Source organism: Artemia franciscana, chromosome 20 (assembly GCF_032884065.1).
Source record: "Artemia franciscana chromosome 20, ASM3288406v1, whole genome shotgun sequence".
NCBI classification, from domain to species: Eukaryota; Metazoa; Arthropoda; class Branchiopoda; order Anostraca; family Artemiidae; genus Artemia; species Artemia franciscana.
This window is the reverse complement of record NC_088882.1, coordinates 22,388,703-22,532,881: the sequence shown is the minus strand read 5'-3', so window position 1 is coordinate 22,532,881 and position 144,179 is coordinate 22,388,703. Positions and strand designations below refer to the sequence as shown.

Sequence of the window (144,179 nt, the reverse complement as noted above, 5' to 3'; positions counted from 1 at the left end):
ACTCCCTCTTTCTCGCGCCCCCTCAGTGTGCGCTAGTAGTTTCAACTTAATATCCTCAACATTTCCTGATATATTGTAGATTTACCCTTTTGAAAACCAGTATGCACGGAGTCTGCTACAATTTTGTTTAACACTCCCCTCAACAGCTCAGGAAAGTTTTCCTTTAATGCACTAATCCTTTTTGTGAGACCCAGGCACATGCCCCTCTTATATGACAAAAATTATATATCCCTTCTATCTCTCTCCTCTTTTCCATCTTCCATGGTATTCACACAAGATTAGACAGAAAATAAATTAATAATTCTCCAAGAGATCAGTTGCTTCGTTTGCTGCTCTATTTTCGTTGAAGGGGTAATAAGAGGCATTCATAAGCTTCCCTCTAACCAGCAATGGATTGATGCTTTATTTCATGATTTAACCAAAGACAGCTGTTTCCGAAAAAAAGGAAAGAGCAACAAGTACATATAACAAAATAAACGGTACTTATCTGTTAGCCAGTACACACTCAGAGTTTGGATCAATGGAATCAGACAATGCAGTTGGTTTAATTCAGTTTGTATACGGAGACATTTAGCTTTGGCTCAGTAGAAAACTATATTGTAGCTTATATTAATAATATTTAGTTGGAATTTTGGTTAGTTAGGCTAGGTTACATTTTGCATGCATCCCGCTGCACTTAACTCCCCCCCCCCCCCAATGTGCAGATATACAGCCCAAATTATGTAGAACCTATCATCTCCCAAGGGTCTTGGTTGTTTCAAACCCGTAGCTATAGATCCAAATTATCGAGAGCGTACTGGCTAACAGATAAGTATAAAATAAGCTAACAAATAGCTAAAATCACGAATTTAAAATTAAAAAAGAAATACATAAACAGTAATTAAAAATTGAGCATATTTTCTATTTGACGAATACATAATTAAATACCTTATAATGACAGGTCCTCAAATCTCTTAGCTGTAGAAGAATATTAAATATATATCAGACACACCAGTACATCCCTTCAATGCCAATAATTATTTATACATGTCTCTTTTGTTACCGAACCCTGGTAGTATAATATATCTAGTACAGAGAGAGTGCACTAGATTATTAAACTGATTTTAAACCAGGGGTAAATTATGGGAATAAAAAATATGGTCACGTTCGTAGACGTGAAGTTACTACGAGATGTTCACAAGAAACTTGGGTAGGCCATATAATAATATACGTCAAGGTTTTCATTATACGAATGTCAAGCAAATGGAACATTTTTCACTGAGACAGGTTCAGTGAAAGAAAATTTATATACAAGTGTTTAATTCGGACGAATCAAGTACAAGCAAAAAACAATCTTACCTGATACCGAATCAGCGCATCTGGTAAAAAGAAGCAAACCAAACACAGCGTAGAGCATCAAACAGTTCGTGGCAACGAACCGTAGTAAGGAGCGACCCGGCTCAATAGTAACCGAAACTCTAAAAGACGGAATTTTGATACCAAGAGTTACACCAAAAGAATCGCATTTTAACGCTGATTTTAGATTTATAAGTTTCATCAGTTTAGTTTTACCAATCAAAAGTAACGAGCCTGAGAAAATTTGCCTTATTTTAGAAAATAGGGGGGAAACATCCCTTAAAAGTGATAGAATCTTAACGGAGATTACCATCAATTTCAACGTATCATAAAACCCTACAGTAGAAGTTTCAAGCTCCCATCTACAAAAATGTGGAATTTTGTATTTTTCGCCACAAGGCAGATCAATGATGCGTGTTTATTTGTTTTTTGTTTTTTTCCCCAGGGGTGATCGTATCGACCCAATGGTCCTAGAATGTCGTGAGAGGGCTCATTCTGACAGAAATTAAAACTTCTAGTTCATTTTTTAAGTGACCAACAAAATTGGAGGGCACTTAGGCCCCCCACGCTCATTTTATCCCAAAGTCACTAGATCAAAATTCTGAGATAGCCATTTTATTCAACACAGTTGAAAAACCTATTAACTATGTTTTTGGGGGTGATTTACTCCCCCACAGTCCCCGTGGGAGGAGCTGAAAGTTGCAAACTTTAACCAGTGTTTACATATAGTAATGGTTATTGGGAAGTGTACAGACCTTTTCGGGGGGATTTTTTGTTGGGGGAGGCGTTATATTACGGAGAAAAATTATTACTTCACAGCCTATCTAATATATATCAATTCAACTAGTACAAATAAACCAACTAAATATGTTTCTCCATGTTTCTAGGATTGTAAAAAAACTTGCGCTTTACAGAAACACAAAAGTCAAGCATAAAAAACAGAAATATTGATTTGGGAGTCAAAAGTATGTAGCCTGACAACCATAAACTAACTTTAAAGCTTCTCATAGTCTTACACCGGTTTTGACATCAGTAACTTTCAGTATATAATTAAAACTATTATTTTATAATTAAACTTATCATTTATATAAAAACTTGCAGATGGTGGAATTTATGGGAAGAACGTAGATATCAGTAATAAAATCTGTCAAGGATGTTCTGGTAGCCTGCTAGCGTCACCCAAATTTCGTGTGCATTTTATGTGCCATATGGCACATAAAATGTCATTTTAGTGTCATATGGCACTGGCAGAAGTTGAAATTTACAAACAGGACTTAGATATGACAAATAACTTCTGAATGAGCCATTAAGAATCTATGATTTTCTGGTAGCCCGATAGGCCTGAAAAAAAAAACCCAAAAAAACAAAGACAAATGGGAGACAGATCATTGCTACTGATGCAAAAAAGTGATTTTCCTTGTTGTTCGAGGAGGGGGACAGTAATTTCCCTAGGTAAGGTTTTAGACCATGCTGATTCCAATCTTATGCTTTTTATATCATCTAACGCCATTTACTAGGGGTTTCAGGCTTTTTTTTTAAATCACCATACATGTCTTTTCCCAATAAACTTTTACAATAACAATACGCCTTTTTAACAATAACAATATGCCTAAGCCGATAGTCGTGGTATCAATGCGTCGGATACCGATATTATCTGCAGCCTTTTCCCAGGGACTATCGAGGATCATATCATTTTTCTAGATTGTGATTGGATGACCTTGGGGGCAGGGGGCCTTCAGGGAGGGGGGTTAGTTGCCCTCCAATCCGTTTGGTCACTTATAAAGTGCTTTAAAAAGGGGTTTTGGTTACCCCTTAGCCCTGATAGACAAAAAACGAAAACAAAAACAAAAACGGGAGAAACATCAGTGCTACCCATTCAAATAAAGTGATTTTTAGGGGTGGCTGTAGTTTCCCTTAAGTAGATTTGCTATCGTGCTGATCCCAACGGTAGACTTTTTATTTTGATCTGACACCATTTTGAGGAGTTCACTCTTTTTTTGAAATCACCATAATTTTTCTTCGCAATATACTTTTACTTGTAAGAGAAACCAAAATAATAGCTATAATTTCCGAATCGATGTCAAATGGCAATTTTTTTTACTTGATAGTTTTTTTGTAAAAGTGGTTTTTAATATTTGGTTACTATGGGCTGTCGTTCGCTATTTATTATTTGCAGCTACTGCTACAACCATGATATTGCTTCGAAAACATCCCTTTCCAAGCATCATATTAGCTTCAAAATAAAATTGCCAAAAACTTGCATCTTTCTGAAAATTTTCTTTAACGTGAACGGTCTTGCTTGTGCGGAACAATTTTATTCTACTTAAAACAGCATCTCAAAAAAAATAAAAATTCTTTTTTTTTAATAATGCATAAAAATTAAAACATAAAAATAAAAAAATAATAAAAATAAAAAAAAATAAATAAATAAATGAAAAATAAAAAATAAAAAAAGAACAATAAAAAAGTAGGCACAAAGCTATTTAGAAAAGTTTCAAATGCGTTGCTTTACAGCCATCATAAATCTACTGGGCATGCAATTTGAGCAGACGAGGTAGTTCACAAATGCTTAAAAAGGAAATGGACTCGCTTTTATAATTGTTACATACTTTCACTTTTCTATTTTGACTAGCTTTCTTAGTTTCCGGCTTTATTAAGTATAGACTTCCGACTTCCTCTCTGATAGAACTAAGTAGAAATTGTGAATAGTTGATCTAGATATAGTTCCATAATAGTGCGGCTTATTAGGGCAATGGACTTTTTTTTTTTAAATTGGTACTTTCTTCTTCAGTCGGTAAATATTTTATACTTTAAATTATGTATACTAATCATTGCATGTTTTCAAAAATAGAACTTAATGTTTTTCTGTCTTCGTATGTTAAATAGTATACTTAAGCATATTTTTCTTTTCCTGTGGTATTTCAAGCTTGACAAAAGTTAAAGTAAATGAGACGTGGGGACACAGTTTAGGAATGTGTTTCTTAACTTTAGATCTTGAAATTTAACCAACACTAATTGATTTTTTTTTGTAATATTTAGAATGTTCAAAAATTACTAAGAGATAAATAAAATCAAGAAAAAGTGGAGCTTGTTGGTAGAATGGACACACCGGAGTTAAAAACAAATGACTTTAGAGCCAAAAAAGTATGAAACCAGCCGTGATCTTTACAGAAGTAAAACTCGATCTCCGTTGTCTTAGCAACATGAAGTATTGGTGCAACCTTAGGTCAGCTTTGTGGGCAAAAACGTTATCATAACAACACTTTAATTTTTTTTGCAATCGACTGAATGCTACAATTATCAACCCCTTAAATTTTCTGAAATGGCATGCATAAGAAGAAACTTTTCTAAGAAAATAAAAAATAAAAAAAAAATAATGGCAAGTTCCTTAAAGACAGTCTAAAAATACACCATATTTGCTTAAAACCAACATTATCCTATATATCCTAATCAAAATCGTTATATTTAACATTTACAATATGTACAAGAGAGGCCCCCAAAGTATATAATCCAGTCCACTTGCCATTAATTAATAAGAAAACGAAAGCTTTTTTAAATGGAAATTGAGAGCAAAGTTGCAACTTGAAGTTGCAAATGATTACTTTGCAGTCTATGCAGTAAATATCTATAAAACTAGGGAAACAAGCCAATTGGTGATACTTCCCTATGTTTTAAGAATGCAAAACTAACGCTTTATTGAAGACACAAAACCCATGCATCATTGTTGCAGCGGTAATTGCAATTTAGTAAAGAGCAAACTAAGGCCGATAGTAAACAAAAATTTAAAAACACATCATAAAAAAACTGTCTTGTGAGGAGAATTGCCATGTATTGCTGATGAAGAAATGGTATTAGAAATGGTGAGAAAACTATTATATCAATAATTGTTTGAAGTAAATTTTTACGAAAACCAATATATAAGAATTTCCAAATAGAGCCTGAAACCCCTCAAAAATGACTTTAGATCTAAATGAAGCAAAAATCATTGGAGCTGTCAAGATTTGAAACCCTATACAGGAGCATTACACCCCCCCCTGTCAGCTTGAACAACACGGAATATCACATTTTGCATAGGAAGCACTGATGTCTCGTTTTTTCTTCTTTTTTTTTGTCGTCACTGTTGGGGCACCAGAACATCGTGGTGAAAAATTTAAGGGCTCATCTGAAAGATAATTTTTAGTCGGCTTAATAGCTCCATCACAAAGTGCTATAGGGTATCCAAAAATTACGTTCTGGGTATCCTTTCTGGAGTGGAAAGGCTGGGAGGCATGAAAAGGGCACCATCATTATCTTCGTGGTCGAAAGCTTTAAGCCCGAGGTTTACAATAGCTTCTCTTGTAGACACCCACTTCAAGTCCCCTTATTTTTTTATATAACACGTCTGATGACAAACAGAATTAGTCTAGGTCTAGTGGCTAGGCAAGTTCTGGGCTCGGCTACTGGTGGCAATTCGCAAAAATTTAGGGGGAAGGACGAAAATCAATATCTATAAGGGGACAAATTTGTTATATTTTCAATGATAATACCAAAAAAGGGTATTTTGATAACTCGAGGGTGGTCAATTTGTGGTTTATCGCGATGAAAATATCAAAAGGAGCATTTAAAAAAAAGTTATAGCGTGGAGTTATGTAAATCAGGGCACTAACACCTTAAATCAATGCTTTGTGACCTAGACTTTAACTCTTTAAAACTCTTTTAAACTAAAACTTGCTAAAACTTTCAATTAAAACCTTAAATCCAAGACTTTAGCACTCAAACTTTGAGACCAAAACCATAAAACTAAAACCTTAATGCTAAATTATTAAAACTAAATTTTTAAAGTCAGAACATTAAGACTAAACTATAACACTAGGACTTTAAAACTAAAATTTTAAAACTAAAAATTTAAATTGAAACTTCAGAAATAAGGCTAGGTTTTTAATACTTAAATACAAACTTTAATACAAAACATAAAAACTATAATGTTGAAGTTAAAAATTTTAAACCAAAACATTAAAACCTAAGCTTTAAAATTAAAACTTTAAAAACTAAAACCTTTAACCCAAGAGCTTTAAAACCAAAACTTAAAAACTAATACTTAAAACAAAAATATCATCCCAAAATGAAAGTATTAGAACTAAATCTTTAAAACTGGAACTTTAAAACTAAGTGAAGCTTCAAAAATAATATAATATTAAAACCTTGAAAGAACTTTAAAAATTGAAACATCGAAACCAAAACTTTAAAAATAAAACATTAAAACCATAATTTTAAGACTATTACTTTAAAACTAAAATTTAACGCTAAAAACTTAAAACTAAAACTAAAGACAAAAACTTTTTAAAATAAAAGGTATTAAGACCAGAACTTTAACACTAATACTTAAGAACCATAACTTTATGCTAAATTTTTAAAGCAGAAACTTTTACTGCTAATTTTTTAAGACTAGAACTTTAAAACTAAAATATTGCAACTGCAACTAAAAATATAAAACTACGATCTTAATACTGAAACATTAAAGCTAAAACTTTTGGTATGAAAACTTTAAAACTTCGAAATTAAAATCTTATAACTAAATTTTGGAACTTTGAACTTTAAAACTAAAACTTTTCAAAAAAAAAACTTTAGGACTTCAAATAAAGTTTAAGATTTTGGATAGTCATTCGGTATAGGCTATCCTTCAAGGAAAAGCAGTGTTGGTTCTGTCCCCTTCAATTTGCTTTTATATACAGTAAATATTATTATACAAGTATAATAATAAATTACTGCCAACTGCTACCTCTACTTTATTCTGATAAAATGATATTTAAAAAACAACAAAATGATTACAAATGTTGGAATCTTATTTCGAATTTACGCCCCCTAAACTTTCTACATACGGGGCGTTTGCCCCTTCAGACCCTTCCGCTAAAACCACCTATGGAGAAAAGGATGTTAGAAAACTTGTGAAAAACAGAAGCCTAAATCACAAATATGAGCCAACGCTGAGGTTTGGCCATTAGTTGGATTATGATTGTTAATTAATTTTGTCAAAGTTGTGCTGTTTTCACTGTTAAGATTGTCTTCACTTTCTGTTATTGTGCTACTATAAGAAGACTTAGGTAGAAATCAAATCCTTTTTCAATATATTTTCTTCTTGTTCCGCTTTCTGTTGCTTTTTTAAGGTTCTGAGCCAAAGAAAGCTAGCAAGGAGCTCTGACATTTAATGGTTTTATTGGCCCGTAATCAAATAAAATTGATACAAATTAAATTTTTGATAACGTTATAAAACACATCACCCCGGCTGTCTTGGAGCTAGAGCTATACTAGAGTTTTGATTTAAATATTGGATGTAAAAAATTTAAAGAATCAAATGATTCCTGGGGCTGATCCCCCCTGCTAACCTCTATGACTATACTAGAACTGATTTGACCTATCCAGCTACAGCATGAATACTATTTAAAAAGTACTAAGTCTTATTTTCTTTTTCGATGATTTTTTTTTCATGTTTAGCCGGGTAAGGAGTGACCCGGCTCAATAGTAACCAAAACTCTAAAAAATGGAATTTTGATACCAATAGCTACATCAAAAGAATCGCATTTTAATGATGATTTTAAATATGTAATTTTAATCAAGTTTAGTCTTACCCATCAAAAGTTACGATCCTGAGAAAATTTGCGTCATTTTAGAAAATAGGGAACACCCCCCTAAAATAGGACACACCCCCTAAAAGTCATATAATCTTAACGAAAATTACACCATCAGAGTCAGTGTATCAGAGAACCCTACTGTAGAAGTTTCAAGCTCCTATCTACAAAAATGTGGAAATTTGTATTTTTTGCCAGAAGGCAGATCACGGATGCGTGTTTATTTGGTTTTTTTCCAGGGATGATCGTATCCACCCAGTTGTCCTAGAATGTTGCTAGAGGGCTCAAACTAACGGAAATGAGAAGTTCTAGTGCCCCTTTTAAGTGACCAAAAAAATTGAAGGACACCTAGGCCCCCTCCCACGCTAATTATTTTCCCAAAGTCAACGGATCAAAATTCCGTGATAGCCATTTTATTCCGCGTAGTCGAAAAGCCTTATAACTATGTCTTTGGGGACGACTTACTCCCCCACAGTCCCCGTGGGAGGGGCTACCAGTTATAAACTTTGACCAGTGCTTACATATAGTAATGGTTATTGAGAAGTGTACAGGCGTTTTCAAGAGGATTCTTTGGTTGGGGGAGGGGTTGAAAAGAGGGAAATATGCTGGGGGAATTTTCCATCGAGGAATTTGTCATAGGGGAAGAAAATTTCTATGAAGGGAGCGCGGGATTAGCATTGTTTAAAAAAAAACAATGAAAAAATAAATATGAAAGTTTTTTCAGCTGGAAGTAAGGAGCAGCATTAAAACTTAAAACGAACAGAAATTATCACCCATATAAGGCACTCCTCCTAATACCTCGCTCTTTACACTTGAGTATTTTTAGTAATATCAACTATTCATTCTACGGCTTTTGTGATTCAGGGGTCATTCTTAATGAATTGGGGCAAAATTTAAGATTTAGTGTAAAGAGAGAGGTGCTGACGAGGGGAACGAACCCTCTCATATGTGTAATAAAAACATAAGAATAAAAAGTTCTTTACATAAGCTAATTTATAAGTTACGTATATCTTTTACTAATAAAACAATTCGTATAAAATTAAAATTTCTAGTTGCATTTTTAAGTAACCAAAAAATCGGAGGGCAACTAGGCTTCATCCCCTGCTCTTTTTTCTCAAAATCATTCGATCAAAATCATGAGAAAGCCATTTAGCCACAAAAAAAAAAATGCAAATTTCGTTTTAATTATTCCTCTGCGGAGAGCCAAAATCAAAACATGCATTGATTCAAAAACGTTCAGAAATTAAATAAAAAAAAAAAGTTTTTTCAACTGAAAGTAAGGAGTGACATTAAAACTTAAAACGAACAGAGATCACTTCGTATATGAAAGAGGCTGCTTCCTCATCAACACCCCACTCTTTACGCTAAAGTTTTTTTTTACTGTTTTAAAAAGATGAGTTGAAAGAAAGAGTAAAACTTTAGCGTAATGAGCGGGGCGTTGATGAGGAAGCAGCCCCTTTGATATACGAATTAATTTCTGTTCGTTTTAAGTTTTAATGTCGCTCCTTACTTTCAATTGAAAAAACTTTTTTTTTAATTTAATCTCAATGAAAGAAACTTCTTGCTTTCAATGATAGATATACAGATAGATTATTTTTATTTGCAACAATTAAATAAATAAATATGACAAACCAGTGCACATGCCAGGTGGCATACTTTAGCAGTGACAATGTTACAATGTTACATTCACTACGAAAATAAAAACTAGCAATGACAATGTTACACACGTTTGCACTGACAAATTAAAAACAAATCAAGCCAAAGTAAATACAAGCCTACAGCATCAACATAAATATACAAAAAAAATACACAAAAAATAATTCCCCGCAACATATTAAACACAAAACACAATTCATTAATTCTGAAAAAATTATTTTCATCACTGCTTTGTTAAGTTTTTTTTTAAAATTTTAAAAACTCTCGCTTATTGCTACATTCTCGTACTGATATTGGAATTGAGTTCCAAATTTTTGACCCAGTATGACGGATGCTGAAACCCGCTCTTGACGTTGGACGAAATTCACATGAAAAATCTGAACAATGAGTGGTTGGATAGTTATGAAATTGGGAATTAGTTGAAAAAATACCAGAGAAATTTGAAGGTAAACTATTGTATAAATAATCATGACAAATATTAGAAATAGAAATTGTATGAAGTTGATCCAAAGAATATATTCCTGAATTCCCATATAAGTGTCTAACTGAAGATCCATGCTCAACATTAAAAAGAATTATCATTGCTTTATTCTGGAGTGTTTGGAGCGATTTAAATACAGATGGAAAAGTAGAAGCCCAAACAGAAATACAATAAATAAAATATGGGTAGACAGAAGAATAATAAATTGCTTTTAGAATATTTTTAGGAAACAAATAACACGATTTTTGTTTTCTAGTGAATCCATTTTTGTCCTATTGGCAAATGTAGAGGATGTATATATCCATTTTTGAAAGTTTTAAAACAACAAAATCTTATCTTGAACTTATAGATTTGAGGAAGTACAAGACCCGTAACTATTAGGGTAAAAAAACTGACCTGAGCAACCGTGGCAAAACAGGAAGTATTCATATTTCCGCAATTTTACCATTAACTAGGCTCACCTTTTTACTTGACGATAAGATTCTGAACGCGGTATATTTGCATGAATATTAACGCGAAACACATTAGGAAGTATAATTGACCCCCATTCTTTACATATAATATTTGTTGCTCAGAAATATACAGACATTTTTGGGGGGTAGGGAACTTTTTGCGGATGTGGGGGATTTTCTTTGGAGAGAATTTTCCCAGGGGATTAAATTTTCTGGGGGGAGGGTATTTCCTAGGAAAATTTACATGGAGGGAATTGGCTATAATTCTATTATTTATTGACATGGAATTGTATTTGTCTGTCTTACTTTTTCTATAGCGACTCAATATTAAACGTGGAGAAATTATCCCGGGGTATCGCCCGAGCAAAATTTTTAGGTGGGAAGGAAATGTCTGGGAGATTGCATGTGGAACTTTTTTGCGGAAGAAACTTTTCACTGGAGGGGTGTATTTTACAGACAAATTCTTCTCGGAGAGGAGGGAGAGAGGACGTATCAGGGCTTCTCATGCAAAAAATTACGAACTTTTGACATTCAAGATGTCTCCTTCAAAGGGTAATAGACCATGCTGATATCGATAAAGGAATTGGATTGATTAACATCATTTTAAATTATTAAGCTGGTTAATTATCTCACGTTAAGATTAAATCAGCAAAAATTAATCGAAATAATAGCTGTCATTACTGAATCAGTGTCAAAAGGCATTTTTTTTTTGTCACGAGACAGTTGTTTTTTTTACCCCATCTTTAAACTTTTGGTTATTATTGGCTATGGCTTATTCTTTACTAGGTTGCGGTTATTCCAGCAATTATGATATTGTTGCATGAAAGCAATATATAGTTTGCTTCATTATCATTGAATCCAATAGCAATAAAAATGGTAACAGATTTACATGTGCTGACAGAAATAATTTGCCTGTGCTTTCATATTAGAAAAAAAAAAACCTAGACATCTCAAAAGTAAAACGGGTTTTGTATTGAGTTATTCCTTAGTACTGACAAAAATTTCTTAATTGGTGACATATTTGACACGAGTTTTGCAATTGAAGTGCTGCACTCTGGATAGTGGGACCGACAGTTTTCTTTTCGGATGCCAAGTTTTATGGGCTTCTCATAATCGTCTATTCTTATCCTCCGACTAAAAAAAAAGTGAGAATAACTAAAAATGTCAGAAAGGCGAAAGGAAAGAAAGCTTAGAAAATATTACAATCATTTAAGTTAGGGCTATAATCTTAGATGCTGAAAAACCACAAAACTTTTGCTTGAAAACACTAGCTGCCACTAGAAGTTGTTTGGCATTGGGTTTGGGTCTATGATCTTATGTGTCTTAATCAAGTTGATTGAAAGTAGCTATAAGAAAAGCGCAATCACAATACATTTTAGGCCTCAACTTCCATCATCACAAAACCAATTTTCCAGACAAAACTTACTTAGTCAAGCACAATTCATTGCCCCCCTCCAACAAAAAGCAAAACAGGTCCCGTTTCGGTCTTTAAGGTCACGACTCAAAAATTTTGGAACCCCTACTTAATGTCACGACTCCCTCAATCTTGATTCAATACCTGTATTTTTTTTTGGAATGCCTATGCGGTTTAGCATTTACCGTTTTAAAAATAGTCTTTATTTCAGTAATATTATTTGCTTTTTCGATTTTAAATTTCAGATTTTTTAAAGAAATAATTTATTAGAAAAGTAACTTTTCCCGTCGGGATTAGGACCTTTTTTAATATCATACAAATAACTGATGCAAATTAAAATTTACTGATTGCCCAAATGGTCAGACACATCAAACTGTTTTTCCCTTTAAAACTAAACATTAAACTTACAGTCACATTAAATATCAGATTTACCCCTAGTCTTTTAACCAGTTTAATCTCTAGGAATCCTACATCTGTTCAGTCTTTACTTTAAGTAATCCCCAGATAGATTTATAGGTTTACATACATCGACTAATTGGTTCCAGGTGGACGTGCGCTACTGGGAAAACCTCTCTATAAGTATCCCGAACTGTATGACAACGTGTTTGTTAGGTTGTCTTGACAACTGGTGGCACAAAGAGAGAGTGCTTCACAGAAATAAGGGAGGGTTTTTCTTATAAAAGACTGTCAGTGTGCATGAACTGTGTTTCAATTTTGGCTTTTCTTAAAGGGGTGCTGAATTTTTCAAATGGTAATCAAACAATTACATTTGCCCTGAAGCCGAGATATAAAACAAAAATAATTTATTAATTAACTTGAAATATTTAAAGAAATACTTCGATGAACTAATGACTCCATGAGAAAATACTGGCACTAATACAAAATTTAATGTTGGTTTATTTATTAAATCGAAGTTCCAGAATTCTGAAGCTTCTTTGACGAATATTAAATGGTAAAATCTTCCAGGGGTTTATTTTGTATAGACTTTCGACAAAACCTAAGAGCAAATGGCTAAGTAAGTTCAAATAGAAAAGAAACTTATCAGTCAACCTGACACGAGTTAAATCATCCCCAAAATGAATTTTATTGTTGAGAAGTTTCTCCGCAACAGTTTAAGGTGAAACAGTGAAAAAGTGTGAATGTTGGTATCCCTACTATAAAGACAAACATACACAGAGCCATATGTTTATGGCACTTATAGCTATATTCAGTGGGAGTTAACTGGATGGAGGCAAGGAACACGGGCCCGCTGAGACTCTCCCCCCTCTCTAGACTTAGAATACATTTTTTGGGGTATTTCTTGAAAATAGATTTTTATTCAGTATTTTCATTCAAAAAACGAAAAGACGACAAAATTGCCTCCCCCAGATCTCCAGTTGCACTCTATTTTGTATAGATATTAATACAATATCCCTTTTTAACTTTTCATAGCATGGGTTCTTGCAGCCACAGCACAACAAAACCTTATCTTGAGAACGAAAAACACAGAAAATTCGAAATAATTATTTTCTCAATGCTTGGCCATGATTTTTGCTGTTATTAGAACTGTTCATCCCACAGACACAATAGAAATGCTTGGTTAAATTAAAAAAAGGAAGTGGCTCCAAAAACTAACAACACTTGTATTATAGCAGCTTCATTCAAGTAGACAGTATGAATAGAATTTCAGCTAAGCTTATTGGCGCTAGGTCTCTATCGAAATTTTCATCTGGGGTTAAACATGAGAACCTAGTCTTGCAAATATAGTAATTTGGAAGTAAAATATGCAATATAGAAAGGATTAGTCATAGACTCAAAACTATCCAATTTTTTGTTTAAAATAGCATTACCAACCTGAAAAATGCATAAATTATTTTTACTTGCTTCGGCGCGTCCACTAGAAATCTATGAGCCTCACAAATAGCTTTTTTGTAGCAAATTTCATCTTGGTTTTCCATTAGGTACAAAGACTCAGCAATGTCAAAGTGGTCAAATATTTCGTTGAGGCTAAAAAGACATATACGGTACAACAATAATCAGACTATGTATACGGAGAGTAATGTTAAGTTGAACTTACCCAGCGAAAACCCTACAGAATATTAAAATCATGCATCTTGAGACTTGTTCATTATGTTTATCAATAAATTCAGTCTCCGAATTTATTTTTTAATCTCATTTCAATTTTCGTTTTTTGCTATGGAAGTACCTGCAAGTGTCTACAATACATTAAAGGTAGCTACCCTTGCTTAAAAGGTGGTCAAAACATGAGGTAAAGTAGAAATAACAATATGAAGAATTTGTAATTAAGATGGAGAGTGAAACTGAGATAGAGAGCAAGAAAAGGAGGGAAAGGGAATCTGTATTGAAAGCTTAGAATTATATCATTACTCTGTCTTTCACCCAGCCAAATTGTTAGAATAACTTTTGTTTTTTAATTGCCACGGTAACTTCGGGGCACATGACGACTTTTAGAGCATATCTTTTTAAGATAGTTTTGAAGTTCCATATAAAGCTTGAAAGGAGACACATTGATTGTACAGTACAAATATAAAAAAAGTTTTGACTAAAGTTTTAGATAGTATTTACAAAACGAGTAATTTTACACAATTGGATATTAATGAAACCGAACTGCTACTACTACTACTAATAACTCACTGCAGCATCAAGCCGCCTGAGGCCAACACAGCTACGAACGCTCCTCCTCCAACCTAATCTATTTAAAGCCTCCCTCTTTACACCCTCCCAGGAAGTTCCCATTTCCTTTAAACCTTTATTTATGACACCTTCCCAACCCAGACAAGGACGACCTGCTTTCCGTGTAGCCCCAGACGGTTGGCCAAAAAGGACAATCTTAGGTAATGTGTCATCCTTCATCCCTAGAACGTGGCCTAGCCATCTCAACCTTTATTTCATTATAGCCCTAGAAAGTGGGATTGAACCACATTTGTCGTACAGCCTACTGTTTGAAATATGGTCAGTCAGCCGGGTACCCAGAACAATCCGTAGGCAATTTCTCCGGAAAACATCTAGTAAATTTTCATCTGCTTTTCGGAGCACCCATGCTTCAAAACCGTATTTGACCACTGTCATCACTGTAGCTTCCAATATTCTAATCTTGGTTTGCAGACTTATCTTTCTATTCTTCCAAACTTTTTTTAACTGTGAAAAAACACCCTGAGCCTTAGCTACTCTACTTTTAACATCTTCACTGCTCCCACCATCTTTACTAATAATACTACAAAGGTAACTTAAGCTCCCAACCTGATCAATCTTTTCGTTACCTAATGTCACCTGTTCATCTTCATTTATTCCTAGCCTAAGTGACTTAGTTTTCTTAACATTAATTTTCGACCCTATTTCAGCACCCCGAACTCGCAAAACCTCTAAAACTTCATTCATTTTGCTCACACTTTCATCTAATATGCTTAAATCATCAGCATAATCTAAGTCCAGGAGTGTTTTTCCTCCCCATTTGATTCCGTGGTTTTATTTTCAAGAGAGCAGAGTTTCTTTTACTCCGTTTAAAACAATTAGATGTGGTGATCACGAACCAAAGGATTTCTATTTGACATTTTCAGAGACTACGATTACTATGAGGTTTGTGCTGAGTGTAGTTACTTCAGTAAAAAAAAAGCCAAAAATATAAAATTTATGATTTGAATGCAGAGTCTCATTGACTATGGGAAGAAAATAACAAGGACAAGACTACACTTGCTACAGGGAAAGCGTCCTGATTTTTCAATCAGCAAGTACTTTCTGAAGTTGAAACTCCCACCATTCAAAAGAAATACAATCTCCATATTGACGCATGAGTAGCAATGGAGTAAAGGAATAGAAAATCTTGTGAGCCAGGTAAAAAAAAAAACCTAAGAGCAGTCTCCATGATGATGGTCTAATGCTTACTTTTATAAACTCAAACGGCCTTGTCAATTACGTAGGTTTTTGTAGAGGATGACGTAGGTATTTCTTACAAAGTTAAATGTCTAATTCCTAAACGGGTTTTGAGGGTTAATGACCCTTGTTTTGATTCCGAAAAGCTTTATGGATCCTTTGAGCCAGGTATCCTTTTTATTGCTTTTGTCAACTGTCTGTTTACACTGCTTTTTCCATTCTCGGGCTTATGCAAGAGTTTGTCAATCCTCTTGCCGGGTAGTGAATCGTCTAGTTCATTGTTTCTCAAAGCTACTTCACCGATAGTAGTTAATTTATTGTATTTTTTCAATCAGTGTGATTTGTGCACTGAAAGGATAAACACTTACATCATATTCTAAAACACCAAAGATGAAATACTTCAAGAAAGTATGTCTTCATTCTATGTTATCTTAACATTGAACGATGACAAATACAAATATATTGTAAATACCCCTTATTGCCGTCCTTGGCTTACTTAAGAAAGCTCCATGTTCTCAATCCATAGACGAAGTTAGGATGATGAATTAATTCAGTTTAGAGGTAATACTGACTTGACCTTTTACGGTTACGATGTATCTTCATCAAGTTTTGAAGTTGCTTTGGTACAGATAAAAATTTTCGGAATCACAACAAGGAATATACGCAAGATTTTAACCTGGAGGTGGTGGGATTTAGGAGTAAGATACTTTAAAATGGGGATTATACGGAAAATAAAAGATATCGGAGGGAAAACTGCAAAAATCTCATGTGTGCCTGATTGACAATTAATAATTCATTTTTTAAAAAACAAACCATCCAAAGAGGACAGTGAGCAATAGTTATCAAAATTCTTATTTTCAAACGGTTCGTGATACTAAATTGTCAGTAGGGAGCGACTTGGCTCAATAGTAAACAAAACTCTAAGGAACAGAATTTTGATATCAACAGATACTTCAAATAAATTGATTATCGTACTTCTAAATAAATAAGATGCTTGGAATTTATCATTTTTTTTTCCAGAAGAAAGATCACGCATGCGTTTTTTTTTATTATTTTTTCTAGGGGTAATTTTATCGAACTAATGGTCCTAACAGATCGAGAGAGGGCACATTCGAACAGAAATCAAAATATGCCTTATTTTGCAATCACAAATATTTCCCCAGTAGATGCTGCAAAAAATAAATATTTGAGACATTGATGCTTTGAAAAGATAAAAATAACCTTTATGTAGCTGTTTACTCTACTAATTGTTTTTAGAGAAAAATCTGGATATCAAAATTGAAGAAAGCTAAGAAGTCGATTGTATGTATAAAGACTATTTGGCATATTATCTGATTAACTCACTAATGAGATAAGCTGAGAAGTAGACATACCTTTAGAATCGGAATATCATCCCAAATCTAAATATAGCATTAACGTTGATGCGGAAATATATACACTGAATTGTATATATACAATGAAATATCGATTATGTTGAGTAACTATTGAACCAATTTGAAAACAGATAACAGATCAGAAACGATTGAGTTAAAAATTTATCCAAGCACTAAATCTACCCAAGCACAAAAAGAGTGAAAATTTACCAATTATTCTTATTTAGTATATTCTAATTTTTACGCAAATATAAAATTTTTACCTTAACTCTTCATTTACGAACGCATTCCTCTTTTTTCTTCTTTTGGCAATTCTTTCAAGGTTAAAGCCATACCAAGAAGCAATAGGCAAAATTATTGCCCCAGAAAGTACAATTATGCCAAAAAGGGCAGTCAAAGCGATTGCAACTGGTCCAGCTATATCTTGTGAAAGTACATTTGCTAGGTTGAACGGAGTAGAGAATGTAAACCCCAAATTGACAGGTTGAAAAAGGGCTGGCCGTGGTAAAACACTCATATTAAACCTAAAGAAAAACTTGGATTAACTAGGAAAAAAAGGCCCGCAAATTGTTCTCTCGACAAAATAATTGGTCGCAAATTCTCGACAAAATACACCTTGGTATGTATTCAAATTTAATTTTTTTTTATTTATTTAATTTACTCAATTTCAAAAGTGGATCAAGTAGGAAAACACAGCATTGACTGTTTAGTGATCATCCTGTACTGGTGATCAAAATCAAAACACAAGGACCGAAATCCCAACGAAAAGCCTAATGACAAATATGGTAATGCTGAGGAGTAAAAGAGGACTAGGAGTCTGTGATAAAGATAGCTCTCTCTTGAGAAGGAGGTGTCACAAAATCTCGACAATACTCTTGCCCTAGTAGTGTTGGTATAACAGGTACTGGGTTTAAAGCCTGAGGCTCAAACGATTATAGCTTAAACCCAATGACCTCTCTACATGAGCACATTACATATTCAGTTCATGACAACTATATGAATAAATTTGTTTCTTGGGTTGAATGAAACTGGTCTTAGAACGTGCTGGAGTAAAGTAAATAGGATGTATTTTACATTACAAACCGATTTTTAATGAATCAAAAAGTGACAAATCTTCTACCCCTTTTTTTCGTACGACAGGTGCCTGGTTAAAGTAAGCCAGCGAACTTATGTTCCTCAATGAATCACTTGCTATGGCATTTTGTATATGGAACTTGTGGTCAACCATGTCCCCCCTCCTAGGGACCCTAATACCCCTCCCCAAATTTTTCAGGTCATGAAAATTATATGAATAAATATTCTATTTGAGTTGAATGAAACTAGTCTTATGACACGCGCTTGAGTAAAGTAAATCGGACGCGTTTTATAACACGAACCGATGTTTAATGAATCAAAAAGTGTCAAATCTTCTACCCCTTTTTTGTCTTATGACATGTGCTTGGGTAAAGTAAACCAATGAATAAATTGCTATGGCATTTTTAGAGGGAACTTATGGTAATACAAGTCCCAACCTCTGAGGCGCCTCCAATACCTCTCCCCAGCTCCCCCTTTTTTGAGCTTCCACATTTTTGGACTTGGATATTTGGACTTGAAATTTTTTGGACTTTTTGGACCAAACAAAGTTTTTTGGGGTGGTGAACATTATTTTTAAGATTCTCTTTGTGTGGCTACCCCTGTGGTATTCTGCGGTTGGTCATCGACTTTAAATGTTTGACTTTATATCTTTTTTTATATGTTCTATATCAGTATTTTTGTTAATTGGAATTATACACATTTGGATCTTATTTTTTTTAAAGGAAAGATGAAATATTTCAATAGATCATGTGTACATGATAAAGTTATCGTTGCTTTGAATGCTGACAACGACAAATATTTGAAATATGGGACAGGCAATAATGGAGATCTTGTTTGAAAAGTATACTTGCGTTTTCATGACAGTGAGGGACTAAATTCCTTTGGAGCATCGAAAAATTTAACTTTTTATGACGGTGGATATGCGAGAGTTGCATTTCCAGAGAAGTTAGTGCTCAAAGATAATGCAAGCCTGAAATAAATAGTTGACGATGAGGGTCAACTTCTTGCTACTTTTATGGTAATACATTACCCGTTGAAAGATCCTATCGCCATCTTTCTGGTAGCCTATTAGCATTCAACTGAAAGAAAAGGGAAAAAGAAAGGCCTGCTGCTGCACTAATGTCATAATGCACATCTTGTCTATGTGCAAAAACTGCAAACTATATAAAATAATATGTTAAATTACAGTTAAATTGATGGCAAAATAAAAAATAGCATAGGCAATCAATATAACAACGGGTTATAAAGATGAATTGATGAGGAAACAAAGCGCATGTGAAATTATTACTACCCTTGATCGCATACCAACAAATACAGACAATGAACCCAGTAATACCAATGATTAAATATAAGATGCGATTATTGCTAAAACTATGTTAAAACCCGTGTATAACCCTAAAATGGAAAAAGTGTCTTGTCAATAGAAAAGATAATGAAATATTTTACTGAATGAATTCAAAGCATTAATTTTTATTTTTATGATGATATTCAACATGCATTTATTTCAATAAAAATATTGTATGCATTACTTTGTTATGTTTTTATTACTTTTTGCGTATCCTAGATAGCCAAACGTTTCAAATGTTTATTAAAAATTCAGAGATTTAAGAAAAGGAATTTTCAGACACATAATTACTAATAACGGGCTCATAGGGGCTATTTTAGAATCAAAGATGGTTTAACAGGACTTTTACCAAAACCTGAGATAGATGAGTTGGATTTTTTCCAGAATCTACACCGGCAAGTAGACATCCACTCAGACACACAGGTACGGAGAGAGAGAGAGCCAGAGAAAGGCAGAGAGAGAAAGTGAGAGAGAGAGAAAGAAAAAAAGACAGAGTCAAAGACAAAATTCGTAAAAACACGCAGTCAGACACACAAACCCACAAAAAAAACACAGAAAAGCAAATAATTGCTCTGACAAACAGACATAGAGAGCTAGATATACAAAAAATTACATAAAAACACACGAGTCAGACACACAAGCACACAAAGACAGATACGGGGATGCGCAAACAACCGCTCAGACACATATGCACAGACGGAGACTAGAAATCAAACAGCCACTCAGACACAAAGGCCCAGAGAGAGAGAGAGAGAGAGAGAGAGAGAGAGAGAGAGAGAGAGAGAGAGAGAGAGAGAGAGAGAGAGAGAGAGAGAGAGAGAACAAATACACAGAGTCAGACATACAAACAAGCACGGACAGACACAGAAACAAGCAAATATCCATTCAGACATACAAACAGACAGAGACAAGCAAACACCAGCTCAGACAAATAGGCACAGAGGGAATGAGAGAGACAAGCGAACATTCGCTTAGACACACAGACAAACAGAATCAGACACACAAACACACAAAGACAAACACGGGGACAAACGTACATCTGCTCATATACACAGACAGAGACAGATAGAGAGAAAGAAAGAGAGAGACAGATAGAGACAGAGAGAGATAGAGAGAGAGAGACATTTGCTTGTCCCAATGTCTGTCTTTCTGTGATTGTCTGGCTGATTCTTTGTGTCTGAGCGGGTGCTCGCTTGTCTCTCTCTCTATGCTTATGCGTCTTAGCGGACGTTTGCTTGTTTCTCTCTCTTTGCCTTTGTGTCTGATAAGCGTTCTGCTTGTCTTCCTGTGTCTGTATGTCTGATTGGAAGTTTTCTTGTTACTCTGTCTGTGCGTATGTGTTTGTATATCTGACTCTGTGTGTTTGTTTGTGTTTTTTCTCTCTAACCCTCTCCCTCTCTCTCTCTCTCTCCCTCTCTCTCTCTCTCTCTCTCTCTCTCTCTCTCTCTCTCTCTGTACCTGTATGTCAGAGCGGATGTTCGCTTGTCTCTCTCTCTCTGCTTATGTGTCTTAGCGGGTGTTTGCTTGTTTCTCTCTCTCAAAATACTGAGTCCAAAAGCAATTCTAAGTCCCAAATATTCCAAGTCCCCCAAATATTCCAAATCCCCCTAAGTTCAAAAATCTTAGTCCAAAAAGGGGGGCTGAATTATTGGGGAAGGAGAATTTGGGGCCCAATGGAGTTTGGGGTATGTTTAACCATGTGTTTCCTCTTAAAAAAGGACATAGCAATTGATTCATTGGTGACATAAATTCGCTGGTTTACTTTACCCAAGCGCGTGTCATAAGAAAAAAAGGAGTAACAGTTTTGTCACTTTTTGATTCATTAAAATTCTGTTCGTATTATAAATGCGTCCCATTTATTTTACTCAAGCGCGTGTCATAATACCAGTTTCCTTCAACCCAAATAAAAAGTTTATTCGTGTAATTGTCATGACCTGAAAAAGTCGGGGGAGGATTATTGGGGTCCCTTGTGGGTGGGAGATGAATGACCGCAAGTTCCCTCTAAGAAATACCATAGCAATTGATTCATTTGGGAACATTAGTTTTCCGATTTACTTTACCCAGGCGCATGTCATAAGAAAAGAGAGAAGTATAGTTGCCACTTTTTGATTCATGAAAATTCGGTTCGTACTATAAAATGCGTCCGATTTACTTTACTCAAGCGCGTTTCATATGACCGACCAGTTTCATTCAACCCAAATAAAAATATATTCATATAAATGTCATGACCTAAGCATGAAACATGATATGTAAGGAGGTCGCTAGACTTAGGCTATAATCATTACAGCCTCAGACTAAAAAAAAAAACCTGTACTCGTTATAGCAAAACTACTTGCCCTTTTGTGTGGGATAGGCCCCGTAAATTTTCAGACGAATCGTGAATATTTTATGGTAATTTTCCATATTTTTCATTTAATTTGCCTCTGTTTGGCGTTTTGTCAAAGATGTATCTTCACGTAAAGGTTCTCTCGTCCCCTGAATGAATACTAAGAGTATGTTCGTCTTTTGTGCTTGCTAAGATCGAGTTAACGCGTAAATGCCGCTTATAAACAAGAATCTAGTCAAATAAACTATGAAATGAGGATACGTGATGAAAAAAAACTATCTTTAAAGAGGTATCTACCATACTACCCATGAATGACCATACAATAACACCCTAAAAGTTGGGTGAAGGAGAAGGATAGTGCCCCAATTGGAGAAGCTGAGAAACAGGTTATCTTAAGTGTTAAAATGGAGAAAAATTGGGACATTTGGGTCTAAAACTACCTACTAAAAATTGTCTACAGAAAATATTCAACGAATATTAAATATGGCCCGGTACAACTAATTTATTTAGACCGGGGTAGGACCATCTTAACACTTGACCATAGTAGAATAAATTGCTACGAGTACCACAAGCATAGAAATGTCTCACCAATTTGATTATGTTAAGTGTCCTAAAGTTGATGGACAATCACCTATTCTACTGCATTTGCCGGACTTAATTTATTAGGTTTCTAAATATTGATGTTTCGATTAAAATTTCAAAATCAAAACGTAGATCGACATTGAAAATCGTTCTGAAAGGTCTTTGCTCGTGCCCCCAGCCTAGAAATAAAGTTACCTTTTCAGGTATGATGTTGTGGTTCCTGGAAATTTGTCCAGGCTAGGAGAACTACACAAAGGGTAACACTGATTAATAATTTTTGTGTTATGTCGGTTAACCTTAGTGGGACTTTTCAGATACCCCGTTTTGGGCACAACGTGACATTTAAAATTATTTTTCCTGTATCGTAACCACTGGCCTTAAACATTAAACAGTTCGTGGTAACGAACTGTAGTAAGGAGTGACCCGGTTCAATAGTAAACGAAACTCTAAAAACCGGAATTTCGATGCTAAAAGATACATTTGCTGATTTTAAATATATAAGTTTCATCAAATTTAGTCTTTGTCATCAAAAGTTAAGAGCCAGAGAAAATATACCTTATTTTGGAAATTAGGGGAAACATCCTCTAAAAGTCATAGAATCTTAACGAAAATCACACCATCATATTCAGCGTATCAGAGAACCCTATAGCGAAAATTCCAAGCTCCTATCTACAAATATGTGGAATTTGGTATTTTTTACCAGAAGACAGATCACGAGTGCGTGTTTATTTTTTTTCTTTTTCCCAGGGGTCATTGTATCGACCAAGTGGTCGTAGAATGTCGCAATAGGGCTCATTCTAATGGAATGAAAAGTTCTAGTGCCCTTTTTAAGTGACCAAAAATTGGAGGGCACCTAGGCCCCCTCCCACGCTCATTTTGTTTCCCGAAAACCATAATAGCTATGTCTTTGGGGATGACTTACTCCCCCACAGTCCCTGGGGGAGGGGCTGCAAGTTACAAACTTTGACCAGTGTTTACATACAGTAATGGTTATTGTGAAGTGTAGAGACGTTTTCAGGGGGATTCTTTTGGTTTGGGGGTTGGGTTGAGGGGAGGGGGCTATGAAAGATGGGGGGATCTTTCCTTGGAGGAATATGTCATGGGGGAAGAGAAACTCAGTGAAAAGGTTGCAGGATTTTCTAGCATTACTACAAAAAAAAAACAATGAAAAAATAAACATGAAAAAGTTTTCTCAATTGAAAGTAAGGAGTAGCATTAAAACTTGAAACGAACAAAACTTGAAACATTAAGCATATGAGGGGTTCTAAAAAATACTTTAGCATAAACAGCGAGGTATTTAGGAGGAGATAAATACATCGCTCTTTATGCTAAAGTATTTTTAGTAATTTCAACTACTTATTCTACGGCCTTTCTGATTCAGGGGTCATTCTTAAGGAATTGGGACAAAACTTAAGATTTAATATAAAGAGCGAGGTATTAACGAGGGGACAAACCCCCCTTATATACATAAGAAAAATATAAGAATATAAAAGTTTGTTACGTAAGTTAATTCTTAAGTTACGTATATTTTTTACTAATAAAAACGTTCGTTGAAAATTAAAAGTTCTAGTTGCCTTTTTAAGTAACCGAAAAATAGGAGGGCAACTACGCCTCCTTCCCCACCCCTTATTTCTCAAAATCGTCTGATCAAAATTAAGAGAAAGCCATTTAGCCAAAAAAAGAATTAGTATGTAAATGTCATTTTAATAATTTATGTGCGGAGAGCCAAAATCAAACATGCATTAATTCAAAAACGTTCAGAAATCAAATACATAAACTTTTTTTTTTTAACTGAAAGTCAGGAGCGACATTAAAATTTAAAACGAACAGAAATTACTCCGTATATGAAATGGGTTATCCCCTTCGCAATCCCTCGCTCTTTACGTTAAAGTTTGACTCTTTGCCACAATTCTAATTTTTAAAACAATTAAAAACTTTAGCGTAAAGAGTGAGGGATTGCGGAGGGGAAAACCCATTTCATATATGGATTAATTTCTGTTCGTTTTAAGTTTTAATGTCGCTCCTTACTTTCAGTTGAAGGAGCGTATTCAGGTAAGGAGCGACCCGGCTCAATAGTAACCGAAACTCTTTTTGATACCAATTTGATTTTTTTTATACCAAAATTTGGATACCAATAGTTACATCAAAAAACTTGCATTTTAATGCTGATTTTTAATATATATAACTTTCATCAAGATTAGTCTTACCTATCAAAAGTTACGATTTGCCTCATTTTAGAAAATAGGGGAAAACACCCCCTAAAAGTCATACAATCTTAACGAAAATCACACCATCAAATTCAGCGTTTTAGAGAACCTTATTGTACAAGTTTCAAGCTCCTATCTATACAAACGTCGAATTTCGCATTTTTTGCCAGAAGACAAATAACGGATGCGTGTTTATTTGTTTTTTTGTTATTTTGTTGTTTTTTTCCTAGGGGTGATCGTATCGACCCAGTGGTCCTAGAATGTCTTGGGAAAGCTCATTTTAACGGAAATTGAAAGCTCTAGTGTCCTTTTTAAGTGACCAAAAAAATGGAGGGCCCCTAGGCCCCCTCCCACGCACATTTTTCTCCAAAATCACTGGATCAAAATACTGAGATAGCCATTTTATTCACCATAGTCGAAAAACCTAATAACTATCTCTTTGGGGACGACTTACTATCCCACAGTCCCCGTGGGAGGGGTTCCAAGTTACAAAGTTTGACCTGTGTTTACATATAGTAATGGTTACTGGGAAGTGTACGGACGTTTTCAGGGGGATTTTTTTTGGTTTGGGAGGGACAGTTAAGGTGGGGGGGGGAGTTACATGGGAAGATTTTTCCATGGAAAAACTTCTCATAGGGGAAGAGACTTTCAATGAAGGTGGCGCCGGACTTTTTTGCATTATTTAAAAAAACATTGAAAAAATAAATATGAGAAGTTTTTTTCTACTGAAAGTGAGGAGCAGCATTAAAACTTAAAACGAGCAGAAATTGTTGCGCATATGAGGGGTTTACCTCCTCGTAATACCTCGCTCTTTACACTAAAGTATTTTTAGTAATTTCAACTATTTATTCTACGGCCTTTGTGATTCAAGGGTCATTCTTAAGGAATTGGGACAGAATTTAAGCTTTAATGTAAAGAACCAGGTATGAACGAGGGGTGAACTCCCTCATATACGCAATAAAAATATACGAATATAGAAGCTCGTTACGTAAATTAATTTGTAAATTACGTATATTTTTTACTAATGAACATGTTCATAAAAAAATTAAAAGTCATGTTTCTTTTCATGTTTTCTTTTCAGCCCTATTTTGAGATTAAATAAAAAAAAACAATTTTTTTTTAAATGAAAGTGAGGAGAGACATTAAAACTTAAAACGAACAGAAATTACTCCGTATATGAAAGGGGCTTTTTCTCATCAACGCCTCGCTCTTTAAGCTAAAGTTTTTTACTGTTTTAAAAAGTAGAGCTAAGAGAAAGAGTCAAACTTTAGCGTAAAGAGGGAGGCCTTGAGGAGGAAAGCTTTGCTGAAGAAAATGCACCTTCAATTTACAAGCTTTGATCAGTTTTAGATTGATTATCAGGGCTTTTAAAAAGGATTATGGATTAGCTGTGGAACCATAAACCTATCCATGGCTTCAGGGCTCGTAAATCCTAAACCTACAAACTTTCTTCCAAAAAATAACAGGTGAAATTACAATCAGCAGACTGATAACTACTAATAAATAATTAATGAATTATAATTAATCTAATTGCCATTGGAACAGCTATTAGTTAAACAAGTTAGTCGCATGGACAGAGATTTTTATGATACAAGTTACAATTTGCTCAGAGGTGGTTTAAGGAGAGGACAGAGGGGGCACTTGCCCTGGGCTTAGGAATGTCAGGGGTGCAAAATTTCAAATAAATAATCTAACGGTTATAATCATTTTCTAATTTTTGATTTTTTTTTTTATTACAAAAAAGTAGAGGGTGTAGTTGAAAGAAAGTATAAGGAAATTGAGCATAAAATTTTCTTTTTTCCCATATCTTCATCACTGTTCCTTGAAAATAAAGCAAGAAGACAAAATTAATTAACTTTATATTTTTATGATATTTTGCATTCAAATCCATTCGTACTTTACAGGATGTCGTCTTGTAATAAGAAAGAAAGTGGTGCTCCTGCAAGAAAACAACATTGCCAATTAATAACAATTTTGTTTTTGACAACATTGTCAATTAATGACAATTTTACAGGATGTCGTCTTGTAATAAGAAAGAAAGTGGTGCTCCTGCAAGAAAACAACATTGTCAATTAATGACAATTTTGTTTTTGACAACATTGTCAATTAATGACAATTTTACAGGATGTCGTCTTGTAATAAGAAAGAAAGTGGTGCTCCTGCAAGAAAACAACATTGTCAATTAATAACAATTTTGTTAATAATGACCTGATAATTTTTGGGAGACATGGGGGGGGAGGACGCTAATCAAATTTTTTCCATGGGTGCATAGAGGCCAGAACCGTCACTGCCTTTGCTAACAAAATTTTCGTAGAAAACTCTTCTGACCAGGTAATACTCGTCAGTACTGAAACATAAATTGAATAGCAAAAAAAAAAACTTACAAACTACTTCCGATGCTTCTTATGTAGGTTGGAATTGAAACTGAACTCAAACGATCCCTTATCCTGTTAAGGGTACAAACCTTAGTGAGATTACTTTTACTTTCTTCTAGAGCAATACGGACATTTAAAAATGTATTAAATTCTTTGCTTGTGTGATAACATAGCTTAATTACTAATTCCTTAGCATCTATTTTAACATGCTAGGCTTGGCTACAGGCAGAATTGTCGTTTGGAGGGAGGTGGCAAGGGGGGATAGGTGCCCCTCCCCTTCAATAATGCGGAGAAAAAAAATATATATCCCAAGCACCTTGACTATCTTGATATGGACCCCTCTTGACCCCCTCCCAACCCCAATAAAATGCTGGAATTTTCTACTGGCTACAGGACTACTATTTGGCTGCCAAAGGGGTAAGCGGGCTGCAGTGGTGTGAATTAGATGAGGGCAAGGGGCATTTATCCCCCTGGATTTCAAAATTTTTATTATAGTATTCTCACTGAAAATACCTTTTTTTGGTAGTCAAATTAAAGAAAAACGAAAATAAACAAAATTAACCTGATTTTAAAAATCCCCTCTCTAATATTTTCAGGAATCGGCACCACTAGAGGGCTGCTGTACTTACAGGAAAATAAAAGAAGCGAAAAATCTCTTTTAAATTTTTAACATTTATTAAAGACTAGTTGCTCCTAAAGAGTAAGGTTTTTTGGGAGGGTCAAAGATATGGAAAAAAAGAATATCGAAAGCTCAAATTTCAACTGTTTATTTCCTATAGATTTGATTTTGAATGTGTTTAAAAGCAAGGCCGTAAAGATACAAATTACTAAGTCCTTCGGCCCAAAAATATGGTTTAAAAAGGACTGACGATTATTTTTGTTTGAATTAACTCCAAAATTTCATCCATTAGTTATCAGGCTAATGGGATCCCATCTCAAAAGGAAAAATCGAAAAAAATATGACGGTTCTCCCACTAACTGATCCTGACCCGGGGTCAAATTTTTTCATTACGAATTAAACTTAAAACTCCAAATCCCTGGGGTAAGGGGGCTCTAATATACAAAAGTAATTTTAATTTGAGACAACGGGCCCCCTGAAAGTGGAATCTGGAAAGGGTTAAAAATCACTTCCTAGCTGGAGACATTGCTCCCAAGCAAGGGTCCGAAAATGTTCCAAGAAACCGAATTTTCCCATTGACCTTAGAGAATCGCTGTCTAGGCTAAAGGAAACAAATATTTTGTTGTGAGGGAAAAGAATTTTAAGGGTCGGGATCTTGACCACAAAAACTATTGTCCCTGGTCAGTTTGAAACTTACGGCCCTAAGTCACTGGGTTAGGAGTGTCTGAATTAAGAAAAAATAAGTAGTTTGGGGACGCAAAGATAAGGTAAATAGTTAAAAATAACAAATACTTCCATGGATCAATGATGAGCCCAAAAACAGACAACAATTAAAATGAATAATCAACCCAAACTTATAACAAATGCAAATTATCGTAAATGAGAGCAGGGCTACCACAAACCCTCCCTTCTGTCTCTCTGAAGGTCAGGGTATCAAACCTGCTTTACTGAAAACAAGATGTGTTTACTATTAGTTAGTTTTTCACTGTTATTTCAGTAAGGGTTTCTTCTGTTTTATTTTTGAGTATGTTTTTTTAAGAGTTTTGTCTTTTCATATCGTCTCATAGACTTTTATCTACTTTCATTTTTATTTTTGCACTGCAAGCGGCTGAGTGAAGAGCTTGGTCGAAATATTTACTTTTTTTGTTTTTTCACCTGCTGTGATTTACCTTGTTTGATATCGCTTGCCTTCGCTTCCTCATTTTGTCATGCTTAGCTAGTTTGGCTGAGATGTATTGTTATAAAATAGAATTTATTTGCGCTTAAAGCCAACAAATCATGGCAAATTGTATCAAACAAAAACAATCACACACATTTACAAAAATCCTGGCATAATCCTACAAAAACTTAGCCCTATGATCCATCACAAGACGAAAGAACTGTACCAAATTTCTCACATTCACAAAATATTCTTACGCACATACTCTCACCAACCATGTAAAAATCAAAACACTCTCTACTTGTCTCTACCTAATACTTCAATCCTCCAACCATCCAATTCTTCACCTCCTCACATCAAGTGATATATACTCTTTCAAACCTCCATACATAGGACAAAAATATAGACTCACCTTTTTCTCTCGATAAATTTTCTTCCTTGGCCTAGTGGGAAAACATCGGTCCTCATTTCAATTAATAATCTCCTTTTTATTTAAACCAACTTAAAAAATATAACATCTCCTCAAGTAACCTACGACGGACAATAAATACCCAGAGAAGCAGAAAGCGAACTTTGGGCTTGCCCGAACTGTATTTCCTGGTCATGTAAAATCCTTTCAACAAATCTTCTTAGTTGGTCCTTCATAATCTCAAGCCCTAAACTTTCCCTCCGGAAATATCCACAATGATTTAATAAACTGTTAAATTGGTACGGGCACAACTTACCTAAACCACGTTTCAATATTCTTAAATAAGCTGCCTTCATCACCTGCAACCTAACTTTTTTTCCAAAGCATAGCCGTATTAACTAGTCTAGGAATAAGTCTAGGAGTAATTTCTGTTCAGTTGCTTTTGTATGACGAGAGTTATTCATAATTGTTGATATACATATCGTGAGGTGCATCAAGGCAATATTGATTGTAAATTTATAGATATTGTTTTGTTTCTTTTCTTTATTTAGTTATAGATTTAGTAGATTATTTTAGATTCTATCTTTACTCTTTTAGTTAGTTTCTTCTAGGTTTGAAGATTCCTATTGCTGAAGATTCCTAGTTATAGAGACGAAATATCAAAAAATATATTTCAGAAATATTTCAGAACATAAAAAAATAGCAAATAAAATCACCATCAAACAGTCCGTGGTAACGAACTGTAAATAAGGAGCGATGCGGCTCAATAACAATCGAAAGTCTAAACAACGGAATTGTAACATCAATAACATATTAAAAAGATCGGCTTATTATTCTGATTCCAAATATATAAGATTCATTAAGTTTAGTGTTACTCATCACAAGTTACAAGCCTGAGAAAATTTTCTGATTTTCAAAAAAGAGGGGAAACACTCCCTAAAAGTCAAGGAATCTTAATGAAAACCACACCATTAGATTCCGCACATCCGAGGACCCTATTGTAGAATCTGCAAGAATGTGGAATTTTGTATTTTTTGCCAGAAGTAAGATCACGGATGTGTGTTTGTTTGCTCTCCTAGAGATGACCGCATCAAACCAATAGTCATGGAATATCAGGAATGGGCTCATTTGAATGAAAATTAAAAGTTCTAGAGTCCTTTTTAAGTGACAAAAAATATTAGAGGGCTACTAGCCCCCTTCCCACACCCATTTTCCCCAAAGTCTTTTGATCAAAATTTTGAGATAGCCATTTTGTTCAGAATAGTCGAAATATCTAACAACTATATGTGCTGAGGATAACTTAGCCCCCCTGACAAACCTGGGGTAAGGAGCACAAGTTATGAACTTTGCCCATTGTCAAACAGTTCGTGGTAACGAACTGTAGTAAGGAGCGACCCGGATCAATAGTAAACGAAACTCTAAAAATCGGAATTTTGATGCTAAGAGATACATCAAAAGAATCGAGTTTTTATGCTGATTTTAAATATATAAGTTTAATCAAATTTAATCTTTGTCATCAAAAGTTACGAGCCTGAGAAAATTTACCTTATTTTGGAAAATAGGGGGAAACCCCCCTAAAAGTAATAGAATTTAAAAAAAATCACACCATCTCATTCAGCGTATCAGAGAACCTTAAAGCAATAATTTCCAGCTTCTATCTACAAAAATGTGGAATTTCGTTTTTTTTCCACAAGACAGATCACGGGTGCGTGTTTATTTGTTTGTTTGTTTTTTTTTTCTTTTTCCCAGGGGGTCATTTTATCGACTAAGTGGTCCTAGAATGTCGCAAGAGGGCTCATTCTAATGGAAATGAAAAGTTCTAGTGCCCTTTTTAAGTGCCTCGCTCTTTACGCTAAAGATCCCTCGCTCTTTACGCTAAAGTTTGGCTCTTTGCCACAATTCTAATTTTTAAAACAATTAAAAACTTTAGCGTAAAGAGCAAGGGATTGCGGAGGGGAAAACCCATTTCATATACGGAGTAATTTCTGTTCGTTTTAAGTTTTAATGTCGCTCCTTACTTTCAGTTAAAAAAACTAGTTTTTTTTTTATTTAATTTACATATAGTATTGGCTATTGGGAAGTACACATTTTTTCGTTCGGGAAGGAAATTTCTGTGGAGAGGGGGTGTCTGGATTTTCTGGCATTATTTAGTAAAACGATCAGAAATTAAATAAAAAAAATTTCAACTTAAAGTATGGATCAGTATTAAAACTTAAAACGACCAGAAATTATTACAAATATAAGGGGGCTGCCCTTACTACCTTGCTTTTTACACAAAAGCTTTTTTGAACTTTTAAAAAAAATTATTACTTTAACTAAACGGCCCTTGTGTTTGATGAGTCATTCTTTAGTGGTTGGAAGAAAAAGCCAAACTTTAGCGTAAAGAGCGAGGTATTGAGGAAGGACAACCCCCTTATATTTGCAATAATTTCAGTTCGTTTTAAGTTTTAATGCTGTTCCTTGCATTCAGTTGAAAAGCTAGTTTTTTTTTGTTTAATGATAACCAAGAAGAACGGAAAGAATTAACAAAACAACTGAATTTCTAGTATATAATGATAATAATTCCTTGAAACCTCAGCTGTTCAAGATTTCAATACACAGTAATTTGTTATTTCCGATATTGCAGTTGTAAAAAAAAAGCTAAAAATATATGTGATTTTAGCAAAGTGCAAAAAACACAACACACTTTATAAGATTTACGCTTAGGGGTGAAGGGGGGGGGGGGTAGAATTCAGACATGATGCTGAATGTTAAGAATTCATTGGTGGTAGTGCTGAGAAAAGGAGGAGGGATGACGAAAAAAGAGAGTTTGTAAGTGAGGGTACGAAAAGTTTATATATTTGGGCTATAAATTACCGTTAAAGGGGAATTCTAATAAAACAACAAAGACAAGCTTAGCAAACTGTAAGCGAGACTCTTATGTCATAAATATGATCTAGTTAGCCAATATGGTTAGCCAATCATGGTCCAAAGATGTATAATCAAATATTTCCTGTAAAAGCCGAGAAACTTGAATGATGTCATTGAGAAGTAAAAGATTGGTAACTATGATTAGGTTTTAGGAAAAGCTCCTGAAGGCGCCAAGGTACTGTCTTGCAAAAATGACGTGTTAAAATTTTATGTGTGAGAATGCGAATAACTCACGGCCTAATCAAACAGTTCGTGTTAACGAACTGTAAGTAAGCAGTGATGCAGCTCAAAAGTAACCAAAAATCAAAGAAACAGGGCCTTGATCGCAATAGATACACAAAAAGAATCGAATTGTGATGCTTATTCAGAATATGTAAAATTCATCAAATTTAATGTTACCCTTCAAAAGTTACGAGCCGAAGAAAATTTGGCCATTCTTGAAAAAGAGGGGAAACACCCCCAAAAGATCAAGAGATCTTAATGAAAATAACATCATAAGATTCAGCATAACCCTACTGTAGAGGTTTCAAGCTCCTATGTTTAAAAATGTGGATTTTTTTTTTGCTGGAAGAAAGATCATAGATGCTTTTTTTTTCAGGGGTGACCGTATCAAGCCAGCGATCGTAGAAGATCGAGAGAGGGCTAATTGATCGGAAACCAAAAGTTCTAGTGCCCTTTTTGAGTGACCAAAAATATTGGAGATCATCTAGCTCCCCTCCCACACTCATAAATTTTGAGATGACCATTTTTTGGCATAGTAAAAAAATCTAACAACTATGTTTTGAGGATGACTTTACCCCCCACAGTGCCGGGAGGAAAGGCTGCAAGCTATTAACTTTGCCCATTGTTTGCATTTAGAATTGGTTATTGGGAAGTATACAGACGTTTTCATGAGGGAGGATTATGTGGAAGGATATTTCCATGGAGGAAATTTTCGTGATGGAAGGGGATTTTCTATAAAGTTTTGCAACTGAAAGTAAGGAGCAACATTGAAACTTAAAACGAACAGAAATTATTACATCAATAAGGGGGTTTGCCCTCTCCTCAATACCTCACTCTTTACACTAAAGTTTTTTTCTAGAACTTCTAAAAGAGCTTATTATTCTAGTTAAGCAGAAAAACTAGAAAAAAACTGGAAACTAGAAAAAAAAATCAAACTTTAGCGTAAAAAACGAGGTATTGAGGAGAGGGCGTCCCCCCTCAATGATGTAATAATTTTCTGTTCGTTTTAAGTTTTTATGTTGCTTCTTAATTTCAGTAGAAAAAACTTTTTTGTTTGTTTAATTTCTCGAGCAGGAAACTGGAAGTTTTAGGCAAAAAAGTCAAAGGATATCGCTTCAGAGCTTCCAAGTGAGAGTGACTGGATCAACTATTTCACCAGCGAATTTTCTCCACCTGATCCAGTGTTAGAAACCCGCTATGAATCACTACTAGTGGACAGTCTAGTTGATACTGAATCAGATATTGGTTTCGTAGTCACGGCCTCGGATATTTACAGTGCTATCATTCACCTTCGAAGAAAATTCTCACGTGGTTATGATCAATTACGGGGTTTTCATTTATTACATGCAGGTGATAAGCTGCTGCAGCATCTACATTTGTTTTACCGAATCACTTTTAATTCTGGTATTGTCCCCGATTCTTTTTGTGTTGGTACATTGACTCCTGTTCCGAAAAAAGATAAAGATAGCCGGAAATATTGTTCCTATAGACCTATAATAGTTTCTTCTGTTCTATGAAAATTGCTGGAGTTACTAGTGATTAAGACCGTAAATAAGGCTTGTTCAACTCCGGACAACCAGCTTGGATTTAAGGAAGGCTAAAGTCGGGTACACTTGCATTATATACTTGCCAATGTTCTGATAGATATAGAGAATAGTGGCGAGTTTCTCGTTCTTGCGGCTCATGATGTCTCTCGTGCTTTTGATTCTAGCGTGCATTCCCATTTGCTGTATAGTGCGCAGCAGTCAGGTCTCAGTCGTTAGGTTGTGCGGGTATTTTAAAATTCTGTATGTAAGATAATTTGTTGTCGTGAGAGTACCTACTCGTCATGGTTACATAATGAGTAAAGCCGTAATTCGAGTTTGGAAAGGAATCCGCCAGGGTGTGGTAACTTCGTCACCATTGTATAATAGTAGTGTGGTCGCACACAAGAAAAAGGCTAGAATTAGTTTTGTTTTAAAGGTTTGGACCTTTCCGTACTCAATTACGCTGACGACATCCTAAATTTAACTAGAACTGTATGGTCTGTGGAGGAAAACTTTTTCGGTCTTAGTAGGTAATATGCCAAAATTGGTCTCAACTTTAATGCTTCGAAGAGCGAGGTCCTTGTTTTCGGCAAATCTGTCGGGGATGTTGTATGCGTGCAGTTAGGAAATCAGAGTGTTCATTTATCTGCTTGGATTAAGTATCTCAGTTTCAAGATAGGGGGTAGTGTAAAAATGATAATGGCTCTCCTTATCTCTCATCTAAGTGAGAAATTTAGGAAAGCATTTGATGTGACAGTCTACTGTAAAGCTAGCTACAGCAGGCGTATTCTCTTCCCTGTGTACATGGCTTTTGCAATGCCTCATGTCCTCGCATTGACTCCATTTCGGAATGTGTTTACGGCTACTGGTAAAAAGACTATTAGATCCGTATATTTTCGTTTCGCGAAATTTCTCTTGTGTATACCCTTAAAGGCTAGAAACAAAAGACTAGTGTCAGCCTATGGGTTAACTGAGTCACTAACCGTGGCTGAGTAGCGTCGCGGTCACTATTTTTCTAAGCCTGATAGTACCAACAGCCTCCATCCTGCTATGTGTTAGTAGAAATATTTGAATATATTCTTTATAGTATAGATTTCTTTGTGAGTATCTTCTTCTTTGTTTTTTGTTTTGTTTTTGTCATCTCATCTACTCCATATCGAACCCTTGTGTATTTTTTGGGCAATAAAGATATTTATTAATAATGTGTATTCTTGAAAGGAAGTAAGTGGCACTCAATTATTTTCATCTCAATTTGGCAGCCTAGTATTGAGCTCTATTTTTAAATTTTTTCTGCAGAATCTTGACCAGCTTAGCTATTTTTTTTTTTTTTTGCTTAGTGAAATATAAAGCTTTTCAAACATATTTGAACAAATTTCTATCGATTTTTTAAATTTATCTATGAAAAGTAAACTATATTTGCAAAAGGTTGTATCAAATGGTAAAACTGTAGAGCAATACCTATAAAGAAGTATGAAACAAGTTAATCTTATGCACGTCTTTATTATCACTAATCCTATTTTCATACACCCAATGCTATTAATAGTACTTCTACTACTACTACTGCAACGACTACTACTACTACTTTTACTACTACTAGTACCACTTTTACTACTGCTACTACTGATGCTTACACGCCAAGTCATTGCAGAGCCAAGCCACTAGAGGTAAAAAATGCTATAAACGCTCTTCCTCCGCCCCAATTTTTTCATAGCTTCACACTTTACTCCCTCTGCTCCGAGTTCCGTTATGCCCTTTCGTGTGACCGCCCAGCCCTATTTAGGGGTGACCTGCTTTTCGTTTGGCCCCAGACGGATAGCCAAAAACACGAATTTCAGCAGTCTATCCTGTTTTGTCCGTAAAACGTGACCTAGTTGCACCCCAAACCAAGCTAGAAAATTTAGTCACACACCCAATAAAAGCCTTGTTAGCTGACACAGGCCTCTTGGGTAAAAACAAAGCCAAAGAAAAAAAACTGGTAAGGCTTTTATTTATCACGATAAAATAGATTACGGAAAAACAGTTAAAACACTACGATTGACTATTCGGCAGTGTTTTTAACGGAAAAATAAAGTTAAAAATGAACAGCTATGTTTCAAAGAAACAGAAGTCAATGGAAAAAAAGAACAAAGCATCCGTACCTATAACTTCCATAGCACGAAGTGTGAAAAATACGAATCACAAAGTTTTGGCTGTGACAAAACTATAAAAGGTGTCGCACAAACGAAATGCCGAAAAGGGAAACTTGGAAAAAAATTGCATAACCAGAAATCTGTTGAAATACAAAAATAAAAGAAATTCTTATAAAGCAACAAGTGATTTTTTTTCCTATTAAGTAACAAGATCCCATAAAAGGAGTTTTTTCTAAGAAAAGTAAAGAGACGATCCTATTTTACCAAGACGAGTAGAAGTCAATTGATATAATAATTCAAACTTAAAATAACCAAAAATTACTTGCTATGGGTGAATAAATGAATCCTACAACGAATAGAAATTAAAATGACTAATCAAGTCAAAATTAAAGCGAACAGAATTTACTACAAAGAAGAGAGGGGCTACTGCTAATTAAACTTCAACAAAATAGAGCTACATTTGAGCTTTACTGAAACGGTTTTGTATTTTGAACAGTTTTTTTTTGTCATAACATGAACAATGACACAAAAACAAAAATGTGATATGGCTAAATAAAGTCTATAAATAGGAGTGGTGTATTTCCCTCTCCGTCTAAATCCTTATAAACGGTTTCGGTGTCGTTTACGTTTTACTGAACACGGTCGATATTTTGAACATTATTGTTTTTATTTGTCAAAAATATCCACAGCTCGTAAACCGCAAACAGATGATATATCAGTTACGCATGGAACTATCTGTTGCATTCATTATCAAGTGGGAAATACGTAGAGGGCAATAGCAATCAAATCCAAATATAGGGGGGATATCTTTTTTACCTTTTTTGGTTCTTTCTTCGGCTCCATTATGCGGAAATTGATATTTTTTTCCAAATCTCCTTTGGCCTTGGGGTTTCCTTCGGCCAAGGAGTTAAGAATTTAAGCTTCGAGCTTATCGGTACAAAAAATTGCACTTTGTCGGGTCCAACTTATTTTACGGAGGGAGGGAGGGGGCTGTGTCATAGAATATTTTTTTTGTACATTAGGTAACTCTTTGCCCAGTAATTTACGCCTGTAAGTTTCAAACCGATCAGGAACAAAAAAAATTAATCTGTTTCTAAGGTCCATACTCCTACCCCGTCTGAAACAAAAAAAGTTGATCTACTTGAACCACATTACTTCACTACTACACCCCTTCCCAAAGGGGTTGCAGGGGTCTTGTAATCATTGGAGTTATATTTATTGGCCCTTTCAACTACTTTAAATGAAATGATTAACTCAAAATTTTGATTCGATGTTTTCGGAGCTATGGAGGGCTGGGTAGTAAAAAAGGCACAGAAAGAGTGGGTTGCCCTGAAACCATTTTTGATAGAACTGTAACCCTCGATTTCCAATAAAACGAGCCTCTTCCAAAGCTGCTAGAAGCAACTTTCCATACGAAGTGGACAGAAAAAAGAAGAAAAGCCTAGTTGCAACAGTAGCAGCAACCTATTAAAAAGCAAACCACTTTGCCATACACAGTTATGTTTTACAACCTTATCTGGAAGTTTACAGTTAAACATCATGAAAGTCGAGTGCTTCGCTAGCGCTTACTGGAAACTGAGCTAAAAAAAACAACACGAAATAAGGCAATTCATTTAGCTATACATCAAAAAATTTTTAACTGAAAGTAAGGAGCAACACTAAATCTCACAACGAGCAGAAATTATTACATATATAAAGGGATTGCCACTCCCTTGACAATATCTTGATTTTTACGCTAAAGTCTTTAGCTCTTTTAAAAAAAGCTTACTATTCTAATTGTGTTTCAGGATTCGTTCTTAAGAAACTAGGACAAATAGTCAAACTTTGAGGTAAAGAGCAAGCTGGAGGAGGGTACAAACTCCTTCATAAACAGAATAATTTCTTTCGTTTTGCGTTTTAGTGTTGCTCCTTACTTTCAGCTGAAAAAACTTGTCTTTTTTGTTTAGTAAAATATAAAGAATGAAGGTACAGGTTTGGATGTTGAAAGCAAAAAAAAAATAGTCGCTAGAATTATATCAAAAGTTTACAGAGGCGTTAGAGGAAGAGCGTTTCAGGGGGATCGTGGTTGAGTGGAGCTAATTGGTGAACATGATAGGAGACGGGTTACCATCTAGGGTAAGAAGGGAGGGTATGGGTCAGGCTTGGCAATAAAATGATCCTGTCGTTTGCCCAATGTTCAGGGCATTGGGTAGAACCGTTTATATTTTATAGATAAATGTAAAGAATTGGTAGAGCTAAGTAAATAAATTTTTGAAAGAAGTCTTATTGATAAAAATGATTGGATAAGAATCTTGAGAAAGAAGTATTTTGGGAGTTTGAAGTGAAGGAAATTGCTAAGGCTAGGGATGAACCGCAGAGCTCCTTTTCAGTAGGTTGACGGTAGACCGTATTTACATTATTGATGATAAATGTTATCATTTGTTCATTTGTGTTTTTGCTCCTTTTCCCAGGACTCTTGTTGGTTTTCGTTCAAGTAAAATGTAATTACTATCACTATTTGCTGAGACGAATAAAAGTATAACACGGAACTGTATGGAAAAGTATGGTACCCAGGCATAGGCCCCCACAAGATGAATGTAGTAGACGGTGTCTTTACTTTTTTCCTTGATAGGCCAAACAAAAGAAAGTGTTAAAACAATTGGATCAAAATTTTGCACAAATCCAACTACATCTCTATTTTATCATAATCTAGGGTAAATACTGGTTGCTATGTTAGGGAATAATGTGTCTTTCAAAAATCGATTGTGAATGGTGCCCTCTGGAATATACTCACTCTTTGTGCCCCTATAGCCCTCTGGCTACGACCACGATGAAACGAAAACAAATAAGAAAATATTTTGAAAAGAGATCAAGCAACAAGGAGTTTTTTTTCTCTCCTAATGCATGGTCACCACAAGCGCAAAAAAAAACAGTGGTCCGATACATATTTGTGCTGACCATTGCAAATGGTTTGTTTACTAACACAAATGAGTAAGTAGGTAAATTTATTACTGAGTAGTATGTATATAATGCACACGATTGCTCGTACAAACTTGAAATGTAAAAGATCACAACACAGCTTTGTAAAATTCGACAGAGAGCAATTTCAATTTCTTCTGAAACCACTTCCATGGATCTTCACATTTGAACTGGCCTTTATATTTAGAGCACAAGTCTGAGAGGTCGATTGGATCATACATGCTAATATGCGGGTATATACGCTTTTGTAACTTTAACTTAGTATTTGAGGGTAGTTTTTTTATGATAGATGTTGATATTGCAGCTGGAAGAAAAACTAACATTTCATATTTGTAACTTGTCACCTCAATTTTTTCTAATAATAGCCTAACAGTACCGCTTATTGATTCCGTGATTTCCGTATCGTTCATAGTAGAATAATCATAAATATGGGTTAATTTTGTAGGTTTATAAACCAAGCCATTTGATAACTTTATTGCTGCGTCTACTTTTTTCACGAATAAGGGGTATAAAGGTGGTTGAAACTCATCCACTAAAATGACGAAGGTTTGGGTCATTGCTGGTCGCGTTTTCAAATGACCTGAGATTTCATTAAGCACTCCCTGGTATGATCCATGATTGAAAAACCCTAAATAGAGGCACTGACACATATTCCAAGAATACCAAACGGCCCTTAAAAATTTTCCTTTCATTCCAGTTTGCCCATGCATAACAGAAGAAAATATTAAACAAAAAATTGGCAAAAGGGCAACTATATGAACTGGTGCATCATATACCGTAAAAGACAATAACAATAAAGAAAAAAAATACGTTGTAACAAACATTCCAGATAATGTAAGATACTTCGGTTTTCGGGGCCAAACTTCCATAATTGTATGATAAAATATTTTAAAAACAATGAAAAACGCAAAAACTCCCAAGATGCCATACATATAAATTACATTTGATACCGTATTATAAATTTGTTCAGACCTAAATTCGGCTTTATTCCATTCAATTCTCTCAGTCAAACTAATACCATAGTTAATAGGAGCTATTATAACATCGTCAAAATTAAACTGAAAAATAAGTAGTCTTACGCAATCTATGTCCTTATAATACAGCGAGTCAACAAACATATGCACGTAAGAAGTAATAGCAAAAACTGGCAGCAGAGACATCATTCTAAGGTGAAATGTAACATATAAGCTTTTATAGGAGTCCAAACCTCTGTACAACCAATAAAACACAGGTACTAGCCCAAAAAACACAAAAGAAGGGCGATTGAATATCCCAACCGTGAATAAGAATGCAATTTTATTCATATGCTTGAAGTTGTGACCTTTAATCACTTTTCCTTTTTTTCTTAAATTCACTTTATCTTTCATAACTTTTGCCACAGCTAACTTACTATTAATGTATTTTTCATAAAGAAGGGAAGCGCCTGTTCCTCGGACACTGTCAACAACACACCATAACAATAGTGAAAATAAGCACAACTCAAAAGAGCTTCTTAGGGGTCTTGTAACAAAAATGAGCATTACATGTGAGCTTCCAAGTAAAGTTAAGCTTGTCCATGGTCTTATTTTACAAGCTTTTGCAACTTTATACATCACAAAATCGTTCAGAAATGATAAAACTGTAAATACAAGACGTGGAATCAGAAGAAGATAGTGTGGTTGAACTATGTTAATCCTGAATTCGCTTTTTAAAAAGGGGCTCAACATTTCAATGAATTTGAATGGTAAACCAATGAACAGCAATGGAAGTGCCATACTCTTTGTCGGGAGTGGCGGTGTTATGGATTCTGTAGCTTCTACCCCAAAAATCCATCCTGAAAATATTAATAATTTTAACTTACTGTATAAGTAATATTTCAAAATACAACAGTTATAGCTCACTTGCCAATGTGTTAATTATATTTCCTTGTGCACTCTTTTTTGTAACCTAAGCAACCAGAGAAAGACCGAATATACGAATTCCGGCCTGCCATCCTGGTGATAAAAATGGTTACTACAAGTGGTGAAGAGATACAAAACACTTGTGCCATAAAAACGGATCTGCGGTGTTTAAAGAAGAAGATCGGATAAATTCTTTAATTTTACAAGTATAGTTTTTGAGTCGCGTGTTGAATTCCACAGTTTGGGCGCCAATTACTTTGAACACGCAATGAACTCTTGCTTAGTTCCGAACGCTGCTGGTTCTTAAGCAGCCAGGTTTTTCTTTAGACTTCAACAGTGGGACCAATTTGAGTTTCATTTTTCAGGTTAAGGGAGTAGTTAGGGCGGGTTTTTCAAACTTAAAACATAGCCAGACTTTTATTCAACCTTCAATAGTAGGACCCATAGATTTTATTTTTATTTGGAGTAAGGCTGTGGCGTTTTAACTCTTAAAACATACCACACAGCCTGCTCCACGGGCAAAAGGTCGAAGGTAAGTGCAATTTGCATTTCTTCATAAATGTAGCTCATTTCTATTTTTTATAGCATATAATAATATTCATTTGTGATTTTCTGAGCACCCATTGAACCTATTGCAAAATAAATAAAAATTTCAGAAAAGAAGTCAATTGCGTAAGCACTTGACACCATTCCTGCAGCTATGAAATCAGGCCTTCGGCTCTTGCAAATAACAACCTCAGATATTCAGACCTCAATAACATAGCCTGAAATAGCATCTATCTTCGGCAAAGGGGGGAAAACACCAAGGGCTCAACTCACATGGAGAGCCAGGCTGAGAATAGGTTAGAGTTCCAATTAAAAGTAAGGGCACGGGCAAAGGGTACACCAGACAATTAGCCTCAACTTTTTTTTTGTTTTTTAATGAGAAGTTGGACATCGCCGACAGTTTTTATTAAATTAAATAAAAAAAACCTAGTTTTTTTAACTGAAAGTAAGGAGCGACATTAAAACTTAAAACGAACAGAAATTACTCCGTGTATGAAATGGGTTGTCCCCTCCGCAGTCCCTCGCTCTTTACGCTAAAGTTTGACTCTTTGCCACAATTCTACTTTTTAAAACAACTAAAAACTTTAACGTAAAGAGCGTGGGACTGCGGAGGGGACAACCCATTTCATATACGGAGTAATTTCTGTTCGTTTTAAGTTTTAATGTCGCTCCTTACTTTCAGTTAAAAAAACTAGTTTTTTTTATTTAATTTCTGAACGTTTTTGAATTAATGCATGTTTGATTTTGGCTCTCCGCACATAAATTATTGAAATGAAATTAGTATATTAATTTTTCTTTTGGCTAAATGGCTTTCTCTTAGTTTTGATCAGACGATTTTGAGAAATAAGGGGTGGGGAAGGAGGCCTAGCTGCCCTCCAATTTTTCAGTTACTTAAAAAGGCTACTAGAACTTTTAATATTCAACGAACGTTTTTATTAGTAAAAAATATACGTAACTTAAGAATTAACTTACGTAACAAACTTTTATATTCTTATATTTTTATTATGTGTACGAGGGGGTTTGTACCCTCGTTAATACCTCGCTCTTTACACTAAATCGTAAGTTTTGTTCCAATTCTTTAAGAATGACCCCTGAATCAAATAGGCCGTAGAATAAATAGTTGATATCACTAAAAATATTTTAGCATAAAGAGCGAGGTATTTGTCTCCTCCTAAATACCTCGCTCTTTATGCTAAAGTATTTTTAGAACCCTTCATATGCGTAATAATCTCTGTTTGTTTTAAATTTCAATGCTATTCCTTACTTTCATTTGAAAAAACGTTTTCATGTTTATTTTTTCATTTTTTTTTTTATAGTAATGCTAGAAAATCCTGCGCCCTTTTCATTGAATTTTTTCCCCCCATGGCATATTTCTCCAAGGAAAGATCCTCCCACATAGCCCCCTCCCTCAACCCTACCCCAAAACCAAAAAAATCCCCCTGAAAACGTCTGTACACTTCCCAATAACCATTATTATATGTAAACACTGGTTGAAGTTTGTAACTTGCAACCCCTCCCCCAGGGACTGTGGGGGAGTAAGTCATCCCCAAAAACATAGTTATTAAGATTTTCGACTATGCCAAACAAAATGGCTATCTCAAAATTTTGATCCGTTGACTTTGGGAAAAAAATGAGCGTGGGAGGGGGCCTAGATGCCCTCCAATTTTTTTGGTCACTTAAAAAGGGCACTAGAACTTTTCATTTCCGTTAGAATGAGCCCTCTTGCGACATTCTAGGACCACTTGGTCGATACGATGACCCCTGGGGGAAAAAAAACAAAACAAAAAAACAAACAAATAAACACGCACCCGTGATTTGTCTTCTGGCAAAAAATGCAAAATTCCACATTTTTGTAGATAGGAGCTTGAAACTTCTACAGTAGGGTTCTCTGATACGCTGAATCTGATGGTGTCATTTTCGTTAAGATCCTACGACTTTTAGGGGGTGTTTCCCCCTATTTTCCTAAATAAGGCAAATTTTCTCAGGCTCGTAACTTTTGATGGCTAAGACTAAACTTGATGAAACTTATATATTTAAAATCAGCACTAAAATGCGATGTGATTAAACTCCCTTAAACAGAACATTTGCATCCAGGATGGCTGGAATTTGGATTTAAATCACTCTCCAAATATAATCACAGCAATAATATCAGAAAAATAACACGAGGAAGAAGATTACTGCCTCAGTACTTAGGACAAGGATGAATTAGCTTAGGTAAACGAACGTGGTATAAAAATGTTTGTTCTATAAATATAATAAAAACGACAACACCATACTTACTTACAAGATGTGAATTACAGCTCCCTGGAAAAACTTAGATGTTTTGCAAAACAGAAAAAAACGAGGGGAGTTGAATTTTGGCAGTCCAATGAAAATACTGGAGAGCCATAAATACAGTCATATAATCTAAAGAACATACAACAAAAAAGACAAGGTGTAAGCAACAAGGGTGAGAACAAAATGTAAGTTCCCATTGATTTGTTACTTTCATGTAAGTTTTCAGAGACGGCGGGAAGAATTGTATTAGCGCAAAGATCAGTGCTTTAACTATCCCCGAATTATTCAGTGTTTCTTGAATTTTTCCGACGAAATATTGATTTCTCCAAAATCCCCTTTTTTCGAGGAAACCCAGAGAAAAAAACAGATGGTAATAAAAGAACTGACAAGGATTGATTGCATTCGGTTAGAATGAAAGAGGGTCAATAGGTATCACTTTACTTACTGGATCCTATCATTCGCTAAAAACTTAATCTAGCTTAAACGACCCAAAAGGGATTCATAAAGCCAGGGGTTGAAGTAAGGTTATACAGCCCCCAATACAGGGGGCAGAGGAGTTTGTATTTTCAACAGCAATTTTTAGATGGGAACTTTACGATTTTAGGGTAACACAGTAAAATATTTAGATGAGTTTGCAAGGAAAGAAAACTCTGATACTCCGTTGAACTTTAAGCGAGCTTAATACTCAACTTAGGCCATAACTTAATAAGGCATTTGCTAATATTTAGCCACAATAAAAGAAAACTTAACTAAGCGCTTTTCTACTTGATACGTTGTTTTCAGTAGCTCAGACTTTGTTCAAGTTTTTACCTTGGAGTAATGAAAATATGCAAAATTACAAATTTCTCGTCTGAAGATACCAAAAACCCTTTCGTTCTACTAAGCAACAAAAATAACATAGGATAAGCACAGATTAGAAGAATGACCTTATATAATTCATATTAAATTTGATATAGTTTCCGATAAAGAAAACTTCATTATAATGATACCTGCTAAGGGTTCCACAAAATCCTTATATTCCTCAAAATCTGCCACTCCCGTCTGGGGCAAAAGTATAAGAATTATACGCAATGCGACAAGTAAAAAGTATTGATCTGATGCTATTATTTCACGAAGCATGTTTACTGACTTACGGGGAATATCTGTTAGTTTCTTGTATGGTAGATATTTAGCAGCTGCGCAGCGACAACTCAGAAAATATTCTGGAGAAAAGTTAGCGTCAAATTGCTGATCTCCAGAGGGAATAAATAAAAAAAAACAAGTTTTTTTTTTAAATGAAAGTAAGAAGCGACATTAAAACTTAAACGAACAGTAATTACTTCGTATATGAAAGGGGCTGCTTCCTCATCAACACTCTGCTCTTTACGCTAAAGTTTGACTCTTTCTCTTAACTCTAATTTTTTAAAACAGTAAAAAAGTTTAGCGTAAAGAGCGTAATTCCTGGTGATTTTCGTTAAAATTCTATGACTTTTAGGGGTTGTTTCCCCCTATTTTCTAAAATAAGGCAAATTTTCTCAGGCTCGTAACTTTTGATGGGTAAGACTAAACATGATTAAACTTATATGTTTAAAATCAACATTAAAATGCGATTCTTTTGATGTAGCTATTGATATCAAAATTCCATTTTTAGAGTTTTGGTTACTATTGAAGCCGGTTCGCTCCTTACTACAGTTCGTTACCATGAACTATTTGACAATGATGATCTCGATTGAATTTTTACGTGCTTCCAAAAGGCATTAAGATAGACAATTGAGCAGTAATTCAAATAAGAAGCAATTAATAAGTGGTAAATCATTTTTATACAGAAAATAGAAAAATATTTTTCACACGATACATCGGCCCAATATTTTGATCCAGTTTTATCCTTAAATGATCAATATGATTTTGAAATGACGAAATGGGATCAAGAAAAACTCCTAAATAATGATATGACTGGACCCTACACACTTTATGCTCAGCAACCTGAAGCTCCTGACAAGAAATCTCTTGAGTGGCACGTTTTGAACGAACAAAAACAATACTTTCAGTTTTTTTAAAGTTCGGTAATGAATTATTGGAAAGAAACCATCGATTGACTGAAGAAACAGTTATATTTAAATTTTCGATCAATGTAGATGAATCCCTCGCTTTAACAAATATAGCTGTATCATTTCCGAAGAGAATTGCAAGACTAATATTCTCCTGCAAACTTCACGGAACATGATTAATATAAATCAAAAATAAAAGTGAACCTAATACTGAACATTGAGGGACACCAATGTCCATAAATTTTTTTTTAAATTAGATGGTTTTCCATCACCATCTACCGCAATTTTACGTTTACATAGGTATGACTTTATTATTTCTAGTCCTTTCCCTCTTATGCCTGAATTTTCCATTTTATCAAGAAGAATTTCATGGTTTTAAAGTGTTAAATGATTTCTTAACATCATGAAAAACAGCAGCTACATGGAAATCATGCATTTATCACTTATTTCTAATATAATCACTTATCTCTAATATAAGAGCTGCAACTCCGTGTTCTGTCGAACTGCTTGCCCTAAATCCAAACTGGTATTTGATAGAAAAAAAAACATTATCTGATCTAAATAATTAGAAATTCTTTCTTTAAAAATTCGTTCAAACACTTTAGATAATAGCAATAGAACTGCAATAGGATGATAATCATTTACATTAAATTTATCGCCTTTTATATCTAATGAAATTACCCGGGCCATTTTCCATCTGCTAGGAAATATACCTGAACTGATGCATAAATTAAAAATATGAATAAGTGGTTTAAAAATCACTCCAGCAATACTCTAACAACTTTGTTGAAAGTTCATCAGTTCCGACTGAATTACCGCTTTTCATATTTTTGATAGCCTTTTGGAATTCTGCAAAATTAACCGGGGCCAAAAATATGCTCGTATCTTCAGTGGGAAGAAAATATTGTTTTTGCGACCAGCGAGAAGAAAAATCTATTTCTGCTGAAATGATTGATTGTCCAAACCAGTAAAATAATTACTAAATATCTTAGCAACAGCTTGCGGCCCTCTAACTTCTTCATCATTTATATTAAATAATGCCTCGGGCTGTGAAACGTTTTATTTCTTTTTTATCCTTAATCAAACTCCAAGTTTTCCGGGGATAATCATAATTTTAATATTAATTTTTATACGAAACTCTTTCACTTTCTCTAAGAATCCTTACCAGCATATTCTTCAAATTTCTAAAATGCATTGTATTTATTTCTGTGGGACGCTTCATTCTGATTTCCACAAAAATCTAACGTGTCATTTGCGCTTTCCTGAAACCTAGATGTATTTGTAAGGTTTTCCTTTTCTATTTATAACCAAATTCTATTAAAATCGAAAAATGCCCAAACAACCAGAAATTCTTTCTGAATATTTATAATTCCCTTACTTCTACTGGTCAAATATGCACCAAATTCTTATCAGTGTATTTTTTTTTTAATCTATTCCTTTCAAACGCATTGAAAATTATTTGACGTATCATTCACTGATTCAGCAATTGAAAGATTGCTTCTGCATACTAGAAATTGATCCAAATATTACCAATACATAATTTAGGTTTTGTTTAGGTCAAGTCTTTTAAATGAAATGGATTCAAAAGGCGAAATACTAATGAAAAAAAGAGATTTAATTGCAAACACAAATAAATATATTATAAGAAAACTGCTTGTCTCTTTCCGGCAAACTTGATTAATAATTAGATTTACTTTTCGATTTTTACGAAAAAAAAATCCATTGTTCAAAAAATAAAACTTACTACTTTTCAGCAACATTCAGAAGCGGACACAATTAATGCTGCCTTCGGCAACCCAACTCTGCCGAAGTGGGCGATGATTTTGATATCAGATGACATCAGAATGGGCGATGATTTTCTGCTTGAATTGATCATTCATTTATTCGTCTTAGGTTTCATTTATTCAGGCATAATATTTTTTGTTTGTTTTATGTTTGACTTGTTATTATTTCTCCTCGTTTTAAGTTTTATATGTAGCTTAACCCTTCCTAGGAGTTTTATTCATCAAGCAATAAGCTGCTCCAAGTCCTCGAAAAGTCTCTTGAAAAGTTTTCTGCTTCCAGACGTGTCTTATTTTTAAGACAGTTTCTAAATGCACAAATTTACAAATTCTGCAAAAAATATATTTCTGAGAGGAAAACAACATCTATTTATTCTTTTAGCACCGTTGTTACTTTCACCTAGCCCGTTCATGTGGTAAAGCACGTTCATGTGGTAAAGCAGGAGACCTTGATAACAAGCGTTGGCTTAGGACTGAATGGGTATCTTTGAAGAACAGAAACTTGTTAAGACAGCGAACTTTCACTGAAGCTACATCAGCAGGTAAATTTATATGTATTAATATAATTTAGCTAGGATGAAAGTAAATTCGTCACTTGATACCTGTTTTATGCTCTTCCAAATCCAATAAAGGCTTCGCATATTCCATTCTGACCACTTGGAGGGACTTAAAAAGCCCATAGTAACTAACAGTATAAACATGTATTAACTAAACTACCGATTGAGAAAAAACTGCCATTTGTAGCTGATTCAGTAATGATATTTATCTTCATTATTCTTAACAGTAGAATGTTATTTTGAAAGCAAATTTGCAGGAATTTTATAGAGGAGCTCGAAATCCTTCAAAGAAGCCGTATTAACAAAACTTAAAAGTACACCTTTGTAATCACCATTGTTGAAAACCTTAAATATGGGAATTACAGCCCCCACCATGAAAATCAAGGAGAATCACATTTTTGCATGGGTAGCACTGATGCATCCTCTTTTTCTTTTTTGTTCTGTTTTTTTCTTTTCTCTTTCTTTTCAATGTTGCTAACAAGGCACTGAAACATCATATAAGTTTAAGCTAATTTTCATGTCTAATTAGTTTTAACTATTTTCTTAACTTAACATCATAGTCTAAAAACTATAGACAAGGTAACAAGTTATCTTTTGGGCCCCTACTAAGGGCTCAAAGTTGTATTTGCCCCAGAAGCGATTATCAAATTTGGAAATAGGCCAAGAGTGGAAAAAAAGGCAAAGAGTGATGTACTTACTTTTTTTCTAGCTAAATTATATGGATGTATAAATTTACCTATCTACAAAGCTATTACGAATTTACCTATAGCTGAAAATAATACCTGAGAAGGGTTTTATCCTTCCGGGTATAGAGAACTTCTCAAGATATTTTTAACTGCGATTTATCAGGTAAACCTACATGAAATGATCTAAAACCTAGTTTTCCACAGGGAAACATCTCCAAATCTGTTTTGGAGATCATACATCTACTATCCAACCCACCCAAGAAAAAAAAACATTAAACATAGCAAGCGATGGGGTGGTCAGTGCCTCTTAGCCCCCTATGGGTGATCACTAAACTAACTATCCCCCCCCAAAAAAACTACAATAAGTGGTAAAGAAGTTCTTACAGGAGACATTAAGCTTCCCCATCCCCGCTTTTTATTCCTCTAAGAAGATTTCCTTGCTCTACATATAACATGCTACTTTATAGCCATATTTAGAACCGGACATAACTCGTTTCTTTAGATACCGGAAAAACCTATTTTAAACACATACACGGTCAACTTTTTTTTCTTTTTACAGAAACAAGTTTTGAACGTCGTCCACATCATAAATGTTTTTTTTGGGGGGGGGGACTGTATATTAAAGCCTCACCATTTCTAGGTGCAATATTAAAACTTGACACGAACAGAAATCCTTCTGCATATGAGGGAGCTGCCTCCTCCTCAACACTGGCTCTTTAAGGTAAGTCCTTAATGTTCTGTAAAAACACTCCTCGTTCAAATTCAACGGCCCTTGAATGTGAGCAGTCTTTCTTAAAGAATTGTGAAAATAAGTCAAACTTTAGCACAAAGAGCGAGGTTTCGGGAAGCAACAACCCCCTAATTTACGGAATAAATTTGTTAGTTTTAAGTTTTGCTGTTCCTCTTTGCATTCCGTTAAAAAAAATCTTCTTTTCTTGATTGAATCATGCCAGGAAACTTCTCTCTCGACGAAAATCCACCCCCGCCCACAAAAAAAAAATACATTTTTATTCCAATACCACATACTTTATGTGAATTGGTGAATTTCGTAACTTATAGCTATTTTCACGGAGCATAGGGGTGGGGGGAAATCATGTATCCCCAAAGGCACACTGATTGGACCTTCTAACTATGCCGAATCAAATGGTTATCTCAAAATCTTGATCGGCTATCTTTGGGAAAAAGGGGCGTGAGGGGAGGAGGTTAGTTGCCCTCAATTTTTTGTTCACTCATTTTTTACGATTTCGGTTACTGTTGGGTCCAGTTGCTCCTTACTTACAGTTCGCTACCATGAACTGTTGGATTATTTTGTTCAAGCCGGTTTTAATTTCTTTCTTTTCTTATATGGATCCCTTTGTTGAAACTTGGAGCAGCTTTTCCCATATTAACATAGCTAATAAGTTGTGGAACTTACCACTTCGAAACCAGGCAGAACTTATTTCTTTAGACGATTAAGACAGCAATAATCCTTTTTTAGTTATCAGTATTTCTGACTGTTTCTATTATTCTTACGATGTTTACATTATTTAACTTGGAATATCAATCTTCTACTTTTTTATAGCTTCTGATAGTTGTTTGTCAATAAAGTATTATCATATCTCTCTCTTTCTTCCTTCTTTAGTTTTCTTGCCATTAATAGTACAAAGTTATTATTGATCTTTGGACACGACATTTTTGAAAGTTATATTAATTTTTTATTGACCATTTTTGCATTGATAGATTTCTGGTTTGATTATTTTTTTTTACATTCGTCTTGTTTCCGTCTCGTCTTACTTTGACATTAGAAACGATTTCGGTTCAGTTACAGCTTGTGATAAACTTTTGAAGAAAAAAAACGTCTTATCTTAATAATCTTATAAATAGAAAATGCAATATTCCTTTAGGGGAAAATTGCTACTTTTGCTAGGAAGAGCGTTGACCAGATTGGCCTCAGAAGGGCTCACCAAACCACCCCCTAACCAGAGCTCCTTTTTTTTTCATCTATTAAATCTTCTGTGCAAAACATTGCCTATTGCATTACCACAATTGAATAAGTTGTGGTAATAGCAAAGTCAAAGTCACCATTTTCAGTGATGCAACTGGAGAGTGGGTTTTGGAGTTTCATCCATTTTCTGGGATGTTAAGGATTTCATAGAGTTATGCACCTTTTCATTATATTATGACTAAAAATACCTGTTTCTTGTCTACCCCCCCAATAATTATGAACACTTAAAATAAAATTCTGCCTATCCCCCTGAATACATTTTTCTTGACATTTTTTTTTTAAATTAACATTTTTCCTTCGTTTAACTGCTCTCTTCTACTCATAGAAAGATAGGATATTTTGTTATGGTAATTTTTTTTTACCCCGTGATTATTCTTTTACACTATGCCACAATGAGAACAAATCTAATCCAATCTTGAAGTTTCTTCTGAGAGGTAGACAGAGAACTAATCGTGGATGTTACTTAGCCCTAATCCAACTACACGTTGCAAGAGAACAATACGAAAAATTTAGCCTGAGACAATATAAGCATGACTCTTTGGTTAAAACTTAGACGATGTATCACGAACATAGGCACATTAGAAAAAAAAAAGGACCGAATAGTAAGCAAGAGAAGACCTTTAGTTCAAATTTGAAAAAAAACAAGACTAAAATGATGACCATAGACATGAACGTAAAAATATGAAAGAAGCCATCAGCTACTTTTTCTGCTTAAAAAAACTGTCAGTAGTATTTTTTCTGCTCAAACCAACTGTTTTAAGAAGCTAAGAGACCATTTTTCAGTGTAAGAACCAACCATTAAGCAAATCTCGTGAGTTAGCTTGGCTATTGGAAGATGGATATTCTACAATTTTAAACTGAATATTTTGGATCCATTGGCCAAAACTACTTCCAAGAATCGTATAGTTCCCAATATCCTTGGAGGTTTTTAGTTTTTCCCAATGCATTAAACCTCTTCTTCTGACCAACAAAATTATTACAAAATTTGAGCTTGAATACGTAAATTACAAGAAAAGAGGGATTTTTCAACAGGACAGTGACAAAGAAACTATTTCATACAAAAATTTGCGGCCTATAACTTCTATTACCCCCCCCCCCCAAAAAAGGAATGAAAACTTTACCTTCATAAAGTAATAGAAATGAGTTATAAACAATTTGTCATAAATGAGATTCAATAATAGCATAAACTCTTGATTCCTAGCAGGTGTTCGAGAGAAGAAGATCGTTAAGACAGTAGTCAAATATTCCAGCTAAACAAGGGCATCCGTATAAAATTTCGTTTGGTATAGGGGGAGCTTGAAAAACGCTCTAAAGCGGGAATGGAAAGATTTGAAAAATCAGGACTTCTTACATATTTTTAGTCTTAAGGAGGTGGGGGGATATAAGATAGGTCAATTCCTTCTTGCGATGCCAGGGCGGTGAAAATCTCCAGTCTTCAGACACAGGAAGGATATTTTTTAAGGTTTAAATAAAGGTATACTCCAGGACAGAGCCAAAAATGGACAGGAATATGGATAATTACCCATTCCAGTACAGCCCCACTATGAAGGTTGATTCTATTTAGCTCATTCCCTCCCTCAAATAACGTCACTCAACCTACCCATCGGAAATAAACCTTTATTGTTTGCTGTGAACTGCAAATTTTAACAACAATTTTACAACTGATCGTCGTTAACACAAAAACGCACGGCAAGGGAGGGGGGGGGGCTGAACAAATCATTTTGTCACTTTTTTAAAACGTGATTACTTTAAAAAAGATGAGAAACTCAAGTTTTGGCAGTAACTTAAGATACTTTTTCTTTAATTCATTATAGAAAGGGGTCAAACACAGCACGAATCTCGCCATTGAATACCTGCTCTTTCCTTAATTTGCCCTTGTCGTCCAATATGTCAATAGAGTTGATATGCTTTTCCAAAAAACAAAATTTGGCCCGTTGACACAACAGGCCAAATAGAAGTAAATAGCTTGAACTATTAAGCCTTAAAATTTTGAACTAGTTCAGTTAAATAATTTACTGTCTTGCAGAAAATTACCTTGCAAGTATTTTCTTTATTTATGTAAATCTGTCTCAAATTGAAACCTTTCATTCAGCCCAAGACTTACTTATGCCTCAGGTATCTTGTGCTCTTGACTAAAATTAGCTGATTTTATTTGAAAAGTTAAATTAAATTTTTCAAGAGTTTAATAAGGTAGACAAAGCCATATGAGGAAAGCAGTTTATTTGCTTTGTGGAAAACTCTATCAAATTTATTGACGTCGTAGGAGCTTCGTATAAAGCAAGGCTTAAAGAAAAAATATTACCAACAAAAAACTTTATGAAAAAAGACATTTCAACAGAACCAAGACATGACTTATTGTAAAGGCAGAACAATCCCCCGACAAATGAGTAACAACAAAATGAACAGAAACCATCTTGTGAACTAAAGAGGCTCTAAAAGAAAGTCGAGACTAGGCATATTTCGCAATGATTTCTTGAGCAAGGGCAATATATGCTTCTTTAGCTGCGTCTTGAGCCATTCCTTTCTTCGAGTCCCATTTGTCCCATTTGTACTTTCCTTTCAGATCAAACATACCCGGACGGGCTGAAATAAAAAAAGAACAGTATTATTATTTTCGAAGCTAACTGGTAATAACGCAAATATGGTAATAATATAACCTTACACGTTAACTTGGCATTTTTGTCCAAGTACACTTCCAGCTTAAAAAAAACCTCTATTGAATATTTTGATATTGTCGTAATCACGTTCACATTTACATGTAGAAAAATACCAGCCTAATAATATGAACAGGAAACCAATTTTAGAAATTTTTGCATCATCATTTGTACATGTATTAATTATTTCACATCTCCTATTTTTAACTCATCTAAAGTTCTTTCAATTTTTCCTACAGTAATTTTTTCTTTAGAAATAAATCCAAAATCAAGGAAAACATCTACTAATGGGCTTTGCTCTGAATCAGCTCAACCTTTCTTTCTACATCATCTCCTTTACGAATTTTCCTTCTTGAATCCTTAATTATACTTTGAGCACGCCCATTTCCCACTAAGTCTTTGGAATCTATAAACTTTACGACTTCTTTTGAAGCAACTCTTCTTCCAGGTGTTTAATGGTCTTTTCGCAGCCAATATTTTAATTTTGTTACTCCTTCTTTCTTACTTTGTGCGAGTCTTTTTTTCCTTTTGGGCTCCTCTTCAGCACACCTTGTGTGTTCAGCTTCATTGTACAGTTTTTAGCTCTGCCAAGCATTCTTCCCCAAATACAACAGCGTTCTAGAGATAAAACTAAAACAGACTTGACTGGGAACTTCTTTGAGCACCAGAGACTACTAGCCTGATAATGCCACATTCACAATAAGATTTTGCAAATACCACGATTTAGCAAGCGCCAATGTACACCAATCAGAATTTTTTACAAAAAATCTCATTGGCTCAAATTAGCGCTAGCTAATCTCTATATGAATGAATGAATGAATGAACTTTATTACCCGTAAAAGTAAAAAAAAACACAAAGTACGGAGTATTATAAATAAACAAAAACAAAAAACGATAGACAGCAAAGAAAAAAAAATTCAAACTAACAAAAGACAACATGGACTTAGCCAGTATCAATATGGAAAAAAAGACTGCAGAGGGTCGTAAACGTGAATAAAATTGATAGTCTTTTTACACATGTCATCACTGGAAGACCGAATCCGAGAAGGCACATCTATTAAACCAAATTGAGCAATTATTTTTTTATTTCGGTGCCATCTAGGAAGCTGAAATAAGCCGGACGTAGAGTATGGCGATCTTTCTTACGAAACAGATGAGCCATGCCTGAAAAAAACAAAAAGCACAGGGGCGCAATAAGTGTTATAAATCATGCACAAACCGTTGCGGTTGTAACGGCTTTTGTTTGGGGATATTTTTCCGTAAGCGACGCGTAGGTTTTTCACGGTCTTTTTTCATATTTGTAAAATCTGATTGGGAATGGGCCTTATAAAATATTTCCTTTCACTGAACATCTCTCATTAGTCCGTCCTGACCATGAAATCCTATTAATACTAAGATTTATCAAACGCTAATTCGAGCCAATCAGAATTCTCATAGACGAATTCTCATTTGCTTATATTAGAACTACCTAAGACCTGATATTAGTAAAATCTTATTTGAAAAAAGGCAAATCTCGCGTTCAACGTGTGCATTCACATCAAACACAGAGGACGGGTTTCAAGACAGAGGACATTGCCTTATAGAGTAGAGGATATTTTACCAGTTGCTGACGATTTTTCTAACAACAAACAAAGTAAAAATTGATGCTTGATGAGCCCCTGTCAATAAGCAAACTGAGTACCAGCAGTAATAAGTTTTGTTCGCCATGAACGCCTTCAGATTCCCATGAAGGGTATTAACACAAAAGTTTCCCCAAGTCCCTTGTGCTTGTCTTGTAAATAGGCTACAGAGTACACCAATGGATGGTATCATTTTTAACAAAATGGCATGTATTGAAATGCAGACTTTGCCACCCCCTGCTGCACCATCAATACTGAAAACATTATAATTTTGCACCAAAATATGACAATTTAAGCTAGTTTTGTCCCCCCGGACTGTTTGCCCCTTCTAGATCCGACTCTGCTAGTGGATAAGTGAAAATACTTTTTATTACGCAATTGTTTGGTGGTTGTATCTACTATTCCACTAAGGTTATAATTGATAACCTTAAAAGGGAGTCAGTTAAAAGGGAGTGGAAAAAATGGTAGATTATGTGAAAAATATAGGAAATTATGAAAATAATCCAGTCTTGACTTTCTATGGGATAGGCCATACCCTCCTCAGTTTACAAACTTACTTTAACTTTTTCACGGGTTCATTTTAGATCCTGAAGGAACATGCACCCTTTGACATTTTCTCTTTTCTTTTCAATTTTTTTTTTTCAGATGCTTCTACCTCTTTTTCCAAGAACTTTCATGATTGGTTCATTTTAGATCCTGAAGGAGCATGCACTCTTCAATATTTTCTCTTTGCTTTTCAAGATTTATTTCCAGATGCTTTTACCCCTTTTCCAAAAACTTTCTTTTTCCAAGATCTTTCATGATTGGTTCATTTTAGATTCTGAAAAAGGTGCACTCTTTGATATTTTCTCTTTACGTTTCAAGATTTATTTCCAGATACTTCTACCTCTTTTTCCAAGAACTTTTTGGGTAAGTCTGAAGTATAGTTTCCAACGAAAAATTATATGCTCTGCATTGCTGTATTTCCTTCATATTGTACCACACTCTTAGCCTTATAAGAGGCAATTTCTCTATTTAAAAGTATTCTAATTTCTTTATCTAGCAATTGACTGAATTCAGTTTAATAAATATGACCACATATATTTGAGTTGTTAGCAACTACCACAGAATCAGAATACACTCAGAATCGTATCAATACAGTAGAGCTGGCTTCATTAAAAGCAATGTACTTCCCGCTTACTGCTTTTTGCAGTCTCCATCATGTTGAATGACTGGCTGTCAAAATTTGGAGGAGGCCTCTTTTGATTGCAAATTAAGAGTTTAAGAGCTCTTTCTGAGGACCAAAATCAGTCAAAGGGCATCCAGCTGCATTACCAAGTTAAAATCCCTTTTACTAGATGTAAATGGTTACACCTATACGAACACCATCATACAATCATTTTAACATGTATGATAGGGAAGCTGTTCCCCCTACCCCTCCCCCAGTATAAAATATCAAAACTGCAAATACCATCAAATATCAAAATTGACATTTAAGTATTTCTGAACTTACCAGTTATAAATCTGAAACTTGAATTTAATCTATATATTAGGCTACAGCTCCTTGACCAAGGGCCTCAAATTGTAAAAATGCCATGTTTGAAGACAAAGGCTTCACAAACTAACCTTAGAAGAGTGGCAAGCATGTTACACCTTGTTTAAAATAGGAATATGATAAGTTCTACATTATTGCAGGATATTGGGGCCACATGTGTTAGCAGATTAAAGAAAAATTATTGATTTTCCTACTTAAAAACTTGAAAGAATTGTTTTCCAGCCAACCAATCACATCATTTAAATTTTCCACTCTTTCCTCATAATGGTCTTTATGAACTCACATTGAAACTATTTTGAAAAAACCGTTAGCTAAACACAAATGCTTATGCAAAAATTCGTTCTTAAAATCATGATAGGAACACCTAAAGGAATGACCAGTCCATCTCAAAATTCATCAGTATAGATACGTTGCATCTGTAATGTTTGATCATTCAGGGATCATCTGGGAGTACAAAGAGAGCCCAGGGGCCCAAACCCCATCCTCAGAAAACATAGGCATGTTCTGTGTCTTTCAACTTGGGACTGAAAAGAGATCATTTTGGGAAGATCTAAACACTCAATAGACTTCATATCACTGTTAAAAAACAAAACCTACTGATGCAGGCTTTTCGAGGTTATTCATTACAATTACAAGAAATATACTTCAATTTAAAGTTTAATTAAAACATTTTAAGCATACATTCAAAATATATTAATTATTTTTCAATAAAGCCGAGCTCTTGCCCCATGGGGCTATATTTGCATGATCTGTACAGCCCAGTGAGCAGGGATCATTTAGGTCTTTGATCATTTTGAAATTATTTGCAAATTGTAAATTGTTCATGATTCAAAATGATTAATATTGCCATACCTTATGAATGTATTAAATCAAACAAACTAAGTATATGGCTCAAAATGTGTTGGATTTCCACGGGCTGTTTTTTCAAGGGTTTCAATCTAAATGGAGATTACCATTTTCACTTCACTGCAAACTAAACAGATGCCTTAAATTAAGTCTTTTTTAGCCAAGAATTTTTTTATACGCACAAGTTTGGATTGAATTATTAATTTCAAAAAAAGATCTAGCAAAAAAAAAAGAATTCTCATGGGGTCTAGAAGCTTGTGCTACAGAACTGCAAGAAACAAATGTAAAGGGAGAAATAGTGACAAAGCCAAGAGTTATTTCAAAAATAGTAAAATCTAAATAATTGTCAAAAAGATGTTTATTTTCACATTTCCCAGCAGAAAACTTGATTAGTATTGTAAATTATTTTTGTTTCTCCTTAATCTTGTTTCTTTGAAGGCACTTTAGCATTCAGAAGAGCTTGAGAGGGGGCAGTGACTCAGTCTTATTTTTGGTAAATTGTTTTTGCTTGAAGTGTCATTTCATTATGTGCTGCACACCTCAATAGATTGCTTTTAATATTACTAATATTTTTAATATTGCCTTTAATATTACTACTTAATATTATATTGCTTTTATTTAAATAATATTGCTTTTAATTTATACATAGGTGTTCTTGAAGTTTTTGTGATAAATCACAATTATTATACATTTCAAAGGGTGACAACTTCAATGAAACTAGGAGTACTGGTAAGAAGAGGTCAGAATATGAAAACAGCGCATTTTGGATCAATCTAAGTGGGAGGGGAGATTCTGGCCTGTATAAATTTATGACTAGGAGTAGAACAAGATTCTCCGCTCTATAAACTGAAAGATTCAACAGAAAAAAAAACTTACCAGTAGTATTATCCCCAACAGTTGCTTGCTTGAACAAAGCATACAGTTCTAACAGCTCCTCATCTGTTGGTCGTTTTGTTAGATTTTTAACATCTTCAGCAGCCTTGTTAAACCTCTAGAAATTCAAAAGCAAAATAGATGAGTTTTTCTGATTCAGAAAGAATTATGTTTTATTAAGCTTTTTGCCATATCATTAGATCCAATTTCAAACTAGAGCCATTCTTAATATCATCTACAACACAACAATTGTTCTGGCAAATTTTTTCAGCTATAAACCTAAAAAAAACTGAAGCGATATTGAGAATACATTAAAAACATGATTACTTTTTGGCATGAAATAAAAACAATTTCAATGAGCATGTTAAATTTCAAAATTGAGAAAAACTTCAGTCTATATTACAAAAAATCTTATTCTGAGATCAAACAAATGCAAGGACATCTTGGGGATTTTCCATTGTAAGATGTTTAAATTAGGTATGTCATTTCTTGCCCAATATCTGAAATATACTTATTTTTTTGTTAATAATTCCTGTTTTCTGTAAAAATGCATTGTTCTCATAGTGAGTCAGCAATTCACTCAATCCTGAGTGAACTTTTAATGCAACCAATCCATTCTTTAAAAGAGAAGTTATGCTGTGTTTTCATCTTGAATTTAAGTACTCTGACAGCAAGAAATTCCAGCATTTTCATGCTATATGTATATATATATATATATATATATATATATATATATATATATATATATATATATATATATATATATATATATATATATATATATATATATATATATATATATATATATATAACAAAATTCAAATCTAAAATCAGTTTAGAATCCATCTCAAAACCTTAGAATTGTGTTTTCTAAACCTATTGAACCAAAATTGATGAATTTTTTTCAATGCTAAGACAAGTCTTCTGTACTTTCTCTCAAAATTTAGAAATAGGAGGTTGAAAACAACTTTTGAAATCCTAAATTAGGAACCAGAGTCATTCCTGAATGTAGTATTCTCCTTTGTAAGATAGTTGAGAAGTTTGAAGGGTATCTTATAACTAAAGCCTGATGAATCCTTGATGACAAAGGGGCAGAGCAAAAGAGTTGTAGTGGAAGAAGGCAAATACTAGAATCAGCAACCACAACTTCCCTAATATAGCACTGATCTCTTGGACCAGTCTTCCTGGTGCAGGTACTACTGTTTTCTCTATAGACCTATTCAAGACCACTGGCAATAGTCAGTTCACAAAACAATGGAAAACAGAGTGGAATGCTACAACTCAGTGGCTCCCCAACATCACTGACCAGCAACTTTACATGATCACTTCTTATTTTACTAGATAATGCAGTTTAAGGCATTTTGTAAGGTAATCATGCAGGAATTAGAAGATATACCCTAATTCTGGAAGGTCTTCCAGAAAACTAATTGATATCTTCACAGCTGAAGCCCCCTAATACATGCAAGCAATCTAGCCAAAAGCAATAGAAAAAGCCTAAATAAAATCAGCTGATTTTGCTGTTTTTTTCTTTTTTAACTTAGATTACAAATAATCTACAGTTATTATATTATACTAACTGAAGATTGTTTTACTTTATTTTTCTTCTTTCTATTACTCTGCAAGTGTCAGAACAGTTTGATTATGAACATGATTTGGATTAATGATTAGTTATTATAAGTTAAGAAAACTTAGTTAAACTTAGTTTAAGTAGTTGAAAACTAGCTAAGAAAACATTGAGCAGATGCCAGACAAAAAAAAAAGAATAAGAAAAAAAATTCTATACTCAGAACTTTTTCTGAATATAATAATCACTGATTTCACACTTTTGACCAGCCTACTCCTCCCTTAATTGGCCTTTTTTTATTGGCTTTATTAACCAGTGGTCAAAATGATGGCTAACTTAATCAATCAGTTAAGTTTTGTATATGGCAAGCCTAGGGTAGTAGTAACAGTAATTACTGCATTTGGAATTACTCTATGATACTACTGAATACATTGTCAAACCAATTACAACAATGTTTGAGATATCCCTCACTTCCAAGTGATTAGAAGCTGGTTAATATTGAGCCAATACATGCAAAAGGGAGAAGGGATCTTGCTAGCTGTTATTGGCCAGTAGGTCCTACACTGGTTGTATTTAAAGTACTTGAGGGCATTATAAACAAAGCACTGGTTTCCCATTTTGAAAAAAAAATTTACTACATAGCAAAATCCAATGTGATTTTTGAAAAGGATGTTTGATTGATATTAACCAAATCAATTTATATGATTTTTTGACTAGACTTTCAGATAATGGTCAACCAGTGGATGTTACCTTAGTCAACCAAGCCTAAGCATTTAACAAAGTTAAACACCAGCCACTAATTTTGAAATTAAAGGCATATGAAGTGCAAAAAGAATATACTACATTGGATAAAATGCTTTTGAACTGGCATGATTTGGAGCATATTGTTGCATGACTACAATCCTATCTTTTGTAAATTGTAGCCAGTTGTACCTCAAAGTAGGGTCATCAGATAATGGTTTAAATCTTTTGGTCACTTATTACCTTGTCTTCAGTTTTCAGACTGTGATACAAAGTTAAGAAAATTTTATTCATTAATTATCACAGATAATTTCTTTCTGTGGTTTTTGAGTATAAAAAGGGTTAAAACATTGGCTTTGGACTTGTTAGTTCATTTTAAAATCCATTTTGTTAAAAGTTATATAATCTGCAAGCATTGATTTGTCACAATTAAGTCACATAAAAAGTCAAAACAATTTCTCCTTTTTTTTTATCTGCTGTGCTTCTTCTGCTGGGTTTGATATTTTTTGACACATAGATGAAATGGCAGTTTTTAAGTAGTCTTGCAGAATAAGAAGATAGCATGACAGAACTATTTTGAATTATTTTTATTCAATTTAATCTTGACAATTCAATGTTTGTGAATTATACAACTTTTACAAAAGGGATTTATAATGAAATAGTAAACAATACAATGTGAGGGTAGTAACAAGAGCCCTTCCTTCTTGGTGAATTTTCACCAGTAATTTGCAGCATGAATCAAAATGTGGTCTCTATTTTGACAACCAATTGAAACAAAAAATTATATTTAGCCTAAGGTAAATGTTAATTTTTGTTCCAAGCTGTCTAATGTGCATATTACTGCATACAGCAAGATTCTGATTAACACATATTGTTCTTTGTCAGTATTATAGAAGTGAATCCATTTCTGGTTGACCCTCTTCCTCCATGGGGCAAACTAAAAATGAGTAAAGTGGGCTTGCTTACAGATAACATTACCTATCAAGCAAAGCATATTAGTCCATGAGCCCTACAAGTAGTTGGGTGAGGCCTGTATTCTATATTTATTCAACAAAGAGTAATAAAACTAAAAAAAAGGTTTATTCAATAAATATAGAATACAGACCTCACCCCACTGACTGCAGGGCTCATGGACAAATATGCTTTGCTCTATATGTAATGTTACCTGTAAGCAAGCCCACTTTACTCATTTTTAGTTTGCCAACTGAAACTATGCTGCTTTGCAGCATAGTTTTTCTGTGATTCTGTGATCAGGCGTGAATACAATGCATGCAGCATAGTTTTTAGTTTAGAGCACTTGGAATAAAACTAAACATTTACCTAATCTGATATTTGTGGTTTATAGAATAAATATCAAGGAATAGAAGTTAGCCTACATTTTCAGAATAAGAAGAAAACCAGCTTTTGTTAATAAGTGAATAAACAAATATAGAAAGGATATATACATCAAATAGGATCATTGGTATTTCCAAAAAGAGGTTCTTGCCCATAAGTCAATGAACTAATAATTTCAAGTGTTTGATCTTATATAATTTCAATAATAGCCATAGCAGTGCATAGCTTAGATTTTTGTCTATTCTTTATATATGCAATTCTCCTCAATTCCTTTTTTGGTCAAAAGGTGAAAGGGTTTTAGTTGTGAATAATTTTGCTCAATTGGATACTGGTTTTTTACCCTAAGCAAATCTCTAAAACTCAGATATCAGAATTGTTAACATAGTTGCTTGTCAATACTTTCCTGGAATATGTATTGGCCCTGGATTCATAACTGAAAGTCTTATTTTCATATCCTAACCACTTTCCAAGATAGCAAAAAGTAGCTTGTCAGGCTGTTTTAAAGTAGTTTCCGGAGCAGTGTTTTCTTATGGAGAGATTAAAAGCACAAGACTGATACTTCAATCCGATTTCATCCCTATAACAAATTTAGCCTAACTTTTCAAGCCTATGCCTATTCACCTTGTTCAAAGGCTGCAAGAAAACTTTGTCCTTGTGGCTATCGAAGGCCCTTTGTTCAAAAGACTTTATAGATTAGGCAAAGCTTAATAGCTTTTAAATAGAATTTGGAACGATAAACTACCTCATCAAGGGACATTTTAGAATATATTAATTTTTGACACGTATCAACAGCAAAAATGAAGGAGCTTAGTGATGAAAAAGACGGTCGCAACCACTGTTGCAGAATTTTCGACAGAATGCATAGCCATAACTGGCGTAATCACTAGCCCAAAAATAGCCGTAAATAAAACGTCATTATAACCCTATTATGTCCTATTACAGTCCTGTTATGGGTAAAATGAGGAAGAAATACAATCAAAATATCATATAATCTACATATAAGCATAGGTTAAAAGCAAAATGGAGCTCTGTAAACGAACAAAATAACAACCCCCTCCACATATGCCGTCTTCAAATTGATCATTGCTTCGCTGAAAGTAAATATATATAAACAAAAAGGCAAATTGTCATCCCCAAAGGCATGGTTACAGGAAGATTTGAATATGCTAAATAAATTAGCTATTTCAAAATCTTGATTGTACAATCCTGAGAAAAAGAAGGGTTACCCTTCATTTTTTTTTACTTAAAAAGAACAGCAGAACTTTCAATTCCCGTTCGAATGAGCCTTCACCTGATCTCCTAGGACCATTGGTTCGATACGATTACTTTTGAAAAAAAACTAAAGAAATACACACACACCGGCCATCTTTCTTCTAGCATAAAATGCAGTCCAAATTTCTACAGAAGGGAGTTTGAAACTTTTATCGTTTTAGATCATTTTAGTGGCCAGAAATGTCGATATGCTAGTCGAGAAAAAAGAATTATGTAGCCAATTTCGAAGCTAGGCCACGGGACTCGGCAGGTGATAAGCTTGTACGTATTGATTCTAGTGATCCGTAGCAACCTCAAAATGAGTGAGTTTTGTTTGAGTACTCGGGAAAATGGAAAGCTCCCCAGGAAGCACATAGAATTTTGAAGGATTTTGTCTCTTAACAGCATAATTCTTTCTTTTTCACTCCATTTTTAGACGTTCTGATGTTCGCTTTCTCGCAAATGCTGGCAATCCTCATTTCCAAAAATCCTTAAACGCATAATCCTTTGTTCTCACTGTGGCATATCTTTTAGTCGTATATTTCTTTGGTCTTCACTTTTGTTTTTGAGTAGTCTTAACTCTTATTGCCGCTTATCTTCAAACCGTATGTTTGTTTGTTCTTTACAGTTATTTTTGACTCATTGTAACTGTTGCTCACGGAAGTATTCTGACTGTATACATTTGTTCTTCATTTTCGTTTAAAATTACTTTAGATGTTTTTTAAGGCCATTTACCTTAGCTGCTCGGATTGGTCTTGTCACGTTTGATGGTCTAGGTTGTTCAATTGTCCTCTAGGCATGATGAAACTACTTCAAACACCTTTTGTAAATAGACTAATTAGCCTTTGTATACTTGGCTTTGTTCTTTTCGTAATGTCGCATGCGTCATAGATATAAAAACGGTACATTCACTCTTCGAGAGGAGGAAGAATGATGAAATTTGTTCTTTTGAAATGTACTCATAAATATGAAGTCAATCATATTATTTTTTTGTCAATCATTTGTTTCATACATAAATAATTATTGCTTGTTTAAAGAGACAGTATATATATATATATATATATATATATATATATATATATATATATATATATATATATATATATATATATATATATATATATATATATATATATATTATATATATATATATATATATTTATATATATATATATATATATATATATATATATATATATTATATATATTATATATATATATATATATATATTTTTTTAGCCGCCCTGGCCGAGTGGGTTGGTGCGCTGGATTCGGGATCCTGTGTCTGAGAGGACGTGGGTTCGAATCCCGGTGTACCCAATTCTTCAGTTTGGGACGGGGGTCAGTGGCGTGATCCTGTAAGCTTAGCCAGAGTCGACCCAGCTCTAAATGGGTACCTGGAGAAATCTGGGGAAGGTAAACAGGAAGGGTGTGCGAAAGCACAGGTTGGCTGGCCCCCAACCCCCCATTGCACTTCCTGGCTGAAGGGCCAAGAAACGGAGATCAGCACCGCCGGTACGGACTGTAAAGTCTAAATGCCGCATCCTTTACCTTTTATATATATATATATATATATATATATATATATATATATATATATATATATATATATATATATATATATATCATGAAAAGAGAAATCACCAATGCTACAGCACAAACACAAAAAAAAAAAAAAAAAAAAAAAAAAAGAGACAGAAGGAGAAAAGGAAGACTGTTTTCCTAAATTAGTGATTAATATAGACCAGCACTTGAATGAGGCCTTAACCCTACTCATCCATACAATCACATAGGTCAAACAGCATAGCCACACACAATCAACCATAAAGAATAATCCATGGACAGGCAGTCATGTCGTCAATAAGTATAAGTCATCATTTACCAAACAATAGAAAAAATAATATAGACAAATAATTCAGAGGCAACACCCAACATAAGGGCTCATCAGGAGAATACACTGGCCTATATTATATATATATATGGCCTATATATATATATATATATATATATATATATATATATATATATATATATATATATATATATATATATATATATATATATATATATATATATATATATATATATATATATATATATATTCCTTGTGGGGGCAACCGGGTTAGCTTCCCTGGACGTAGAAGCTGAGGGAGGGGGCACCGCGGCTAGGGTATTGTTTGCTCTGATAAAACTTTTAACTTTGATCTGGCTTTTCTTGCTTATATTTGAGCTTGGTTAGAAGCGATGCAAATAATTTTTTCCCAGAAACCACCAACCCTATGAACAACTCTGTGTACAGTTACAATTGAGGTAAATTACCTTATCCTAATTTCTATCTGACTCCACGATCCTTCTCCGTGATTGAATTTTTCAAACTAAAAAAAATTACCCTTTCTTCTTGGCTAATATTGTTGTGATTCCATAACTTTCAGAATGTAAAGTTTCATTATATTTTTCAATAACTTTTCAATGTGAGTTTGCATTAAGGATGAATTTCTTGCGTCTGGCATTTATAAGCCGGAAGTGGATGCTCAGAAAAAAAGGTGTTAGGGTATTATGCGTATATATTATCTTTATTGGGGACGGTGAACGGTCTACATACTTTTATTTTCAAAGAATGGTGATGAAGACATGGGGTGGGGCACCCAGAAATTAGAAGGGGGTAACCACAGTTCAAGACACATTATAATTATATTATGTTCCAAGACTCCTAAGAACGTAAATGACAAAATAGCTATAACAAAATTGATTTTTTTTTTTTTGGTTTCCAGCAAATAAACGTAGGGCCAAAAAGCAGTAAGATTTAAAACATTATAACCCAAAAACCCGCCTCGCGGGTTTTTACTCACTTGTCCAGTGAAGGTGAAAATTTCATAGCCCAACTGGCGGGAAATAGCCCAACCTGGCAACAAAGGTGGAAACTTTACCACAGAGTTGCCACCCGACGAAAAAATAACTAGATTTAAGTGAGTTTTTGGTTGATAATGTGATTTCCTTCAATAATCTAGTGATATATGTGCTGATTTATTGTTTTTTGCTTAGGCAATATACAAAATCAGTAAAAAAGTGATAAAACACTGAAGTTATCAGATCTTCAGTTTTTATTATACGAAGCAATAGTCACGTAAAATTACAATTAATATATTGTAAAATTTAATTCAAAGCGAAAGATTCGGGACAAAATATTCCACCGGAGTCAAATAACATTATTTAACAAACCAAATACCTCTAATATTTCACTCGTTTCCTCTTTTTTATCGCCAAGTTAGGTAAAACTGCGCTACAATGTCATCCACTTTCAGCAACATTTTTTTTTTTGCTGAACATAGTTTCACTTTTTTTTTGCCCACGGTGCCAGCGACGAAAAGCGTGGACCATTTACCAACATTTTCATTCGAAAAAACAAAATCTGTTTGTCATTTGTAATATCAATCTGTACCGATGCTCCGACTAGATATAGTTAGACATTGAAAAAAAATCGTTTGACAAATGCTTTATTAGAGGGCGAACTGAGCAATAACAACACCCACTTTGCCTAATTTCTAAAGTCTGACTGTCAGCTAGGGTTGCAAAACTGAAACACGGGGACCCTCACTGGAAAGAGTATCTTGAAAGTTTTCCACCACGACGTTCACTCCTGCTTATCTCCGGTAAGTGTCCCGATCAAGCGCGTAGTTCCAGTATTTTTATTGGGGGAGAGGGCAAGAGGGGGTCCACTTCCGATTAGTCAGTGGGCATGGGATATCCTTCAAGGGAAAGCAGATATGGTTCTGGCCACTTCAATTTGCTTATATTGCATTAAGCATTATTATATAAGTATTACAGTAGGTAAGTAACTTGCTGCCAATTACGACCTCAATTTTAGTTTAACAACGATAAAGTTTTAAAAACTACAGAATGATTATGAATTTTAGATAATTTATTTCGAATTTGAATCTCTACAATTTCTGCACTCGAAGCGAGTGCCCCTCAACGCCTCTTTTCTAAAACCACCTATGGGGAAAAGGGTGTTAAAAACTTTTTGAAACACACCAGCCTAAAGGTGGTTTAAAGGTATCTGAAAATTCTGTCCCGAATTTTTCCCAATAGTCTAAGGGTAAATTAAGTTTCTTTATTGAAATGGGCCATCACAAATGTGAGCCAAAGCTGACACAAGTTGATTAATTTGGTCAAAGTTTAGCTGCTTCCACTGTTAAAATTGTCTTCACTTTTTGTTATTCTGTTACTATAAGAAGATGTAGATGAGAATCAAAACCCAATTCAATACCCTTTTCTTCTTGTTCTACTTTCTGTTGGTTTATAAAGTTAGTTCTGAGCCAAAGACAGAAAGTAAGGAGTTTTGCCCTTTATTGGTCTTATTAGAATGCTAGAATCAATTAAAATTGATACGAATAATTTTTTTATAACGTTGTAAAACACATCAAAGTTGAGAGCTGGAAGGAGCTCTGATGAGGGAGCCAAAACAAGATACGTGATACGTCCTCTTATTTTTCTTCGTCGCTATTGAGGCACTGGGAACATCATTGAAAGCTGTTCTAGGACTCGTAAAAAATAAATTTGATATCTTATCGTTTTGATGTGCCTAGACTCGATAAGGCCGTCAAAATGTGCCAGATGGTACACTAAAATTGCAATTTAGGTGATATTTTTGGAATGAAAAGGCTCGGTCTGACACATAAACATCATAACGAGCAAATTATGTGCTCATTTATAAGCTAATTTTTATCTTTACTTGCTTTTTATAAATTTAACTTTATAAGGCAATCATAAAAAAACATATGGAACCCAAAAATCATAATCATGGGGTTGTCTTTTCATTTTTTAAAAATAAAAAATAACAAAAAAAGGATGTTGTCCATTGAAAAGCTTCAACGGTCAAAATTAGCAAAAGTATTTTCAATTTAAAGTATTAACAAAAAATGTCGGAATTATTAATTTGACTGTTGAGCATTGTTTGATTAAGAATATCTAGAAAATCTGAACAATTCTTGGCAGGATTGTGGTGGAAATTTTATATTAATTAAAACTTACCAGAGATGCCGATCAGATGGGACTGAAATGGAGCATGTTGTTTCAATTGAAATTGTTCGCGGATTCTCAAACTCATTGTAAAAATGAGCTAACGTGGAGCTGCAGAACGACTAGGTACAACAAGAGCTAAGAGCTCATATGGCACTTGTGACGAGGTCGGAAGAGCCGAGAGCTCATATGGTACGAGGTCGGAAGAGCCAAGAGCCAAGAGCTCATTTGGACGAGGTCGGAAGAGCCGAGAGCTCATATGGTACGAGGTCGGAAGAGCCAAGAGCCAAGAGCTCATTTGGCACTTGTTAGAAGGTCAGAACCTAAAGTTAAACTTTATAGCACAAGATCCTTCTAAATATCAAATTTCATTAAGATCTGGTCACCCTTTCGTAAGTTACAAATACCTCAATTTTCAAAATTACCTCCCCCCTCCCAATTCCACCAAAGAGAGCAGATCCGGTCCAGTTATGTCAGTCACGTATCTTAGACAGGTTTCTATTCTTCCCATCCAGTTTCATCCTGATCTCACCGCTTTAAGTATTTTCTAAGATTTCCGGTCCCCCCAACTGCCCCCCCCCAATTACGTTTGATCCGGTTGAGATTTAAAATAAGATATCAGAGTTACGAAGTCCTTCTAAATATGAAGTTTCATGAAGATCCGATCACTCCTTCGTAAGTTAAAAATACGTTATTTTTCTTATTTTTCAGAATTACCCCCCCCCCCCGCAATTGAGCGGATCAGTTCCAATTATGTAAATTACGTATGCAAGACTTTTGCTTATTTTTCCAACCAAGTTTCATCCCAATCCCTCCAATCTAAGCGTTTCTCATCATTTTAGGTCTCCCCACCCCAAATTTCCCCCAATGTCACCAGATCCGGTCAGGATTTAAAATAAGAGCTTTGAGCCACGATATCCTTCTAAAAATCAAATTTCATGGAGATCCAATCACCCTTTCGTGAGTTAAAAATACCTCATTTTTTCTAATTTTTCAGAATTAACCCCCCCCCCAACTACCCAAAAGAGAGCGGATCCGTTCCGTTTATGTCAATCATCTATCTAGGACTTGTGTTTATTTTTCCCACCATGTTTCATCCCGATCCCTCCACTCTAAGTGTTTTCCAAGTTTTAGGTTCCCCCTCCCAACTCCCGGCCCCCATCACCAGAACTGGTCGGGATTTAAAATAAGAGCTCTAAGACACGATATCCTTCTAAACATCAAATTTCATTGAGATCCGATCACCCGTTCGTAAGTTGAAAATACCTCATTTTTCTAATTTTTAAGACTTACTCCCCCCCCCCCCAACAACCCCAAAGAGAACAAATAAGTTCCGATTATGTCAATCATGTATCTGGGACTTGCGCTTATTTTTCCCATCAAGTTTCATCCCGATCCCTCTACTCTAAGTGTTTTCCAAGATTTTAGGTTTCCCCCCTCCAACTCCCCCCAATGTCATCAGACCCAGTCGGGATTTAAAATAAGAGCTCTGAGACACAAAATCATTCCAAACATCAAATTTCATTAAGATCCAATCACCCGCTCATAAGTTAAAAATACTTCATTTTTTCTATTTTTCCGAATTAACCGGCCCCTACTCCCCCCCCCCAGATGGTCAAATCGGGAAAACGACTATTTCTAATTTAATCTGGTCCGGTCCCTGATACGCTTGCCAAATTTCATCGTCCTAGCTTACCTGGAAGTGCCTAAAGTAGCAAAACCGGGACTTTAGGTTTTCCCCCTCCAACTCCCCCCAATGTCATCAGATCCGGTCGGGATTTAAAATAAGAGCTCTAAGACACAATATCATTCCAAACATCAAATTTCATTAAGATCCAAATACCCGCTGATAAGTTAAAAATACTTCATTTTTTCTATTTTTTGCAAATTAACCGGGCCCCCGCTCCCCCCCAGATGGTCAACTCGGAAAACGGCTATTTCTAATTTAACCTGGTCCGGTCCCTGATACGCCTGCCAAATTTCATCGTCCTAGCTTACCTGGAAGTGCCTAAAGTAGCAAAACTGGGACCGACAGACAGACAGACCAGACCGACAGACCGACAGAATTGGCGACAGCTATATGTCACTTGGTCAATACCAAGTGCCATAAAAACGAGCTGAGCCCAAGCTGAGGACCGACTCGGAATCTAAAACGAGCTAAGTCCTGACTCGACAGTAAAGCGAGCTAAGCCTTGAATCGGTATATGAATAAGCTTCCGGTATATGAATCGGTATATGATAAACAAGTTAAATATCAACTCGAAGTACAGGCGAGTTTAGAGATAGGGACGGAATGATACAAGCTAAAAACAAGTGAAGTCCCGACTTGGTGTAAAGGTCTCTTCAACACCACTCCCCGTCACGTTTCTGGCACTGAGGTAGACGACGCAAGGCACATTATTTTAACCAAAATCACGCAGCAATTTGCAATCTGAATTATTGGAGAACCAAAATGGGTGAGTGGTCCGTCAGACAATACCTCTCAACCTCCTCCGCCTCTTCACCATTAAATTTTATCAAATGGGCATACATGTTGCACATTGTTTGAATCAGAATCATAAAACTATTTTTTTATTGGTAAACTTGGAGGCACAAAGTAGACCAACGGTCACATTGATGATTGAAAGTAGACCAATTGGTCACATCGATACATCACCTACCACTAACTTTTCAGCTTAGTGGTTGGCGATTTTTTTTTCTCCCCAACGGCAAATACGGAACAATTATCTTGCGCCAAGAGGACGTGATAATAATTGCTTACGAAGGGATTTGCCTCTTCACTAACAACAGCACGAACTCTTTCCAATTTACTTGGAACTTACGGAGCAACTACCTCGGGAAGAAGGGATTTTATAGGTGTACGCCGCTTCCAAGTCAAACACACCTTCTACAGGTATGTAGCGATCAGCTTGAGTTTAGCAAGAGTCATATTCAAATCCGATTAAGAGAAAAATTCCTACCCAACTAAAGAATAGTACAAGATGATTCTTTATATCCGTACTGTTATACAGAAATTGTTTTGAACACATTGAAACCAGTAAGGGACGTTGTTATCACTAATCCTGGCACTTGCGGATGCCAATGTAATTCTTTCAGCTCTTTCTGGCCTTGATGGATGAACAATAGCTGGGGTGGTAGGTCCTGAAAAGAAAACATACATTGTCGACATTAGTTCGGTTACTTTACAAAATAGAAAAAACCAAACCATCATAAGACTTACTACACCACGAAAAATCTACCGACCAGATTGGAAGCCTATCAAGGAGACCATATTAATAGATAACAATACACGCGGAAAAAACAGAATAGCTGTACCCAGCAAGCGACTGGCACAACCATTAATCTATTGAAATCAAAACAAATACATTCACTAAATACAAAAAAAAAAAAACAAGAAAACATATATATATATATATATATATATATATATATATATATATATATATATATATATATATATATATATATATATATATATATATATATATATATATATATATATATATATATATATATATATATATTACCAGAACGAAAAGAGAAAAAAAGACCTACGGAGATCTTTCGTACTTTTAGTATAATGTTCAATTAATCACTTCTTAATATATGCAGATCACCATTTAATAAAAATTTTATTTCTTGATTCACTCTTTCCTATATTTTGTTCATACAAGTTCCAGCATTACATTCTGAAAGAAGCTCAGATTACTCAAAATCAAAAGGTTCATTAACAATAGTGCTACTACTGGGTCCATTATCAAACTCCAAGCGCCAACATGCTCGTAAATGCTTCTCCTTTATCCCTCCCCATTTATAGGTTTTGCTATGGCAACAACCCTAAAAATCTCAAAAGATTCTAGGTTGTTGTTTATAATCTGATAAAGGCCCTTCTTTTCACTGTCCCTCTTGTATACCATTTAAGGTAAATAGTCTAAGTGTTCTGTCTTTGCAAATTCAAAGGACAAGTGTGAGTCATTTCTGCTGGGTTTTCATGCTGAGGGGGTTCAATGTACTGTTTGGAATTCATATTCTTAAGAAATAGGGACCCGTCAATTTAGTCCTTTAAAAGTGAGCCAAACCTATTCAGAATGAGCAGATTTACAGCTCAGATGACTTGGGCGACCCATGAAAAGGAGGAGGGGTAGCTGGATTTGCACGTATTTTGAAAACTCTTCGCACTATTCGTGTCGACCTGCATGAGATCAGCTGGCCTATGAAACTCTTGGCCATTCAGGTCATGCTGCTTAATACATAAACTTAAACTCTTGGCCATTCAGGTCATGTTGCTTAATATATACTTATTTCCAGTCAAAACAACCATTTTTCTGAGAATTCGAGCAAACCAAATAAACATATTAAAGCGATTGAGCTATGTACGGCAATAATATTGCTGGGGTTAAGACAGGAAATGAGGCTAGTAGCTGGTTTCGTATGAAATCAGGAGTTAGGCCCAGCTATATTCCATCACCATTTATACGGATCGTTTTGATGGACTTTGCGGTATGGAACACGGCAAAGGCTATGGAAGAGCATGGAATCAGATCGGAAATGAAACTCTCCAAAGACCTAGATTACGCTGATGATTTGAGTGGTCTAGTTGAGAAATTTACCAAAATAAATGATTTTTGGTAATTCTGTGAGTTGAGGGTGCGAGAATGGCTATGAACGTTACTGTTAAGAATTAGTTAGCATAGGTGAGAATTGTTCGCTAAATTCTGCAGTATCAGCTTTGGAATACAGTGCTTCAAACTCTCCATCAACTTCGATTTGTTAGAGAAACTCACTAACAGTGTCAGCAAACAATATTTTGTTAGCTCATGAACATATCTATCAGTAAAATTGTTCACTGAATTCTGCATTACTAGTTTCTGAATACTCAGCTTCAAATCCTGAACAAAAAAACAAAAAACCATTAAAAATTGGAGCAAATGATCTTTTGTTAACTCATGAAAACACATTATCAGTAAAAATTGTTAATTGAATTTTGCATTTTCAGTTTTTGAATAGAGCTTCAAACTCTTGTAGCTGTAGCTGGCGAAAATACAACTATCAGTAAAGTTGCTCACTGAATTTTGCATTAATAGTTTCTGAATAATAAGGTTCAACTTCTGAAAAAAAAACTTGTAGGAGATCTCGCTGACAATATCCGCTAACAATCTTCTGTTAGCTCACTTAAAGAGAAATATCAGAAAAAGTATTTAATGAATTCTGCATTCTCAGTTTCTGAATAATCAACCTCAAATTCTGAAAAAAAAGTTTTACGGGCAAGGATACGGATAAATAATCAGGATAGGCTAGTTTTGCTTGTAGGTTAATTTCGCTCTCAGGAAAGGTGCTGACGTATCGATTAGTATAGCAACAATGTCCCAGTACAGATTACGAAAACAGACCATTCAGAAGAGCGGAAAACATCTGCGAAATGACAGAAGATCTTCAAATTTAGGTTTCTTACGGAATAAAATAATTACGCTCCCAGACTCCGTTATTACACAAAAGAGGTGCAAATCGTCTTAAAGGTTAAAGGTGCATCCACCCACCCCAACCGTGGACGGCCTGCTTTCCATTTAGCCCTAGACGGTTGGCCAAAAAGGACAATTTTCGGCAATGTCTAATTCTTCATCCGCAGCCATCTCAACCTTTCTATCATTATAACCTCAGAAAGCAGGGTTGAACCACACTTTTCGTACAGCCTAATGTTTGAAATACGGTCAGTCAGCCGGGTGCCAAGAACAAGCTTCATCTAGCAAATCTTCGTCCGCTTTTAGGAGCGCCCATGCTTCAGAACCACAATTGACCACTGTCATCACAGTAGCTTCCAATAAGCTAATCTTGCTTTGGAGACTTATCTTCCAAACTTTTTTTTTAAATGTGAAAAAACACCCTGAGCCTTGGCTATTCTACTTTTAATATCTTCTCTGCTCCCACCGTCTTTATTAATAATGCTACCAAGGTAAGCGAAGCTGTCCATCTAATCATTCTTTTCGTTACCCAACGTCACCTTTTGATCTTCACTTATTCCTAGCGTTAGATAAACAATAAATACCAATAAGAAGCAATTAAATAATTAACACTAACCACGAATGAGATAAAAAAGGAAAATTGAGACGACATTAAAACTCAAATAAAATTTTCTTGTATATTAGGAGAGTTACCGGCTTTCACCATCACAAAATTCGAAGATTTTATAAGATTTATTTTCTGCTTCATTTAAGTTTGAATGCTATTCTTTACTGTATATAAGAAAATTATTTTGTTTATTTTTATTCAAAAATAGGAAAAACACTGTAGAGGTTTTAAATTGATAGGGTGAAGACAAACGACAAGTTATTCACTCGTGACGTCATCATCAAAACTGAAATGACGTCAGACTGAGCATATATTCATATGAAATACGCACACGCTCTTAGTATCCATAAGGACTTCAAAGCAAAAGGAAGTAGTTATATAAAAGGTGAGTGAAGATGGTCTTAATAGTTTTTCTTCTCCTCAGCTGTTCAAAAATAACAGGATACATTTTTATATATATAAAAATAAGTTGTTTGTATGTTGACTGACGTCATGTTTGTGTGTCGACTGACGTCATTATAAGGATTGAGCATTATGCCGTCATGAAGTTGTTTGTCGACTCACCTCATGTTTGTCGACTGACGAAATTACAGACCGGGACACAAATGACGACCGGGACACAGGGAATATAAATGACGACTGGGACACTCAAAGAGAAATTACAGACTGGGACACCGGGACACAAACAACGACCGGGACACAGGGAATATAAATGACGACCGGGACAGAGGGACACAACTACAACGGGGACGCCGGGGGGCACAGGGGGGATATATAAATGACGACTGGGACACAGGGAATGTTCGATTAGTAATCACCATCAACAAAGCTCAAGAGCAATCATTAGAATAGTGAGGTATAGATCTGAATGCGTATTGTTTTTCCCATGGACAATTATATGTTGCATATTCAAGAGGCGGTAAACCTGACAATCTATTTATATGCACAGACAATGGGACAGCGAAGAATGTTGTATATTCGCAAGTTTTACATAGTTAAAAACATATATACATATATCTATCTATATTCACAGGTGGGACACAACTACAATGGCGCGTAACGACTTACGCGCGGGGGGAGGGGGGGTTTGAAGCGCCACCCCAACAGCTAGTATAGTATAATTTTCAAGTATTCCACTGATATGTTTTTCTCGGCTATTTGTAGTAATTAAATTGGAGGAAAAAGTTTTTTCTCAGACAGGCACTTCTGACTGTTACAAACAACTTATTCATGTATCTTTTTCGAAGCCACAATAGAAAAAAAATCATAGTAAATAGCTTTTTAGTACTTCTTCAGAACTTTCTTAAGCCTTTGACAGTTATATTTTCAACATTATCATACAAAGGAGGCAAAATTGAGTGCTAAGTAACCTTTGCTATTTCAATACAACTTTGTTGAGTATTTGAATTTTTTTTTTCTCTTTTTCTAGGTTCTTTTGCGTGACACCATTGGAGAAAAAAGTCCGTAGCTTTTACTGAAAAAGTAGTTAAGAAATAGTCAAGATTTACTTACCTGACATTAAACATATTAGAAAAGTTTAATATTAGGTAAGTAAGTTTTGTTATTATAGTGAGTATTTGATCAATTTTATTGTCTTTCCCAAGATTCTTTTCGAGGCATCATTAAAGGTCTCAGATAAGTAGTTTTTGCTATTGCACCTATCTTTAGTAATTGACTAATTTTATATTTGTTTTACAAAGTTTTTTCCCAAGACACTTTGGAGGAAGAATCGAGATTTCAAACAGACATTTTTTTACTATTTAAAAAGAATTTCTTTTGACGAATTCTATAGACTACATGACTTGACAAATTTTATCTGTATTTTCGCAAATTTAAATTTAAGGCACTATCAAGTTGGAACTCAGGTAAGAAGGCTTTACATAGATAAACAACCTTCTCACGTATTTTACTAATTCTTTTTTCTTTTTCTAGATTCTTTTTTGAGATACAGTTGCAAGATTTAGAATCTCCGCTAAATATTTTTTGACTAATTCAATACATTTCTTATATTGCTTAAGTGAAATGTTATAACTAAGACTGTAGATAATAAAAATCTGATCAAAATCTTTTAAATTATATAGCAGGCAGAAAACCCAGTTATAAATATGGTTCTCGTGATGTCGTAATGCAACAACAAAAGTGACTTTATTCTGTGTATATAGTCAAACGAATGTCAGGTAAATAACTTAGATCATTTAAGGACGGCATTCTTGTGCGTTTGACTAATTTCTTTTTCTAGGTACCATTGGAGGGTAATTTTGGATCTAAGGTAAGTTAACTTTTTAATTTTTTTTTCCATTTTCTATTTAAACTTGAATATTTTAGATTCTTTACCGAGGCATCATTGGAGGAAAAATTTGAACATTCATGTAAATCCTGCTAATTGAAATAAATACCATTGGGATTTGATTAATTTTATTTTCTTTTCAGGGTTGTTTCTTTGAGATAAAAGTTGAATCTCAGGTAAGTAAGTTTTGCTTTTTTTTTAGCAATTGATTAATTTGGATTTTCATTTTTTTAAAATTATTTTTGAAGCACAAATGGAGGCAAAATTTTTTCTCTATGTTCATTTTGAGCCATCATTAGAGGAATAAGTTGAATCTCAGATAAGAAAGATTCTTTATTTATAAATAGGGTTCTTTAGCGTTTGATTACTTTTTTTCTTGTCTAGTTTTTCTTTTAGCAGACACTGGAGGAAAAAGTAGAAAATTGATTAATTTTTTTTTCTTTTTAAAGTTCTTTTTGAGCCACCACTGAAGAAAAAAGTTGAATCCCAGGTAAATAACATTTGATATCTTTAACGTGTATTTGGCAGTTGATCAACTTGGATTTTTCTTTTTTTGGACTATTTTCGAGGCACAATTGAAGGAAAAACCTCATTCTCAGATAAATAAGATATTCAATTTAAAAATATGTGTCTTTAGTACATGATTAATTTCATTTTTATTTCTAGGTTCTCTTTTGAGCAATGACTGGATGAAAAAGCTTTCAGTTTTTTATTAATTTTAATTTCTTTTCTAATTTCTCTTTTGAGCCATTATTGGAGGAAAAAGTTGAATCTCAAGTAAGTAAGATTTCCCAATGAAAAATAACTCTTTAGTATTTCATTAGAATTCCAGTTTTTCTTGGTTCTTTTTTGAGAAACCAAAGGAGGATAAAATTGAACCTAGGGTAAATAAGTTTTGCTATTTAAAAAGTAGTGTCTTTAGTATTTCATTAATTTTCTTTTCTTTTCTATGTTCTTTTTTGAGCCATTACTGAAGGAAAAATTTAAATCTCAATTAAGTAAGATTTCCCATTCATAAGTAAGTGTATTTAGTATTTTATTAACTGTCTTTTCTTTTCTAGGTTCTTTTTTTAACCGCTGGAGTATTTTTTTTCTTTTCTTTTCTAGGTTCTTTTTGAGCCATTATTGAAAGAAAAAGCGGAATCTCAAGGAAGTAAGGTTTCCGATTTAAAAATATGTGTCTGTAGTGTTTCATTAATTTTCTTTTCTTTTCTGGGTTCCTTTTTGAAAAACCACAGGAGGAAAGTAAGAGTTTTACTATCTAAAAAGTCGTCTCTTCAGTTTTTATTTTTATTTCTAATTTTTTTTTTTAACCATTATTGGAGAAAAATTTGAATCTCAAGTAAGTAAGATTTTCTATTTAAAACAAGTGTCTTTAGTAGTTGATTAATTTTCTTTTCCTTTCTAGGTTTTGAGCAGCAACAAGGGAAAAAAATGAATCTAAGGTAAGTAAGTTTTGCTATGTAAGAAGTAGAGTCTTTAGTATTTGAATTAATTTCTTTTCTTTTCTAGGTTCTTTTTTGAGCAGCCACAGGAGGAAAACGTTAAATCTAAGGTAAGTAAGTTTTGCTATTAAAAAATTTGAGTCTTTGTTATTTGATTTAATTTCTTTTCTTTTCTAGGTTCTTATTGAGCAGCCATAGAAGGAAAACGTTGAATATAAGGAAAGCAAGTTTTGCTATTTAAAAAGTAGAGTCTTTAGTATTTGATTTAATTTCTTTTCTTTTCTAGGTTCTATTTTGAGCAGCCAAAGGAGGAACAAGTTGAATCTAAGGTAAGTAGGTTTTGGTATTTAAAAAGTAGAGTCTTTAGTGTTTGATTTAAATTCTTTTCTTTTCGAGGTTCTTTTTTTGAGCAGCCACAGGAGGAAAAAGTTGAATGCAAGGTAAGTAAGTTTTGCTATTTAAAAAGTATAGTCTTTTAGTATTTGATTTAATTTCTTTTCTTTTCTAGTTTCTTATTGAGCAGCCACAGGAGGAAATGATTGAATGCAAGGTAAGTAAGTTTTGCTATTTAAAAAGTAGAGTGTTTAGTATTTGATTTAATTTCTTTTCTTTTCTAGGTTCTTATTGAGCAGCCACAGGAGGAAAACGTTGAATATAATGTAAGCAAGTTTTGCTATTTAAAAAGTAGAGTCTTTAGTATTTGATTTAATTTCTTTTCTTTTCTTTTCTTGGTTCTTTTTTGAGCAGCCTAAGGAGGAAAAAGTTGAATTTAAGGTAAGTAAGTTTTGCTATTTAAAAAGTAGAGTCTTTAGTATTTGATTTAAATTGTTTTCTTTTCTAGGTTCTTTTTTTGAGCAGCCACAGGAGGAAAAAGTTGAATACAAGGTAAGTAAGTTTTGCTATTTAAAAAGTATAGTCTTTAGTATTTGATTTAATTTCTTTTCTTTTCTAGTTTCTTATTGAGCAGCCACAGGAGGAAATGATTGAATGCAAGGTAAGTAAGTTTTGCTATTTAAAAAGTAGAGTGTTTAGTATTTGATTTAATTTCTTTTCTTTTCTAGGTTCTTATTGAGCAGCCACAGGAGGAAAACGTTGAATATAATGTAAGCAAGTTTTGCTATTTAAAAAGTAGAGTCTTTAGTATTTGATTTAATTTCTTTTCTTTTCTTTCCTAGGTTCTTTTTTGAGCAGCCACAGGAGGAAAAAGTTGAATTTAAGGTAAGTAAGTTTTGCTATTTAAAAAGTAGAGTCTTTAGTATTTGATTTAAATTGTTTTCTTTTCTATGTTCTTTTTTTGAGCAGCCACAGGAGGAAAAAGTTGAATACAAGGTAAGTAAGTTTTGCTATTTAAAAAGTAGAGTCTTTAGTATTTGGTTTAATTTCTTTTCTTTTCTAGGTTCTTTTTTGAGCAGCCTAAGGTGGAAAAAGTTGAATTTAAGGTAAGTAAGTTTTGCTATTTAAAAAGTAGAGTCTTTAGTATTTGATTTAAATTCTTTTCTTTTCTAGGTTCTTTTTTTGAGCAGCCACAGGAGGAAAAAGTTGAATGCAAGGTAAGTAAGTTTTGCTATTTAAAAAGTAGAGTCTTTAGCATTTGATTTAATTTCTTTTCTTTTCTAGGTTCTTATTGAGCAGCCACAGGAGGAAAAGGTTGAATGCAAGGTAAGTAAGTTTTGCTATTTAAAAAGTAGAGTCTTTAGTATTTGATTTAATTTCTTTTCTTTTCTAGGTTCTTATTGAGCAGCCACAGGAGGAAAAGGTTGAATGCAAGGTAAGTAAGTTTTGCTATTTAAAAAGTAGAGTCTTTAGTATTTGATTTAATTTCTTTTCTTTTCTAGGATCTTATTGAGCAGCCACAGGAGGAAAACGTTGAATATCATGTAAGTAAGTTTTGCTATTTAAAAAGTAGAGTCTTTAGTATTTGATTTAATTTCTTTTCTTTTCTAGGTTCTTTTTTGAGCAGCCACAGGAGGAAAAAGTTGAATCTAAGGTAAATAGGTTTCGGTATTTAAAAATAAGTGTCTTTAGAACTAGATAATTGTCTTTCTTTTTCAGTTTCTTTATGAGTCACCGATGGAAGAAAATGTTGAATGAAAGGCAAGTAAGTTGATCTATTTAAAAAAAAGCGTCTTTAGTGCTTGATAAATTTTCTTTTATTTTCTAGGTTCTTTTTGAGCCACTGGAGGAGAATTTTGAAACTCCAGTAAGTAAGATTTCCCATCTAAAAATAAGTTTCTTTAGTATTTCAACAATTTTGTTTTCTTTTGTAGGTTCTATTTGAGCAGCCAAAGGAGGAAAAAGTTGAATCTAAGGTAATTAAGTTTTGCTATTTAAAAAGTAGAGTCTTTAGTATTTGATTTAATTTCTTTTCTTTTCTAGGTTCTTATTGAGCAGCCACAGGAGGAAAAAGTTGAATGCAAGGTAAGTAAGTTTTGCTATTTAAAAAGTAGAGTCTTTAGTATTTGATTTAATTTCTTTTCTTTTCTAGGTTCTTATTGAGCAGCCACAGGAGGAAAATGTTGAATATAAGGTAAGCAAGTTTTGCTATTTAAAAAGTAGAGTCTTTAGTATTTGATTTAATTTCTTTTCTTTTCTAGGTTCTTATTGAGCAGCCACAGGAGGAAAACGTTGAATATAATGTAAGTAAGTTTTGCTATTCAAAAAGTAGAGTCTTTAGTATTTGATTTAATTTCTTTTCTTTTCTAGGTTCTTTTTTGAGCAGCCACAGGAGGAAAAAGTTGAATCTAAGGTAAGTAGGTTTTGGTATTCAAAAATAAGTGTCTTTAGAACTAGATAATTTTCTTTCTTTTTCAGTTTCTTTATGAGCCACCGATGGAAGAAAATGTTGAATGAAAGGTAAGTAAGTTGATCTATTTAAAAAAAAGAAGCGTCTTTAGTGCTTGATTAATTTTCTTTTATTTTCTAGGTTCTTTTTGAGCCACTGGAGGAGAATTTTGAAACTCCAGTAAGTAAGAAATCCCATCTAAAAATAAGTTCCTTTAGTATTTCAACAATTTTGTTTTCTTTTGTAGGTTCTATTTGAGCAGCCAAAGGAGGAAAAAGTTGAATCTAAGGTAAGTAAGTTTTGCTATTTAAAAAGTAGAGTCTTTAGTATTTGATTTAATTTCTTTTCTTTTCTAGGTTCTATTTTGAGTAGCAAAAGGAGGAAAAAGTTGAATCTAAGGTAAGTAAGTTTTGCTATTTAAAAAGTAGAGTCTTTAGTATTTGATTTAATTCCTTTTCTTTTCTAGGTTCTATTTTGAGCAGCAAAAGGAGGAAAAAGTTGAATCTAAAGTAAGTAGGTGTTGTTATTTAAAAATAATTGTCTTTAGAACTAGATTCATTTTCTTTTCTTTTCTAGAAAAGGTAAGAGAGATTCCCTATTTAGAAATAAGTGTCTGCAGTGCTTGATTAATTTTCTTTTTTTTCTAGGCTTTTTTTTGAGCCACCACTGGAAGATAATGTTGAATCTAAGGTAAGTAAGATTAGCTATTTAAAAAGAACTGTATTTAGTACTTGATTAATTTTCTTTTTTTTCTAAGTTAAGTAAGTAAGTTTTTCTGTTTAAAAAGTAGAGTCTTTAGTATTTGATTTAATTTCTTTTCTTTTCTAGGTTCTCTTTTGAGCAGCCTGAGGAGGAAAAAGTTGAATCTAAGGTAAGTAAGTTTTGCTATTTAAAAAGTAGAGTCTTTAGTATTTGATTTAATTTCTTTCTTTTCTAGGTTCTTATTGAGCGGCCCTGGGAGAAAAACGTTGAATCTAAGGTAAATAAGTTTTGCTATTTAAAAAGTAGAGTCTTTAGTATTTGATTTAATTTCTTTTCTTTTCTAGGTTCTATTTTGAGCAGCAAAAGGAGGAAAAAGTTGAATCTAAAGTAAGTAGGTTTTGTTATTCAAAAATAATTGTCTTAAGAACTAGATTCATTTTCTTTTCTTTTCTAGAAAAGGTAAGAAAGATTCCCTATTTAGAAATAAGTGTCTGCAGTGCTTGATTAATTTTCTTTTTTTTTCTAGGTTCTTTTTTGAGCCACCACTGGAAGATAATGTTGAATCTAAGGTAAGTAAGATTAGCAATTTAAAAAGAACTGTATTTAGTACTTGATTAATTTTCTTTTCTTTTCTTGGTTCTTTTTTAAGCCACCGCTAGAAGAAAATGTTGAATCTAAGGTAAGCAAGATTGGCTATTTAAAAAAAGTACATTTACTACTTGATTAATTTTCTTTTCTTTTCTTGGTTCTTCTTTGAGCCACTGGAGGAGAAAGTTTAATCTCAAGTAAGTAAGATTTCCCATTTAAGAATAAGCGTCTTTAGTATTTGAATAATTTCGTCTGTTTTTCTAGGTTCTTGTTTGAGCAGCCAGTGGAGAAAAAAATTGAATCTGAGGTAAGTATGTTTTGCTATTTAAAAAGTAGAATTTTTAGTATTTGATTTAATTTCTTTTCTTTTCTAGTTTCTTTTTTGAGCAGCCACAGGAAGAAAATATTGCATCCAAGGTAAGTAGGTTTTGATATTTAAAAAATAAGCGTCTTTAGAACTGGATTAATTTTCTTTTCTTTTCTAGGTTTTTTTTTGAGCCACCATTAGAGACAAGAGTTGAATCAAAGGTAATTAAGTTTTGGTAATTAAAAATAAGTGTCTTTAGCACCTGATTAATTTTCTTTTCTTTTTCAGGTTCTTTTTTGAGCATTCAATGGAGGAAAAAGTTGAGTCTGAAGCAGGTAAGATTCCATATTAATAAAATAGGTCTTTACAATTTGATTATTTTTGTTTTCTTTTCTAAGTTCTTTTTTGAGTAGCCAGTGGAGGAAAAAGTTGAATCCAAAGTAAGTAAGTTTAGGTATTTAAAAATTTGTGTCTTTAGTACCTGATTAATTTTCTTTTCTTTTCAGGTTCTTTTTGAGCCCCGAAAGGAGAAAAAAGTTGAGTCTTAGGTAAGAAAGATTCTCTAGCTGGAAATAACTGTCTGTAGAACTTGATTAATATTCATTTCTTTTCTAGGTTTTATTTTTGAGCCACCGCTGGAAGAAAATGTTGAATGTAAGGTAAGCAAGATTAGCTGTTTAAAAAAAGGTGTTTTTTGTATTTGATTAATTTTCTTTTCTTTTCTAGGCTTTTTTTGAGCCACCGCTGGAAGAAAATGTTGAATGTAAGGTAAGCAAGATTAGCTGTTTAACAAAAAGTGTTTTTTGCACTTGATTAATTTTCTTTTCTTTTCTAGGTTTTTTTTTTTCGAGCCACCGCTGGAAGAAAATGTTGAATGTAAGGTAAGCAAGATTGGCTGTTTAAAAAAAAAGTGCTTTTTGTACTTGATTAATTTTCTTTTCTGTTCTAGGTTTTTTTTTTGAGCCATCGCTGGAAGAAAATTTTGAATGTAAGGTAAGCAAGATTAGCTATTTAAAAAAAGTGTTTTTTGTAGTTGATTAATTTGCTTTTCTTTTCTAGGTTTTTTTTGAGCCACCGTTGGAAGAAAATGTTTAAAAAAAGTGTTTTTTGTACTTGATTAATTTTCTTTTCTTTTCGAGGTTTTTTTTGAGCCACCGCTGGAAGAAAATGTTGAATGTAAGGTAAGCAAGATTAGCTGTTTAAAAAAAAGTGCTTTTTGTACTTGATTAATTTTTTTTCTTTTCTAGGTTTTTTTTTTGAGCCACCGCTGGAAGAAAATGTTGAATGCAAGGTAAGCAAGATTACTTGTTTTTTTGTACTTGATTAATTTTCTTTTCTTTTCTAGGTTATTTTTTTTTAGCCACCGCTGGAAGAAAATGTTGAATGTAAGGTAAGCAAGATTAGCTGTTTAAAAAAAAGTGTTTTTGTACTTCGATTAATTTTCTAAGGTAAGCAAGATTAGCAATTTAAAAGAAAGTGTTTTTTGTACTTGGTTAATTTTCTTTTCTTTTCTTTTCTAGTTTTTATTTTTGAGCCACCGCTGGAAGAAAATGTTGAATAAAAGGTAAGCAAGATTAGCTGTTTAAAAAAAGTGTTTTTTGTGCTTGATTAATTTTCTTTTCTTTTCTAGGTTTTTTTGAGCCACTGGACGAGAAAGTTGAATATCAAGTAAGCAAGATTTCCCGTTTAAAAATAAGTGACTTTAGTATTTCATTAATTTCCTTTTCTTTTTAAAGTTATCTTTTGAGCCACCACTGGAATCTATTTTTTGGAATCTATCTTTTGAGCCACCACGTGTTGAATCTAAGGTAAGTACGATTAGCTATTTAAAAAATTAGTGTCTTTAGAACTTGATTAATTTCCTTTTCTTTTATAGGTCCTTTTTGAACCACCATTAGAGGAAAAGGTTGAATCTAAGGGAAGTAAGATTAGGTATCTAAAAAATAAATGCCTTTGGAACTTGATTATTTCTCTTTTCTTTTCGAGGTTCTTTTTGAGCCACCATTAAAGGAAAAAAGTTGAATCTAAGGTAAACATGTTTTTGTATTTCAAAATAAGTGTCTTTAGAACCTGATTAATTTTCTTTTCTTTTTCAGGTTCTTCTTGAGCCACCATAGGAGGGAAAAGTTGAATGTAAAGTAGAAAAGATTTTTTTTGTGCAGAAATAAGTGTCTGTAGTGCTTGATGAATTTTCTTTTCTTTTCTAGTTTTTTTTTGTGTGTGCCACAACTGGAAAAAAAAATGTTGAATCTAAGATAAGTAAGATAAGCAGTTTAACAATAAGTTTCTTTAGTACTTGAATACTTTTCTCCTTTTTCTAGATTCTTTTTTGCGCAACCGCTGGAAGAAAATGCTGAATCTAAGGTAAGTAAGATTAGCTGTTAAAAAAAAATGTCTTTTGTACTTGATTAATTTTCTTTTCTTTTCTTGGTTCTTTTTTGAGCCACTGGAAGAGAAAGTTGAATCTCAGGTAAGATTTTCCCTCTAAAAATAAACGTCTTTAGTATTTCATTAATTTTCTTTTCTTTTCAAGGTTCTTTTTTGAGCCACCACTGGAAGAAAATGTTGAATCCAAGACAAGATTAGCTAATTAAAAATCAGTGTCTGTAGAACTTGATTAATTTTCTTTTCTTTTCTAGGTACTTTATGAGCCACCATTAGAGGAAAAAGTTGAATCTATGATAAGTAAGCTTTGATATTTAAAAATAAGTGTCTTTAGTAAATGATTAATTTTCTTTCTTTTCAGGTTCTTTTAGAGCCCCCTCAGGAAGGAAAAGTTGAATCTCAGGTAAGAAAGATTTTCCATCTAGAAGTAAGTGTCTGTAGTTTTTGGTTGATTTTCTTTTCTTTTCTTTTCTAGGTTCTTTTTGAGCCACTGGAGGAGGAAGTTGAACCTCAAGATTACCAATTTAAAATAATTTTCTTTATATTTCATTGATTTTTGTTTCTTTTATAGGTTCTTTTTGAGCAGTCAGTGGAGGAAAAAGTTGATTCTAAGGTGATTAGTTTTGCTATTTAAAAAGCACAGTCTTTAGTATTTCATTAATTTTCTTTCCTTTTCTAGGTTCGTTTTTAAGTAAAATTTGGAGAAAAATTGAATCTTAGGTAAGTATGTTTTGCTATTTAAAAACAAAATAAAGTTACATTTAAACAACCGATAATTATTTAAAGATATAAAAAACAACTGTAGAACATTAAGGAACAATTTTTGCCCCCTAAGACCCCCAGCCGGTCTCAGCAAGACGTATGATTTTCATGGCCCAAAGAATGATATCTCATAGTTTCAAGCTAATTTGACCCCCCTATGATCAGACATACCCCCATTTTTGATTGTAAAATCAAGTGTAAATAATGGACAGTCTACATAATCTACTGCCATTATACCGCGGGCTGTTGTGATCATGTCCTCCATGAAAGTGTATTTGCTATAAAATAATTGTTCAATAGATCTTTACAATTTTTCAAGCTTGAATATGATTCTTAGACAATTGTCATAAAAATATTGAAGTTTAAAATTAAGATACCAAAATGATGAGGAAGCCTCCCTCTTATTAAAGAGAGCCTAATTCAAACAGTTCATGGCAAAAAAATCCGCGCAAAGAGTAAGCCTTGTCAAAGGACAACAAAAAGCTTAAAAAATGTTTTGGTTATTTGAAAGAAAGAGGCACGCTATAGATTACATTTATAAAATTCCAAATTGGATTCGGTTATATTAGCATAGTCTACAGAGCTTCAAGGCAACTTTAACGTCCACTGTAGATTTGTAATCTAAAATATGATTACCTTCAGTAATTAGCATGGATTTTGATCAGTTTTAATAAGATCAGCTAATGCTTCTCCCAGAGAGTTGACATTCACTATAAGGTATAAGGTCAAATTTATTAAAGCCCACTACTCTTGACTTTTTTTATGTCTTTAGACAGCAACGTTTCCACCAAGTTACCTTTAAATCTTCCTCTCGAGATTCGTCGTCTTTTTCTACGGATAAGTCCCATAAGGCGACTTGGTCATCTTCTCCCGTTGAAGCAAAGACGGTGCCATCAGTAGGATGCCACTCAACAGAAGTGATTGGGGCGGTATGGTGTTTGAATGTCGCTACAGGTTTCTTCGTCTATAATATTGACAAAATAAAATATTAATGACGTTGACAGAAGACACTTACATAACGAAATTGACACACAAGAATATAGAAAGTAAAGTTTTATTGAAAAAACACAAGTAAAAAAGAAAAAAAAATACCCAAAGCAACGACTCTCAGAAAGAATATGACCAAAGTGAAAAAAAAAAAACTTTTTTCAAGTGTTTCACGGTAGTGATTAGCAAGTAAAGAGCAAACCTTCCAAAAGAACCAAAACTGAAAAACAAAATCCGCAGTGAAAAAGTAAAATCCGCAGAATCCGCAGTGAAAAAGTAAGAGCTAGTTAAAACTAGCTTACGTCTATATCGCCAGTAATTTGGGGATGGTATTGCGTGTAAGATGGAAAAACCAGCCAGAAACAATGACAGATGAAGGCTGTACAGAACTCCCAAGGAAATAACTGGCATTAAGTTACATATTACTGGTCACTTAATCACTCTAAAGGGATGGTGATGCCCGATGCAGAAGGAAAACTTGAGTGGTGGTATGGTTACTTGAAAGATCTGCTAAATCTAAATGCAGGAGGCAAGCAACGAAAACGACACTGCCACCAGCAGCAGAAAAACCCCCCACATGAAATCGACATGGCAACACCTTCAGCTTCATAGATACTGCTGAACAACACAATACTGCTAAAAAACAGAAAAGCCAAGATGGCAAAAATAAGATGGTTTCTCCCCTAAATTCTTCTCAAAAGATTTGATGTACAAAAGGATGAGCAAACACGAGAAAACGAGTGAATTTTGAAGAGGAGAGGGTGCACAAATCAGATCTTTACTCTTTGTCTTACTGCCCAACAGTAATAACAATGCGGCCTCCCCATGATTAACATTTTTTGGGATTTTAGTTGCTGCTTTCAGCTCTGTAACCCTCGAAAACCTTTGGCAAATGATAGCAGAGGATGGTGCGCTGGTTGGATTCGTGAAGCTACTGAAGGTCTACTATAAGCATTGTGACTATAATAGTGGTGAGTGATGAAACTAGCCCGTTGACATGGAAAGTGGTGCAAAGCAGGCACATTTATTGTCCGCTGTTTTGTTGAACTACTGTATAGATTATATTCTAGAAAGAACACCCCCAAGTTTTGACGGTATCTTTACTGGTTAGGGCATCTGCGTGTCTGACCTGGATTTCACGAATAACATGTCGCTCTTTCTGCTTATCTGCTTACTGCCCAAGTAATACTAAACAAATTAGCATATTCTTCTCAGCTGCTGGGTATGAAGATCCCAACAGTCAGAATTAAAGTCATGAGTCTAATTGTAGAGAAGGATTACAAGCTTGTACTTTACAGACAAAGTATGATAGCTTAACTTAACTTGGATCACTGATAAATTTTGGCAAGGGGAGTGACCTTGACATAGGGAATAGATTCAAAAAATTCAGAGCCATTTTCTCACAGCTCTGAACCGACTGTGGAGCCAGCGGGAAATCAGCATGAATATTAAGGTTTGTATATACAAAGCGGCTGTAGGGTCCGTTCTTTCTCTGCAGTCGAGATTCGGCCATTGAAGGCGTCTCATCTTCACGACAGAAAGTTTTCGATCACTGCTGGTCATGAAAATCTCTGAGGGTAAGATACTTCGCTGTAACAACGGTGATCCACACCGCTGTAACACTGAGCTCACAACAAGGATGATCAAACAGTGAAGAATGTGTCCGCTTGACCATGTTCTAAGAAGACTCAATGACTGGGTCATTATGCATGTGCTTTTAACTGATCCCTTGCGAGATTGACGCAGGCAACCTGCACAGGCAACCTGCAGTCAAATGAAAAATGGCCAGAAACAATCTCGAGCCCACTGGAGATTTCGAAAGTTCGGCGAGAGATGGGATAGCTGTTGGCTCCGTTTTACAGAAAAGCTGATACAAAATCTCAACAGATGGAAGTTAATGATATGGATTCTTCTTGATGCTGTGGGAGGCGTTCAAGTATTACCCCTCAACAAGCCCGAGGAATTTTTTTCGGTCAATTTAATTTTAATTTATATTTAATTTGTTATTGAAAAACGCTTATTGTTATGCTGAGTCATGAGATGTGATGTTTTATATATGCTCGGTTGTTTGCGTTTAATTCAGTAACCAGTTTCATCCCAATTTCTTGATTCTTAAAAAAATTATTTCGTTAGATTTATTCAATTATATTTAAAACCAATTCTCGCTGTCATTGATTTCTCAGCATAGCCTTATTAGCAATGCTGTGCCCTTATAAGCTTAGCTTTTGTTGTGTAAAAATTATTGTACGACAGTACAACGACTGCATTGTTTTGATTTTGAACAGGTGTTGAATGCAACATGTTTATCTTAGAAATACGTACCTGAAATTGCCTTAGGTCCCACACACAAAGTTTTGCGTCGTCCCCTCCAGATACAATAAAAGGCTCATTTCTATTCCAATGAATAACATTTACGTCACTTGTATGTGCGTTGTTGCAAGTCAACATACAGGCCTTTGACGGATCCACTCTGGCATCCCATATTCGGATACTGAAAATCAAAATAGAACGTAACTATAGCGAACCAGGTGATCTTCCTTATTACCCAGCCGTTAGGTCCACAATTCTCGGCAAAAGTTAGAATGCAAGTTGGCTCTCTAAATTTAAGCCCCGCTAAAAAAAAATGTTCTTTCCAGACATTTCAGAGCAGAATCATATGTTTCTGGGTAAGGGGGTAGGGTGAGCTCAATTATATAGTAAACTGACGAAGCTAATAAATAAAGTTATTTCAATGATATTGTATTTTCAATGGAAATAGAAATAATGGCCATTTCAACAACTGAATGATTCATTTCAAGTGGTAAGTAGCAAAATATGACTAAACTCATCATTTACTAGGCAATCAAGACCACGAATAAGGCTTCCCGGCTCAACAGCGTTGTCTGTTAGATAAAGGCCGGTTTATTAACAATTGTCTTCTTCTTCTTCTTCAAAAAAAAAAAAAAAATTGTATTGCTTAATCTTGGACCCTTCATGTGCATCACCAATTTAATACTTATATTTTTATTGTTTAGGTTTATGTTGAATTTTATTGCTAAAATTATAAAAAAGATGTTTTCTTATATATAACTAACAGAATTTATTTCATCAGCGATCAGATGCCTTAAACATGTTCAACAGAAAGATTGGATAGAATAAGATATTATCCAATTTATTGTTCAGACTTTTGCAACTTACAGGATTACCTTTGAAAACTTGAGAAAACCACTTCCCCCCACCCGTAAAACCGATATCGGTAATGCCGATAAATCAAACATACAACTTTGTAACTTTTCAGCTTAATTAGGAGAGTAACACACGGCAGAAGTTTAACGGTGTCTATAGCAATAAAAGAAAGCGTAGGAAACAGAAAAAGGGAGGAAAATTCACAGCGAGTGAAGCTGGGAAAAAATACAGGTGTTGTGGCGAGGATCTCCGTTCAGTCGTCATCAGAGAAATAGGGATAAAAATAATGACTGAAATCCGAGAAAAAAAAAGGAAAAAACAAACTTAAGAGCTGCATTCCAATATAAACAGCAAAGAGGGGACTGAGTAAAGATCAAAAATATTGAATAAAAATCAAGCTCTTATTAGATAATTTGTCAGAATTATCGTTAAACTGTGAAACAAATGAAATACAGGGGTCACTGTTAAAATGATGTAATAAAATGAAAAAAAGAAAAAATAAGAGCGTTGCGAACAGACTAAGAAAAGTTTCCCTAGTATCATTGCCTGAGGCAAAATGGTTAATTTAAGAGAAAAAAGCCTTTTATGTCTATTTAAGTTATCATGCACGGAATAATTGCACCTTGACAATATTATCTAGCAGCTATATTTATTTAAAAAGTATATATCAAATAGACATGTTTCAGTTTAGAAAAAAAAAATGTTCAAATGAAAGGAAACACCAACAGTAAAATCAAAAGATAGCAGAAATTATTCTGTATTTAGAGGGGCTGTTGTCCCATTCAACGCCATCTACTCATTATTATACAACTTGGGATATTCGATTCTCAAGATATTTTCTTTTTTCTTTTTTTTTTATTACGTTATTCTTGTAATAGAGCATTCGGTCTTGAAGCATTAAAAAAAACCCAATAACATTAAACTTTTGCACATGGGATTTAGGGAGGCTGGAGGCAAGGAGGCAGCAGTCATGTCATTCAGGGATCCTTTGGAGATAGCAGAAGCACTGTTTATTAGCGTTCCTAATATAAAAAAACATGAGTTCGTTGCGAGTTACAGGTACAAATACACATACACACGTTAATGCTGCTTTTACTTTTATTTTAAAAAAATAAATTTTTTTTTACGTAATTTATATTCGTTGTCTAATTCATATTTAAGGTATTTCAAGAGTTTACCTCTAGAAACACAATTTCTCAGTATTTTAAGACTCTCACCGGAATAAATGTTTAGAATTTCGATGTCACATTGTGTTTTGGAAGAGGTGGCTCCGGGCCAAACAGGCAGGTAAGTGGACTTGTTACTCTCCAATAGCCTCCAACTCATAAAAAAGGTACTACAGTTCTCTCCTAGTATTCTGCCACTGGTGGTTAGACTCGACAAACCATTTACATTTATTTTTAGAAGCCATAATACCCATAAATCCTCCTATATAAATATATTAATTCTCAATTAAAATGTTACAAGATGCTAACTTTTCTCCAATATTTTATCAATTAGCAATTAAACCTAGTTTACGAGATATAAATGAAACACGGAAAGTCCACGGGATCCAGAAACTATTTTAGATAAAATTTCTGTGCTACCCATATTCCAATAAGGTATAGTTTCATTACTTTTCCAATGCAATCCACTGATCGACTTTTTCATTTGAAAATTCAGTCCTTTCAGGTCGTTGTCTGTTATTCTACTGAGAGATCCTTGGGGTAATTTCCCCGAAATGTCTTTTTCAAAACCTTAGATACTCTTCACCAAAATATCCAAAGATCTCGAATGCAAACACGCATTAATATATTTTCAAGAAAACTAGTCTATGATTTATTCATTTCCTCAGGGGCTGCACTGGTCAGGCTAACACTTCTAAGACATCGGTCTTTTTTTTATATATTTCAAATTTTCTGATTAGAAAGGCTACCTTAACATTTGACAAGATTCCACCTACCGTTTCATGAAAACCGCTATGTTTTTTAATTGCTATTATAGAGAAGCAGATACAGTCAACTTGTCCCAGAAAGCTTTCCGAAAAAATATTAGCGGCTGTCTCACCCTTTGTACTATTTCTACATCTTATGTGCACAAACTTTAAAAATAATTGAATAAAAAAAACAGGTTTTTTTCACCACAAAGTAATGAGCAACATTAAAACTAAAAACAAACAGAAATTATTCTGTATTTGGGGGGGGGGGCAACCTCTCCTCAAATCTCGCTCTTTACGCTAAATTTTTTGGTATTTTGAAAAAAATTTCTATTATAATTAAACAGTCCTTGTGTTTCACGTGTCGTTCTTAAACGACTGGGACAAAAAGTCAGACTTTAGCGTAAAAAGCGAAATATTGAGAATGGGGCTGCCCCATCGTATACGGAATACTTTCTGTTCGTTTTAATCTTGGTCATTGCTTTCATTGAAAAAACTCTTTTTTTAATTTTTGATTGTTTTTTAAATAATACCGGGAAATCCGCCCGGTATAAATTATTTTTAGTAATTTATGCTGAAAGTTACCTGTTGTATCAGTAACGTTCATCATTCGGTTCTATAAAGGTCGTTCTATACACCATATCTTGTCTATTACAAGCTTTTTTAGTTTGGGTGGCCAAACTATTCAGAATTGATTGAGTAATCTTGTCATAACTTGTATAGATTTGCTAAGAGACCCGAATAAATGAAAGGAAACTAAAATCTGACACCTACTTTCCCAGAAATCTCAGAAAAAAACATTTAACTTCTCCAGTTTTGTGCGGGTGATAAGTATATTCATACTTAATGAAACTTATATCTTTAGAAAGCATAAATTTTGTTTTTTGATTGAACATAGCAGCCTTTTCTTTCTGAAGTTCAGGAAAGGGCAGTCCCTAAAAATATTCTAGTATACCTCCTGGAAAAACATTGTAAATCATCTCAAAAAAAGTTTCATTGAATAATTTGATAGCTTTGAAAGTTTCCTATTGAGCTAGCTGCTTGAATTGAAATCTTTTCAGACAGGATGCGAATTATTAATACTTTACGTACATTGATTAGACACCATTTTGCTTAACAATGAGAAAGAGATCATAGGTTCTCTTAGTTTTAAAGTAGCCTTTCGTTAGCTTTTCGAACTGTTTGCACAACTAAGATTTCATATCAATTTATATCGAAATTGCTTCGGAAACCTCCTATGGTGCTGAGAAAATTTGCTAATGGGTCCTTTGTCTTTGAAACTGTCAGCCGAGGCTGAGACTCGCAAAATTAAATTTTTAGTATCGAATGTCCTTAAGTCACTTTTCGAGGCGGCTATTTAATTTGTGGCCAGAGATTATTGGTATTGCTAATCCTTAAAAGTGCCTGAAAGGGTCCTGACAGCTAGAATTAATTTAATTTTTTTCACTGAGTTAAATATCCGAAGTTGCAACAGAATTTTGAAGTAATTATTAGCATAAAGTTCGTAACTGTTTTAACTTGACAATGAAAAAGTTGGCTTTTTAACCGTCCCCTCTATTATCATATTCATTAATGAAACTTTCAAAGCTCCCCTTTAAACTTCATTTCTTAATGCCTAAAAGGAAAGAACGTCACTAACATTTTAATTTTCTTAGTGGAGAGAGGAAATGAAAGACAAACAGGAACAGCCTTTTATTCAAGAACTCAAAAGAAAAAATACTGTAAAACGAAAGTGCGACGCTGGAAATTTCATCTAGGACAAAGACATTAGTGTAGGTAACTTTTAAAGTAACAATTTCACGGAGAAACTATTATTCAAGAAAGCATTTTACCCTAGATTTTATGCCTCTTTCTCCTAGATTTAGAAAAATATTTTTTTTGTACTTTGACCAAAAAATGCCTCTTTTTTGGTATTTTCATTGTCTAAAAAAAATCGAAAAAAAAAAAAAAAAAAAATCAAATGGCACAAATAAAGTGATTCGTGACAATTCCCTATGTTTCTATAGTTCCGAAAAACTAGGACTTTACTGAAAATTAAGGTAGCTTGAGTTTTTAGAAAATACTTTTTTTTTACAAAAGTTTATTAATTTCTTGTCCGATCAAAGATCTGTCTTTTGTTTTCTGTAGGCTACTAGAGGACTTTTCTCTTTGCAAGAGGTACCTAGCTCCCCTCTTACTTTTTTTTAGAGCTTCTTGTAGCTGCATTCTATCCAATTTAAGACGAACAATTTCTTCTTTCATCCTCTGTTGTGCAGTCGTGGAATTTCTTAGTGAATTTTCTGATTTTATTTTTCGTTTTTCAACATTTAATACCCCTGAACAGATTTCTGAGGACTTTGTCCAGTTGCATCTTCTTCTTTCCTTGTCTGATTCCTCACTTTCATGTCTCATATGGCTTTGGGGTTCAGTTAATTATCTTCTGTGTCCTGAAATGTTCCATAAACTGCGAAGCAATAATTTTTGTTCAACTCAAGATTCAACTTAGCTCTTTACTTCCATCAGAAAAATAGTATTTATAATTTTTTTTTTCGTTTTTTAAATACACCCAATAACCCTTATAAAAATGTGCGGTTTTGTCACATAAAAAGTCCAGGGATATATTATCATCGGTATTTTTAAGGACGTCCGTCACCAAAAATTTCATTTTGCGACTCTTAGTGCCGGCTGACAGTCTCAAAGATAAAGGGCCCATTAGCAACTTTTTTCAACACAAAGGGGAGCTTCCGAAGCAATTCTGGTATAAACTGATAGGGATTTTTAGATGTGTCAACAGTTCGAAATGCTAGTTTAAAACAGAGGAAACCTTTAGTCTTACTAATTGTTAAGCAAAACGCTGTCTAATCAATGTACGTACAGCATAAAAAATGTGTATCCCGTATTCGCAGAGATTTCAATCAAGGCAGTTACCACAACATAAAAACTCAAAGCTGACAAATTATTCAATGAGACTTCGTTTGAGTTGATTTTTAATGTTTTCCAAGGAGGTATAAATAAAATTTTTAGGGACTTGCCCAATCCTGAACTTTACAAAGAAAATTCTGGTCTGTCCAATTAAAAAAATAAAAAAAAAAATAAATTTACGCTTTCAAATGATGTAAGTTTCATTAAATATGGATATCTCTATCTTTGGCTCAAAACCGGAGAACTTAAATTATTTTTCTAAGATTTCCGGGAAAGAAGGCGCCAAGTTTTAGTTTTCCATCGTTTATTTAGATCTCTTATCTAAGCTATGTAAGTTATGGCAAAACTGCCTAATTAATACTGACCAGTTTGGCCACACAAACCAAAAAAGCTTGTAATGGACGAGATAGGGTGATTCTTTTAGGTGTCGAACGACCTTAAGGAATTGTCGATAAAAGTTAAATTACTTATTTTTGCACGAACTATACCAAGATTTTAGGGAACAGAAGGACCTTAAGACTTTTAAACTCTTAAATAAAGTGAATAATATCTTACTCTATCTAAGCTTTGTGTTGAATATTTTGAAGGCATCCAGTTGTCAACGCCAGTTGTCAACGAAATAAATTATGCTAACTATATATATGAGAAAATAACTTGATAACAATTCTAAGTATTAAATTGGTAATCCAAATGAAGGGTCAAAGATTAAGCAGTACTAATCATTTTTGAAGAAGACTGTTGTTAATAAACCTGCCTCTTATCTAACGGACAACGCTGTTGTTTCAGAAGGCCTTATTCATGATTAATTCATGGTTAATATTTATTCACTTAAACTTTCTATCTAGGGCAGGTGGGGGAAGCAGGAGGGGTTCCCAATATAAAGACATCCAATCCCCCATTAGCTAAACCACCTCTGCTTTTAAGGCAATACAATTTCATCTTGCCTGATTTTACTAAAAATAACGATTTCAATGTCCGTCAATCTATCTCAGTCTTGGAAACACAACCACTTCCAAAATTCTATTTAGAATGAAAGGAAAATTCGAAATCATATTAGGTAAAGCGTTAAGAAATGAAATTAAAAACGATAACAAGGACGTTGATATGTAGATTTAGTTAAAAAAATGACAGGATTACAAAGAGGAATCCCCTCATTCATATTCGAATGAGACAAGAACCAGTCAAAAAGAAAATGAAAAGTTAGACATTTTGAAGTAAAACGGTTAATTTTTACTATGCCTTAGTTATTTCGCTAAAATGAGCAATTGAAATTTAATATTATTTCGGGTTCACTTTTTTTTGCAGCACTCAAGAAGGCAGTGGTCCCAATTGGGGGGGGGGAGGTTTAGAAATAAAAGATTCTTTTTTTGGAAGGGGGGGGGGGATTTTCAGTATCTTCATCGAAAAAAGGAATAAAACTACCCTCTAGATTTCGAAATTCCTTTTGCTCCCCCCTTCCCCACACTTTCGTGAATTGAAGCCACTGCAAGCAGGGGTTTCAGAACTAACGTTTATGTTAAGGCGTCTTAGAGCTAAACATAAGGTATGCGTGGATTAGGTCGAAATGCGGTTAACACCATAAAAAAACAACGGAGAAACATGACGAAGATGTTATATTAGATGTTCGTAAAGACCGAGGTATCGACGAGAGGACGAACTTCCTCATATACGTTATATGAGGGCTTTCGTCCCCTCGTCAATGCTTCGCTCTTAACGCTAAAGTTTGAATTTTGTTCCAACTCTTCAAGAATGACCCCCAAATCAAAAAGGCCGTTTAATTAGAATAAATAGCTCTTTTGAAATTACTAAAAAACACTTTAGCGTAAACAGTGAGGTATTGACGAGGGGACGAGCCCCCTCATAGACGTATTAATTTCTGTTTATTTTCAGTTTTAATGTTACTACTTACTTTCAGCTGGAAAACTTGTTTTTTTTTTAATTTAATTTCAGATCGTTTTTTAAATAATGCTGGGATATCCAGCGCCCCCTTCATAGAAATTATATTCCCCCATGAAAAATTCCTCAATAGAAAGATGCACTCATGTGACCCGATCCCCCTTCTCCCCCCACCAGAAAAATACCCCTGAAAACGATCTGTAAACTTACCAATAACAAATACTATATGTAAACAATGGGCGAGGTTCATAAATCGCAGCCCTTCCCCCGGAGACTGTGGGAGATTAAGTCGTCCTCAAAGACATAGTTATTAAATATATCGACTATGCTGAACAAAATAGCTATCTCAAAAATCTTAATCCGATAATTTTGGGGAAAAATGAGCGTGGGATGGGGCCTATTTGCCCTCCAGTTTTTTTGTCACTTAAAAATAGCACTAGAACTTTCAATTTCCGTTCGAATGAACCCTCTCGTAAAATTCTAGGACCACTGGGTCGATATGATCACCCCTGAAAAAAACAAACAAAAAAAACAAACAAACAAGTATCACGCATCCGTGAGCCTTCTTCTGGCCAAAAATACAAAATTCCGTTTTTTAGAGTTTCGGTTACTATTGAGCCGGGTCGCTCCTAACTTCAGTTCATTACCGCAAACTGTTTGATTACTTAAGTGCTCATTAATAAGAATGCTGTCTATATCTACGTGCAGCTTAAAATAAGACTTGGGTGACATCCTTACCATAAACGAATGATTCAAACCAATGACTATACCCGTGCAGAGTATTCCACTATCTAATCTACAAAATAAAGCAAATAGAGTATTTCACAAATACAGCTACAAAATAGCACAAAGGAACAGACAAAGAAATCAAACGATATGCAGTCTCTTTGTTCGGTTCAACATCCTTAGCATCCTAATTGAAAATTTTAAACAAAAAAGAATGAAGATCGGCCTGTTCACCCCAACTCCTTTAAAAATTAAATGCGCCTGACGAACTCCTGGAATTATGTATTTGAACAGAATCTTAGTGGTTAATCTATTCCACTGTTTTTACCCCCCCCCCCGCACACACACAAAAATACATATATCTATATGTAAAATCGAATGTATGTCAGTGTGTCTATCCTGTATACATTACTATGCTGTTCATCCGATCGCCGAAAAGCTATAAAAAGTTGTTGATTACACTGTTGGATAGATTGTAGGTATAAATACCCCCTCACCCAAGGCTTCTTAATACTTTTTGCTCTCAGTGAAATTAGAGACCCCTGAAGGTAAATGCTTGGTAGTTCCTTCCGATCACATTTTTCACATTTTCTGGATATTCAATTAACAAGTTAGTTAGTCATGAATTCTGTTATCTAAAATACTTCCGAATTGTAATACTTCCTTTTCAATAAATTGTCTTAATTTGGTATTCAACCTTCTTTTGTTAATACTTTTATAGTTAAAAATATTATCACTAATTTACATATATGGAATTAAAGTTGAGGGGGGGGGATTTTTAATATTAAAACAACTTGACTTGCATACCATTTTCCGAGTCTTTGCATGTGTAATCAAAATAAACTGATTAGGTAATTTCTATAAATGTAGGATAAATTACCTTTTTTTTCTAGTCTGGGATTATCTCTATTATGGAAAGCATGACGTCTGAAAATAAAAATCGATGTTTGTATTTATTGATTCAATGCATTTTTGCGTTTTTCATTCATGGACTCAACTCACCAATGAAGGGATATTGTCGGAGGGGGGGGGGAGCAATTTCAAATATTTTTAGATCTAAAATAAGGTCGTTATTAGTAGGCGTGAGAAAATTTTCATCGGAGGGGGAGTTTTTCGCAGGGAAAATTATCCTTGAATTTCTTTTTCTTTAAGATCCCAGACGCACACGACGGGTAAGCTAGTCCTCGGTAACATTAAGCTGCAAAGCTCTGAGAACCCGGCCACTTCCCCCATGTCTACCGCTCATTCCCCTAAAGGCTAAATTAACAAGATTAAATTCTTGACTCTCACTCATAAGCTGACTTTCAAGGTAGGTCGAAAGACAACATCATTCCCTTCCGGACCATCTGTAGATAACAGATAATAATGACGGCAGCTAAGGGCACATTCACGACCTGATGAAGTAAAAAGTAAAAAGAACCAAGGTGACCTGGACTTAGGTATCAATCGCTAAGTAAATTTTTTTCGGAATTTTACGTGTGTTTCCTCATATGCTTGGACGTGGAGAATGCATTAAAGCTTGTTGTTTGGACGGACGTATGAAATCAACTTTCAAAAACGGTATATAGCGTTGAATGGCCAAAAATGTTTTCAGATTTGATAATTTTCCTCACTTTCGGGATTTTTCTACGGAACATCAGAGATTAAGAATCAATCAAGTCCTTAAAGTAAAAATCTCAAACAATTAAAACTAGATCAATACATCTCTCAACCGGTTCATATTTTTGCAGTTTGTTAGCAAGAACACATTAGAAGAAATTAATTCTATAAAAAAAAACTATTCAATTTATGACAAACAAATATAAATTACGAGAGAAAGAGAGAACAGAAAGCTAAGTTTCTTAGGTTCTTAAAATGTTTTTAGGGTGTAGGTGACAGTCAATTTGTTCCTTTGCCTTTGTTCCTGATGCCTTTTTTCCTTCTTTTTTTGAAAACAATATCTCAAAGGAAGACGTTCTTGACTTGAGAATTATTTACAACTAGCTCTAAGTTAGAACAAAATTTCTATTTTTCAAATTTCCATACGCATAAATCATAAAAGAATGTAATTCAATGAAGAAGCCGGAAACAAGGAAGCAAAATCATTTATTTTGTTTCTTTGGCTGCTACTTAAGCTAATATTTATACATACATGATGTAAATGATAACACTGCAAATACTGGAAGTGGTATCCTGGGTGTGAGTTTTAAACTGCAAGTTTTACAAAATTCATGAAAGTGCCTATTGTCTAGGACTCATCTTATCTAACGTAATGCAAATGAAACAATTCTATTTACCTTTTATCTATCGAACATGAGGCGAAGACATTTGCTTCGTTTGGAGACCATTGAATGTCTTCTACGGACCCAGAATGGCCTAAATAAGGCCTTTGTTCAACATGCCAAAGGCCAGCCTCCTGTGGTTTCCATACATGGATATTATTTCTGCAATCTCCGGTTGCGAGTACCCCTAAAAAAAAAAACAAAAAAAAAAAAAAAAAACAATAGATACAAACCTTTTATACGCCAAACAGACAAAGTACAAAAAAGAAGCAACTGAAAAAAAAACACATATTGGTTTTAACTCAAATGCACTAAAACTTTTTGAACTTTTACGTGCAACATGAAAGACAACAGAACATGAGAAAACGTTTAGAGCACAGACTAAGGATTGATGACGCAATTAGGTCATCAAGACGTGTTTCGGTACATACCAATATATATACGTGTTTCGGAAAACAAAAGCCGAAATTTCCGCCTTCACCAATTAAAAACCACTCAGAAAAAAAAGTTACCCTCGCACAAGACAAAGGAAATATACAATAAAATCCCTGAAGTAACTGATTTTTAAGGAAGCTACGACACAACTGCTATAATTTTGGAAAATGGGTAATTTCCCTTGTACATTCAGATTAAACAGAAGACAAATTAATTATTATAAGCCCTCACAGCGGAGGATTTCTGATAATAAAAACCATATTATCAAAACTGTCAAGATTAAGGAAGGAAATGGAGTCAGGATACTAGACGAACTCCAAAATTTCTAAACCAGGACGAAGGCCAAAACGAATCTTCAAAGAGCAATAAGGATCCATGTCATTCCAATCTTTTCCAGTTGCACATAAGGACAAAAAAAAAAAAAAAAAAAAAAAAAAAAAAAAACGACAAAAATCGGCTTAACAAGGGTTACCTGCTGACCCTGAGCCAGATGGTGGATTGGTGCGCTAGATTTATGATCTTTAGTCCGAGAGGTCGAGGGTTCGAATCCTAGCGTACCCAACAATTTGGTTTGGGACGGGGGTTAGAGGCGTGACTCTGTAAGCTCAGCCAGAGTCGACCCAGCTCTAAATGGCTACCTGGAGAAATCTGGGAAAGGTAAACAGAAAGGGTGTGCGAAAGCATAGGATGGTTGGCCCCAGCCACCTTGTGCACTTCCTGGCTGAAGGGCCAAGAAACGGAGATCAGCAACGCCGGTAGGGACTGTAAAGTCAAATGCCGTATTCTTTGCCTTTTTGTTTTTACCTAGGCCCGACATACACCTTTATCCCCTCCAAATAGGAAACAATTGCATATTTTCCACTTTATATCTTTTTGGAACGGGGGTCAGTGGCGTGATTCTATAAGCTCAGCCAGAGCCGACCCAGCTCTAAATGGGTACCCGGAGAAATATGGGAAAGGTAAGCAGGAAGGGTGTGCAAAAGCACAGAATGGTTACCCCCCCCCCATTGCACTTCCTGGCTGAAGGGCCATGAAACGGAGATCAGCACCGCCGGTTTGGACCTTAAGGGTCTAGTGCCGTCTTACTTACTTACTTTACTTATTAACACTTTATATCTTCTTTACCAGCTCTATAAAATTTTTCCTGTTCTCACGAAAATTTTAGCCCTTATACTGGGGCTAAAGCAAATCTGGTTTTATAAACAATATTTTACAATCGACTGAAATTTGTTCAAAAATAAGCATTAAATAACTCAGTTGCCTTATGTAACATGCGATGCTCTGTAAATTCATTATAATATATAACAAAAAGTTTTATTTTAATATTTTTAATAGTTTTTGTCACGTTACGAATTAACATTAGGAGAATAATAGAAGAAGAGCTTTTCACCATTAATTCTGAGCCTCCAAGCTAACCTTATTGCCCTCAGGTTCAGAAACTATGGGCCAAGCCAATTTGTCAGTTGTAACATTTCAGTAATGTAACATTATTCATGACTAGAACCATATTAAACTACGAAAAGGCATTAACTCTTACAAGTGCACCTGTTTAACTCATATAGCTTCTACTTTAACACAACATGACCGCTACAAGCGCACCCAGATGAAAAAAAAAATGATGAAGACCGGTTCATTCGTACCATTGGTGCAAATATCCATCCCATAGAGGTGGAGGAGGGTCTTATGAGGCTGCAAAGAATCAAAAATATCATTTTGGCTATTATCCATTGATCCGGCTATAGGAGTAATTTCAGGAGAAAGTATTACCACTCCCCCTCTGAGACAGTATGATTTATGTTTTTTTAAAATAAAAATACTGCTTCCACCAAACCACCCGACAAAATCCCATCTAAATATTTCTACCGGCATAAACAATAAAAACAGTAGAAAAAGTTTAATACAAAATGTGTACAATTTCCATACTTAAATTTACGAGATAGGCTGAAGTTTTAAATCACGAATAGCTTTGTAAAAACACGTATAGAAAATAAGACAAAAGCGCAATCTATATATTTAAACTAAAAACGTCGAAAACCTGATCATCTTTTAAATACATAAGTATTAACGATACAATTGTTTCTCACCAACAACCGAAACACTGCTTGAAACGCTGTACTGTGAACTGATAAAGCCATTATCAGTACAAATCAAATAACAAGGTATGCACCAAGTACATACGTCATCCTGGAAAAAAATCAAGGTCGGTATGATATATGCCAGCGTATTCAGAACATTCGTTACAATGCCGTTATATCTGGAGGGTTTCCCATGAGGAGATTTATTCCTTTATAATTAGAAAAATATTTCCATAATGAATTTTGACTGGAAGGTTATTCTCATATCTCAAAGGTCTCAAGAACAAGCTCATATTTTTTACTATTATTTTTTTTTAACATTATCTACTCATTCTTCTTTCAAAACAAAACCAAATTTTGATTCAGGCTGACTGGAATAATATCCCCAAGTCTGAAATATTACAGCTTTACTCTAACAACTATGTTTCCTTCTTTAAAATACATATATATCGTGAAAATACATTAAAATTAGAGGAATGAAAGATTACTAACCAGGCTGCGTAGGACACCAATCCATTGCAAATCCCTCAGACAGATGCCCACTAAATGTGTATAAAGGTTTCATAGTACTAGAAGTTTTGGAATATTGTTCAAGTTGTCTATGGTCGTTTACAGCCTGTAATGGTTTAGTCAAATCCCAGATGTGGACTTTTCCAGTATCAGACCAGGTTGATGCCAAAGGCACTTCGTTGACAAATGTCATCTGAAATTGTTACATAGATGAGCCAATGCTTTTAAGCGTATTGAAGAATAGACAAAGAAAACAAGTTATTTTACAAAACGTAAATATTGCACTTTCCCGGTTTTGGGTTCCTTCTTTGAACCTTAAAGAACAACAAAAAACAAATCAGATCCTGTAGTCTTTACTTTTCAAGAGGAGAGAAAGAGAGAAAAAAAAGAGAGAGCGAGAGAGAGAGAGAGAGAGAGAGAGAGAGAGAGAGAGAGAGAGAGAGAGAGAGAGAGAGAGGAGAGAGAGAGAGAGAGAGGAGAGAGAGAGGAGAGAGAGAGAGAGAGAGAGAGAGAGAGGAGAGAGAGAGAGAGAGAGAGAGAGTTTTTTTTTAGATCCATTGACAGGGGAATGGAGGGGGAGGGGGGGGGGGAGCATTTCTTAATTACAGGGTACAATCTCCTATTGTTTCGACCTTTGTCCTTTCTGCAGCAACCGTCTAGGGCTTTCAACCGTCTAGGCCTAAAGAGAATGCAGGTTGTCCACGGTTGGGGTGGGCGGATGTTGTAAAGGAAGATTTAAGGGAAACGGGAGCATCCTGGGAGAGAGGAAAGAGGATTGCGTTGAAGAGATTAGGATGGGGATGAGCTTGCGTAGCTGCGTTGATCTCAGACGGCTAGGTGCTTGTTAGTTGTTGCTTGACGGAGTTGTTAGTTGTTGTAGTAGTTTCAACTCTTGCTTTCAGTCTTTATGTAATTTCAAAAACTTGTTTTTTTGTTTCACAAACAAAAAGAGAGAACACAAATTTTCAAAATATACGTGTAGAGTAGCACAAATTATTTGAATTTATCATTTAAACTATAAATCACCTAAATGAGTTTATCGATAAACTAACTGTTTAATATTTTCTCAGAAGAAAAAGTTACATCAATCAAAAACTTAAGAAGTCTTAAGTTAGCAGTTTCAAGAGTTTCATCGGCTGCTGTGACTTTGAATAGCTGTCCAAAAACAATGGCTTGCAGTGGAGCCGTATAGGAAGAGATACTAAATCATTAAGTACTCGAAACACTTAGTCTGGAGTAAAGCATGAACACAGAATGAGAGGAGAAAAAGATTTGGTAGATAATTTTCAGAAATAGTACGGTTTCTTGATCAAGTACTCTCACAAACTGTTAGGGAATAATTTATCAAAACCAGGATTAAGCTAACTTTGATACAAAATGTATACATCTTGATCAATTGACCTGGAAAGATCTTAAATTGCTTAATGTTTCTTAAAGTCCTTTAAAGTTCCTTAAAGTCAGGTATGCCTAATTTTTTAAAAATGCTCAAAGACGAGATCTCTGTAATAAAAAAACGCGGAGAAGAGGTAGAAGCCTAAGGGGAGGGGGACATAGATTACGATATAATGGGATTATGAAATATGACTTAATATATTTTAAGATTCGGAGGAATTGCCCAAAACAGAAAGGTGAAATTACAGAAAAGTGTTAGCCGGTGCGTCGGTCTGAAAACTATTTTCACTGAACAACTTCTTCAGAAAAATAACTAATATAAAAAATGTGTGAGAAAGCTCAGCATTCAGGAAAACGTTCAGGAAAACCCGCTACATTTTCAGCTACATTTTCGCATTTCTTAGGTAGAATTATTTGCCGATCTAAAAATTACTTTGTTGTTGAAAACAGAATACGAATGAAAAATGACTTTGACAGCAACTGAATCGGATCTTAATGTATCATATTTACGTGCCTTAAGTTGAGGGGCTCTGCATTATTACTATTTGTCCAAAAAAATTTAGACACGTTGATTCCCAAATAATGGTTCTGAAGAGAATTCAGACAAAATTAGATTAAAATAATCCTTTTGCTGAGAAAAATGTACAAGATAATAGAAACTTAATTCTGCAAAAAAAAACTGTAAATTAAAGCGATTTGACTATTTAATGGCTGCAAATACTTTTGTTGTTACATTAATTATAACGTTCACATCTATTTACCTTTATGTTATTTTAAATATTTATTACGGCCCGAGCAATGTTAAATTTATTTGCTTTACATGCCAGACAGACATCAATAATCTAGTAAGCGCAAAATAATGTACTCGTAATAACTGGGAGCAATATTTCAATCTATGCACTCATCTACAATAGGATCAGTTTAAAGCATCAGCATACTATGCTTTTATCCCAGTACATGGCATCATTCTAAGCAATATTGATTCTTTAAAGTCTTTCAAAAGTGCTGTCACTCACAGTCACTACCAGACTAATTTACTTTGTGATTGGACAGGCGCAAATCATTCACCTAAACGTTTGACGCAGGCAGTTGCTGCAGGCAAATAACCCCCCTCCATTAGCAAGTCAAGCGATACTGTTCTGGTTCAGTGAATACTGACTGAAGTGACACCCAAGCAAGCTAGTGATTATAGAAGGCACAGAACAACTGAGTGATACGAATACATATGACCTACTGGTCGAACGCGTCAAACCCCAAATAACAACAACAACAAACGTTTGATAAGTTATGATTTAATGCGATGCTGAAATTACGGTGTAGATTTGTCAGTTGCAGCTTTCATTGTTGTACACTAGCATTTACACCCAGAACTTGATGTGTCCAACCCGCTTAATCAGGTCTTCGACCCACAATTTGTTTAGGCTTTCGATTTTCACAAGCTTCTGTTCCCTCTCCATCCTCGGTTGCACTTTTTCGACCTTCTTTTTCCTGTCAGCTTCTTCACTTCTTTTTGTTTCTTCTAGCTCTTCAATTGCTTTTCTTCATACTCTTTGCTTCTTTTTTGGGCGACATTTCTTTCGATCATGCTATCTATTAGAAAACTCTATGTAAGTATTTGTTGCTTTTCTTTTTTTTTTCTTTTTTTTTTTTTTTTTTTTGACAAAACTTCACTATTGTATTCCCTTATTAGAACACATAAAATTAAAAAAAATATATATATTAAGATACTAATCAATGCCCATTTTTGAATAGCGTTTATATATAAATATTTTTTTTATTCGTACACAATATATTGTATTGTCGTTGTTCAACAATTGTTCTACAAAAGAATCGCGTTTCTGGCTTTATTAGTTTAGCTGCAAAACCCGAGAAGGGCTGATAAGACGATAAGATAGATATGAAGTGGATAGCTAAAAGGTATAATTACAGACCCTTATCCTATTTACAGCCCCAAAATGAGGTAAAACCGCAGTGTCTAAATTCGGCTTTATCTCTGGCTGTTCTTCATCTTCTTCTTCATCAGTACTTTCATCATCATCATTGCATGTCTTATGTAAATTGCTCATCTAAAATTAAATAGCTTGTTACAAAGTTTTGATAAATATCTATTTGTCAAGAAGACAAAACTGCCTCTTAAAAAAGTCAATATAACAATCAGGCAGCATTACAGACAAGAATAAGAGTACATTTTGTCGGTTAAGCGGCTGTCCTCTCCCAGAACCTACTATCTAAGCTTTTCCAGTTCCAAAATAAGTTATTCTTCCTTTTTGAATCGCGTGAAACAAATGAAGCAACCTCACCGCCCCGTTTTCTGTTAGACATAGATACTAGGCTTTATAATTCTATTATGTCCACAGAAAACTGGCAAAATCTGTTTTTTACCCTTGCAGATACTAGAGAGTAGATCAGAAAGTACAGCCGATAGAAAAATTCTGATTTCAACATTGTTCACTCAATGTCAGGTTAAGGGAGGTTCATACTTTACTCAAAATCGAATTTTTGCGTATAAGCTAGGTTATAGCAGAAGATAGCCAATGTCTTAACTAGCACAATTGCCCAATTCATAAATAAAGATCAGTTTCAGTTTTCGAGCAAACACAAAATTTCAATAGATAAGTCCCTGAAATTTGGAAATAAAAATGACAACTTTGATTCAGCTCTGGCCCAGCATATATACGAAAATCCTGACCCTTTACTTCTTTTTGAAGAGGCAACTTTAGTATCTAACGTAAATGGCCTACCGCCATCTTTTAAAGAGGCAATTGAGATGAAAAAAAAACAACATATAAACAGAAATTTGGCTATAAATAGAGACACGGGAGATATTTCCTTAAGTCCAATTTATAACAACTTAATATTAAAAGACTTTATCAATACTTTCGCCCAGTCTATTTTAAGACAGCCTGTCCGCATATCTAATGAAAACCGAAATTGTAGACAGACAAAATCCGTTGCAAGGCAAATGATATTTATTCAATCCAATTGGTAACTTCTCTTTCATTGATCTCAAGTTGTTTTTTGTCTTTTGATTCAGTGTCTTTTCTCCTCTCGTAGAGTTCACTTAAGAAGGTTAGATTTTCTTTTTCTCATTATTATTTTCTTTTGAGCACTGAGGACGACTTGGCGGAGGTCCTTGTCGAAATATTTGCTTGATTTTCATCTTCATATTTAGCTACTGGCTGAAAAAATCCTCGTTTTTTCATCTATTTGATTTTTCTCTATTCATTTATTATTTCCTTTCTTGTTTTCATTCGTCAAGAATACCACATAATTCAGGAAAAATAAATTATAATAGAAAACAAAAATTAAATATAGCCAATAGACGAGAAGACTTTATAAAAACAATTCCCAAAAGCAAACCTTCCGAATTATGTATTGTGTCATAAAATGTTACTCATAAGTAAAACAAAAAGACAAAATTGAAAAATAAGGCAGTATTTGTCCATTATTCAGAAAAAAAAAACAAGTATTCGGGTCTACAAAATCAGACAATAACTGATTTATTGCTGTCTGTATATGGAGACAATTAAATTCGCGCCATATTAGTTACGCGCCATTGTAGTTGTGTCCCTATGTCCCACCTGTGAATATATATATATATATATATATATATATATATATATATATATATATATATATATATATATATATATATATATATATATATATATATATATATATATGTTTTTAACTACGTAAAACTTGCGAATATACAACATTCTTTGCTGTCCCATTGTCTGTGCATATAAATAGATTGTCAGGCTTACCGACTCTTGAACATGCAACATATAATGGTCCATGGGAAAACAATCCGTATTCAGATCTATACCTCATGATTCTAATGATTGCCCTTGAGCTTTGTTGATGGTGATTGCTAATCGACCATTCCCTGTGTCGCATTCGTCATTTATATATCCCCCTGTGCCCCCCGGCTTCCCCTTTGTAGTTTTGTCCCTGTGTCCCGGTCGTCTTTTATATTCCCTGTGTCCCGGTCGTCATTTGTTTCCCGGTGTCCCAGTCTGTGATTTCTCTTTGTGTATTCCTTTTGTATTCCTTGTGTCCCGGTGTCCCGGTCGTCATTTATATCCCCCTGTGCCCCCCGGCGTCCCCGTTGTAGTTGTGTCCCTGTGTCCCGGTCGTCATTTATATTCCCTGTGTCCCGGTCGTCATTTGTATCCCGGTGTCCCGGTCTGTATATACATTCGTTTTTTAGTTTTGTTTTTCTCCTTTATTTTTTTCCTTTTTTATTTTTTTTCTTTTTTAGTTTATTTAGATTTTTAGATTTTTTAGTTTTTTTATAAGTTTTTAGTTTTTTTTCTTTTTAGTTTTTTTGTAGTTTTTACCTTTTTTTTTAGTTTTTTTTTTTACTTATGTCCTGGTCGTCATTTATACTCCCTGTGTCCCGGTCGTCATTTGTGTCCCGGTGCTTTGTTGATTGCTAATCGAACATTCCTTTTGTCCCGGTCGCTTTCTCTTTGAGTGTCGTCATTTATATTCCCTATGTGCCGGTGTCCCGGTCGTCATTTGTGTCCCGATGTCCCGGTCTGTAATTTCGTCAGTTGAAAACATGACGTCAGTCGACACACAAACATGACGTCACCCGACAGACAGACCCACACACACACAGACAACTTATTTTTATATATATAGATTGTTCCGAGTTTTCATCCGTCACGATGTCTAAGATTGAAAAGGATAAAGTTCAACTGGATGCAAAGTCAATTTATGTTTTTAACGACGTAAAACTTGTGAATATACAACATTCTTCGCTGCCCCATTGTCTGTGCATATAAATAGATTGTCAGGTTTACCGACTCTTGAACATGCAACATATAATTGTCCATGGGAAAAACAATCCATATTCAGATCTATACCTCATGATTCTAATGATTGCCCTTGAGCTTTGTTGATGGTGATTGCTAATCGAACATTGCCTGTGTCCCCGTCGTCATTTATATATCCCCCCTGTGCCCCCGGCGTCACCGTTGTAGTTGTGTCCCTGCGTCCCGGTCGTCATTTATATTCCCTGTGTCCCGGTCGTCATCCCGGTATACATTCGTTTTTGAATTGGTATATGATGAAATAAATTTTTAATTTTTTCCCTTTTTTTTCTTTTTAGTTTTTTTTATTGGTTTTTACCTTTTTTTTAGGTTTTTTAGTTTTTTTCTTTTTTCTTTTTAGTTTTTTTTGAAGTTTTTATCTTTTTAGTTTTTTTATTTTTATTTATATTTTTTTAGTTTTCTTTTTCTCCTTTATTTTTCAGTTTTTTTCCTTTTTTTAGTTTTTTTTCTTTTTTAGTTCTTTTAGTTTTTACCTTTTTTAGTTTTTTTTTTAGTTTTTTAGCTTTTTTTAGTTTTTTTATTAGTTTTTAGTTTATTTTATGGTTTTTTCCTTTTTTAGTTTTTTTAGTTTTTTACTTTTTTTTAGTTTTTTTTAGTTTTTAAGCTTTTTTAGATTTTTTTATTTTTTTTCTTTTTAGTTTTTTTTTTTGTAGTTTTTACCTTCTTTAGATTTTTGCTTCTTTTATATTAATGCTAAAGCCAAAGTTCGAACCTGGAACCTCTTGAACCTAGAACCTGGAACATAACGCCTTATCAACTCAGCTACATCGGCTTGAATACATTCGTTTTTGAATTGGTATATGATGAAATAATTCAGACGTCATATTATATGATGAAAAAATTTTTAGTTTTTTTTTCTTTTTAGTTTTTTTATTGGTTTTTACCTTTTTTTTTTAGCTTTTTTATTTTTTTTTTTCGTTTTTTCTTTTTAGTTTTTTTGTAGTTTTTATCTTTTTTATTATTTTTTTATTTTTATTCATATTTTTTTAGTTTTCTTTTTCTCTTTTATTTTTCAGTTTTTTCCTTTTTTTTAGTTTTTCTTTTTTAGTTTTTTTTTAGTTTTTTACCTTTTTTTAGTTTTTTTAGTTTTTTATTAGTTTTTAGTTTTTTTTGTAGTTTTTGCCTTTTTTTAGTTTTTTCAGTTTTTTTTTAGTTTTTAGTTTTTTACCTTCTTTTAGTTTTTTTAGTTTTTTAGCTTTTTTAGTTTTTTTTCTTTTTAGTTTTTTTTTGTAGTTTTTACCTTTTTTAGTTTTTTTTCTTCTTTTGTATTAGTGTGAAATAATTCAGACGTCATATGCGGACAAACACGACGTCACTCGACAGACAGACATAACCCACAAACAACTTATTTATATATATATATATATATATATATATATATATATATATATATATATATATATATATATATATATATATATATATATATATATATATATATATATATATATATATATATATATATATATATATATATATATATATATATATATATATATCCTATCTATCTCCCAACAGAGCGGTTCATGCGGAAAATGAAGGCGAAACACCTAGACAAATAAGTTAATAGTAAGTTCCTACTGAGATTTGACGTTTTTTCACAATATATTTTGTCAGCAACAAAGGATTTAAAACTAAACATATTTATGCAAAAGTTATCTAGGCCACATTTTCAAAAATAAATACAATATATTTAGAAATAATATCTTGCTAACCAAACTAATTTTTAGTTACACAGACGAATGATCAAGAATGCTACTGACTTGCAGCCAAGTTAAACACAAAAATTCCCAAAATGAAGTATACATTTGATTTCACTCTGTTAAGTTAATCTTTTAAATCCCGATTTCCCAGTTTGAGGGTTGTTAGTTGAATCCTTTCAGCACAATTTTATCCTACTTGACATATTTCGATAATTATAAAACCCTAACTTTCTCGTAAAGACGAAAATAGGAAGAACAAAAATTTATGACGAGAGCTAGAGTTTGTGGTAATATGAACCATTCCAGAATATTCCGAACGTTCGAATAATCACCAACAGGTAGCCTAAATGTTTCCAAGCTATCAAAAAAAAAGTCCTGACTTTGTTTAAACTCAGTTCACTCAGTTTATGTAAATGATTCTGTCAATTTACAGGAATGTTGTAAAGCCCTAAAAAGCTTTCTTCCTATTCAGAACAACGCAATCAGCCTACCTTCATAATAAGTACTTTGTTGGTTACAGTTTTCATTGATTGCGTACCAGCAACTATATATGTAGTAACTGGGAAATCAGTTCTGTTATCCCCAAGAGGATCCCTGATAATATCGAAGCTCAAGCACGGTGACCCTGGAAAGGAAGTAAATGAAATAGTTGTCTCACTCTAACACAGATATTAAATATTTCAATCATAAAAATGGCTCGTACGAGTTGATCAATTTTAAGTTAAACTCAAAACAACCTTTTTTTTAAAAAAAAACTACCAACTCTAAATTTGTCTAAAATAATCTTCATGGTATTTTCTGTACTCTCGTTGAGTGAAGGAAACGATCATATCACAGTTAGAGGAAATGTGATAAAAACAGTAGCAACAATGAATATTTGGAATTTTGATTGATAAAAGCCAATAATGGAAGAATCATTCAATTACGACAGCTGAAAAATTGAGCGGCTTCCTTGGGGAAATGCGAAAAAATAAAAATTTAATCCCTGATAAACATTCTTAAAAGGGTTTATTTTCCTGTATTTCTCCACCATTGGTAGCGGATGCCAAATTTTAATATGCAATTTTGTGACATATTTTAAAAAAAGGCACATATTTCAGAAATAAAGCTGTGACAAAATTGCAACTACCAAGTTGCAATTTTCTACTAGAAATATTCGAATCTGCTGATAACCTCTACTTTTGAAATTTGTTTTACTTATAGTAGAGGCGTTATAATCATAATACCAGAAATGGGGACTATACAACTCATCAATATAGGAGCACAATTCAGGCATTTTTTGTGATTCAGCATTATGGTATACTCATGTCCGGAATATACCGCCTTACTGTCTTAAAAACGCTCCTAGTCTTCCTGTTTTCAAGTCACGGGCAAGGACGTTCCTTTTATATCAGGAGCAAGACTACCATCCAAAAAATTTGAAAAAACATCTAACATTTTTGACCCTCACGGTCGAGAAATCTTACACAAACTGACTAAGTAGCCAAAAAACCGACTTGATTGGTCCCCGTCCTGCACTGGTATCCGGGATCATCGCTTTTCCTGAGGCCAAATTAATTCCAATGATTTAAAGAACATGAAAATTGGAACTTGGAATGTTACGACGTTAAAAAATAACTGTCGCATCGACATTTTGACTGACAAATTCAGACGGGAGCAGTGGAGATGTTAAAAATAGAATAGCTAAAGCTCAGGATGTTTTTTCACAGTTAAAAAAAAGTTTGGAAGAATAGGAAGATAAGTCTGCAAACCAAGATTACAATATTGGAAGCTACAGTGGTGACAGTGGTCAGATATGGCTCTGAAGCATGGGCGCTCCGAAAAGCAGACGAAAATTTACTAGATATTTTCCAGAGAAATTTCCTACGGATTGTTCTGGGTACCTGTCTGACGACCGTATTTCAAACAATAGGTTGTACGAAAAATGTGGTTCAATCCCGCTTTCTAGGGCTATAATGAAAGAAAGGTTTAGATGGCTAGGCCACGTTCTGCGGATGAAGGATGACAGAAATAAATTCTAGGCAATCAATGTGTTGTTTCTTGGACGCTAACCAACTGAGGTTAACCGTCACTACATCATCAATATTCATTTGCGCAATCTATTTCTCATTTTGATATATGGTAAATGCAATTAGTGATCTGTTTCCGGGCAGCTTTTTTGGCATCATTCCAAGATTATGCATGCCAACGGTGGTTTGAGATACTTATTTGGACAGACATATTCTATTTATGGTTAATGAAACTTGTTTCGATCTCCAAAAAAATTGTAATGACTACAACCGACCAGGTGTCATTTTTATGATGTAATGGTCCTGAGCATATTGGTTTTCCATTAACGGGGCTTGCACATGAGTTTGGGTTCCCACATTCCCATGTCCCCCGTCTAGAGCCCGAATGCCCCCCACTTTTTGTCCCCCCAAGTTTTTTTTCAAATTTTTGAGATGTTTTTTAACTTTGTTTTTAGGACGCTGGCCATCTGATATTTCAATCAATTATTTTATTAACACTAAAACAGTATTTTAGCCCGTGTATTACTGATCTCTGAGTATCCTTTTTTAAAAAAACAAAATAATAAAAAACTTTCCGAAAAAGAAGTTTTCCAAATAAAAATAATTAACCATATTAACCTTAAGACAAGCAGAAATAAATTCCTATAATAAGCAAACTCGAAACAACCAGAAATTACTATTAAAGAATAAATGAAAACCAAAATGACCAGAAATAAACAATCACAGCAAACAAACATATAACAGGTACTTTTATACAAATGAATAAATAAATATCGAAACGATTAGAACTCAAACTGAATATTCAAATCAAACTTAAGACGAAAAAAATTACTAGAAACAAGAGTTTGGTAACTGCCCCAGTCAAAAAGCCGATTCTTTAGATGCATTAATTGTTATCAAAATTCATTTTTCTGAGTTTCGCTTACTATTGACAAGAGTCACTCCTTGTTTATTATCACAATTGGGTCTGGTGCGACTGCTTGTGGTGTTTCAATCTATTTGAGTTTGATATTTCTTACGTGTTTTCCATAAATGGCCTCAGGGTTTCTTCTTTTATTAAATGCCCTATTTTCAATATAACGACTAAAAATTTTTCCACTATTAACTAAAAAAATAGTCCGAAAAAGAAATATTCTAAAGAAAAGTAAAGGCCATATTAAACTTAAGGTTATAAGAAATAGTAACAGACATTAAAGCAGGTGATCCGAAACGTATGTGGGACACAATTAACGGAATAATAAAAGGAGAAAGAAAGCCACAGGAATATAGTCTTGAAGTCAATGATTTTGCAAATCATTTTGCAGCAGTTGGTGAAAGAATTCATGCTGAATATCATCCGATACTTCTCTGCCAACGCAAACTTATATGGAAGACCGTGGTGATGGACGTGAAATGATACTTGGACCTTGTAATAGTTAGAAGTGAAAAAAGTGATAAGCTCAATTCTTTCTAATAGTGCAGGTATTGATGGCCTTAACCTCAAAACTTTTAAAGTGGCAGCAAATTATCTTCTTCCTTATATTGTTTTTCTTATTAACCTTTCAATGGAGCACGGAGATTTCCCTGATTCACTGAAAATAGCGAAAATAATACCGCTACCAAAAGCTGGCATCCTAAAGGATCTTTCCAACTGGAGACGAATCTCAGTCCTACCGCTCCTTTCAAAGATTTATGAAAAAATAATTCATAAACGGTTATACGATCAACTTACAAAGAATGGATTTCTAGCTGAAACACAGTTTAGCTTTCGCAAAAAAACCTTTTGAAACCACCGCATCAAAAAAGCTTTTGATACAGTGGTTTTTAGTATAATTTTAAATGGGTTGAGCGGTCTTGGAGTTCGTGGAACATGTCTTAAATGGTTTGAATCTTACCTAAGAGGAAGAAAATTGAGTGTGTGCATAGAGCATAAAAAGTCGAATATTGTTAACATAACATTCGGTGTGGCACAAGGTTCGGTTTTAGGTCCCTTGCTGTATTTGATTTATGTTGATTCTATGAGGTTTTATGTAGTAGGGCTTCTGACATCATTTGCGGATGATACTGCCATTTTAGTTAATAGCAAGACAGTACAGGAACTAGTAGATAATGCAAATAATGCGCTCCGAGGTCAACACTCATTCGTGTCCGAGAGCTTACTTGCTGTGAATGCAAAAAAGACTAACTACATAATATTCAAAAGAACTGGAACACACGGAGAGTTGCCGCAGCCAATCACATTTAATGGAGTGAAAATTGACCGAATGGAAGAAACACGTTATCTGGTATTTGTTATTGACTGTAATTTGTCATGGAAAAAGCATAGTGATATTGTGTCTTCTAAAGTCTCAAGAGGTGTTGGAATACTGCGTCGCTTTAAAAATGTTTTTCCAACCAGTGTCATTATTATGCTATATCATTCTTTAATACCTCCATACATATATTACGGTTGTTCACTTTGGATTAGCAATTTTTACGGTAATTTCAAAAAAGTACAGATACAAAAAAACAAGGCTTTAAGAGCTATAGGTAAGTATGAAAGAGGTGTTGTTAGTACTGAATCTATTTTTCGAAAGTTTGGTATTTTAAACGCAGGACAAACTAGAGATTACCAGATTGGAACGTTGGTACATCAGTGTTTGAATAATATTGGCCCAAAGGTGTTTTCCGATTTATTTAAAAGGAGTGCTTTTTATCACGAGTATGATACAAGAAATGCGGAAGTGTTGGCAAACCAAGAGCGAAATGATGCACGTTCAGGTTTTACAATAAAGCATATGGGTCCTACCGTTTGGAATTCGATTCTTGGGGTGATTCAAAGTGCGGTAAGTCTACCCCAATTCAAGGCACGCCTGAAGAAACACTTCTTGACAGACCAGCGTTGAAAAAAAAGTGTTTGTTATAGTGATTGGAAGTTGTTAGACGACAGCATGTTTTTTTCCCCTCTTTCGGTGTTTTTTTTTTTTCTCTCTCTTTTTTTTTAAAGTAGTATAGATGAAGTTGATTTGAAGTAAGAAATCAGTTTGACTGTCTTTACAGGCCCATTTGGGCTTTCCTGCAGTCGAAGGTAGTGTGTGATTTATAGTAATTTTGTTTAATAAATTATTTGTGAACTTGAAACTTGAACAATAACTCAAACTCAGAACGACCAGAAATTACTACTACAGAACAAATGAAACCCAAACCAGCAAAAATTAAATAAACAATCATAGCAAAAACATACAACAAATACTAATATAAATGAATTTATAAATCTTAAAACGGGCAAAGCTTACGTTGAATATGCAAATCGAGCTTTAAACGAACAGAAATATTTGCTATTTAAAATCAAAATGAACAGAATTTAAATAATCAGTCATAGCAAACAAACATACAATAGGTACTAAATAAATCTTAAAACAACATACAATAAATGAGTAAATAAATCTTAATACGAGTAAAACTTAAATTGAATATGCAAATCAAGCTTGAAAAGAAAAAAAAATCTTTACAAACAAGAGTTTGAGTTTTGCCTCCTTCTCTCACAGTAGAAATCTAAAACCTACTCCTTCATTACGCTTTGCTGAAATCTATATGTGTCGTGAACATTCTTGGAAAGTACAAATAAAACCAAACTGAATGCTCGACATGCTATTAATTGAATATCACCTATTCAAGATTTTATTTCAAGGTAATTTTATTTTTATTTTCAATGCTGGAATAACTGGAAAAGGAAATATTTGTAATATAGTTGCTTTTCAGTGAAGCACTGATGACATAGTAGGCTTTAGACTTTTACAGTTAGGGAAGTGGGCAGTATCCAAACCCTTGTTTGTAGTGAAGCTATATTTGTCTTGAACTGTCTTGGAAAAAACTAATAAAATTAAACTGAAGATTTGATATGTAATGATAAATTGCTGAAAGCTCATCTGTTAAAAATTTAATTTTACTGCAATTTTTATGTTTACTTCAATACAGCAACAACTACAAAAGAATATATTCGTAATATGATTCTTTTTCAGTAAAGCGCCAATGACGCAGTAGGTTTTAGACTTTTACAGTGAGAGAAGGAGTCAAAACCCAAACTCTTGTTTGTAAAGATTTTTGTTCGCTTCAAGCTTGGTTTGCATATTCAATTTAAGTCTCACTCGTTTTATGATTTATTTACTCATTTATATTAGTACCTATTGTATGTTTGTTCACTATGATTGTTTATTTAATTTCTGTTTGTTTTGGGTTTCACTTGTACTTAAATAGCAAAATATTTTTGTTCGTTTAAAGCTTGATTTGCGCATTCAAATTAAGCTTTATTCGTTTTAAGATTTATTTATTCATTTATATTAGTATCTGTTTAGTGTTTTTTTGCTATGGTCGTTTATTTGATTTCTGTTCGTTTTGGGTTTAATTTATTCTTTAATAGTAATTTCTGGTTGTTTTGAGTTTGACTTATTGTAAGTTTCGATTTCTACGGATCTTAAGTATAATATGGCCTTTACTTTTCGTTCCTGAGTTGTCAAACACCTTTGGTCCTCAGTTTTATAGATTATGAACAATCGTTCGATTCTGTTGATAGGAGAGCTTTATCAAAGGTCTTATCCTTGTAGGGTATACCAGACAAATACATTAAAGTGATTAGTGCTATGTACAAAAATAGCGCTGCTGAGGTTACCACCACACCAAACCGTTCATAAGATCTTGCTGATACCCCCTGATGATGACAACCTGAATAAAGACAGCATATTGCGATTCGGTTCACCTTCCCCCTCAATATTCCATGAAAATTCTACCTTCTTACCCTTAGGCATAGTTGTAATAGTAGTTACGGTAGTACTACAGTAATAGCAGTAGTATTAACACTAATAGACCTAGTTTTAGTAGCAGCAGTAGTACTAACATATTGCCTTTTGTCCAGTTAAACATCCCCCTCATCAATTTCCCTAGAATTTTGAACTTAATGCAATTAGCCGTTACTATGACGTTGTCGATATTGCCTTTTAATAACCTGTCTATTCATATACCTCCTGACCTTTTCATCTTAATACTCTCAGTCTTACAAGTAGTTGCAATAGAAGTAGCAGTTGGATTAGTAATAGTAAAAGTAGCAGTGGAATACTTTTTAGACTGAGAGATGCAGTAGATAAAGTTTTAAGAGAAGAACACTGCTGTTTTAGAAAAGGTAGAATATGTGTCGACCAAATTTTCACTCTTAGATTAATAATTGAGAAGTGCCTGAGTTGTCGAACACCTTTAGTCGTCAGTTTTATAGATTATGGCCAAGCGTTCAATTCTGTTGATAGGAGAGCTTTATCAAAGGTCTTATCCTTGTATGCTTACCCAGAAAAAATGCATTAAAGTGATTCGTGCTATATACGAGAATTAAAGAAAAAAACAAGTTTTTTTACCGGAAAGTAAGGAGCGGCATTAAATCTTAAAACGAACAGATATTACTTCGTATATGAAAGGGGCTGCTTCCTGATCAACACCCCGCTCTTTACGCTAAGGTTTGACTCTTTCTCTTAACTCTATTTTTTAAAACAGCAAAAAAGGGAGTGGGGGGGCTAGTTTTCCCTAAGATCTCTTTTGACTCTTAAATAGTACACTAAAACTTTCAACTTCCAATAAAACGAGCCCTCTCTGAAGTTTATACGACCATCACTTCTATAAGAACCATATATACCCCCAAGGCATAAATTACAACTAACTTTACAACTGTAACTAAAGGATATTTCCAAAGCTTTTGTAAAAAAAAATGGTCTTTTGGTTGAATTTCAACTGGTAAAAAGGTTTAATGGTAAAAGAAACATACAATTTTTGTTACAACTTTCTTGGCTTTACTTTCGACGTCACAGTGGAGACTAATGTGTTGACTTTTCTCTAAGATCTGGGCATTATGAAAACAAGGACAGAGAATAGGCACTCCCCATTTCTGCAGTTTAATTGATATAGCTTTTAATTATGGATTATTCTCGATTAATCTTAGCACCAGAGAAGGTTTGGAAAAGGACTTCCACAAACTGACTAATTGTCTGTATATTGACAGCCTTATCCGCGTAGCCCTTAGAGAGGAATAAGGGCAACCAGATAGGCTCAAAGGTGAAAGGAGAAACCCACAACCAAGAATTTCTAGAATTGCTGTGACATGCTGTCTTATGTGCTATGCAATTAAATCCATAGATGTTGTCAGACCTTAACTAAACCTGATAGGAATAGTGCCATGATGGCACCTAGGATGCAATACAAACTTTTACAGGATGAGAGGGAGTTGGTCCCTAAATTCTTATCTTAAGATATCTACCATAAAGTTGCCAGATATATGTCAAACTTGGTAAGAAGTGAGAGTTACCGTCTTAGTTATTTTCTAAGCATATGCTTTGTATTTTCACGCCAATTAAACAGCAAGCCTTTTTTTAGTGTAAGTACGCCTTTTTGGCCAAACTACTGCCATTAACCTAGTTAAACAGCCAAGCCGAGCCCTTTGATGACAATAGTACAATTTTTATTAAACTTGACTCCTTTGGGTCATCACTTAAGCTTGGAAGCCCAAAGAGAGTATCCTTGTATGTTTTGGGCTTAAACTATGTGCTACAAGCCCATCTCAATTTTTGGACAGATTATTACTAAAATTTGTTGGTGAAAATAAAGTTTCCATTATTTAGAGCCCTTTCCTCTGGAGCCGAGTGGCTCATATTATCCCTGGAGACATATGTATTGGATCTTTCAATCTTTATGACCAAAATGTCTGTCTCAAAATATGTAACCAATGTCATCAGGGTATGCAAAGAAGCATGGGGCACATGGTGGGCAGTTTGGGAGTTATGGGTGAAGTTTTGACCTCCAGTCACTTATACTCACTTTACCGTGCAAAATTGCGGCTTTAGCAAGTTAAGACATACCCACCTTTTGTACAAAAAAACTATCCGCAAAGAATGAGCCTAAAGCAAAGTTTGGGTTTAGGATTTCGTGAATCCTGTCATTCTGGATGTTCAGTCTTTGCACCTTCCAACCTTTCTTCATGAAATTGCTATCCCGAAATATTTAAGTTGATGCCATAGGATTTATGAGGGTGCCCAAGGGACAAAAATGACGAAAGTTGATTCTCTTCCAATAGTTTTTGGCCCTTGCAAAAGGCACGCAAAAGCTTAAGTTTCGACCGAATGAGTCCAATCCCTAGTTTCTATACCTCTGATACTATATGAGGCAGCCAAATGAAGACCGATGACTTGGGGACACCCTTCGAGGGACCCAGAGACCCATGCCCCTTTACCAAGTCAATGCTAGTGAAATGACTTACACAAATACTGAGCAGAATTGAGCTACATGATTCACAAAAGGTAGTGATTGATGCTGTTCCATATTGTCAAGAGTAATATTTATAAGTAGGAATCTGGAAATATTACACCCAAAAAGAGTAGCAAACATTATCTCGGGGGCACTATTGGGTTGCATGATACAAATAAATTTCAATAGCAGTTATATATATTATATGACACACAACAGGTGAAAATTTTCTTTTGCTTAATTGACTTTTAATACGTATAGAAAATCGAAGATGAAGCCAGCTCTTATGCGATTCAACACACAAGTGTTGATTTAGTAAAGAACGAATATTCTCCCATGGATTGATGAATCGATCCCAGCCACTTCATTTGGAAGGGGTAGATAAGGAGACTTGGTTTTCTCTGCCTGATCTTTTTAGATAGCAATTGGCTATCAGATTGATTCGGGACTATTAAGGATCGCTCCTTTAGGCCAACTTCTTCACGAGTTTTCCAAGGGTAAACTCCTAAAACAAGCCGTGTACATGCCTACGTCGACAGAAGTTATGCACACCCAAGTTATCAAAATACATTACATGCAAGATGGGAGTGGTTTGAAGGGATCAAGCTGAGGATTTCAAAGTGTGTTGGGGGAAGGGCGTGTCTCGATTGTCTCAGGACAGAACAAAAAATAAATGTGACAAAATATGTATTAGAGCAGGGGACAAAGGGACCAAAAAAGTTTTGCTTGTATGCTAAAAGCTTTGCTTTTTAACCTTAATACTTTTTATCCAGCTTTAGACCCTTTATAACTTTTAGTCCATGGTGAAATAGCAAAATATATCGCAAGTAAACATGCGTAAACAGGTTATGAAAATAACGTATCTACAATAACTTGGGGATGGCCGGTGGACTGAATTTAAACTTTCAGAGCGTTTGCGGTCCAGGTTAGCTTACTATTTTGACAAGGGGGAGTAATCAGAGGAGGGAGAGCGTATATTTTCAATCATTTTGACTGAAATCACTCTCATTATCCACAATGGATCCTACAGCCCTAAAATTATTAACAAACTTTTGCACATAATTACAGCTGATACCACATTTTAATTAAATATTCAAATTTTGCTCAAAGCACCAAGTTTACCAAAAATGAAAATGTATTTTTGAACTGGTTAAGTGGAAGCTTGGAAAAATAATTAGTAAAATAATTTTATTAATAATATTAATAATCATTAAATTATTAGTTGTTGACTAACCTATAAAACCATCTTTTTTGAAAGACCAATTATCCTATTTTGCCATATTTATCTTTTCCAAATATTTATTCCATAAGTACCATTTTATTACTTCACTTGTATCTCATAAAGTAAAAATATTAAGTTTATTGTTTCACTTCAGAACCCAATGAAAGAAATTAAGACTTGACACATTCAAATGCAACAAAGACAAATTGAAAAATGTTTCACCCTTGGCTAGTTTGACTAGTGCTAGATACAAGATAAATAATTAGACTTCTCCATGGAGGATAAATATGAAATATTGTGTAATGAAAAACTCAAGACGTGCCTTTAAATAACTTACTTGCAGATTTCTGCAGCATCTTTGCATTTTTAAATGCGAAAAGTATTACCAAATTAGTTTCCACACATTGTTTTTCGCTGTTCGGCCTGGAAACTCTGGTGAAACTTTTTGAGCACGAAAAATAACCTTCAATATGTCATAGCAACCAAAAGAAAAAAAAATCCTGGTTTTCAGGTATAGATAGGCCTGAGATGGAGCCACGTGGCATTAAATGTTTTCATATTGATGTCCTTGGTATGTTAACATTTAAATTACAGTCTAATATTTCAGTTTTTTATAAAAGCTGAAATATCATTAATGATATTCCTACAAATAGCCCATAGTAAAACCGTCTCTAGTAAAAAACAACAATAAATTAATTTAACTTTTTTTTTCAAAATAAAAGTTAAAATTATTAGGTCAAGAGGGCTTAAGGAGGCAACGGTCCTATTCCAATTTGTGGTGAAGTTTGTTCGTTTCGAGTTTGATTTGATTATTAGTTTGAATTTCTGTTAATTTTCGGTTTCAAATATTCCTTAATAATAACTTCTGTTCGTTTGTAATTTACGTATTATATTAATTTACTACTAGTTTTAGGTTTTAATATTTTATATAATGCATTTTTCCGCAAAACTTGTGTTAAGAAAGAGTAGTTTTAAATTAATTACAATATATGGCTTCCTTTTGAACTAACGTTTTCAGTTGCTGGAGTTCATATGGCTAATTAAGAATAACTGAGCTAATTGTTTCAATATTGTTGTTTTGGAGGAGCATTATTTTAATTTTTAGAGGTCAAGGCTGGCTCAGTGCCTCAGATGAAAAAGGAATTTTTCATTTTAAATACGATATTTTTTAAAAACAGAGGCTTAGAAAAGATTATACAAGATTACAAACTTACAACTTTGCACTTCAAGAAGCACTGGAAAATTACTTAAGGTTTGTACAGTGTTATTTCGTTTCAGAAACCTAAATGTGCAAAGTACCTGTTTCAGCAGTGTGAAGCATGATATATGCAGACTCATCACAGACTAATTCTTCTCCTTCTTCAATTGGTTGTCCAGGTAAATAAGTTTCTTTTACTTTTTCCTCATCACCTATTTCTTCATCTTCTGCTCCATCTTCATCTTCACTTTCTTCTTCGCTTATAGTTCCATTGTCTTCATTTTGTTCATCTTCCATGCTCTCGTATTCTTCTAAAAATACATTAAGATCACAGAGAGCTATCTATCTTATTCTATGAGAAATATATATATATATATATATATATATATATATATATATATATATATATATATATATATATATATAAAGAATGATAAAGTAATGATACAGAATGATAAGTTATAGGTTTATTTTGAAGTGTTTAAATAGTATACTGGTTCATTTCCTGGCGGAATATCAAACGAATGAAAGAATTCTACAAACAGATATTTAGGGTCATTGAAATAACAACTCCAATGAATTCCAGGTGAGCCACTTAAACCATAATTAATCAGACCAAACTTTTTTTTTATTGATTTTGTTTGGTAACGTGTCTCGAGAAAATACACATCTAAAATAAAGAATGTGATGCAATTCAAATATCAATATTTGTTAAGGGTATCATTTGTTTTTTTCTTTTTTCATGCGCTTCTCGTTTTTTGGATAAGAAGATGAAACTTTTAGCTCTTCCACGTTTCTTAGGAACCTTAACGTATTCAACAAGTTTTTAAGTCTTCCACGTTTTTAGGAACTTCATCGTTTCCCATTCCAACGATTTTCTGTGTACCAGGAAGTCTTAAAGTTCAACTAATTTTCCAGGTATTTTAATGCTCCGCCAGAAGAGCTATCAGTAAACTTATAAACAATATTTTTACTTGCACACGTTCCCAAGGCGGCAGCACAACTTATTAAAGCAGCTTTTCCGAGTGCAACAGCTAAAGACTTTAAAAACCAAAAAAAATCCTCCACTTTGAAAAAGTTGTTTGTACGAAACATCAATATCATATCCTTTTTCTTTCTCAAATTTTCCTATTTGATTCACTTGCCTTGGTTCGGCCTTGGTTTAAAAGAAATTGAAAGGGTTCTCAATAATTTTTTTGCTGTGACTTGCACAAGTTTGACATTTCTGTTTTGCTTTAAAGCATCCTTTTATTTTTGAAAAGGGGATAGATAAATTTTATACTGAATAAAACTTACCATTTATTAGTGAATTATTTTATATGATAAAAATCTAATATTATTTATTTTAGTTCAGCCCTCTGTCATTCTCTTTTGAAATGCTTCATCGGGATCTTTTTCAAGTATATTTATTATAACATTTTCAAAATTGTCTAAACGATCAAATAACTGCATAAAGCCCTACGAGTATACGAATAAAGTTGAAAGATTAACTGCATCTGAACTATTTTTTGGGTTTGCAACATTTCTAATTCTTCTATTTTTTGCATTAATACCTTCTTTTGTTACTTTTAAGGTATTTTTTAGTAATAGTTCTTTGTCATAAACTCTAATCAAAATACTGTCAGGTGATTGATAAATTTTAGCATACTTGCTAATATCCTCGCTTAATTTCAGATAGTTTAGGATTTAATCTTTAATAATATCTTGTTTGAAATCGTTTAATGTTGAAAGATTAACTGCATCTTCACCGTTTTCTGGGTTTGCAACATTTTCAATTCTTCCATTTTTCACATTTACATCTTCTTTTGCTATTTTTAAAGCACTTTTTTACGAATAATCCTTTACCATCGACTCGAGTCAGAATTTTATCAGGCGGTTGGTAAGTTTCAAATAATCTTTTAATATCCTCACTTAAATACTGATTTTTAGGAATTTGTTGGCTAACAACTTCACCCTTGAAATAGATTAAAAGAATCTTCAAATTTTGTAAAGTAATAGTAATTTTAATATAAAATGTAATACTAAAAGTAATTTTGTAAAGTAATAGTATAATATATTTATCATACAGATAAAATTGTCAATTAATATTATAATTTTGTAATTGTATGTCAAAGTTTTTTCTATTTTTTGAAGATTCTTCGTTTATTTTCAGATCAACAAGTAAAAGCCATTACCCTTTGAAGTGAGATTAAAATAGTTATGAAATTTATCTTTTTTAAGTCAGATGCACGATTTTGCCTGATTCTATCGCTTGAATTAGAACATTTCAAAAATGCAAAATAATCACAATTTAATCCTATGAATTTTGGGGTATTAAAATAGCTTTGAGAAATGCATAATATTGATGCATCTTGTTTTCTACCTCTCACAAATAAATCTTCAATATTTTAAAGATCCTTTTCTGTTACAAAATCGTCAAGGACCAACCAAACTCATATAATTAGGATCTAAGTCGTCTACTTCTACAATATCGTCTTTATCATTACTTGCAAACAATATATTCAGTCTTTAAAGCATACTGAGTTTCTGATAAGCTTTGTACTTTTCTGAATAATACATCTTTAAAATTTTGTAATGTCATTTTATCTCTAGCGATATTTGTTTCGATATCTTTCAATTTTTTTCTTTGCTGTGGTATCATCGTCACCTTCTTTTAAATACGCGTATACTTTTGATCTTAAACTTACAAATTCTGACATTATTATTCCAGATAATTAATCCTACATCATACCTATTACTTTTTTATTGACTGCAGTGAAGTTATAAGGGTTATCTTTTTTACAATCTGAAGTACCGAATTTTTTTGGAGGTCAGCTTTAATGTCTTCATAAAAATCCTAAATTTGAATTTCATATATAAAACTATTCCTATCCATGTAGCACAGACCAATGTTCTCATTATATTTTGGTTTCATGTATTCATACATCAGTAACTTAGATAACTCTAATACAGTGAATCCGGTATAAAAAAGGTTTATGTAGATTCATTTTTGACTTGGCCATTCTGGCTACCAAGTAATTTTCGTTAAAGATTATTTCCGAGATATAGTTATATTTTTGATTATTTTTTCTTTGTTTATGTCTGATGTAATGCGGATATTTGTACCTAATACTGAACCACGCAGTTTGATCTTAGAAATTCCTAAAGAAAGACAATATCTCTTGATAAATCGAAAAGAGTGTACAAATTCTTTGAAAATGTCAGTTACAGATCAATTAGGTAAACTTTTCGATGTGAATGGTGATTATGTTGGTTATGTTTTAGATTTGAAGCAAGCTTGATACCATTGAAAAAAGTTTAATGTTTATTAAATTAGTTTGAATTCATTGTGTAAATATGTTTAATAATTATTTTACTATAATAAATGCTGATTAATTGAAAACAATTGCATTACACAAGACAATACGGTAGTGCTATTGGTAGTTTCTTTAAGAATATAGCTAACTCGTAATTATTCAAATATATAAAAATATAAATATATATGTTTAAAAAATATAAAAGAATATAATATATAAAAATATAAAAGAAATATGAAATGAAAAATATAAAAGATGGAGCTTTGTCAGTGTATACTAATGTAAACAAACCTCGATTAGACTTAGTAAAAAGTAGAAGTATTGAATACGGGAAAGAATTCATCGATTTAAATAGAAAAGAATCAGATGATGTATTTAAAAATAAAACAAGAGCTAAGAGCTCATATGGCACTTGTGATGAGGTGAGAAGAGCTAAGAGTCAAGATATCATATGGTTTGAGCTCTAACAAAATTCTATGAATCAATAGATTGATTTAAAAAGGAAAATAAGAGGCTTAATGCCGGTCAGGATTTAAAATAAGAGCTCTGAGTCACGATATCCTTCTAAATATCAAAATTCATCAAGATCCGATCACCCACTCGTAAGTTATAAATACCCAATTTTTTCTAATTTTTCCTCTCCCTTTAGCCCCCCAGATGGTCAAATCTGGGAAAACAAGTTTATCAAGTCAAATTGTGCAGCTCCCTGACACGCCTATCAATTTTCATCGTCCTAGCACGTCCAGAAGCACCAAACTCGCCAAATCACTGAACCCCTCCCCCCAACTCCCTCAAAGAGAGCGAATCCAGTACGATTCTGTCATTCACGTATCAAGGACATTTGTTTATTCTATCCACCAAGCTTCATCCCGATTCCTACACTCCAAGTGTTTTTCCAAGATTTCCCCCTCCAACTCCCCCGAAAGTCAAACGATCTGGTAGGGATTTGAAATAAGAGCTCTGCGACATGAATTCTTTTTAAAAATCAAATTTCATTAAGATCCAATCATCTATTCGTAAGATAAAAATACCCCAGTTTTCACGTTTTCCAAGAATTCCGGTTTCCCCCTCCAACTTCCCCCCGACGTCACAGGATCTGGTCGGAATTTAAAATAAGAACTTTAAAGCACAAGATCCTTCTAAATATCAAATTTCATTAAGATCTGGTCAACCTTTCGTAAATTACAAATGCCAAAATTTTCAAAATAACCCCCCCCCCTCCAATTCCACCAAAGAGAGCAGATCCGGTCCGGTTATGTCAGTCACGTATCTTAGACAGGTTTTTATTCTTCCCATCCAGTTTCATCCTGATCTCACCGCTTTAAGTATTTTCTAAGATTTCCGCCCCCCCACAACTGCCCCCCCAACCAATTACGCTTGATCCGGTTGAGATTTAAAATTAAAGATCTGAGTTACGAGGTACTTCTAAATATGAAGTTTCATAAAGATCCGATCACTCCTTCGTAAATTAAAAATACGTCATTTTTTCTTATTTTTTAGAATTAACCCCTCCCCAATAGATCGGATCCGTTCCAATTATGTAAATCACGTATGTAAGACTTCTGCTTGTTTTTCCCACCACGTTTCATCCCGATCCCTCCAATCTAAGTGTTTTCCAAGATTTTAGGTTTCCCCCACCCCAAACTTCCCCCAACGTCACCAGATCCAGTCAGGATTTAAAATAAGAGCTTTGAGACACGATATCCTTCTAAATATCAAATTTCATTAAGATCCGATAACCTGTTCGTAAGTTAAAAATACCTCATTTTTTCTAATTTTTCAGAATTAACCCCTCCCCCAACTACCCCAAAGAGAGCAGATCCGTTCCGGTTATGTCAATCATGTATCTCCCTCCACTCTAAGTGTTTTTCAAGTTTTAGGTTTCCCCCTCCCAACTCCCCCCCCCAATGTCACTAGATCTGGTCGGGTTTTAAATAAGAGCTCTGAGCCAAGATATCCTTCTAAATATCAAATTTCATTGAGATCCGATCACCTGTTCGTAAGTTAAAAATACCTAATTTTTTTCTAATTTTTCAGAAATAAGCCCCTCCCCCAATTATCCCAAAGAGAGCGGATCCGTTCCATTTATGTCAATCATGTATCTAGCACTTGTGTTTATTTTTCCCACCAAGTTTCATCCCGATCCCTCCACTCTAGGTGTTTTCCAAGTTTTAGGTTTCCCCCTCCCAACTCCCCCCCCCAATGTCACCAGATCCGGTCGGGTTGTAAGTTAAAAAGCGGATACGTTCCGATTATGTCAATCATGTATCTGGGACTTATGCTTATTTTTCCCCTCAAGTTTCATCCCGATCCATCCACTCTAAGTGTTTTCCAAGATTTTAGGTTTCTACCCCCTCCAACTCCTCCCAATGTCATCAGATCCGGTCGGGATTTAAAATAAGAGCTCTAAGACACAATATCATTCCAAACATCAAATTTCATAAAGATCCCATCACCCATTCATAAGTTAAAAATACTTCATTTTTTCTATTTCTTCCGAATTAACCAGCCTCCACTCCCCCCAGATGGTGAAATTGGGAAAACGACTATTTCTAATGTAAGCTGGTCCCATCCCTGATACGCCTGCCAAATTTCATCGTCCTAGTTTACCTGGAAGTGCCTAAAGTAGTAAAACCGGGACCGACAGGCAGACAGACAGACAGACCGACAGAATTGGCGATTGCTATATGTCACTTGGTTAATACCAAGTCCCATAAAAAAATGATGAAAGAAGCTAAGGGAAACAATAAAAGGTACATAGATAGAAGATGTCCAGATCAATTAAATACGTTGATTACACGCAAGGGGTTAAAAATTTTAGAATGAAATGTTTTTTAATAGTCTTTCTCTATCTAAATAAAAATTATAGAAGTTGTTGCTCCTTATTGGCAAATATTTGAAAACCTAATGTTGATGATTCAAACTTACAGAAATTAGAGAAACAAATATAAATGTTTTATAACTATCTAATTTTTATGGGTTTGATTTGTTTAGAAATGCTGAAAATATCATTAATGGTAAAACAATATAATCTATTGATTATGTTGGTATATCAACAGCCGTTAAAAATCTATTAGAATTTTCTGATGATTATTATAGAAGTGCAGCCAAAAATGTGTTTTGGTATAAAGATAAAACGCGAACAACTGGTTCATTTACACAAAAAAACCAGTTTGTAAGTACTTTTAGAGCTGCTGCAAAAGCAGGTGAAAATCCAACAATTAAAACAAAGAAAAATGATGAATTTAATAGCGGTCAATTAAAAACATAAAAAGTCATGTAGTTAGTATGTACTTACCATTATAGAGATTATTGGGATTTTGTCAGGACATTAATCGCGTGTTACACAAAAATTGCGTTGAAAATGAATAGTAACAATAATATTAATATAAAAAGAGATTCTAAAAATTTTAAAGTAGATAAAATATATTTATCTTGGATCTTGTCAACATTAAATCCTAGTTTATTCATTTGAAATGAGCTAGAAGGCAAATTAGTTAAAAAGAGTTCATTTGAATTAAGATGGTAAGCACGTAATACTTATAAAAATGATAATAAAACTGACAAAGAATTGACATCTAGAGTAGTTCCTGAAAGATATAATAGAACTAAAATTGTTAAAGTATGAAAGAGAACAGAAAAAGATGATAATACTTCACAAAATAATATGATATTTAAGCATATGAATATGAATAGAATTGAATTGAGAGTGAATGGAAATAAATATCAACAAGATTTAAAACGAAATTTTAGTAAGAACAATGAGGATTATTCTGATGCTTATCAAAGATTTTTAACATTTAGGAAACAGAAATCGAAATGTTAATAATTGAACCATTGCTTACTGTAATGATTTTAAAACAGTATATTCATTGTTTAGTTTTGACGTTTCAAAATATAGACCTAATATTTATGCATCTGGATCAACTGTTGATATAAAAATTAAACTTTTGTTAGATGATAAGACTGATAATATATACAACATTAACTGAAACATTTCAGAAAGAAAAGTAAACATGGATGTCATTGACCATAAATTACATTTTAATCTATTAGTTATTCCTGATTCAGAAAATTTATCTAATAAAATCCTCACCTAGTAAATGGAGAAACTTTTAAGAGAAATTAAAATTAAGAAAAAACACAATCGAACGGTTAAAAAAGAAGACTGAGATATTGGTATTGAATACATAATTAAAGCTATGAAATGTGTAACAACTCAATATGGTAATAAAATTGTTATTACTATTAATCTTAAAGTTGAACCAGTTGATATCTTTACACCAAAACGATTTGATTCTAAAGCAATCGACTTGGAAAAGAAACTTGAACAATTAGATAAAGGTATAATTTTAAAAGTTACTGAAAGAAAAGGTAAAGATAGTAATAATTATTTAGACATATGGACCTATCCACTAAATATTAAAAATACTAAAGTATTACATTTTATCAGTAATATATACAAAACATTGAATATAAGTAAAATATGTATCAAATTCCTATTTCAAAAGACCTGTTTTCATTTTAATGCTCATAATAAGAAATAGTAAAAATATCGAAAATTTTCATTTAAAATGATGTGAATTTTACTGGTAATGGCGTAAAATGGATTAACTAATGACGTGACCTAGAACCCGCGGTTACTATACTACTATGGGGCCGTTCTTGCATGTCTCGGCTCATTGACCATCCCCTTCCCTTATTCAACAAAGATTTATTCAACAAATGGATTAACTAATGACGTGACCTAGAACCCGCGGTTACTATACTACTATGGGGCCGTTCTTGCATGTCTCGGCTCATTGACCACCCCCTTCCCTTATTCAACAAAGATTTTATGGCACCGGTTGCTAAAGACGAGCAATAATTGTGAGAGCTCTTTTTTTTAAGTTTGACGTCTTCATTTTACCCCATGTTTCCCAAGAAATGAAACAGCCCTCCGCTTTCCAAGCATTTTAAATTTGTGAACTAAAGACCTGTCAGACAATCAATACATTCATTTCCGAATTCTACAAATTCAATAATATCTCCTAGTCAAAAAATTCACTGTCCTGTGTAGCCCAGCTTTTCTAGGGTTACAAACTTACAGCAACTGCTTTAAAAATACAACAAGTTTTATGAATTTCTCAATTTTTTTAAGGTGTTAAAGAAATTTAGTCTATTATTAAGGTTAGGGTTTACAAGTAAACTATTCAATTAGAATTAAAAGTGAAATGAATGAACCTGAACCTGGATCATTAGCGTCAATGCAATTCTGTTATGGGGCTAATCTGTCTCATTCATAATGTCCAATCTCTCACGAGCATTTGAAAACGCGTAAAAAGGAAAATGGTGTAAAAAACTTTAAAGAAGTACATTGATTAATAATCCCTTTAAGTAGAATGACTTTGCTAGGATTGAGATTAGATTAGTACCTTGTATCCTAGCCTGAACAACTGGAACAGTAGGAGTCAAAGTGTTTTTATTGACTGCATGCATTTTTTTGAAAAACGAATGATACAGAGATTGTTAACAGTCTTGTTTCACCATTATGATATCTGTCAATGTACTACACATTTTAAATATCATTGGGTCACTACCTTTTAGGACCTTAGCTAAGTAGTATTAATTCAAATGGCCAAATTAACACAAAGCCATCCTCACAAAAATCAAAAAGTCAATCTCAGAGACAATTGCTTTGTTTGATCCTACAAAGAGTCAGGTAGAGATCCAAGTTGATGCTTCCAGATCAGAACTTAGAGATGTTCTCCTTCAAGTGAAAATAATTGTTTTATTTGCTTCATAATTTTCTGTTTTGCATTTAAAGAGATAGTCAAAAAACAGAAATGGTTTATGTGCAAATGTCTTTGAGTTTTATCATTTTCACCAATAGCTCTTTGGCCACCATTCCTGAGTCATCAGTGACCATAAGCCACTGAAGATGACTCTCAGTTGGCCAATAAGTAAGCCATCCAGAACACTTCAAAGGATGATGTTACATCTACAGCCCTGTTACGTTAGCATAACATACTGGCCTGGCACTGAAACTCAGCTTAGAAACTGAAGAACCATTTCTCCAAAGAAAATTGAGGACTACGTACAATTTTTTTTTTTAAATTCTACTGCTAATTAGCCAAGAAAGTCTATCTGAACAGGAGTAAAAACACTCAAAGATCCAAAGCTGAAGGTCCCACAAAAAATGACAGAAGAGGGCCGACATGGGGAAAAACCAATGGTTACTTGTTTGATAGCCACATTCAGGAAAGCGAAATTAGTGTTGTTGACGATGTCACCATAAAACATTACCAGCTTGTCATTCCATATAACATACAAACTATAATACTGAAAAGATCCATGCTTCACACCTTGGTATAGAAGATGTCAATTTATTAGTCAATTTTTTTACGTTTATGGGTTCGGAACAATTACTTGCACAAATCTCATAATGTTCAGAAATGTTCCGGGATTTTGTGAGGAAGTAGTGAATACAACACAAAACCTCTATGGTAGTTCAAACCGTTCCTAATCTATTGGGCTAGCTGAAAAAACAGGTAGTATAGCTAGGGCCATGATTGTGAAAACAAAGATATTGAAAACGTACCCTGATCTAGCTCTCTTTGAGTACAGGAATACACCAGTCAATGGTATAGCTTCTCCAAACAGCCGTTGATGAGTAGAAACTTAAGATCCTTAGTACCCTGCACCATTGATCACCTATCTCCAAAGGTTGTACTTATGCAGGAGTTCATTTCCTCAAGAGATAAAGAAAGCAAGGGACAAAAACACTACTATGACCAACACGCTAAAATCCAGAGTCTACTTCAGACAGGCCAAAAAGTTTGAAAACAGTCCAAAAATAAATCTTGGCAACCTACAACAGTCCTTCAAAAAATTGATGCACCACAATTGTATACAGACAAAAGCAAACAGAGTGTACTGACGGAAGCACCTGAAAGTTGTGACTGTGATAATGATAGTTTTAACTCTGGTTCAGACACCAGCAATGCTTTGGCATTTACAGTTGTGTTTTCAAGCACAAGGTTTAAGGTGTGTTTCGAGCAGTTTTGACAAAATCATTTTCAGGTTCTCCATGTTTAACTCAACAAAATTTGAATGCTTTTCATCTTACAGGTTCCAAGCAGGTTGCACAAGGGTTCCTCAAAACTGTAACATACCAGAATACCATGGTTGAACATGACATTGCCATGGTTCTGAGAAGACATTCACCCATGCTGAAATGACACTCAACAATAATCTGTATGTTCTGTGTCAAACTCCATGTTAGAGGTGGGCGACCTGAAAACAAGGCTAGTTCACAGCCTCACTCAACAGATTTGCCCCAAAAAGACGACACGTACTCTTCTCAGGTCTGCAATACTAAATAACTATCTGCCATGAACCAGAAAATTACCGCAGCTCTCCTGCCTTCAGAAGTGAAAATTGACCACCACCTGGAAATGTTGTTGCCAAAAGAAGTGGCTGACAATTAAAGTTACAGTCAAGACTAAACCTATGATAAACAATCTATTTTAAAAAGGAAAGAAAATGTACTATTTATAGGAATGAATACTTGCTTACTATGGCTTGCTTACATTATGTCTGTGTTCTGTATTGCTTATACTTTGATTGCAATCCCACCATATTTTACCCTCAGCCCCCTCGTCATGGAGATTAAACCAGTTACCCTCTAAAACATTAAGGAATCTACTTATACTTCACTCATTTTTCTTTGGAATGACAGGTTTTCATCTTTTTCTTCCTCATGCTTAATTTATGGCAGCATTTTTATCTCGTTTCGATGCATCTATTGACACAAAGCAGAGCCTAACTTTTGCCAGTCTAGGAATTTTCGCAAGTACTTTGAATTTTTTAGAGGGACATAATTATTATTAATAATTAGATGAAATTTCGATCAGTTTTGAGGAATGGTGTAGTTTTTAAATCGTTGGTTTTCTTAACAATAAAAAATGATCCTTTCAATAATCCCACAGGGTACAGTGTAGCTTTGCTGGTAACCACAAACCTATTTCCAGACATGGTCGTTTTTTAATCTAAACATAAAACTGGATGGATGACCGTGTAATAAAATTGGTTTGGAGCCTTTTTGCTTGAATTGTGGCCCTGCAGTTTGTAAAACCAATAAAAAAATATTATTTAATCTTATTTTATTCAGGATACTGATAATATTAATGTTCTGCCTTAAATTTTATCATTTTCTCCTTTATAACTTTTTTTCAGGTTTCATTAATCTTTCACATAAAAAATATGTTTGCTAAGTTTCTTTGCCCTTTTTCTAGGATTTAATAAAATAATCTTAAGATGAATATTTTAACTTGGAAAAACCCAATTGAACTTTTCAAACATTTTATGGTAATGAACTGTAAGTAAGGAGTGACACAGCTCAATAGTAAACAAAACGCTAAAAATCAATGTATCAAAAGAATTGGTTTATTATGGTGATACCAAATATAAGACAGAAACATTATCAAGTCAACCACAACCCGGCTTTCCCCCCACATTTATGAGCAGATTCTCACCAAAAATCCTGCAAAAATCCGTTTAGGAAGCGCGGAATTCATCGTTGGTCAGCAAATGCAATTGATTATACCAAATGCTTGATACAAAAAAAAACACACTCAAAGAGTCTGAAGCTGAAAGAATCTATGGCAACACGCCAAAGAAGCTTATGCATTACACACTAAATAGATTTGTTTATTTGCTAACATAGCTGCAATTTGTTGACTCTTTCCATCATTGACCTCATCCCGACTTTCGCTCACAAGGTTGAAACTTATTTGGAAGCTATAATATAACAAAATACTGTTTGAAATTTGGAACTCTCACCTTAATAAAGTTATTATAAATTAGATTTAATCTATATTCTCTTCATCTCCATTGATAATAATACACCCGTAAACATCTTTTTTAATTTATATAATTTCTCGGAAACTTTACAAAAGTCCAAAACACTTTTGCAACTTCTGTTGGACTTTGCAACAGTCCGTTGGACTTCAGCAAAGTTTCTAAGAAATTATACAAACTAAAAGAGAAATATCTATGGGGATATTAGCATTAATATAGGTGAAGGGAAACACAGATTGAATCCAATTTACAATAGCTTGATTAAGGGGGAGGTCAAAATTTCCAACAGTAATGTGTTACATAATAGTTCCCAAACAAGTGTCAACCATGTGAGCGAAAGTCGGGATGAAATAAATGCCGGAAAGACCGCAGCTAAGTTAGTAAATAAAAAATCCATTTAATGTAAAATACACAGGTTTCTTTTACATGTTGCCATATATAACCTTATATTTCCTATATAGTTCAAATGATCTTAACCTTGTAACTTTATTCTCGGATGATGAAATGGGTTTATAGGCAAATTTTTCAAATAAATGAAGTATTTCATTTTTGTTAGATATCATTGCCAAACTGAGATTAGACGAGACACAATTTGGCATTCCAGAGATAATTTTTAGTCATTTTTGTGTGCTTAATCTTGCTTTTACAGTGATAAATTAAAAAAAACATTTTCCACGAGATGAGTTTTCAAAAAAACTAAGAACTCCATTAAGCCAAGAATAAGCAAAAATAAAGTCAAATAATATCCCAAGATTAAAACTACCGCAAATCACTATCAATAAATAAATAAAACTAAAAACGAACAGAAATTAAAATACATAGCATGAATATATTTGAATGAACATATTTGAGTACATAACGTGAGTAGGGCTGATCAATCAATCAATCAATCAATTTATTGATACTAAAAGAAAAAACTATTACAAAACTAAAGTGGTTACTAAGCCCAAGAAGCTTTGCTTGATAACCCCTATGTCTTCTTAAAACCAGAATACAATTGCGCTTTACTAAAAAAAAACAACAACTGACAAATGGCCGTGGATCGTCAGTTTAACTGACATATACTGGCATTTCTTCCTTAAGGTTTTGATAATTTTTCATTTATGAAAGTAAAAAAGGTGAAAACATTTCAAACGTATTTTGTTTTCAGTGAAACACAAATTGTGTTCTGGTCTTAAGAGGGCATAGGTGTTATCAGTCCTACTCATGTCAGTTTTTGCTCGTTTTAAGTTTGACTCGACTATTTATTGTAATTTCTGTTCGTTTTGAGCTTCATTTATTTATTGACAGTGATTTGTGGTAGTTTTACGCTTGGAAGATTATTTCACTTTGTTTTTGCTCATTCTTGGCTTAATGAAGCTCTTTACTTACTTTCAAAAATTTGTCCTATGGAAAAGTTTTTAAATTAATTTCTGTTCGTTTTTATTGACATTTTCTCTTTAATGGAAAAAATAATAATGTATATTATTTCAGTTTTCTTTTATAACAATCCATAGTATGGATTGCAATTTGTATGTTGGAAAAACTTTTTCAACATTTTTTAATCCTGACACAAACAGTATTTTTAAATTCAAATTTATAGCTTCTGAAGTTGACCTGGTTAATAAAAATTAAAATCATTCTCAAAAGATTCTATCTATGCTTTTTGACAACCTGAATTCACTAACACTCTATTTATTTAAATTTTAAGAGCAGAAGTACTAATAATAGTATTTCCAAAAGTTTCAAATTAATACCCTCAGTCGTTTTCGATATATTGCTGAGGTGTCTTATTGACAATCATAAACACAATGCCTTTTGATTTACTCTAAGCAACATACAGTTTTAAAGCATAATTGAGGGGGTTGATATGCCTAATATCCCTAAGGACGTAGTTGCTAGGCCATTCTACTATGCTAAACAAAATGACTGTCTCAAACTTTGGACTGTAGACACTTGGAAAAAGAATGGACTTGAGAGAAGGGCTACTTGCCCTCCGGCCTCTTGGAATCCTAGGAATGACGCATGGACGGATGATAGATAGACTCATCTATTAACAAATGAACTGACATCATTTTAATACAATCCTAATAAGGGTTTATGCCAGATTCGCCTCTCACTTAGTCGGACTACCTGTCTTGGCTTTTTCTACAATTCGCCATGACTTGATGCCCACAACTACTTGATTTTAATTCAAGACACTGGTACCAGAGAAATTGCGCTGTAACTGGAGTGCAAGGGGGAGGAGTTCCCCCTTCGTATATCTAGCAAAAACATTTTAAACAAGTAAAAACAAAGTGAAAACACTTTAAATGTATTTTTTCCTCAGTAAAGTACAAATTATGTTCCGGTCCTGAGAAGGCATGGGGCTCGTCAGCCCTACTCATATTAAGTTTTGCTTGTTTTGAGTTTATATCGGTTATTTATTGTACCATTTTAACAAACAAAGTACGTTAAAATATTTGAACTTTTTTAACTTTAATAAATTATAAATAACTAAAAGTTTAAGGAACATATACATATCAGTACGTATGCTAAACTGACAATCCACAGCCACTTTTTTTTCAGTAAAGCACAAATTATGTTCTGGTCTTGAGAAGATATGGGGGATGTCGAAGACATAATTTCTAGACCTTTCAAATACACTGAACAAAATAGCTATTGGGCTTACTACCCTCCAACCATTTTTGACTAATAGAAAGGGCACTAGCCCTTTTAATTGTCAATCGAATGAGCCTTTTTCCAAGTTCCTGAGACAATAAATGGCCATCTCAAAATTTCTATCAGATGCATTTCGGTAAAATGCGGGATATCCACCCTCTGACAACTCTGAATCTAAAAATGGCACTAAAACTTCTGATTACCAATCCGAGGAGCCGCCTCCGAAGTTTATATGATCATCATTTTTATCTATAACCTTATATAAACGTAGGTTATAATTTACCTTGCCCTGAGGGATGTGGGAGGGGTCATCCTCAAAGACATAATTTCTGGTACTTTTAACTACGTTCGACAAAATGGATAACCCAAAATTTAAATTGGATGTGTTTGGGGAAATGGGGGCATGGGAGGGGGACTAGTTGCCATCCAATCACTATCGACTACTAAAAAGGGCACTGATCCTTTCAATTTCCAGTCAAATGAGCTGCTTTCAAGGTTTCTATGACAACAAATGGACACCTAAAAATTTCTATCAGACGCATTTCGGGAAAATACGAGATGTGGGGTGGGGGCGGGTAATCAACCATCCGATCACTTTGAATCTTAAAAAGGGCACTAAAACATCAGATTACAAATCTAATGTGCCCCCAGAGCATTCCTTATAACTCTTGCCCCGAGGACTCAGGGGTGGGGTCAGCCTCAAAGGCCTAATTTCCGAACCTTTCAATTGTGTTGAACAAAAGGGCTATCTCAGAATTTTTTATTCGATGTTCTTGGGGAAATAATGGCAGTTGGAGGGGTGTTAGTTGCCCTTCAATCACTTTCGACTGTTAAAAAGAGCACTGACCGTTCAATTTCAAATCAAATGAACTGTTTTCGAAGTTTCTTCGAAAACAAACGGCCATCTCAAAATTTCTATCCGGTGAATTTCGGGAAAATACGATGTGTGGGAGGGGGTGTATCCATCCTCTGATTACTTTAAATCTTAAAAAGGACACTAGAATTTCTAATTACCAATCAAATGAGCCCCCTCCGAAGTTTATGCGAGCACATTTTCTATATATACCTAATATGCCCCCAGGGCATTGATTACAACCCTTGCCCTCATGGCTCTGGAGGGATTGTGATCCTCAAAGACATAATTTATGGACTTTTTGATTACGTTGAACAAGATCTCAAAAACATGATTGGGTGTATTTGGGGAAATGGTGAGCGTGGGTTAGTTGCCCTCCAATCACTCCCAACTATTAAAAAGGGCATTGACCCCTTAATTTCCTGTCGAATGAGCTGTTCTCAAAGTTTCTATGACGACAAAAGGCCATATCAAAATTTCTATCAGATGCATTTACAGAAAATACGAAGTGTGGGGGGGGGGCTATCCACCCTCCGATCACTCTGAATCTTAAAAAGGGCACTAGAACATCTTATTACAAATCCAATTTGCCCCATTCAAAGTTTATACGATCGTTCTTTCTATATATAATTTATATCCCCCCAGGGCATTGCTTACAACTCTTGCCCTGAGGACTCTAGGGGGGGGTATCCTCGAAGACATAATTTCCGAACCTTTCAACTAAGTTGAACAAAATGGCTATCTCAATGGCTTTTATTGGATGTTCTTGGGGAAACGGTGGGTGTGGGACGGGGGTTCGTTGCTCTTCAATCACTTTGAGCTATTTTCGAAGTTTCTTCAAAAACAAACGGCCATCTTAAAATTTATATCCGGTGATTTCGGGAAAATACAAGGGGGGAGGAATATCGATCCTCTGATTACTTTCAATCTTAAAAGGTCACTAGAACTTCTGATTACCAATCCAATGAGCCCCCTCCGAAATTTATATCATCGCACTTTCTATATTTACCTTATATGCCTATAGGGCGTAAATTACAAACCTTGTCCTGAGGGCCCTGGAGGGATCGACATCATCAAAGACACAATTTCCAGACCTTTTAATTATGTATACCAAAATGGCTATCTAGAATTTTGATTGGGTGTCCTTGGGGAAATGGTGGGCGTGAGAGGGGGGCCAATTGCCCTCCAATCACTTTCAACTATTAAAAAGGGCACTAGCCCTTTGAACTTCCAGTCAATTGAGCTCTTTTCGAAGTTTCTAACACAACAAACGGCCATCCAAAAATTTCTATCAGATGCATTTCAGGAAAATATGAGGTGTGGTGGAGTATCCACCCTCCAAACACTCTGAATCTTAAAAATACAACTAGAAGTTCTGAATACAAATCCAATGAGCTCTCTCCCAAGTTTGTGCAATCCCGGTTTCTATATACACCTTATATGCCCCCAGGGCACAAATTACAACCCTTGCCCTGAAAAATGTGGGGAGGGAGGGTTGTTATCTTCCAAGACATAATTTCTGGATCTTTCAACTATGTTGAACAAAATGGATATCTCAAAATTTTGATTGGATGTGTTTGGGAAAATGGTTGGCATAGGGGATGGGTTAGTTGCTCTCCAGTCACTTTTGACTATTAAAAAGAGCACTATTCCTTCCGATTTCCAATCGAATGAGCTCTTTTCAAAGTTTCTACAACAACAAATGGCCATCTCGAAATTTCTATGAGATGCATTTCAGGAAAATAGGAGGTTTGTGGGTGTGGGGAGGGGGAGTTTACCCTCTGATCGCTCTAAATCTTAAAAAGGGCACTAGAACATGTTATTTCCAATCGAACGAGCAAATTCAAAGTTTTCTACAATCATTCTTTACATAATATATATACCTTTTATGCCCCAGGGCAAAAATTATAACCCTTACCCTGAGGGCTTTGAGGGGTTGTCATCCTAAAAGACTAAATTTCTGGACCTTTCAATTACGCTGAACGGCTCTAGGAGGGTTGCCATTCTCAAAGACTAAATTTCTGGATCTTTTTGAACAAAATGGTAATCTCAAAATTTTGATTGGATGTGTTTGAGGCAATGGTGGGCGTGGAAAGAGGGATAGTTGCCCTCCAGCCAATTTGTCTGTCAAAAAGGGCACTAGCACTTCCAATTTTCAATCGAATGAGCTTTTTACGAAGTTTCTACGACAACAAATGGTCATCTCAAAATTTCTATCAGATGTATTTCAGGAAAATACGAGGTGAGTGGGGAGGGAGGTTTATCCGCATTCTAATCACTCTGCACCTTGCAAAGGGGCACTGAAACGTCCGATTAGCATCCAATATGCCTCCTCAGAAGTTTATACAATCACCATTTCTATATAAACCTGAAATACCCCCAGGGCATAGCTTAAAACCCTTGCCCTGAGAGCTATAGAGGGGGAAGGGTTTGTCATCCTTAAAGACATAATTTCCAAATTTTTTGAACTTTCTTGAACAAAATGGCTATCTCAAAATTTTGATTGAATGTGTTTGGGGAAACGGTGGGCGTGGGAGGGGGGTCAGTTGCCCACCAATCACTTTCGACTGTTAAAAAGGGCTCTAGCCCATTCAATTTCCCATTGGATGAGTCCTTTTAAAAGTTTCGACGATAAATCATCTGATACGAAGTACCTTGGTCTAAACAAAAAAAATAATACATTAGCTCACTTTGGAATCAGCGTGTGTAGATTTTAGAGAATAAAATAGACAAACATGAGCTAGAAGTTTTACACTATGAAAATGGCCGCCTCCAATTAAAATGTGAAAGTTTGAAGATACTTTTCATTACGAGAAGTATTGGGTATAAGACAAGAAAGCGATTGGCCCTTGACTTGCAGTGAGAGTTAAGGGTACCTGGTTGATTAGCCTATAGGCTAATTTTAAATTACCCTGTTTTAAGAAATGACTCAAGTTTCTGCTCAAAAATGAAAATAGGACATTGCATAATTGGCCGAACAATAGATTCAGCATGCAAATGTATTAAGTTTGCAATCAATTAAATTTGCATGCAAGCAAGTAAAAGGACCAGTAATCTCTGGTAGGCCTACACCTTGCTTCGGGTAATTAAGGTAGACACAAAAAGGCTTACCAGGCTATGGAAGGATGTACCCTCTTGCAATAATTTATTCAAATTGTGTGTTTTCAATTGATTGAAATGCTAAAAAGATTTCATTAGGCTATTAAAGGCTTAAGCTTTGCTTACAGGGCACGAGTAAAGTGTTATTTGATGGGCCCCTCCTACCTTGAGAAGTAGTTGATTTAAATGAGGCCGTTAGAAATGAATTGTAGGCTTAAAATATACCCAGGGAAAGGTGGAGACTCATTAAAGAGTAGAATGCTAAACCTTCAAATTATAGTTAGGATTGTCACCACTAATTTCCCACAATTAGGATTAATATATGTGTGTCTATATAATGGAAAGCATGTCACTGGGCAGTAAATGGCCCAGTGACAGTGGGCAGTCACTGGGCATATGTCAATATGGTAAAATTCAAGACAAGGTACTTTTTACTATCTTGGAAAGTGGTTAGGTTAGGAAAATGAAACTTTCAGGGAAGGATCTGCAGATAAAAGTATGTCATGAGAAGATGTTTTGAAGAACCTGCCTCCACTCTTTCTCCCTTAAGAGGCACTGACCTTCGACGACCTTTAAAAATATCTGTTTTATAAAAGTGAAACCTTGCAAAATAGATCTTCTGCTTAAATGAAATGCAAGAGAATTATTTTCACCTTCACAACTTTGCTCAGTCCCAATTTATAAGATTTCCAAAATCTGCAATTAAATTTGATCAAACAAAAACACAAAACACTTAAAATTATAATCACGTAAAAGGAATTGCATGTTCAAAATTAAAACCAGAGAAAAAGAAACTGAAAATTAAGATACAGTGTTATTTTTTCTGTTAACCTGTTAAGTAATCAAAATTCTAATACATAGAAATCAGAAGAGGGTTAACATAGTAGCTTGGTAATACCTTTGCGGAGTTTGTTTTTGGCCCTGGATTCACTACTGAAAGTTTTTTTTTTATAACCTTACCACTGTTCAAGATAGCAAAACGTAAACGTGTATAGAATTTTATCAATTTTCTTTCTGTGAAGAGAAAAGTAGTGGAGCACTCCACCTGTGTTTAAAGAAGACAAGGAGAGAGAAGGAGTGGAGGTGGGTACTTCAAAATACCATCTCTGAACATAGCCTACTTTAGCCTTAGACTCATCCCTAAAAGTTTCATTTGGTAAAATTCTAGTTAATTGACTTCTTGCTATCTCAGAAAGGGTTTAGGTTAGGGAACTGAAACTTTCAGGGATGAGTCTACAGACTAAAGTATGTCCTGGGAAGGTATTTTGAAGTACCCACCTCCACTTCTTTATGTGTGTTATAAAAGTGAAACCTTGCAAAATAGATCTTCTGCTCAATTGTGTTCCGGTTATGTCAATCATGTATCTAGGACTTGTGCTTATTTTTCCCACCAAGTTTCATCCTGATCCCTCTACTCTAAGTGTTTTTCAAGATTTTAGGTTACCTCCTCCAAACTTCCTCCCCCCCAATGTCACCAGGTCTGATCAGGATTAAAAATAAGACCTCTAAGACACAATATCCTTCTAAATATTGAGATCTGAGTTCATTGACTCATAAGTTTCATTGAGATCTGATCACCCATTGGTAAGTTAAAAATGCCTCATTTTTTCTAATTTTTCAGAATTAATTTTCAGAATAGCTCTGCATAGAACTAATTTTCAGAATAGACCTGCAAAAATCAATCAACTAGAATTTTACCATTTGGTCATTTTCACTCAGAAGGGCTTGGCCAAAATTTCACTTCACCAGCCCACCTCTCTTAGAACATGTCACTAATTCCTGTGTAAGTGAAAAACTTTAAACTACAGAGTAAAAGTGTCACAGAGTAAAAAGAATCTTTTTACTCTGACTTAGACCTTAGTTTCAATCTGAAGTGCAAACTAGGTCTAGGTAATTTAGGATCAAGTGTCATAATTTAAAAGCAGTCAAAACAGCAGACAACAAATTTACTCAGGCTACTTCTAACCTTCGCCTATGGTAGCAGGAAAAAGGAGTTTTAGTCGGGATGAACAGTTTCAATGCCTGAAAATAGATAAGATTCAATTTTAATACAGTCAGCTTATTACCTTTAGATTGTCTTGTCTCCTCCATTATATACACAAAACCACGTTTCCGGACGTTTGAAAGTAACGCGAAATATGTAAGGATAAATTACCTAAAATCCCTAAGGAAGACCAAATTATGGCCTTTTCTTGCGATATTGTTCATAATTAATGTTCACCAACAATTTGTTCTAGCCAGACATCGTTGACATTTGCATATGACGTCAGAGAACTAGTCGGCCCCTTGAACGCTCAGGACTACTTTTCCGCGGGCTTACACTTGCTAACCCCCAATAAAAAAGATTACCGAGGATAAGTGACGTCAATGTTATATATTTTTTTTAATGGATACTGCTACTACTACTTCTAATAACTCACTGCAGCTCCAAGCCACCTGAGGCCAACACAGCTACGCACGCTCCTCCTCCAACCTAATCTATTTACAGCCTCTCTCTTTACACCCTCCCAGGAAGTTCCCATTTTTTTTTAAATCTTTATTTATGACATCCTCCCAACCCAGACAAGGACGACCTGCTTTCCGTGTAGCCCCAGACGGTTGGCCAAAAAGGACAATCTTCGGTAATCTGTTATCCTTCATCCGTAGAATGTGGCCTAGCCATCTCAACCTCTCTTTCATTATAGCCCCAGAAAGCGGGATTGGACCACACTTTTCGTACAACCTACTGTTTGAAATACGGCCAGTCAGCCGGGTACCCAGAACAATCCGTAGGCAATTTCTCTGGAAAACATCTAGTAAATTTTCATCTGCTTTTCGGAGTGCCCATGCTTCAGAGCCATATTTGACCACTGTCATAACTGTAGCTTCCAATATTCTAATCTTGGTTTGTAGACCTATCTTTCTATTCTTCCAAACTTTTTTTAACTGTGAAAAAAAAACCTGGGCCTTAGCTATTCTACTTTTAACATCTTCACTGCTCCCAGCATCTTTACTAATAATGCTACCAAGGTAACTGAAGCTCCCAACCTGATGAATCTTTTGATCAGTTTTATCCTTTTGATAAATGGATAAACATGTGAAATTGTTTAGTCTAAGGAAAGGCAAGGAAACTGTAAATAGTGGAAATAATTTTAGCTTTTCTGTGACCTGTAAGTAATCTAATACATATTCCTTACGATTTAAAGGGTTTTTGGTGTTCTAGGTCCATCTTGCATAGGCTAAGCTTAATAAGGAATCAAAAGAAGTTTTTTGGTTGTTAAAAAGGTTGGTTCTTAGGAAGGCAGCAATCACGTTGGTGAATTAGTCAAATATTACCTTATCAAACAGGCCTAGTTTCTAAACAGCCCTATAATTTTAGTTGGAAAAAATTTAGAATGGTTAGGCCAAGGCCTATATTACATAGTCTATATTTGTTGAGATTGCTGTTTAGACTGGATTTTTAAGGTAATGTAG

At 34.2% G+C, this 144,179-nt stretch overlaps 4 protein-coding genes and 1 long non-coding RNA gene across 5 annotated transcripts in view; all 5 read right to left on the bottom strand.

Moving 5' to 3' along the window:
• Nucleotides 1–1,162, bottom strand: part of LOC136040263 (uncharacterized) — a 7,979-nt gene extending 6,817 nt beyond the window's left edge. The window contains exon 1 of the long non-coding RNA XR_010620656.1: nucleotides 928–1,162. This is a non-coding gene — a long non-coding RNA (uncharacterized LOC136040263). The remainder of the gene's footprint in view (nucleotides 1–927) is intronic.
• A 10,317-nt stretch (nucleotides 1,163–11,479) lies between these two features.
• Nucleotides 11,480–27,138, bottom strand: LOC136040023 (uncharacterized). The gene is made up of 4 exons (XM_065724089.1): nucleotides 27,105–27,138; nucleotides 17,450–17,710; nucleotides 13,777–13,929; nucleotides 11,480–11,663 (listed from the first exon to the last, which is right to left on the bottom strand). The coding sequence occupies exons 2-4, from the start codon at nucleotides 17,701–17,703 to the stop codon at nucleotides 11,480–11,482; spliced, it is 591 nt and encodes a 196-aa protein (XP_065580161.1). The 5' UTR covers nucleotides 17,704–17,710; nucleotides 27,105–27,138.
• A 9,454-nt stretch (nucleotides 27,139–36,592) lies between these two features.
• On the bottom strand, nucleotides 36,593–44,883 carry LOC136039905 (GPI mannosyltransferase 4-like). Its single transcript, XM_065723893.1, has 2 exons — nucleotides 44,720–44,883; nucleotides 36,593–40,840 (listed from the first exon to the last, which is right to left on the bottom strand). Exons 1-2 carry the CDS (start codon nucleotides 44,847–44,849, stop codon nucleotides 39,117–39,119), a joined length of 1,854 nt encoding a protein of 617 aa, XP_065579965.1. The 5' UTR covers nucleotides 44,850–44,883; the 3' UTR covers nucleotides 36,593–39,116.
• Nucleotides 44,884–53,063: 8,180 nt separating this feature from the next.
• LOC136039906 (acyl-CoA-binding protein homolog) lies at nucleotides 53,064–62,762 on the bottom strand. Its single transcript, XM_065723894.1, has 3 exons — nucleotides 62,674–62,762; nucleotides 58,295–58,409; nucleotides 53,064–53,348 (listed from the first exon to the last, which is right to left on the bottom strand). Exons 1-3 carry the CDS (start codon nucleotides 62,686–62,688, stop codon nucleotides 53,215–53,217), a joined length of 264 nt encoding a protein of 87 aa, XP_065579966.1. The 5' UTR covers nucleotides 62,689–62,762; the 3' UTR covers nucleotides 53,064–53,214.
• Nucleotides 62,763–71,176: 8,414 nt separating this feature from the next.
• On the bottom strand, nucleotides 71,177–142,919 carry LOC136039918 (glutamate-rich WD repeat-containing protein 1-like). Its single transcript, XM_065723908.1, has 9 exons — nucleotides 142,793–142,919; nucleotides 122,099–122,308; nucleotides 110,824–110,957; nucleotides 105,720–105,854; nucleotides 102,379–102,589; nucleotides 99,392–99,563; nucleotides 88,835–89,003; nucleotides 86,322–86,489; nucleotides 71,177–71,342 (listed from the first exon to the last, which is right to left on the bottom strand). Exons 1-9 carry the CDS (start codon nucleotides 142,815–142,817, stop codon nucleotides 71,205–71,207), a joined length of 1,362 nt encoding a protein of 453 aa, XP_065579980.1. The 5' UTR covers nucleotides 142,818–142,919; the 3' UTR covers nucleotides 71,177–71,204.
• Between the last annotated feature and the right edge of the window lie 1,260 nt (nucleotides 142,920–144,179).

Coding starts and splice junctions, on each gene's coding strand:
- LOC136040023 (XM_065724089.1), bottom strand. CDS start 17,703: ATGAGTGTTTTACCACGGCCAGCCCTTTTTCAACCTGTCAATTTGGGG. Junction 13,930..17,449: donor TTCGTAAATGAAGAGTTAAG/GTAAAAATTTTA, acceptor ATGTCTTTTTAG/CCTCAACGAAATATTTGACC. Junction 11,664..13,776: donor ATAATTTATGCATTTTTCAG/GTTGGTAATGCT, acceptor CTTTTTTTTTAG/TCGGAGGATAAGAATAGACG.
- LOC136039905 (XM_065723893.1), bottom strand. CDS start 44,849: ATGCTTCGTGAAATAATAGCATCAGATCAATACTTTTTACTTGTCGCA. Junction 40,841..44,719: donor TTTTGTGGAACCCTTAGCAG/GTATCATTATAA, acceptor TAATATTTTCAG/GATGGATTTTTGGGGTAGAA.
- LOC136039906 (XM_065723894.1), bottom strand. Junction 53,349..58,294: donor TGTTGGGGATAATACTACTG/GTAAGTTTTTTT, acceptor TTTTTATTTCAG/CCCGTCCGGGTATGTTTGAT.
- LOC136039918 (XM_065723908.1), bottom strand. CDS start 142,817: ATGGAGGAGACAAGACAATCTAAAG. Junction 105,855..110,823: donor ACAAAGTACTTATTATGAAG/GTAGGCTGATTG, acceptor ATTTAATTTTAG/ATGAGCAATTTACATAAGAC. Junction 99,564..102,378: donor TTGGTGTCCTACGCAGCCTG/GTTAGTAATCTT, acceptor TTTTTTTTTTAG/GGGTACTCGCAACCGGAGAT.